Source organism: Pipistrellus hanaki (genome assembly GCF_964339955.1).
Source record: "Pipistrellus hanaki genome assembly, chromosome: 2".
Classification (NCBI taxonomy): domain Eukaryota; kingdom Metazoa; phylum Chordata; class Mammalia; order Chiroptera; family Vespertilionidae; genus Pipistrellus; species Pipistrellus hanaki.
Genome location: NC_140504.1, coordinates 5411668 through 5551443, shown reverse-complemented (window position 1 = coordinate 5551443; position 139776 = coordinate 5411668). Strand labels below are relative to the sequence as shown.

The following is a 139776-nucleotide window of genomic DNA, read 5'->3' as shown; positions in this document are numbered from 1 at the left end:
TTGTGTATATTTTGTTGTTATATCCTTAGCAGAATAATTCATTGTTTGATTTTATTTAGGAATAAGCTTTTTTGGACTGAAAATTCATAGTCAAATAGGATTTCTGTGGGATGTTAATCCATTGCTTATTCGTATCCAATTCTGTTGTCTGTTTACTTTGCTTAAATCTTGACTAAGAATGATGGGAGTAAATAAATTTGTACTGTATTTTGTTTGGAGTCTCAGTCTCATTGGTATGTTTTACACTTTGATACTAATGACCGATAGCATTTAAATTTCTGAAAGTGAAGATAAAACCCATCTACTTGACTAATATGAATAACCACCTGCAAGTTGTAAGAGATTTAATATTCCCCATCAGTTCCAGATTGCTTGTAGAATTGTTTGCACTAAAGCTTCACTAATTTGGGCACCAGAAATACAGCTAAAACCATATAAGCAGTAATCTGCCTGGCCATCTTTTTCTTTACTGTTCAAATTGGTATTTTTAAAAAATGATTGTGGAGGTGAATGCATAAAAAATTCCATATCATGATAAACTTTCTTAATTTTATAAGGCTTCCATGTTGTAGCATCTTCTTTCCTTCTAAGATGGCTCTTCCATTAAACTAGCATATGTTAACTTCATTATGGTATACTAGAGGTCAGGTGCACAGATCCATGCACTGGTGGGGTTCTTTGGCCTGGCCTGCACCCTCTCGTAATCTGGGACCCCTCAGGGGATGTCAAACTGCCAGTTTCGACCTGATCTCCGCAGGCCAGGCCAAGGGACCCCACCAGTGCATGAACCCGTGCACCAGGCCTTTAATATGCATCTAAGATCTTTAGTTAATCTCTTCCATCCTCCCCCTTTCCCCTTCCCTCTGAGATTCATAGGTCTGGTCCATGTTTCCATGCCTATGTGTTGAGCGTCTGCCCCCTGATGGTCAGTGCGTGTCATAGCTACCTGTTGATGGCCTGTGGCTGTGGAAATAGGGGAGGAGAGATGGACCATACGGTTCTTACTGGTTCCCTCCACTCAGGTTTGCACTTGCCTCTTCTGATGGTTTCAGTTTCCTTGCCCTGTTACCCAAAAACTAGTCTTTCTAGGGAACCTCTGGCTAAAAGTTTCTTGAACACACTTCACCAGGAATAAGTGGCACACTCTTTATTTGGATCTCCTTTAGCCTCTTACTCCATTTCCACCAAATAAATGTGTTTTAAAATTTTACATCTGCCCTTTCTTAGTAATTACAAGCTTTTCCAGGTGTGAGATTGTTGCATTCCTGTCACATCCTCCTGGGTCCTGGGTCCACACTCAAGGCAACGTCCAGCAGGTGGTATTTTGTACCTAGCCAGAGAGGCCAAGTCTTGGCTCTGTTAATGTCGGCTCTTGTGAACTACGGAGCTGAGTGGCAGGTATTCTTTGTACAAGGCTTATGTCTGGAGAAAACTGTCCCCCTGTTGTCATAGAAGCGCTTTGGAAAGAAAGCATGGTGCAGCCCCCTGTGCATGAATTCAGGTCTCATGCTCAGCCATGGGCTCCCATCCTTGGCAGTGGGGTCCTTTGGTTGGTTGGCTGACCCCATGGCAGTGCAAACCTGCATTTTGTCCAGCTGAGTGTCTTAGCTTGGTGACATCATTTCTTCTAGAAGACACTTCCCAGTCCAGACTAACATAGTGCCCCTGTGTGTTCCCAGAAAGCTCTGGGATAGCCCAGTCACTGGCTTCCGTTTTGCCAACCTGTGGTCTGTCCAGCAAGAACGGGACTGGCCCGTGGGCAGGGGCTATTGGTCAGCTTTGTGTTTCCATGGCCGGGCAAAGGGGAGGGGCCTAGTAAGTGTTTGATAGATAAATACAGCAAAGAAATCTTGTCAGAGGCGAGAGACAACCAGCCCATTTATTTTCCACTACTATTAGAAGGAAACTAGCTGAATATCTGCATATACTTCCCAGATTTTCATTCATTTACTCAGAGGCCCAGGGAGTGTTTTAATTTTTATATGGTTCCCAGGAAACTCGAGGAGGGATGGAAATGTTCAGGTGGCTGGTCTTAGATGGGCGAGTCCTTTGGATTGCAAATGCCATGCGCTTGTTTTGGGTGTGTGCATGCTATGTGAGTGTCTCTGGCACTGCTGAGGGGCCCGTCATGTCGCCCCGGTGTGGCAAGTATCATAGTAACAGCTAACAGTGAGTGTTCACTACCTGAGAAGCATTGTGCACGTGTGTGTGCGCCATGTGTGTGTAAAGTAGTCACAGGCTGGTTTTCCTTCCATATTGTAACTTTTCCTCTCTCCTCACACTTCCCCATTCTCGGCCCTGTAATCTCTTGTCCACTCACTGGAAATTCCTGTCATTCTTTGACTTGCATGGCCTCGGTAGTTTGGAAGATTGTGGACCAGTCACCTGATGAGCATCCTTTCAGTGGAGTTTGTCTGCTATTTCCACATGATTGGACCCACGTTATGCATTTTTGTACCAGAACATCACAGAGGCTGTGTTTTTGCATTTCAGCCTATGGGTGGCACACTATGCCTGGTTGTCCCTTGTTGGTCATTCCACTAAGATAATTTCTGCCAGCTTTCTGCACTAGGCTTCTCACCCTTTTTAGTTAATATTTTGTGGGGAGATATTTTTGAGACTATCTATTTCTCACCTTGATTTTACCCACAAATTTTAGCATCCTTTGATGTTTCTTGGCTGGATTTTTTTTTTGCCCCCCTCCCCCCGCCTCCCAGCTGGGTTTTTTTTTTTTTTTTAATATATTTTATTGATTTTATACAGAGAGGAAGGGAGAGAGATAGAGAGTTAGAAACATCGATGAGAGAGAGTCATCGATCAGCTGCCTCTTGCACACCCCCCACTGGGGATATGCCCGCAACCAAGGTACATGCCCTTGACCGGAATCAAACCCGGGACCTTTCAGTCCCCAAGCTGACGCTCTATCCATTGAGCCAAACCGGTCTCGGCCCGGCTGGATTATTTTTATAGTCGTTGCCAAATGGAGATTTTCTCATACCTTCATGCTTTCTTTTTTTGTGGGCTCTAACTGCAAGAAAAAAAAATGTTATTAATTCATTCATCTATTTGAGTGTTGTGGACTGATGGATTCGTAATCTATTCTGTGGGTTATAATCAGTTGCCTTCATTTTTTAAGTTTTTATTCTTAAACTAGAGGCCAGATGCATGAAATCTGTGCACTTGGTGTGGCGTCCCACAGCCCGACCTGTACCCTCTCCCAGTCTGGGAGCCCGCGGGGAGTGGGGCTAAGCCATCAGTCGGACATCCTTAGCACTGCTGCGGAGGCAGGAGCGGTTCCTGCCATAGCTCTACGCTCACCAGCCATGTGCCTGGCTTCTGGCTGAGCAGCACTCCCCTGTGGGAGTGCCCTGACCACCAGGGGGCAGCTTTTGCATTACATGCCTGCCTCCTGTGGTCAGTGTATGTAATAAAGATTGGTTGTTTTGCCATTAGGTCTATTTGCGCACTAGCCTTTTATTATAGAGGATTGTCCTAGATTTAGCCAGTGAGAGCATTTAACTGACTTCTCTGACTTTTGACATGCCCTCCCTCTTTTTTTAAACCTGGTATTTATTTTAAAAATACGGAACGCTTCATGAATTTGCATGTCATCCTTGCACAGGGACCATGCTAATATTCTCTGTATCACTCCAATGTTAGTATGTGTGTTGCTGAAGTGAGCTCACAAGACCCATTTATTCTTTGAGTATTTTCTTACACAAGCTATTCCAGACTCTTTCCCTGCCAGAGCCCTGAAATTAGCTGTTTTGCCAAGGAACATGATTGCTTTTAGTGGAGAATATTGTTTGAAAACCAACATACTGGCATTAAGTATGCATTCAGTGGGCAGGCATAGAGGGAAATAATAGACACACACACACACACACACACACACACACACACACACCTGCATTTATTTCTGAACTAGAGGCCCAGTGCATGAAATTCATGTTCAGGTAGGGTCCCTAGGCCAAACCAGCGATCAGGATTGATAGGGGCCTTCCAGCTCCCAGCTGGGGCCTTCCTTCATTCCACGTCTCCCCCTGGTGGTCAGCGCACATCATAGCGAGGGATCGAACTCCCAGTTGAACTCACAAGGGGACAATATGCATATTAGGCATATATATATATATGTATATATGTGTATATATATGTGTATATATGTATATATGTATGTATGTATATGGTCTAGACCTATCTACCTGAAGTTTGGCTTGGATCTTTTTTTATATCTTCTATGTCTATATTTCTCACGTTAGATATTTCCTCTAGCTTTTTGAACACCTGGGATACAGTTATAACGACTTTTTAAATCTCCTTGGATACTAATCCTTACATCTCTTCAATTTCTTATTTTCCTCCTCATTCTGGATAACATTTTTCTTCCTCTTGGCATATCCCTTAATTTTTTGGGGTAGCAGACATTGTGAACTTTGCCTTGTTGAATGCTGGGCACTGTTGTATCCCTATAAATATTCTGGAGGGCCTTAGTTTGGCTCAGTGGATAGAACATTGGCCCTTGGACTTAAGGGTCCTACATTCGATTGCAGTGAAGGGCATGTACCTTGGTTGCATCGATCCCCAGCTCTCCCTGGTCAGGGTGCCTACTGGAGCAACCAATTGATGTATTTCTCTCACATTGATGTTTTTCTGTCTCTCCCCCTTGCTTCCACTCTCTCTAAAAATTAATGGAAATATATCCTCTGGTGAGGATTAACAAAACAGTTATGAGGTTTGTTTGGGGGACATAATTAACTTAGTAGAATCATTTCTATCCTTTTAGGTTTTCACCTAAACTAGGTTAAGTGGGATCTAAGTAGCATTTAATTGAGATCGATGGCTCCATCACTGAGACCACATTCCTACCCATTTCCCACGGGTTATTTCAGGCTCTGTGTGAGCTCCTGGGATTGTTCCCTCTATTGCGATCAGGTGGTCCTTTCCCAGCCTCCGATGTCTCCTCACAAGCACATGTTGATATTGTCGTTGCTGGAGTCCATTTGAGTTCAGACATGAAGACCAGAATCTGTTCACTAATCAGTGACCACAGATAGATTATCGAATAGCATGTAATGTTTGATGTTATTTTTTGGTCTGATTTCTCAGTAAAAGAAAACATAAGGTGGAATATACCCTACTAGCCCTTTCATTAAAAATAATTTCCCAGAGTCATAGAAGCATGAATAGTTGCACCTCAGAGGGGAGACAGGGGAGGGTGGATGGGAAGAGATCAACCAATGAACTTGTATGCATATATGCATAACCCATGGACACAGGCAATGGGGTGGTGAGGGCCTGGGAGGATGGGGGTGGGCTGGAAGAGGTTGATGGGGGGAAAGGAAGACCTATGTAATACTTTCAACAATAAAGACTAAAAGAAAAAAATTACTCCAAGTGCTGTTGGGTCTCTGAGAGGGCTAGGCTCTGCTTCTAGGCCCCGCACATCCATATTTTAGAAACACCCAGGGAATGTCTCCTGGTTTCATATATTATAGATGGTTGTAGGGTTATAGATTTTTTTTTCACAGAACAGCCGGAAATGGCTGTAGCGGTTACTAAGGAAAGGCTTTACCCTGTCCAGAGCAGAGGCTCTTTCCCAAGGAACCAATGCTGATGGGTCCCAGGAGGTACAGCTGATGGAGTCCCAGGGTCAGGAACAGTCTCACAGGGCATACAAACCAGAAAAGCTTCCTCATTGAAATAACTGGATTCAGTGCCAGGGCTAGGGAAGAGCACTAGAAACATTATGTTCCCCATAAGTGGCATTCTTTAAACTATATGAAAGGCAGGGCACGTTATAATTTTTGTGGGCCCTACACACTTTGGGGAAACTTTCTTCCATTAAGATATGTACATCAGTTCTATTTTACAACTGCATTGACATATAGAAAAATACAAGCCAGGCTGGATTAAAAATTAAAATATTTTCTTCCACCCAGAAGCACATTTTCTTCTTTCTGATTTTTAGGGAAATTTAAATATTCTGTGTTTCCTTAAAAAAAAAAAAAACATTTTTGTGGTTCCGTGAAAGTGCCAGAGGCCCTAAACACCGTGCTCACTGGGTAAGTCAGCCCCGATGAAAGGCAGAAACGAGGAAGGCAGCCGCGCACTCGGCCCCGAGAAACAGAGCCCAGGCAGAGAGAGGGGAACCGGCTTCCAAATCTCTGCTGGAAAAGCTGTTCCGTGGATGGCAGCCTCCCCACGTTTATGTTTGTTTTTTAGCCCGATGACTAAGACTAGGAATTCTATTGGGATTTTTTTTTAATTCCTTTAAAATAAATAGAAAATACTTTCATGTCTGACTTGTGATGAAATTAGTTGCTCCAAGGAGATTTCCTCCTTTGGGAGCACTTAGAATCCTTTTCTCAAAAATATGTTTTTATTGATTCTTAGAGAGGAAGGGAGAGGGAGAAAGAGAGAGAATCATCAGTGATGAGAGAGAATCATCAATTAGCTGTCTCCTGTACGCCCCACACTGGGGAACAGGCGTGTGCCCTGACCAGGAATAGAATGGCGGCCTCTTAGTACATAGGTCAACGCTCAACCACTGAGCCATACCGGCCGGCTGAAGCACTTGGATTTGTAAGAAGACACATTTTCTGGTGAATTGCCAGATCCATAAGAAGTAGGGGGATTTCCTGAGCTCCCTCCCCAGCCTGCGCCTTAGAAGCTAACAAAACTCAGGAGCTGGTTGCCTGCGGGCAGAGGCCCCTGGCCTCACTGTCTAGGAACCGGAGCCTTGGGTCAGTGACACGGTTAGGGAACTGAGTGAGCTGGGACTCTGCAGGGTGGGGCAGAGTGTGCAGAAGAGCGTCCCTATAATCAGACTTCTTTAGAAAGTTTACAAACTTCTGCCAAAACGGTTTGGCTCAGTGGATAGAGCGTTGGCCTGCGGACTGAAAGGTCCCAGGTTCGATTCCGGGCAAGGGCATGTACCTTGGCTGCGGGCACATCCCCAGTAGGGGGTGTGCAAGAGGAAGCTGATCGATGTTTCTCTCACATGGATGTTTCTAACTATCCCTCTCTCTTCCTCTCTGTAAAAAAAATCAATAAAATATATTTTTTTGTAAAAAGAAAGTTTACAAAGTTGGCCCCTGGCTGGTGTCTGGGAACCTGGACTTGGGGAGGGTTCTCTCCAGTCCCTGGTAAGAGTGGCTCACTGTGCCCACGCTGTTGTGCAGACAACAGTTTTTACGCTGAACATTGCCCTCCTGGGAGTAGGGGATTTTGAAGCATGCTAGGCAGAAAGTGCCACCTGGCAGTGTCATCGCAAAGGTGCATGCTCCTTCCCCACAGGTGTGGCAGCTTTGTGTAGGCCGGTGGCTCTTGAGCCTGGCTGGGCACTAAAATCCCCGCAGAACCATTAAGAGACCCAGGTGCCGCCTTCACGATCGTCCCAAACTAGAAGCAACCAATGCCCGTGGGCAGTAAAGAATCATGGAGCATCCACCTCTGGGACTTCCACCCAGCAGGGGACGGGTCACCCACAGCACACAGCACACACCACACTACAGGAACCACACACGGAGAGAACAGACCGTCTGACCCAGCGTACAGCAAGAACAAGGCAGGCAGGACAGGGCTGGGAGAAGTCAGCATCTGGTTGCCTTTGGAGGGGCTGGGAGAAGTCAGCATCTGGTTGCCTTTGGAGGGTGAGGGTAGTGACAGGAGGGAGTCTGCGGGCTCCTGGGTGCTGGTCACGCTCTGATTCCTCATCTGGGTCACAGGGGTGCGGCCCGTTGGGGAAAACGCAGGGAGCTGAACACCTGACTTGTGCACTTTCCTTTATGCCTATTAAACTTCGGTAAATACTCAAAGTAAACAGGAAGTGAGCAATTCCAGGCCATTACAGACCGATCTGAGATCTCTCGTGAGCTCCAGGCATGAGGGAGTTTGCTACAGATCCTAGCGTGCAGCCACGCTCAGAATGCACGTCACAGGGGCATCCGGGGAAAATGCAGGATCTGCCTTCCCAGGGCTGGGAGGGCCCGGGACTCTGCGTTCTTGTTCTGAGAACAAGCTCCCAGCCAAGGCCCGTTGCGGCCCCACACAGGAGCAATGAGGCTGTTTAAAAATTAATTTTAGCCCTGGCCGGTTTGGCTCAGTGGATAGAGCCCAGTCTGCTTAGTTCACCTGTACTGATGGTGACAGTCTGCACTCCTGTTCACTCAGACTTCACTCCCACCTTCGCCCCCACACCCTGAGATCTTGCTATAAGGTGCCAGAGAAGGAGGAAGTGTAAAGATCCTGCTTTTTCACACGGAAAAGTTTAGTCTGATAATATGGACATTGATCCCTGACCACAATTTAGACGGGATCATTCGCACCCAGTTTGCAAAGATTTGGAAATAGTGAAGACCCCGCGCCGGCTCAGATCAGCTCCCAGTGATAGCTCTGGTTTTCAGGTTTCAGACCTTTCGCCAGCACCTTAAATGTGGCTTGTCCCATCAAATCGCACCGTCACCCCTCCAAGCTGCTCTCACCCTACATTTCCATGAAGTATGTCACCCCACCCTTGATGAGACCTGCCTGTGCTCCTCCGGGCTCACCTGGCCAGATTCCTTAAGATGCCACCAAGCCCTCTGCCTCCTCAAGTCTCATAGCAGAGCCCTGAGCTCCAGTGCCCCACCCCATCCCCTACCTCCACCCCCCCACCTCCACCCCATCCCATACCTCCATCCCATCCACCTCAATCCCACCTACCTCCATCCCACCCCCACCTCCACCCCATCCCATCTCTATCCCATCCCCTACCTCCACCCCCCACCTCCACCCCATTCCCTACCTTCATCCCATCTCCTACCTCCATCCCACCCACCTCCACCCCACCCCCACCTCATCCCCTACCTCCATCCCACCCCCACCTCCACCCCATCCCATCTCTATCCCATCCCCTACCTCCACCCCCCACCTCCACCCCATCCCCTACCTCCATCCCATCCACCTCAATCCCACCTATCTCCATCCCACCCCCCACCTCCACCCCATTCCCTACCTCCATCCCATCTCCTACCTCCATCCCACCCCCACCTCATCCCCTACCTCCATCCCACCCCCACCTCCATTCCATCCCATCTCTATCCCATCCCCTACCTCCAACCCCACCTCCACCCCATCCCCTACCTCCACCCCCCACTTCCACCCCATCCCCCACCTCTACCCCACCCCACCCACCTCCACCCCCACTGCAAAGTGTCCTGGGACAGCCTTCTCAAATTGCAACGTGCACTGGAATTCCCCGGCTCTAATTTAAATGCAGTTTTGACTCCTCAGCTCTAGGGTGCGGCCTGGGAGTCCGCATTCCTAACACGCTCCCGGATGGCCCTGAAGACGCTGTCCCGGCTCACCCTGATTAGCAGGCTCTGAGCAACACACACACTCGATGATGCCACCTCTGTGCCCCACCCTCGGCAGCTCTGCTTTGGACAAAGCCTAACTCTCTCTAAGCCCACTTCTGACCAGGCGCTGCCTTCATTTCCCGACTCCTCTCAGGCCAACCAAACCTGGTGCCATCCCTCCCGATCCAGCCAGAGCCACCCGCACAGCGGGGTGCCTCCTGGCCTTTGAACCTGAGGTCTAAAGCGCCTGTCCCTCCCACCCCACTTCCTCTTCAGCCTTGTTTGTTTGAAGGCCCAGGTCAACTGCCCCCTAACGGAGTGGGCTCTCCTTCCTCTGTTCCCCCCACGCTCTGTGAAGTGCCCCTGTTAGCATATCGTTTGGTGTCTAATCCTTTGGGGTAACCTAGTCTGTCCCACTGGGCCCTGAGCCCCTCGGGGAGGCCTTAGCCGGCCCCCCAAAGAACAACAGTTTGCTCCCCGGTGGTTTATCTTTGGAAGCGATTTCAGGGAACAGGTGGGGCTCCCCGAACCTCTTCAGACAGGTGGGGCGGGGGGGCGCTGAGAGGGGAACACTGAGAAGGCAGAGCTTGCCCTTCATCTCCTGTCACCACGGCTCAAGGCTTGTCCAAGAGCATGTCAATGCCTGTCGTTTCAAGGCTTACCTGTGTTCCAGAATATTGTGACAGTCCCGTGTGGAGGCGACAAAGACACCTGGTGCCACTGAGGCCAGTGAGTCAGGAGGATTGGAAGAGGGGACTGCAGCTGGTCAGGTGTGGCTCAGGACTGGGACGGCAGCTCCTGGCACAGCGCAGGCTGGGAGCCCAAGGGATGCCAAATGAACGAACGAACGAACGAACAAATGAACAGACAAATGAATGAAAGTAAGTAGCCTCATTTCCGTGTAGATCTGGTTGTCAGAACGGTAACCCAACACGTATCCATGGTAACAGGACTCTGTGGTTTGGAGATCCAGCCTCAGGAAGGGAGGCTGAGGGTCCAGGCCACGGTTGGTGACTGTCCCGTACCACCTCTCCCAGGCCGCAACCAATGCTCACCCCATTTCTTGAGTGGAGACTTTGATGGCACACTGATACTGGTCAAATTTACACACCAAATCAGAGCTGGAAGAATCCTGAATCGACCACGGGCAAGGCCACAATTAAAAAGAAAAAACTTAGGGTGCGGGACGCCCGAGAAAGAAAGGCTCTGCAAGATCTACATTACGCATGGGGTAGCAAGTTAGGGCGTGCTAATATACCACGTTAGGAAGTCAGGGTGGGTTAATATGCCACGTTAGGAAGTTAGGGTGGGTTAATATACCCAGGTTAGTAAGTTAGAATGGGTTAATATATCTGGGGTAAAAAGTTTGGATGGATTAACCAGATTCTGAAATCCCATCGACTTTTCTCTGGGTCAGACATTAAGAAACACCTTCAAGTCCTAACCAGTTTGGCTCAGTGGATAGAGCGTCGGCCTGCAGACTGGAAGGTCCCAGGTTTGATTCCGGTCAAGGGCATGTACCTTGGTTTCGGGCACATCCCCAGTAGGGGGTGTGCAGAAGGCAGCTGATCGATGTTTCTAAGTCTATCCTTCTCCCTTCCTCTCTGTAAAAAATCAGTAAGATATATTTTTAAAATAAATAAATAAAAGGAAACACCTTCAAAAGTACGTGAGAACACCGCCGTGGCTGTGCCCAGGAAGGCCAGCCTGGTGACAGCTGGAAGGGAAGCACAGATGAATGACATCGCCTGGCAGGGGGCTTGTGGATGCCCCGTGTCCCCAGCCTAACACCCCCCTTTACAGGCGCGTTGGCATGCCTTCTGAGATTGTGCCGTTAGAACAAAGCAGACCAGCTTCCCAGCATCACCCCTTACTCCTGGCACGTTCTTTTCCTGGTTTCTGTTCACTGTGAGATCTCATCTCCGACTGCCCCCGTCATCGGCATCCCAGGGCGTTAAATGCTGCTCTTTGGTGACCAAGGCCACCAGCCCGCCCGGCTGCTCCTGCCCCAGAGCAAGGGGGCACATACGGGTCTCACCTGGCCTTCCCTGGCCCGTTCCTGTAGGGGCGGGAAGGGGCGGGCCCTCAGGGCCCTCTGGCCCAGGGAAGCTTCTGGAGAGGCTGCTGGTGTTGCCCTCGCCTTCCTGGACGGGAGGGGACAGGGCGTGCCCAGGGCACCTGGTTTCCCTCTTGCTGGGCAGAGAAGCATGGCGCTCACACCATCAGGGGCCTTCAAACTATGGCCCGAGGGCCACATGCGGCCCGCAGAGGAGTCTGATCCGGCCCGCCAGGTTTTTTGGGCAGTGAGCGCAGCCGAGGTGTTACAGTAGGAATTAGTAGTTCATATAGTCCGGCCCTCCAGCTCTCTGAGGGACCGTGATCTGGCCCCCACTTTAAAAAGTTTGAGGACCCCTGATACAGGAAGGAGCCGGGCATTTGAACACACGTGAGGCAGGATCATCACACAAACAGCGAGGGCGGGGACCAAGCAGGACCTTTTTCTCCCCCTGAGGCCCATCAGTGGCCTCCTTCCTGTCGTCTGGGGAAGAGCGTGGAGGGCAAGGGCGGGGCTGCTCCCCTCCTGAGTGCTCCTGGCTTCCTTTCCGTGGCTCCTTAACTCACGGAGAACCAGAGCGGACTGGATGGGGAAGGAACTGGGGTCCCAGGTGGTGTCCCCGGCTCTACTGGCTCCTTCTCCCTGGGCCAAGGCTCAGCAGGGCCCTCTGAGGGGGAGCGGGCAGAGCTTCCAAAGGTGACTCTGCCAGGAAATGATGCTGGTGACCTCACGTGGGACAGGAGTCACACCTCCCTCCCTGAGTGGCCAGGTTGGGAAGGGGGTGGGGGGTGGTGACTCCATCAGAATCGGTGAGAACTTAAACGGCAGTGAATGCGTGTGTCCGCTCACTGGAATTCCGAGGGAGGCAGGGGAGCCGGGGCTCAGGTGTCCCCGGTGGGCGTCCTGTTACAGAGATTCTCGCAAAGTGCGAAGCAAGCAGAAGGCATCTGTGTTTTCCTCTCTAAATCGCTGGATCGGTTGTGTCAGGCTCCCGTATTTTCCGAACCAGCAGAATTGCTCGCTCTGTCTCGCCGGACGGACGGTTGGGCGAGCCAGGCCAGCAGATAACGATCCTTTGTAATGAGCACATTAATTATTTGCAGGAAGGTGGCTACTGCTGGGCTATTTTTAGAGCCCGTTCAGAGTAGTTTCCTTCAGCTCTTCTCAGGCTACATCTCCCTGCAGATAGTTAGTTGATTCTATCCTTGTGCCCAGCGAGGCTTTAAAAAAAAAGAAATGACACCTAACACCGAGGACAATTTTAGGCCAAACGTTACTCACGCGGAATGTGCCTGCTGGGGCCCCACGATGGGCGCTGAGCTCTGGCCGTCCCTTCTGCTCACAGGGCTTGGCGGAGCCGTCCATCGAGCCTGCGTTATTCCAACGTCAGCACAGGCCGAACCCATGGCACCCACCGAGCAGGCGCCTCCTGCAGGCCCCGAGAAGCGCCCTCCGTGTGGCCCAGGGGTCCGTCCCCAGCAAGAAGGCCCACAGCAGCCACCCTCGTTGGAGCCTCTGATGCAGCCACAGCGAAGTCCCAACAAGGGCGAGGGCTGGGGGTGGGCAACCTGTCTTCGTGCCTTCATCTCTCCCCTCCTCAGCCTGCTCTCCCGGCAGCCCCCCTCCCCCACCACAGGTATCCCCACAGCCTCGGCATCCACGTCTGATTCCAACAGTGGGGCTCAGGGAGCAGTAGACAAGGGCGGGGACAGCATCCTTTTTGTTTTGTTTTTTTTACTTTTTTCTATTGATTATGGTATCACATAATTGTCCTCATCCCCCCATTCCCATCCCAAACCCCTCCCTACATATGCCCCCACCCCCCTGTTGTCCATGTCTATATGCATGCACACAAGTTCTTTTTTGTTAATATATATATATATATATATATATATATATATATATCTTTTTTTTATTGATTTATTTACAGAAAGGAAGGGAGAGAAAGTTAGAAACATCGATGAGAGAGAAACATTGATCAGCTGCCTCCTACACACCCCCAACTAGGGACATGCCCACAACCAAGGTACATGCCCTTGACCGGAATCAAACCTGGGACCTTTCAGTCCGCAGGCTGATGCTCTATCCACTGAGCCAAACCAGTTTCTGCCACACAAGTTCTTTGGTTGATCTCTTCCCCTTACCCCCACCCTCCCCTACTTTCCTTCTGAGGTTTGAGAGTCTGATCGCTGCTTCTCTGGGACAGCATTCTTTACGCCAGGGAAACCATTCCGTGTCGGTGACTGGTACCTCTTCCGCATACAGAAAATACCAGGCTAAGTCCCTTCATTCACCAGGCCGGCCCCGGCCCTGGGTACAGGCACAATTGCCAAACCACGTCGCTCTTGGGCAATCACTCGGGAGGCCTCACGGAGCCGCCTGGCAGGGAGGGAGGCTGCCATCTGGGTCACATTCCTTCTGCCTGGCGTGGGCACTGGGTGGCAAGGGCCATGCCACGGGGCGGCCCAGGGCAGGCGCTTGGCAGACGTGCTGGCCTGCCGCAGGCCTGCAGCCCTGCTCTGACCCTGCCCGCCGCCTCCCTGCACCACGGCCTGACTCAGGCTCCTCACCGGGAGATGTGAGGGCACCTGTGGGCTGTTCACTCTACTTTAAAGATGTATTTTTATTGATTCCAGAGGGTAAGGGAGAGAGAGAAAGAGAGAGGAACATCAATGATGAGAGAGAACTATTGATCGACTGCCTCTTGCACGCCCCACACTGAGGATGGAGCCCACAGCCCAGCCATGTGTCCTGACCGGGAATCAAACTGTGACCTCCTGGTTCACAGGTCGACGCTCCTCCACTGAGGCATGCGGGTGGCTGTTTCCTCCTGGGGTGGGATTCGCCTGGACAGCCCTCCTTGGGGCACATGCGGGTGGCCATCTGATTGCCCGGCCAGCTCCAGGGCAGGCCCAGGGGTGGGACTCGTCTCTGTCTCACTCCGAAAAGGCTTGGGACTCAGCAACAGTCCACACAGGTCCCTGGAATGCACCCTAGCGGACTTCCTTCCCCTCCGCTTTGAGAGACTGTGTGTCTCCGGGGCCGGAGAACACAAAAGGCCATTCATCTTCTCAGACGGGTCTCCGCTCCGGACAGGAGGAAGGCGACCCCTCCTTTCCACCTTGTGACGTGTCTGTCTTTCCAGGAGAATCTGTTCGCGTTACAAAACTCAATCCTATGGAAATGGAGAGCATCATGCTGAGTGAAATAAGCCAGTCTGAGAAAGACTAATACCGCATGATCTCACTCATTTGAGGAATATAATGAACAACACAATTGACGAACAGGGACAGATCCAGAGGCAGAGAAGCATCGATCAGACTGACAGACCTCAGAAGGAAGCTAGGGGAGGGTGGGCGAAAGGAGATCAACCAAAGGACTTGTATGCATGAATATAAGCCTCACCAAAGGACATGAACACCAGGGGGGGTGAGGACATGAGTGGGGTGGTGGGTGTGGGGATTAATGGAGGGATGAGGACACGTATGTAATACACATATGTAATAAATAATCAATAAAGAAATTTTTTAAAGTTTTTAAATTAAAAAAAAAAGAAAAACTCACCCAAACCGGTTTGGCTCAGTGGATAGAGCGTCAGCCTGCGGACTGAAAGGTCCCAGGTTCGATTCCGGTCAAGGGCATGTACATTGGTTGCGGGCATATTCCCAGTAGGGGGTGTGCAGGAGGCAGCTGGTCGATGATTCTCTCTCATCTTTGTTTCTAACTATCTATCCCTCTCCCTTCCTCTCTGTGAAAAATCAATAAAATATATTAAAACAAACAAAAACAAAACAAAACAAAACAAAAAAAACCTGGATCCCGGTCAACGCTCCCTGGGGTCAGACTCTGCCTGGCACTTTCCCGCTGTGTGACCTTGGACAAGTGACTCAGCGTCTCTGAACTCAGCTCCCTCACCTTTCAAACAGACAATGCCATCCTCCGCGTGTAGCCGTGAAAGCTGAGTGAGCCCATCAAATCCAACTCTGTGTCTGTTCCTCACAGCCACGGCCTCTGCCCGCCTGCCAACTGCCCGCCTCTCGGGGTGCCCCTGTGGGGATCCCCACCACAGGGACGTGCGTGATGCCGCTGGGAACAGGAGCTTGCTGGATGGTGACTTCCGTCCCTCTCCCAGTCCCTCCTGCCAGGGTCAGCTGGCCTGTGGCCCCGCCTCAGGCTCAGGATCAGCTCCCGGCCCTTCGGGCGGGCGCTGTGCTTGGGAGTCTGCGTTCTGCACACGGTGGCTTTTCTCCGGGAAGGCACCCCGAGCGACGTCTCAGCAAGTCCCGCAAGCGATCGGCAGGGCCAGTCCAGGCCCCGGGAAGCCTTCTGGCTCAGGCCCGGCTCTGACCACAGGTGACCTCTGCCTGGGTTGCGGGCTCCCCCAGGCCACCCGAGGGCATGACAGGAAGCTGACCCAGCGCACACCCGGCCTCCGGCTGTGGAAGTGACTAAGCCCGTGCGATTGTCGCCAAGGAGATGGGGTCAGATGTCCGCACGGACCGCAGCTGAGGGCACGGAGCCAAAGCTTAAAAGCATTTTGCTAGCAGGGAATGCTCGGAATGTCTTCCCTCAGGGCCGCGAGAGGAAGCGGGCCCTCTGTACGCAAAGGCCGTTTGTACGCACAGGTCGAGGCCCTGCGGGGGCCCAGGGCTCAGGTCTGCCAGGGCATCGGGCGTAACCTGGTCGTTCAAGCTGCCACCACCACCAGCACCTCGGCGTCACCCTCATCATTCTACAGAGCAGAGGAGCCCCTCCGCCAGGTTAGAGACCAAGGCAAACTCCCTGGACCCCTCCTTCCCTCTCCCGCAAGTTTACAATAATTCTTCAGAATTTTTAAAAATTAAATTGGTTGGGCCGAAACCAGTTTGGCTCAGTGGGTAGAGCGTTGGTCTGCGGACTGAAAGGTCCTGGGTTCGATTCCAGTCAAGGGCATGTACCTTGGTTGCGGGCACATCCCCGGTGAGGGGTGTGCAAGAGGCAGCTGGTCGATGTTTCTCTCTCATCGACGTTTCTAGCTCTCTATCTCTCTCCCTTCCTCTCTGTAAAAAATCAATAAAAAATATATTTATATTTAAAAAATTAAATTGGTTGGGGTGACATTGGTGCGGGTGTCTATGGTACAAGATCTTTACATTGCACCGTGCGTCCACCACCCAAAGTCAAACCTCCTGTCACAATGCATTAGGACCCCATTCCCCCTCACCCCCTTCCCTCTGGCAACCACCAATGTCATCGTAAATGTAACAAAACCTTGAACAAGTATGTATGCATACATCCCAATTGTTGCTATGTATTTTTATAAACTCACAGAGTATCTGATTCAATGGTAATGACTAACTTCAAAATGAATAAGTAGCACTTCGAGTCTAGATACGAAGCATCAACAACACTGGGCATGTTTATAAATTTTAAAAAATGCAACATCAGCCGAAACCGGTTTGGCTCAGTGGATGGAGCGTCAGCCTGCGGACAGAAGGGTCCCGGGTTCAATTCCGGTCAAGGGCATGTACCTTGGTTGCGGGCACATCCCCAGTGGGGGAGTGTGCAAGAGGCAGCTGATCAATGTTTCTCTCTCATCGATGTTTCTAGCTCTCCATCCCTCTCCCTTCCTCTCTGTAAAAAATCAATAAAATACATTTTTTAAAAAAATGCAACATCATCACAGCATCTCCTGGCCAGGGGTGGGAATCCTTCCACCCTGATGCATCAGTGAGGGACTGAGAGATGGGTGCCTGACTGGGAAAAGCACCCTGCAAGCAGTACTGCCTGGAGGGGAGGCAGCTGATTCGTGATTCTCTCTCATCAATGCAGGAAGAGCCTTTTAGAAACATTTAAAAACGAACATTACAACGATGGAGCGTTTACTCCTGTGGCCTGTGCTCCGAGCTCACAGCCAGTCACCGGAGAATAGGCTGAAAAGGAATCTGGAGATAGAGTTTCTGCTGTTTCCTCCCTGCCCCCCTGGAACCTGCCTGTTCTAAGGTCCAGAGCAATGCCTTCTGGAATATTCCCCGGCGAGCTGGTTCCATCACCGCCACCTCGGCCTAAGAGCCGGGATCGGGGGCAACGACCAGTCCCATTCACCCCTCCACCCCCCAGCCCCCCCCCACACACACTCCCCACCTGCTCTCAGACACTCAGTGGGAGCGCATCGGAGGATTCGAAGCCAGGGTTTCTTTTGGGGTGTCAGAATCACCAAACAGCCTCTGCAGAGCAGAGCATGGCGGGCCAGACTCTCCAGAAGGAGTGGTGGGCGAGAACCGGTGTGGCTCCTGGGCTCCTTGGGTGGGAGGGTGCTGAGTGGAGGAGAGGGGGTGAGTGAGGAACAGAGAATGTCACCACGTGTGGGAAAATGCTGCCCTTAGAGAGCTGAGTCCACCAGGGCCCCCGCGCCCTGGGTGAATGGGACTGGGGGCGGAAGTGAGGACAACCTGGTGTTTTGCATAGATGGATGCCTATTGCATATTTTGCTGCATTTTTTTTCCTGTAAGCCCAGGTCATCCCTTATCCTCCCTCCCCTTGGTTCTACGCGGAAGTAACTCAATGCCTAAATGTGTGCATTCCTTTGTAAACATTCCAAACTGGAGGTGTGTGTTCGCTGACGGTTTGTTATGAGCCTGTAAGTGAGCCAGGGGTTAGTATGCCTTAGAGACACGGGGTGAGGAAGGAGACTGGTTCCACCAGTCTCACAAGCGGGCCCTCTCGTGCCTGCCAACATGGCTGACAGCCAGGGCACACGTGTGCACGTGGACTCCTGCTGCAGTAGGGCGACAGGGAGTCCGGGGTAGCTAGCATCCCTGGGTTTTGGAAAGGGGGCCAGCGGGACTTGAATTATTTAACTGCATAGGTCTGGCTGCAGATCAGAAAATAGAGGCTTGCTTCAAATAAGAAGAGATTCCCAGCCCGGCCAGTGTGGCTCAATGGTTGAGCCATCCGCCTATGAACCAGGAGGTCACGGTTCAATTCCTGGTAGGGGCACAGGCCTGGGTTGTGGGCTCGACCCCCAATAGGGGGCATGAGAGAAGCAGCTGATTAATGATTTTCTCTCATCATTGATGTTTCTGTTTCTCTCTCTCTCTCTGAAATCAATAAAATTATTTTTTTTTTTTTAAAGAAGAGATTTATTAGGGAAAGCAGAGCCATTCCCCCAACCCTTAAGGACCTGTGAGCTGGAGAGACAGCTGGCGTTCAATGGCCAGGTGACTTGTAGAAAGCTCATGGGATCATTTTAGCTCCACTTTCTAGTATCAGACCTGCCTGGTAACAGCTGGTTCTCCCCTGCCCAGCTCACCTGGGCAACCCGATGATTTCAGCCCCCTGCCAGCTGCCTGCTCTGTCCCCAGAAGGGCTCCCGGTCCAGCTGCCTCCCAGTTCCCCCTCCTCAGAGAAGAACGGCGTGCTCAGATGTGAACCTCTTTGCCCTCCACTGCTCTCTGCCCACAATGTCAAACTCAGTCTCCTTTCCTGGCTTCCAGCCTCTCAGCAAGGAATACCCTCGGCTGTGAGGGCCCAGCCAAACCCTTCTCCTGGACCCTGGGCCACCCTCTAGCTAAGCTCTCTTCCCCTCCACTTCCTTCCAGCCCCGCCCCCTCTACCTGCTGCCCGGAATGATGTTTGCAAAATGCAATTCTGTTCAGTCCATGCTTTAGACAGTGTGCCTCTTCTCCTCCGTGGCACCATCCACTCCCCACAGCTCAGGTGCTCTGGTCTTAGCCCCCACCCCACCCACCCCAGACGGCCTCCAGCCATCACACATGCCCTTGCACTCACTGCCTGAGGAGTGTGAAGCTACATGGAGGCCTCAGGGCCTTTGCACACACACACACACACACACACACACATACACACACACACATACACACACACACACACACAGGCCAACCTCCTCTCCCTCCTTTCTAGGTGGCGCTTCACTCCTCCTCTTTCATACTCTGTATCCAGGGCAGATTCATCATCATACCCGTGGTTCTCTTTGCCCTCCTGTTCCAGGGAGTTTGCATAATAGGTGACAATGAATGCCACTGGCCTAGGAACCAGATTGAGATCCTAATCTCTGATCTGCCAAACTAGCCGGGCTTCTTAGCTAACTCCCCCTCAGCCCGGTTCTAAGGCTTCCACTCTCTCTACTCGGCGCCGTGGATGGCAGGAAGGGGCCCACGAGGAACCAGTGAGAACCCCCTGCCCCAGTGGCAGAGCCAGAACCACCACTTGCCCACCCACCAGACTGGCCCATCAGCAGGCCCTGGCTAGGTAACAAAAGGCTGTGTTCATTCATTCAGGTTTAGCCAACCCAATTCAAGGTCAAATCCCCTCAGACAGCCAGAGGATACACCAGTGAATCATTATCATATTATTTAGGCCCCGGGGGAATCTTAGGCTAGTGTTTTGCAGCGTTTCCTAAGATGCTGGCTCACTGCTGGCTCACGAAGAGGTGCAGAGAGAGGTGTGCCAGACCCATGCGTGCGCACACGCTGCTTAGCAAACAACACCCCCACCTGGGTCTCCAGGCCCTCCTGGCTTCGGGGTGCGGAGTCATGGACTTCTAGGGACTTTCCAAGTATGTTAGACCCAGGCACCATCTTGCTGGTGGGCAGAGGGTGACCCTAGAAATCACCTTTTCTCACGCGAAGGCGCGCATGGGCGTGCGCTCACTCATGCACACGCACACACATGCACGCGCGCCTCGCACAGGGAAGGCGAGACCTCGAGCCCCACCGTTTCCCTGGAATCCCGCTGATTACTAATTGGAAAGTCCCGCACCCCAGCACGTCAGCGCCGGAGAAAGACGAGTCCGGCCGGGGGCGCTGCGCCTTTAAGGGGGCGGGGACGGCCCGGGCGCCAGCGACCCTGGCCCCGCCCCCAGGACTCGGCCCGCCCCCTAGGACTCAGCCCCACCCCCGGCCCCGCCCCCGGCCGCAGCCTCTCCGGCCACCGCTGGGCAGCGGGCGGGACGCGGGGGGCGGCGCGCGCAGGAGGAAGCGCGCTGGGCCGCGGCCCCGCAGCTGCCCAGACGCCGCGTCGGGAACGCCGGCCGCCGCGTCCCCACTGCCAGGTGCGCGGGCTGGGGGCGCAGTGCCGCGGTGGCCGCCGCGCGCGGGCCGGCATTTCCTCCTGATCCTGATCGCCCCGCCCGGCCTCCAGGCTCCCTGCTCCCGGCTCCGCGTTCCGGGTCCCGGGTCCCGGACCCGCTCCGCCCGCCCGGCGCCCCGATCCAGCCCGGGACGCCCCTCCACGCCCCCCGGGCCGGCCCGCGCGGGCCGATGTCCTGAGCTCGCCGCCGCCGCGCGCCCCGCGTCCCGCGTCCCGCCCGGGCCGCCCCGGGAAGTTGGGCGAGGCGCGCGGGGTATGCGCCATCGCCATGTCCCGCCCGGACTCGTGGCTCGGTGAGGTCCAGTGGCTGGCCCTGGTGTCGCTCTTCGTCGTGGCCTTGGGCACGGTGGGCCTGTACCTGGCGCAGTGGGCGCTGGCCGGAGCGCGAGCCCGGCCCCCGCGGCGCGCGGCGCAGCCCGGCGGGGAGGACCGGCGCCCGGAGCCGGAGCCGGAGCCGGACGTGCTGCTCTCCTGGATCCTGAGGCTGCACAGCTGGCGGAGCCAGTGGCAGGCCGCCTGGGTGGCCGCCCTCAACCAGGAGGCCCGGCGCAGAGGGGTGAGTGTCTGGGAGGGCGTGGCGGGGCCGCGGGCCGGGTGCGGCTGATGGCGGGGTGCGCGCGTCCTCCGGAGCCTCCCACAGCCCCGGACGGGAGGGTCCTAAGTGCGCCTTCCCTGTGGGAGGGGGACCCTGGAAAGTTGGGAGAAAGACCCTGGAGTGTGGACCATCCCTGATGGGAAATCCAAGACAAAGTGACTGGACCTTTTTGGCCACCGAGGAGGCGTGTCTGGCCGTGGGAGAGACTTGTCAGAGGGGCCCTCTCTCCTTCCAGCTCTGATCAGCCCTTCCCGGAGTCCCGGGTGGATCCTGGTTCCCAGCTGGACACTTTCTGCCTTTGTGCCTGATGTATGAATAACTGTGACCCACATATGCTTCCATCTGTAGAGCTGGGTTTCACCAGGAACGGACTTCTAAGAGGTCTGCTTGCATCCCCTGGCAGATAAAATGAGTGGCCGCTGAGAGCCAGCCACTTGCAGACGTTGTATCGGGGGCCGTACGGGTACACGTACTGTGAATGCTCACAACGCCTGGGCCTGTCCACAGGACAGAGAGGTTAAGCCACCCGCCCAAGGCCACACAGCCTGTGCTTCGCTGAGCTGGGATTGGACTCCGGCTACCTCCTACCCCAAACAAAACGCGGGGACGGGGCTTGTGAGCCAACTGCTGCCCCACGCTGCTCCTGTGGTTTTGTTCCTTCCGTAGTTAAGGACGTGGTGACTTTATTTTTACTTTTAAAAATAAAAGTAAAAATAAAGTCTTAGTTGAATGACAGGTTCCTGGCATCCCTGATTTCTGGGAAGTCCCCGATTTCTGGGCATTCCCGCAGGAGGAATGAGTAGGGCCTGGGGTGGGGTTGGGGGGGGGGGGTTGGGAGGTGCCTCCCGGCCTTTGCCTGTCCTCCTTGCTTTCGTGGCCCTGCACCTGCCTGTGCAGCTCGGGGAGGAGCCTGGGACCTTGGCCTTGGGAATGGGGAATGCAGTGTGCCTGTCCCTGAGCAGCTGGGGCCTGGTCTTTGCATCTCGGGCTTAACAAACGAGAAAGCTTTGCCTATACATGACCGTCCATCCAACAACTCGGAAGTCCCGTCCTGTTCAGAACCGTTGAAAACGGATTGTGCCTTTTGGCTGAACAAGGGCTGCAAGGTCAGTTGACTGCCCGCTGTCCTGGTGCCTAGACAATGTGCCCCTGCTGTTCAGAGCTGGGCGTCTCCCGGTCGGGGACACCCCCACCCCGACCCCATTTCTTGTGGGAGCCCCAGAGCCCTGTGACCTCACACCTGGGAGCACACCAGGTGCTGTCATCGACCCCTGATGGAGCCGGGGTCACAGGCCAGGCTCGGGGTCCGCGCGAGTCCACCTTGGTTGGTGGCGGGAGCAGGGGCAAGCCCTGTCCCTGCGCCTTTAACTCTCCAGGGAGTGCTGGGTGCATGGTCTGCAGGGTCTGGAGGCGGTTCAGGCACGGAGGGGGGACCCAGCCTGGCACGTGTGAGCTGGGGTAGCCCTGCTTCACCCGCTCTGCCTCGTCCCCTGGCATTCCTCCGTTGGCTTCGGAGAATGGGATTGCCTTCGGCACCGCTTCCAGCGTGCCCCTGCGCCCGGGGTGGTGCACGCTCCTCCGGAATGTCTGGTTGGTCAGGTCCGGCTGAGAGGGCCTTGAAGGACCTGGGGGTTTCGAAAGAAAACCTTTCGTCGGATCCCTGAGTCTGAGGGAGCTGGGGAGCTCTGTCTGGGGAGCGAGCGGAGACGGGCCTCTGGCTGCTTTGCGTTCTCTCTGTTCTGTCTGCCCCTGACCACGCGCTGCGGCGTCGGGCCCTCCGCGTGTCCACGCTCCCGCAGGGAAGGCGCCGTGGTGGACGGGGCCCGAGCTCAGAGCGTGGCAGAGACCTCCCGGACCGCTGGTCTGCATCTGAGCGTGCTCCCTGTGCCTGCCCAGTGCTGCTCGGTTTGAACTCAGCTGGAAGGTGTTGCGGGCAGATAGGATCTGGGGAACTCCCTGCTACTCGCTTGTCACACGCCCTCCCTGTCCCAGGCCCCCGCGGGGCAGCGCGGATGACAACAAGGGTGAGCCGGGCGGGCGTCTCCGGTGGCTGTCCTGGCCCGCAGCCCGCCCTGCAGCCTATCACTGCCCTCCCTCCAACGCGGTTCCCACTAATCCCGGATTAGGGTTGGCGCTCCGTGCCAGAGAGTCCCGTAGAGCCGCAGCTTAGCGGCCCCTCTGGCCCCGTCTCTCTGCCCTGGCGGGGGAGACACCCACTTCTCAGCCTGTCCCTGGGGGCTGGGGGCACCCTGGAAGTCACAGTCATACCCAGCGTCTTTGTGGAAGGCGGGATTCTCTGTGGAATGGAGATGGGAACTTCTGAATTCTGTCTCACCCTGACTTTGCATTTTAAGGCCAGAAGGAATCCGAGACTCACCTGGCGAAGCCCCTGTCTCCTGCAGAGCGGAGCCTGAGGCCCCCGAGCTGCAGAGACTGGCCGGGACGGACCCAGATCCCGGTCCAGGTCCCCTGCAGGCAGGATGTTCGAAGTGGGGGCCAGTACCATCCCTTTGACGGAGGCCCAGCAAGAGAGGATAAAAGGCTTTGGTTGCTTTAATGCTTCATCCCTAACCATGGGCTCCTTCCTCCCGGGACCGGAGGCCTGAGCACCACCCTGTGGAGCCTCCTGTGACTCGGGTGACCCGTGACCGTGGCAGTGCAGGTTCCTCCCGTCGGACGGCCTGTGGTTTCGACCCTTCCTCCGACACTATTTTTAACTTAGACGGGATGGTGAGTTGGAGAGACAGGGAGGAAACCGTGGCCGGAGGCTTTGCCAGCCGGCCGGCCAGAGGCCAGGGGTGCGGGGAGCACAGGTGACTGGCCCAGAGAGCTCTGCAAAAACGCACGTGCCTCCCCCTGCAGTCCGGGCCTAGCAGGTTGGCGGGGGTGTGGGCGTGTTTTCCCATTCCCACAGGCTGGCTGCTCCTCACAGGGAGAGGCTGCCAGGTACGCGCCAGGCTCCAGGCCACTGTCCGCCCTTCACCCCGCAGCCCCGCTCCGCATGGATGTCCCAGCATCTGATCCCGTTCCTCTGATCCCAGCTCAGTCACGAGGACAGAGCGCCCAGAACCCCCTCCGTCACTGATGGGGAACGCATGCCTGTTATCCAAAAGCAGCCCTGAGGCTTTCCCTCTAGTGTAAGGTGACCAGACGTCCCGCTTTCGGCAGGACAGTCCCTACTTTTAACCATTTATCCTGCGACCCGCAGCGTTTTAAAAAAAAGTCCCGATTTGGGACAAATGGTTAAAAATCGGGACTGTCCCGCCGAAAGCGGGACGTCTGGTCACCTTACTTCAGTGCCATTGACGTTTACGAAATGGTTTGCCACAGCAGCCCGTTCCCCCAGCGATGGCCCACACCCGGGCACCCGCCGGGAAAGCTCTGGGGCGTGCTGTGTCCATAGCTGCTCGCTGGCTCTGAAAACAGCCCGGCGAGGCCTGCTGGGGAGCTGGACAGCGCCTCTTGCCCAGGCGGGTGCCCACGCTGGTGGATATTGACCCCAGAGGGGGGGCCACCGCCGTCTAGACTGGTCCAGCCGTGGGCTGCCCTGATGCAGGTTGCTTCTTTCGTCCTCTGCCCTGGGTTTTTCTCAGAGGGACGTTCTAGAGGCAGATGACCAAGGTTGTGGGGCAGTGTGTGGTTTTCGGGAGACAAGACGCAGGGGTCTTCAAACTACGGCCCGCGGGCCACATGCGGCCCGCAGAGGAGTCTGATCCGGCCTGCCAGGTTTTTTGGGCAGTGAGCGCAGCCGAGGTGTTATAGTAGGAATTAGTAGTTCATATAGTCCAGCCCTCCAGCTCTCTGAGGGACCATGATCTGGCCCCCACTTTAAAAAGTTTGAGGACCCCTGAAGGAAAGATGCTGTGTGAACCTAGAGCATGTTACTGCCCTGTTTCCCCTGAAAATAAGACAGTGTATTAATTTTTTCTCCCAAAGTTGTGCTAGGTCTTATTTTCGGGGGATGTCTTATCTTTCCATGCGCGAGGCCTTATTTTCGGAGGATGTCTTATTTTCGGGGAAACACGGTAGTAGCTCTGTCTTGTAGACGAGCTTCAGCAATTAGAAAAGTAAACCAAGTGCTAAGACTGCAGAGTTTTCCTGCTATGTAATGAGCTCCGAGGGGTGCTCACAGAGCCGACTCCTGGCCAGCGACAGTGGCCACTTAAGAAGTCAGTTTCACCCTAGCCTGTTTGGCTCAGTGGATAGAACATCGGCCTGGGAACTCAAGGGTCTCAGGTTCGATTCCGGACAAGGGCATGTACTTTGGTTGCGGGCACATCCCCAGTAGGGGCTGTGCAGGAGGCAGCTGGTGGATGTTTCTCTCTCATTGATGTTTCTAACTCTCCCTTCCTCTTCCTTTCCCTTCCTCTTTGTAAAAAAATCAATAAAATATATTTTAAAAAAAAAAAGAAGAAGAAGAAGAAGAAGTCAGTTGGCTAGAATTGAAGTCCACCTTGGAGGAGGGACCTGAATGAGCCACTTGCCTGCACCCTCCTCCCCAAACGGGTCTCCTTTCTGTTCCTTGAACATATTCCCTGTGTCTCAAATACTTAGTAAACCTTCTTCTTCTTCTTCTTCAACTTCTATAAAGCTTTCCGAAGATCCCTGGTCCTCTCATTTGCCAGGGCGCAGCCCCACCCCCACCAGCCGCCTGTGCTTGTCCCAAATAGCACTGGCACCTTGTGCTCACTGGTGTCTCATGGAATTGTAAGCTGGTCCAGGGCCCTGTCTGCCCTGGCACAGCCCACCCAGGGCCCAGCACCAGGCTGGCTCGGCGCAGCGGGGGCGGGGGGGTGGGATGAATGGCAGGGCCTGTGAGAAACTTGTCGCCGGCGGGGAGAAGCAGTGGCCATGTCCCATCTGCATCGCCCCATCTGGACACGGGCCTTCCCTGCCCGGGAGCCAGCCAAGCCTGGGCGAAACAAGCCGGTTAATGCGCTTTGTGTTTCGCTTCTAAAGAATCAACATTAAAGCAGGCTCCCTGATGACTTTGCAAATTGTCCGTGTGAAACCTGGGAGTGGGCGCCCGGTTCAGGCTGTTCCCTGCGCTACCCATTCTCCCAGGGAGACCGGAGCTCGGAGGAAGGAAGAGTGGGTGGAGTGTTAGCTAAGATGCAGCCAAAGCTAACGACTCCCACCGGCCCCCGGGGGCTGCTGGGTTGGGAGGGGACATGGAGGAGCTGTGCTCACTGCTCAGGCCGAAAGCTCTGGGGCTGTGTGGCCGAGGGCAGGTCCTGACCTCTCTGTGCTTCGTTTGGAGAAGAGGATAAATTTGGGTTCAATCTGAGAAGCAGGCTCCACTCTGGATGAGATGAGATCTTCATGAGGCGTTTCGTAAATAGCGGCAATAAAGGCAGCCTGCTTTCTTGTAAAGTCTGTTTTAAAAATAAAAAACCAAAACGTGATTTTTAAAATTGCTCTTAGATTTACAGAAAAGCTGCCAAAATAATCCAGCCTGGCAATAACCTATGAACCAGGAGGTCACAGTTCGATTCCTGGTCAGGGCATATGCCCGGGTTGCAGGCTTGATCTTCAGCCTGGGCCATGCAGGAGGCAGCTGATCCATGATTCTTTCTCATCATGGATGTTTCTCTCTCTCTCCCCCTCGCCCTTCCTCTCTGAAATCAATAAAAATATTTTTAAAAATATTAATTCAGAGTTTCCCTGTATTCCTCACTCAGCCTCACATATTCACAGCATCATGATCAGAAGCAAGAAATTGACATTGGTACAATGTTACTGTAATTTACAGTAAAGTGATGTGAACATTGTAACAGGACAAGAAATTAACGTTGGCACCATGTTACTATAATTCAGGGTACAATGATACTAACATTGTAACAGGATAAGAAATTAACATTGGCACCATGTTACTATAATTCACAGTACAATGATACTAACATTGTAACAGGACAAGAAATTAACATTGGTGCAATGATGTGAACATTGTAACAGGACAGGAAATTACACATTGGTACAATGATATTAACATTGTAACAGGACAGGAAATTCACATTGGCACCATGTCGCTATAATTTATGGTACAATGATGTGAACATTGTAACAGGACAGGAAATTAACGTGGGTACAATGTTACTATAATTCACCGTACAGTCAGTGATGTTAGCATTGTAAACAGTGCAGGACGTTACGGTCGGCAATGGCCTTTAACTGCTCTGAAGACCTCCTGTGAACTCCACAGCGTTTCCACCAGGACCTTCTCTTGTTCCCGGGTCTCGTCCAGGTCCCACGTGGCATTAAGCGGTCGCTTCTCCGTAGTCCTCCCGAAGTCTTGACCAGTTTCGTATTCTTTCTTGGTTTCTCACAACCTGGATAATTCTAAACGGTACTGATTGTTCTTTTGCCCCATGTCCCTCAAATTTGGTGTTTTTAGATGATTGGACCGAGGTAATGCACACTGCACAAGTGATGTCCCCCTTTCCCTAGGCTAAAGCACGGGGTGCGTGATGTCATTGTCACTTCCTGCTGGGGACGTTGGCCTTGACCTCCTGGTAACGGTGCTTTCTCTGCTGTCTTATGGCCCCTCGTACAGCATTCCCTCTGGAGTTCAACGTCTTGTGGCGATGCCCTGAGACCGTGCACATCCTGTGACCCCTCACACGTGGCTCCGGGCTCTGGCATCTGTCTGTGTGACGGGTCTGCACCATTACTTCTGGAGAGTTTGCTTAGTGGTGTGTGTTTTTTTTTAATTGTTTTGTTTTCATCTCTCCTCCATTTATTCACTGGAATGCCACTGCAAGAAAGGGCCGCTCCTCCTCGGTGCATGTGTGTGGTTGGTTATTTCCCTCAGGGTGGGCTGTGGTCGTTGAGTGTATCCTATGCGGTGTAATCCAGTCCTCGCTGTTGCCGTGTTGTCTCATTGACTGTTGCTTGGCCGCGAGCAGCCCCTGTAGTAGTAGCCTTTGTGTTCTGCCATCAGACAGAGGAGATGTGTGTGTGTGTGTGTGTGTGTGTGTGTGTGTGTGTGTGTGTATTTAGCACTTCCTTCCTCCGTGGTTCCACGGATGTTTTTTTCCTGGACTCATCTTGTGTTTTCCCTTCTTCCGGCCCTGGATTCAGCCTCTCCGGCAGCCCCGCTGCCTTCTTGTGAAGTGTTGAGGGGCCGAGATCCAGGGTCATGACTGCTGGAGTCTCCTCGCTCCTAGACGTTTTCTTAGTGGACAGAGCTGGGAAATGTATGTGTGTCCAGACGTGTGCTGTATGTACACTCACGCACATGTATTCCTCTTTCTGTCTGTGTCTTCAACACCAGGACTTTATACGGATCCCTTGTCTTCCAGGTCAACAGCACCGAGTTCGCTTTATCTTCCCCTTTCTTTGTTTCTGACTTTCTTCCCAGGAGGAAGGCATCAGCCCTGGTTGTCTGGGAATTATTTATTTACCTGGTCCATTCTAGCATCCACCTAGAGCCGCGGTCGGCAAACTGCGGCTCGCGAGCCACGTGCGGCTCTTTGGCCCCTGGAGGGTGGCTCTTCCACAAGATACCACGGCCTGGGCGAGTCTATGTTGAAGAAGTGGCGTTAGAAGAAGTTTAAGTTTAAACAATGTGGCTCTCCAAAGAAAAGTCCGTCGTTGTCCTGTTGATAGTTGGCTCTGTGGACGAATGAGTTTGCTGACCACTGGCCTGGAGTCTAGAGTAGAGAAACACGTTTACCGCCTAGGTTATGGCATTCATCTGCCGTCAGGACATTGTTGCCCAGAGTGTCTGAGGCTGGAGCCGTGTTCCCCACCCCTTGGGGGGTTATGGCAGCCATCGGAAATGCAGTTGGTGTTCCCTCGGGGGCTGCACATCCTGATTGAAGAGAGAACCCGTCCTTACCCGGTGATCTGGGGGTGCCACCTTGCCCCCTGCTGCGTTGGCTCCCGTGCCTGGGTCTGCTGGGCACTTCCTGTTCCCGTCCGCTGGCCTGGGTGCGGGTCTGTGCACCAGCCCACGCAGCTTGAGACGCGGAGGGTCTGTGGTGCATGCTGATGGTGGCAGGGCTCGGCCCTCTTCCGATTTCCCTTTTCCAGTGTTTTCCTGGCGATTCCCAGGTGGACGTACAGTCCGGCTCTGGTCTGAGCAGGGTGGCCTCTGCCGTGGGGGCTGTCTGCCCGTGGACAGCTCTGGACTTGTGGGAGTTCGTGGTTGGGTGTCGTACACACGCTTGCCTTCCCGAAACTCGAGGATTAGGCCATTGGAAAGGGAAAGGGAACTTGCATCCTCATTTTGACTTAATTTACTTCCTTTGTGAGGCCGCCTTTGGACATTACCTTTCCTGCTAGAGTCTTCCCCGGGGTTTTAATCCATACGGGGCCTGCCCTAGGCGGGAGGCCGTGGACGGCGCCCCCTGATGCCCAGGGCAGGAGCCTGCGTCCCGGCTGGTGGCTCTTCAGCCTGGGACAGGAGCCGCATTGTTCCCCTCAAGCTGTCCCCCTCCTGTGGCTTCCCTGCCTGGCACTGCGCTCCGTGCTGGAGGCTGCTCTCTCCGCCGGAGGACCCCGTGCTCGGACCCAGGTCACGTCCAGGCTCATGGCCTCCCCCTGGCCAGCAGGCCACACCATAACAAGCACAGCTCCGGAGGGCGTCAGCCCAGTGGCCCAAAACTGTGACCCCATCGCTCTTGGGGAGCAGGTTTAATTCTCCTCCATGGTTTTTGGGGGGTGAGATCGGTGTGGCTAACCCAGGGCGGGGTGGAAGCGTGGAACTGACAGTGTGCTGTGCCCGTGAGCTTCCTTCGGGTCCCGGGAATTCCTAAGAAGGAGCCCCTGAAGGGGACACCGCCTCTCGCTGGGGCTGTGCCTGCCAGCAGGGCGTGGGCGCCTCTTGCAAAGTTTTGTTTTCCCACCCAATCGTGTCTCAGAGCTGGAACCGGCTCTCCACGCAGAGTCTGGGAGGTAGATGGACAGTGGAGGGGAGCTGGGGGGTAGACCATCAGAACTTACTTGACTACGATACATGTTAGGAAGCGGTCTAAGGAGAGTTTCATTCCCGATTGTGTTGTTGGCACAAGTGTTTGGCCTCTTGAGAAAATTTATTTTATTTATTATTATTTTAAAATATATTTTTATTGATTTTTTTTTTTTTTAAAGAGAGAGGAAGGAAGAGGAATATGTAGAGAGAAACATCCATGATGAGAGAGAGTCATTGATTGGCCACCTCCTGCACACCCCACACCGGGGAGCAAGTCTGCAACCCAGGCATGTGCCCTGACCGGGAATCGAACCTGCGACCTCTTGGTTCACGGGTTGACACTCAGCCACTGAGCCACACCGACTGGGCTCAAGAGGATTTATTTTAAAAAGGACAAGACCTGGTTGGCTACCCAAGCCCTGGTTTGTTCTTTCATAAAACACCATCAGTCTTGTTGTTGTGGGGGTCATATTCATTTAACCGCACCTCTCTCAGGGGAGAGTGTTAATTGCAAGAACCTGGGTGGACGTGGGCCGACAAGCCCAGGGGAGTTTACCGGAAGGTGCAGAGGATCACAGAGTGGAAGGCTGGGTTCCACCAAGAGCCGGCGGGCAGGAGCTGGCAGCCCCGGGGGTCTGCGAGGCGCAGCCACCAGCCTGGCTCACTGCCAGCCAAGGAGTCCCACCTTCCAGGGAGAGGTGGCCGGCCCCGGGGTTCCTGCCCACCCACCTGGGGCGGTAGGAAAAGAGAAGGGGCACGTCAGGTGAAATGCCAGCAGCCAGGGACCAGGAAGTAGGAACTCTTTAAAAACAGGGCTCTCACCAGAGGAAGGGAGGACGCAGCCCTGGCACCCCCTGTGCATGGCCAGGTGCTGTGCCAGAGCCGCAGACCCACAGGTCAGCCTGGGGACCTACCCCCTCCCCGGGGCCTGAGCATTCAGGACACCCCTCACCGCCTTCATCCTGACAGACGTGCCCTTGTTCCTGCGAGTCTCTGCTTTCCATCCCTGTCCCTTCACTGAACCTGCCCCTGAGCGAGAGCCAGCCAGGTGCGTGCACAGGTGTGTGCACAGGTGTGTGCCCTGGCTGATCATTGACCTTCGCTGCTACCGTACTTAGAACCATGGTTGGTAAACTGCGGCTCGAGAGCCACAGGCAGCTCTTTGGCCCCTGGAGTGTGGCTCTTCCACATAATGCTACGGCCTGGGCGAGTCCGTGTTGAAGAAGTGGTGTTAGGAGAAGTTTAAGTTTAAAAAATGTGGCTCTCCAAAGAAATTTCAATTGTACTGCTGATATTTGGCTCTCTGGACCGGTGAGTTTGTCGACCACTGGCTTAGAAGCACAGGTTTGCAGAGCCTTATAGCAGAAGCCCGAGCGCCTCTGAAGAGCAGGCCTCGCCCCGTGCCCGGTCTCCTCACCGCGCTCCTCTCTTCCAGGGCCCGCTCTGCCTGGCCTTCCAGGAGGACCCGCAGCAGCCGCCCCTGGAGCTGGCGGTGCAGCAAGTGTCCAGCGCGGCCAGGTCGGCCCAAGAGAAGGTGAGCTGGGGTGGGGGTGGGGGGGATGCGTGGGCCGGATGTGGGGATGTGGGGGGGGGGGGCGGTCTCCTGTGAGGGGCCTGTCCTTGCCCAGGAAGCTAGTCTAAAGCGGACGGGGGTCGTTGATTCTGCCTTAGAGTTATTTGGAGTTGTAGATGCCTTCCATTAAAAACATCTGCTCATCAGCTGGTGAGTGGAGACGTAAAAAGTGGAATAGCCATACAATAGGCGCAGTGTTTCCCAAACTTCTGACACATGTGTACCCCTTCTATAATTTTCGTAACGCTGAGGACCCCTCGTACTCATGAGAACGTAGAATTAGGCGCAGCTAAGCACGGTGCAGTGCATATCCCCACCAAACTCCGGTGCAAGGCGTACCCCCACCAAACTCTTCCCATACCCCTGGGGGTACGCCCACCACACTTTGGGAAACACTGCTGAATAGGGTATCATCCGGCCTTTAAAGGAATGGATTTCTGACAAGCCACAACGCGTGAGCCTTGAAGGCGCTATGCTCAGTGGCAGACGCCAGACACTAAAGATCGCTGACTGCGGGGTTCCTTTTGTGGGAAGCGCCCGGAAGAGATAAGTCGGTAGAGACAGAAAGCCGGCCAGTGGCCGCCGGGGCTGGGCAGGGAGGTGGTGGTGACGGCTGAGGGTACGGGTTTCCTTCGGGGGTGATGGAAATGTCCCAACAGGGGAGGCAGGCGTGGCTCACACAACTCTGGGAAGCGTACTGTAAAAACATCGAATTCTACCGTGTAAGTGGGCAAATTATATGGTATGTGAACGTGTGTGTGTGTGTGTGTGTGTGTGTGTGTGTATTCTGCAATATGATATACAGATTTGAGCCACTGAGATAGGATGGAGAGTTCATTGTACAGTCGCTAACCTCTCACAAGCTGAAATTACTTATTAGACCCATCCAATACCATAAATAATTTTATTGATTTTTTTCCTTTAAAAAATGCAAAGTATCTTGTCAAGCATCCCAAAGAAGCACATTCAGTTAAAAGCGTGCCATCCAGCAGGGGTGGTTGGGGGGGAACCTTTGTGACTCCAGGTCGAGAGGCAGAGCCTGAACGTCTGCCTGCCCGCGTGCATCCCCTCCCGGTCTTAGCGGGAGTGATGTTTGTTTGTTTGTTTGTTAGAACATTTACCATCGTGTGTGTGCAGGGTCACAGCCCGAGTTCTCTGTGGAGGGTGGCGGTGGGGAGAGGGTCCGGGTGGGTGGATGTAGCTCTGCTCATTGGCTTCAATTCAGTCAGAGCTCCAGGCGCTGGGCGGCCCGCAGCCTCCTCCTCCATTCTCTGTGGCCGGGTCTGAGGCGGTTCTCTCTCCGTCACAAGGGCAGTCCGGCAGGAGCCTGACTGTGCGCAGGGTCCTAACCCTCGGCCTAGCCGGGCCTGAAGGGGGATTGTGGGAGGGTGGGGGGTGGCCAAGCTGTGGGTATGCAGTTTCCCAGAACTGGTCCCCAAAGTGCTGTTTCAGCCGATTCTGCCCACAGCACCGGAGAGCCCCCCCCCTCCCCTGGGGAGTCTCTGGAAGATATCGGGGTGACAGGAGGAAACAGGCGGCCACCGCGCAGGATGCTGAGTCTGGCGTGGCCCGCAGCGCTGGACGGGGCTGCGTGAGCAGGGGTCACAGCGGGGACTGAGGCACAGACCCCTCAGGCCTGACCTCCTGGGCCCCCGGCGTGGGCAGTGCCTCCGGGGCAGCCAGCGCCCTCACTATTTCAGGCCTATGGGGCCCGGGGCCCCTTGTGGTGGGCAGGCCCTGCTTGGTGTTTTCTGCCCCCGTCCCAGCTAAGAGGGGGGCAGAGCTTCCGGGGCTGGCCCGGGGGTGCAGGGAGGAGCAGGCCGGGGAGCAGCAGGGGAGCGTGGTTAGAGGTCTGGCCCTGGTGCCCGGGAAGGCGGGTGGCTACGGTAGGTTTGCGTGAATACAACTGCAGAACTGTGCACGCTCGCGAAGAAGTCCACGGCCACTCAGAAGTGCGGACACTCTCCTGTGAGGTCTGCGCTGGGCCCTCCGCCCTGGGCTCCCTGGGCTGGGCCCGCTGACCGCTGTCCACAGGGGCGGGCCCTGGCGGGGGGGGCTCCCTACCGCCCGCAGGCAGACCGAGGGGGGCACACACAGTCCTGTTGGTTTTACAGTCGCCTTCATAGTTCCTGACGTGCATGTTCCTGGCCGGGCAGGGACGTGAGACCTTGTCATTGCCTTGTGCTGTGGCGGGTGCCGTCCCCCTCGGACAAGCTGGCCGGCCGGTTGGGGGACAGGCGCCCGCTGCCCTGCACAGCGTGGAAAAGCGGGTCTGGTGGTGTCGTGGGTCACAGTAACGCCCGGCAGCCCGGGCCCTGTGCCCGCCTGCCATGGGGTCGCCCTGCCCGTGTCTGCCTGGCTCCCGGGAAGCGGGGCGTGGGCTCGCCGGGCGCTCGGCTCCTGCACGTGGCCTTGGCCGCTCTCGGACGAGCAACTGGCTGAGCCTGGCACGTGTCAGGGCGTCCTTTGGCAAAGGGATGGAGCCAGACGGATCGGAGTGTCTCCTGTAACGCGTCCCTGCCGGGAGGGTCCTTAATCTGTGCGTTAACTGGAGGTGAGCACGCCGGAGCTGGTGTTCTCGAGGACGCCAGAGGGCTGTCCTCCTCCTTTTAGGGTCTGACCTCCACACATGACCCTCCCCCACTTGTATGGAATCCCGTGTCCGCATCCTCTGGTTCCCTCTGCTCGGCGTCGTTCTTGAGAAGGAAAAGCCAATGGACCCCGAAGCCCACAACACACGTTACCAAAGAACTACAGATGTGGTTTCGAGGACACTGCCTGCCCCCCACTCCGCCCCTCGCCTCCCCCGGTGTCAGGCCGTAGCTTTCTCGTCTCTCAGAGGCGGCCACGACATGGGCCTGGTTCCTGAGGGGCCCGAGGGGAGGCTGAGGCCAAACAAAGGCAGGGAGATGCTCCGAAGGCTGACCAGTGGCACCCTGCCCCCCGCTCTCACCTGAGTGACCAAAGATGCGACTACACACCAGACCCCGAGGCCCAGGCAGGCTTGTCTCCATCATCAGCTCCAATGCCATGTGCAGGCCCACGCTCCGCCCAGGCCCTCCAGGCCCGTGGAGAGGGGCCCCTCCCTGAGGGGCGCTGCTGGGAGCCCGTGCTTGCCAGGGGTCAGCAGCCTTTAAGACATAAAGAGCCACTTGGACCCGTTTTCGAAGGAAAAAAAAAACCTGGGAGCCGCAAAACCATTGCGACATTTAAAACAAATATAACACTGCATATATTGTTTCTTACCTTAATGCTATATACCGGATTGAGCAGAAAAAGGACTTTTTCACTTAACAAAAAGAGCCGCAGGTTGCCGACACCTGGCACTAGCCGGTGGGGCTCACCTGTACACACCACCCCCCTCCCCCGCCCAGGCCCCCCTCTGCCTCCCGCCCAGGCTGACAAGCACGGGGACTCCTCTCTCCCCTGATGGTGATCACGCCCTCACCCAGAGCAGCTTCCACCCGCCTTCGCGGTGCCCATGTCCTGGGAGCGGCTCCTCGGAACGTGTGACGCAGCGAAGGAGCCTCTCCTGCGATGTGGCCCCGGCCCCAGCCAGCGCTTCCTCCGCACGATGGATGCGGCACAGCCCTGCCCGCACGGCCCCGGCTCCGAGTCCCACCGGCTCTGCGGGCGTGCGGCCCACGGGCCCAGGGGGAATGCCTGTGTGGGGATCGCCGTCTGGGGGTTCGTGCCCTGACAGGCGCTTCACAGACAGCTGAGCACTTCTTTTCTTTTAAATTTCTGGAATTTTTTTTAAAAATATTGGGTCGGCAGCTAAGTAATTGCGGATTTTTTAAAGAAAATCAAAGACAATTTTTTCATGGAACTAAATAACTTTATTATTTAATGTATTGCCCATTTTGATCAATGACCTTTTGCCATCTTTCAGGCAGCATCATAATCCCACGTTCAAAAAACTTCTATTTTTTATTAGCAAAAAACTGAATCAGGTACGATTTGACATCATCATCATTATTGAAATTTTTACCATTCAAGGAGTTTTGTAAAGATCGAAACAAAAAGTAATCAGATGGTGCAAGGTCAGGACTATATGGTGGATGTGGCAAAACATCCCAACCAAGCTCCATTAATTTTTGCCGAGTGACCAAAGATGTGTGTGGCCTTGCATTGTCATGATGGAATACAACACCTTTTCGATTTGTCAATTCGGGCCACTTTTCTTCAACTGCATTGTTTAATTTCGTTAGTTGTTCAATGTAGACATCAGAATTGATCGTTCGGTTGGGTGGTAAGAGTTCAAAGTAGACAATTCCTTTGTAATCCTACCAAACTGATAACAAAACCTTCTTTTGATGAATATCAGCTTTTGATGTTGTTTGAGTTGGTTCACCTGGCCTGCTCCACGATCTTTTCCGCTTGATATTGTTGTAAACAACCCATTTTTCATCGCCAGTTATCAGTCGTTTTAAAAATGGATCATTTTCATTACGTTTCTTTAGCAAATCGCAGCTGCTAATGCGTTGCGTTAACTGTGATTCTTTCAGTTCGTGAGGAACCCATGTATCGAGTTTTTGAACATAGCCAAGTTGTTTTAAGTGATTTTCAATGCATGTATGTGATACATGAAGCTTCTCTGCAATCTCACGTGTTGTACTGTGACAGTCCGAATTGATTATTGCTTTGATTAGGGCGTCATCAACTTCAACTGGACGACCAGAGCGTCTTTCATCTTTGAGTGAAAAATCACCAGAACGAAATTTGGCAAACCAATTTTGACACTGCCGTTCTTTGAAGGCTTCGTCACCATAAACAGCACATAACTTTTTATGAGCTTGTGATGCATTTTTCCCTTGCGGAAATAAAAAAGCAAAATATGACGAAAATGTTCCTTTTGATTTTCCATTTTTCAACGAACGCCAAACAAAAACTACAAAACAGATCAAAAAACTTTTTTTACTGATTAACAGCTGAATAGCCAACTATCAAATACAAAATGTGTTTTACATTTGTACTACGTCTGCAAACCTAAAAATTCAACTGAAGCCATATATGTGTGAAACCCGCAATTACTTAGTTGCCGACCCAATAAATCTTTATTGTTCAGATTATTACAATTGTTCCTTTTTCCCCTCCATTGCTCCCCTCCACCAGGTTCCCCCCCACCCTCTGCCCTCTCCCCACCCCCCACTGTCCTCATCCATAGGTGCACAGTTTTTGTTCAGACTCTTCCCACATCCCCCTCTCCCCTTTTCCCCGAGAATCGTCAGTCCACTCCCCCAAGCACTTCTTTTATGCAGGGGCGGGCGGAGTGCCTCTGGACGCGCTGGTTTTAGGGACACTTGCCAGGGGAGCATGCGGGGAGCACCCTTTTGAGACCGGCAAGGCTGCAGGCTTTCTCGGGGTGCGGCCGGCGCCGTGTGGAAAGCATCAGGCAGCGCTGGTTTCCATGCTGTTGTAAACAAGCAGAGGCTGCTCGTCGATGCACAGCCGTGGGCTGGGGAGTGAGGTAATGGGGTAACCCAGCCCGGGTGGGGCGGGGTGGTGGGGCCGGTGAGGCCGGCAGACACTGGTTGCACTGGGCTTGTGTGGGGCGCTTCCTTCTCTCCTCAGCCGCAGGCGCTGTCTGTAAGGAGGACCCCTCCATGCAGGAAGGTGGGGGCGCCCACCTGGGCACCCTGGCACCACGCCTGCCTCGTCATTGTTATCCTGATGCTGATGCCATCGGGTGTGAGCGGCGATGGGCGCGTGCCCATGGGTGCTGAGCCCGACACTCCTCCGCCCGGGCGAGTGGCATGCCCAGGGCACCGAGGAGAAAGGCCAGGCAGAGGGAGGCCGAGCCGCTTGGCCGAGGTGGCCGGGAGCTGCGGAGGAGCAGAGGCTGGGCTTGAACCCCCGTCCGCCCCCAGGAGGGAGCTCCGGCCCTGCCCCTCGCACACAGCACGCGGGACTGTTGTTCCTGCATTTCTTAGTATTGTTTCCCCTCAGCCTCACTTCCACGCTCACCAGGAGAGACGAGGAAGACAAGGAAAGGACTGAAAGGCTCTCACCGCCTCAGCTCCCATGAAGCCGGAGCGACACGGAATTGGGCCATGGCCAGGGACTTCCCCCGGGACCCGTCCGCATTGTGTGCTGGGGAACCCCACAGCCGCCGGGTGTGTGTGTGTGTGTGTGTGTGTGTGTGCCGTGTGCAGTGAGCACATGTTTTCACTGAGCCTGCCTGTTACTCAGTTACCTCCTGAAATACACTCCATAGGCTTCTGGAGGCCCCCACCCCTACCCCACCCCTGGCTCTCCAGGCCTCATGGGGTCCCTTGGTTTGCGAAGGTAGCCAGGTTCAAAGTTGCTCATGTTTGTCTGTAGTCAGGGATGGGGGAACGTCTGGCCTGCGGGCCATAGAAGGCCCGAGAAATCATTGGGTCTGGCCCTGCGTAGGCATCAGGGGTGAGTTAATGAAATGTGTGACCCCACGTAGCAGGCTGATTGTTAAGTGGGTAATTTTGTATGGCCCTCGAATGATGCTGTAAATATCCAAATGGCCCTGGGCAGAAAAAGGTCCCCCACCCCCTGCTCTAGTTGCAAAGAGGATGGATGCTTGGTTGACCTTTTTTGTTGTTTGTTTGTTTGTTTTGTTTTTTGTTTTGTACGACTTGAAGTTGCAGGTGCTCCATCAGCCTGGCCTTTATGCTAACATGCCAAGGTTGTGAGGTCGCTCTGACCTGGATCTTTCCAAGGGCAGGTGGCGATGGCTCCCGGCAGGGCCGTCTGTGGGGGTTACAGTGGTCAGAGTCCTGCGCTCAGTAGCCGACCTCACCCAGAGAAGAGACAGGGTGAGAGGACCCGTGGGCTCTGCCGAATACAGAGCTTGGGGTTTCGGGTGGGTGTGGCGGGGTGACTGGGAAAAGACCCAAGCCCTTGCCCTTCATCTTAAGGGAACGCCCGGCATGTGCTGCTTTATTCGGAGGCGATGAAAGGGAACTCGGTGACGTGCGCGTGTTTTGAAGCTGAAGAATGTGCGCGGTGAACCGTGCTGTGCGGTGAGAATGCCTCCCGGAAGCGCAGTCTTATGGAGCCTCCTGGTTCGTTTTAAAGCGTCCCAACAGGAGAAGGGATGGAGGCTGCGGCTGGGGGCAGGGGGTCCGAGCCTAGATTGTCCCAGGCACACTCCCTGAGCATGTACCCAGCACCCCTTGGGCTCGGCTGCCCTCTTCATCCAGCATTTTCCATCTTCGTCCACTGGGAGAGCCGCATACGAAAGCCCACTCTCACCCACGTGTTGTGAACGGGTGGGCAAGGGGTCGTTAATTTTTTCTCACAAGCACCTGGTCTGCCAAGTGAAGGTCAGGGCATCCCTGGTCCACCCCTGGGTTCAAGAGAGAAGGCAGCTGGCAGAGGGACCGTCAGGATGTGAAAGTGAGCATATGTCACCACGACCTGCAGGACAGAATCCAGCTGGAAGGCCTTCAATACGCACAGGCCTCTACCAATAGGTCTTGTCCCTTAGATACTCACATACCTACACCAATGGGTCCTGTCTCTTTAAATACTCACATACCTACACCAATGGGTCCTGTCTCTTTAAATACTCACATACCTGCACCAATAGGTCCTGTCCCTTTAATACTCACCTACCTACACCAATAGGTCCTGTCCCTTTAATACTCACCTACCTACACCAATAGGTCCCGTCTCTTTAAATACTCACATACCTACACCAATAGGTCCCGTCTCTTTAAATACTCACATACCTACACCAATAGGTCCTGTCTCTTAAATACTCACATACCTACACCAATAGGTCCTGTCTCTTTAAATACTCACATACCTTTACCAATAGGTCCTGTTCCTTTAATACTCACGTACCTCTATCAATAGGTCTTACCCCTTTAACGCTCACAGACCTACACAATAGGTCTTGTCCAGAAACAGAGTCCCTTTGTTTAGAGTGGGGCCAGAGTCCCAGGCCTGGCACTCCCAGGTTGGCCCCAGAAAGTCCCCTACAGTCCTCACACCCCCCTGTGCTCTCTCCCAACAGGTGTGCTGATAGTGCTTGGCTCTCATGGGTTTCACTTTTAAAACCGAGTCCCTGCTCCAGAGTAGAGGGAATCTCAGAGCTGAGGCTGCGAAGTCGGGACGAGGTCTGATTGGGAATCAGGATGATGAGCGAAGGATCTTTCCTTCCATGTTACCTTGGTGTCTCTTCTCAGGATGCCGCAAAGGATGACTCAAGTGAAAAATACTCGGTGACATAAACCTTTTTGGACACGTTTTCTCTCGGCTGTGCTCCTAGTTCTCTTGGAGACAAAAGTAATTAAATTGTTTCCAGTGTTCCAGAGCGTTCCAGGCAGAGGGGCGGGGGCAGCTGGATCAGAGGCTGGGTTGAAAGGGAAAGTGGAGAGAGCACAGGGGTGTGTGAAGACAGGAGGGGACTTTCTGGGTCCAACCTGGGAGTGCCAGGCCTGGGACTCTCTGGCCCCACTCTAAACAAAGGGACTTTGTTTCCGGACAAGACCTATTGTGTAGGTCTGTGAGCATTCAAGGGGTAAGACCTATTGATAGAGGTATGTGACTATTAAAGGAACAGGACCTCTTGGTGTAGGTATGTGAGTACCTAAGGAACAGGACCTATTGGTGTAGGCGTATAAGTATTAAAGGAACAGGACCTACTGGTGTAGGTAGGTGAGTATTAAAGGGACAGGACCTATTGGTAGAGGTATGTGAGTATCTAAGGAACAAGACTTATTGGTGTAGGTTTGTGAGTATTAAAGGAACAGGACCTATTGGTGTAGGTAGGTGAGTATTAAAGGAACAGGACCTATTGGTGTAGATTGGTGAGTATTAAAGGGACAGGACCTATTGGTGTAGGTATGTGAGTATCTGAGGGACAAGACCTATTGGTAGAGGCCTGTGCGTATTTAAGGCCTTCCAGCTGGATTCTGTCCTGCAGGTCGTGGTGACATATGCTCACTTTCACATCCTGACGGTCCCTCTGCCAGCTGCCTTCTCTCTTGAACCCGGGGGTGGACCAGGGATGCCCTGACCTTCACTTGGCAGACCAGGTGCTTGTGAGGAAAAAAAAAAAAAAAAAGATTCTACAGAAAGGAACCTCCCAAGATGATCTGGCTGCAGACTCCTCGCGGGGCAGGGCACGGTGGGCCATCACACCGCTGGCACCGAGCTTCTTTAGGAAAAGGCTCACCGTGGCCTTCCGCCAGCCATGCCCATTGTGTCCGTGTGCCTAGGTTAACACACCTGCCAGGCCCCTGCTTCTGAACATGACCACCCCCTAGAGAGCACAGCCTGAACTATCGGGAATCCGCCCTGCCTTGCTTTGTCCCACCTCCGTGCAATCTTTCTGAGTTCCCTCCCGATCGCCAAGGCACAAAAGAAGCGGCAAACCCCGTTCCAGGAAGCGTCTTCTCATTCTGCTGAGATCTTGCTTCCAGGTGTATCCTGTGTTTGGCTCCCAGACATGTTTATACAAATTCTCTGCGGGTTTGGATGTTTGTTTCTTAGTTGTTGTTTTTTTTTTTTTTTTTTTTTTTTTTGATTTTTTTAGAGAGAGGAAGGGAGGGGTTCGATGGAGAGAAGCATCCATGTAAGAGCGAAACATCAATGGGCTGCCTCCTGCAGGGGCCCCCGCCAGGGACCAAACCCATAACACACCCAGGTTATTGAACCAGCGACCCTTCGGTGCCGGGGAGGGTGCCCACCCACCTGAGCCGCCCCGGGAGGCTGCAGGTTTGGGGTTTTTGTATCAGCATGCTCCTTGAGCTCAAGTCTTGCACCTTTGAGCCTCCATGAAATCTCGCCCTGCAGGGGGAGGGGGTTTTTCGGGAACGCACGGCTCAGCCTCTGCTGCCTGCCTTGGAGATGGTGTGTGTGATGGAGGAGCTTGGCTGCTGAGGGAGATGGTGTGTGTGATGGAGGAGTTTGGCTGCTGTGGGAGATGGTGTGTGTGATGGAGGAGCTTGGCTGCTGTGGGAGAAAACACCTCAGGGAGGAAGCCGTGGGTTTGTGGCGCTCCTGCCTGCCCTTTGGGCTTGTGGATCCTGCTCTGGGCCTGGTTCACGTCTGTCCTCAGGGAGGCCCTCGGTCCCAGCGGTGCCCAGGGGTGTCTCCGTTTACCCTTCACGGTCCAGCATCGCTCTCAGGCTGCTTCCTGGGGAACCCCAAGCACCAAGGCTGCGTCACAGCCCCGTGTCCTGGCCGCGGACTCTGAGGAGCTCACTGAGGGCTCCCCACAGACGTGTGTTTGTGTGGTGGGGAGACTCTGGGGCCGAGACCAGGGCCTCTACTGAGGAATTTCAGGGGTGAGGCGGGGGCTGGGAGGGAGTTTAACCGGGGAATGTATAGGCACGAATGCCTAGTCCACAGACAAAGACAGTGGTGTGGTGAAGGTCTGGGAGGCGCAGGGCGGAATGGAGGGGGTCATTGGGGAAAAACACAAAACAAAGGGTCATCTGCAATACTTTCAACAGTAAAGATAAATAATGAAACAAGACCCGGGCCTCCGTCTGTTCGTCCGTGTATTGGTCGCTGTCAATCCTGGACCTTCTGCCCACGTAGGTGGGGTCTTGCCCAGGTGGCCCGCTGTCCAGGGTTCTGGAGGGGGGCAGGATTTGCCCAGGGGTGGGCGAGGCCTGGCCACTGTTCTCCTGTGTGGAGGGCATTTAATTCAATCCCCATGTGGGTAACTCCTTAATGCACCCGAGAAGATTACTCCTTTCTAAAAGCTCCTTTCCACTCTGCGGCGGTGCGTTTGAGGAATGGGCCATTATTATTCTCGGGTGGCCGGGCAGAGGGGGGCGGGGGCGGGGCAGAGGCTGGCCTGGAAAGGGAGGGGCCCCCACCCGTGTCACTCTGATCGGTCCTGGAATAGCGGTGGCATTTTGTGTGGCCACACTGATGTGCGGGGGGTGGATCCGTTGGTTGTTTTAATTAGCGTTTCACCGCTGGTCTGTGGGACATGGTGTTTTGTGGAGTCTGAAGCCAGCGGGCTGGGAAGGCCTCAGCGGGTCTCTGTGGAGAGACATTCGGGCCCGGAGGTGTCTCACATTCAGTGACAGCACTCACCGCCGTGCTGTGACTTCAGTGGGGGTTGTGGTCTTCGGAGTCTCACATGCAGAAGCGTGAGTGCCTTTTAACCCCATCTGTTTCCGTGTTTGTGTGTGTGTGTTTATTTGGTTTTCATTGAGCGCCTGAGCGGTCTCTGTATGGAGGAATGGGTGGGGCAGTAGGATGCTCCTTGCAGAATAGGATCGAAGGAAACCATCTCTCTCTTGCTTGGGTTGGGCACTAATAAAGTGGTTGGTTTTCTTGGGAAAACTCCTGTTTGCTTTGTAGAGAAGATCGTGAAGAAAGAACAGACATCCGCCAGTCAGTTGTCTGGTTTTTTACATTTCTCAGGAGCAAGGCCTGGGCTGCTGAGGCAGGGGACAGCGAATGCTCTCTGTGTCCTCTCGTTTGTGTGTGTGATGCCTCAGGCACCAAAATATGTTCCTCCACCCTGGCCGGTTTGGCTCAGTGGATAGAGCATCGACCTGTGGACTGAAGGGTCCCAGGTTCAATTCCGGACAAGGGCATGTACCTTGATTGCGGGCACATCCCCAGTAGGAGGTGTGCAGGAGGCAGCTGATGGATGTTTCTCTCTCGTCGATGTTTCTCTCTCTATCCCTCTCCCTTCCTCTCTGTAAAAAAAAATCAATAAAATATACTTTCAAAAAAATGTTCCTCCAACGAGGATTGTTTACAGAGCGTTTATTTTTAAAATGAAAAGATGACATTTCTTTCTTTTTAAAAAAAATATATTTTATTGATTTTTTTACAGAGGAAGAGAGAGGGATAGAGAGTTAGAAACATCAATGAGAGAGAATCATCGATCAGGTGCCTCTTGCACAACCCCTATTGGGGACGTGCCCGCAACCAAGGTACGTGCCCTTGACCAGAATCGAACCTGGGACCCTTCAGTCCGAAGGCCGACGCTCTATCCACTGAGCCAAACCGGTTTTGGCAAAAAAGGCAATATTTCTTGTACAAACATTTCTCCTTCCAACCTCTGTGAACGCGGGAGATGCGATCACGTGTTAAAGATACTGCAACTAACTCATCCACATGAATTCGTCCTCTGAGAGAGACCTTGCAAGCGCGGACGAAGAGAGGGCTGGCAACTTGCTGCCGGTATTGGGAACAAGCTGGATTTCCCCCCAGATCTGTGCCACGGAGGCCTTTGTGAACTAGGCCCCAAGAAAGGAACTGTTTTGATGATCTTCCTATTTTCTAATAAATCCACCCGAGAATTAAAACATTTTCTCTTCCTTCCCAAGCGACACTGTCCAGTGTGGGTCCGCAGTCCCCTTGGGAAGGCGGGCGTCCATCCTGTCCTGCCTCGCTCTCTGCCTCCTGATGACCCGGCTGTGGCCAGGCGCCCTGGTCACCTGCTAGCCCCCCTCCGTCCTCCCCACTCCCGCTCCTCCCCGGTGGGCACACCCGGCCTGGGAGTCCTCCCACTGGGCTTGCCTCGCGTCCTCGTTCTGGATCAGCTTCCACGGGGGATACTGGGGCGGACACTGGGCATTCCTCTGTCACCGTCATCCCTCTCACATGCTTTGTGATTTATGGCAGCAGTATGGCCTGGTAATTCCTGGTGGAATTATTTGTCTTCTTGAACGAGCTCACTGGATAATTCTATTTTTAAGTCTGTATAACCTCATAACTGTTTAAAGTTTCCTATGTTCTTTTGAATTATTCCCACGGCATTGAAAACCACGACAGGTTAAATTTGTTTACGTAGAAAAAAATTTTTCTTGTGTTCTGGATATATTTTTTAAGTGTTTGCTTATAGCATCTATAGCATATTTTCTTCTGAAGGCTCGTTTTTTAGTGAGAGACGCTGGCTAACGGCTCCCGCTGGTATGGATGTGGGGCTGTCTGGGGAATTAAAAGCCTGCGGGTGTGGAGAAATAGCACAGAGAGGTATTTAAAGGAAAAATCCTTATGTGTGGCTAGAACAGAGCTAGATTTGGGCAAGAAAGAGTTTAGCTCCTGAGAAATCCATCAGGAAGAAAGGATGTGAACTATTTTTTTCCCAGTGTTCAGACTATTATGTAATAGAAAAGATGTGAATCTGGATATTCTCCCAAGTTTGAAACTCTGAATTCTTGTCCTTGTTGATCTTTCTCTCTCTCTTTTTTATTTTTATTTTTAAAAATATATTTTATTGATTTTTTACCGAGAGGAAGAGAGAGGGACAGAGTTAGAAACACCGATGAGAGAGAATCATCGATCGGCTGCCTCCTGCACACCCCCTACTGGGAATGTGCTCGCAACCAAAGTACATGCCCTTGACCGGAATCAAACTGGGACCTTCCAGTCCTCAGACTGACGCTCTATCCACTGAGCCAAACCAGATTCAGCATCTCTCTTTTTTAAAAAAAAATATATATTTTATTGATTTTTTTTTTTTTTTACAGAGAGGAAGGGAACGGGATATAGAGTTAGAAGCATCGATGAGAGAGAAACATCGATCAGCTGCTTCCTGCACATGCCCTACTGGGGATGTGCACACAACCAAGGTATTGTACATGGCCTTGACTGAGATTGAACCTGGGACTCTTCAGTCCACAGGCCAACACTCTATCCACTGAGCCAAACCAGTTAGGGTCAGAGTCTCTCTCTCTCTCTCTCCCCCTCCCCCCCTCTCTCACATAAAGTTACATTACAGTTGTCTTGTCCCTCCTCCAGGTGGTGTCTTGTCGCGTGGTGGGCAAGGCCATCCAGTTCCTGGTCACCTCGGGGCCCGCCGCGGCCGAGGACGCCGGGCGGCAGCAGTACGGCGTGCGGCTCGCCCCGCTGCACTTACAGGTGAGGCGGGTGGGTGGTGCGAGGCGTGGGAACAGTCCTCATGAGCCCGTGGATCAGCGTGGGCAGTCACAGGGCCGTGAATACCCGTGTTGTTATCAGTTGTCCTTCATTTAATAATTTCCCGGCAATTACCCTCCATTTTGTATCTGTAGGAAATAAAAAGCGCATGTGAGATGTAAATGATATATGCACACTTACATATATAGTTGCCTGTGCTGTGCATGTGTGTGTATATACTCACACATACTGTGTATACATATACACACATACAGGTATATACGTAATGAATTTAGAGGTTTCCCATCTGTAGAAATGGGAGGGATGGAATCGGTCAAGGACTTGCACAGTCAGGGGTGCTGGCGACAGGTGGATCGGGTAGATGCAGGTGAGTGCGGAGAGTGGGTCTGTGTCAGACCGGCGCTGCGCCTCAGACGTGTACTGCAGCTTGGAAAACAGCTTAGGGGCTGGACTAGCCATTCCTCTTCTTTTTTAAAAAGTCAACTTCAAAAGACCCCCTTTTTCTGTTAAACTAGAGGGCCAGTGCACAGATTCATGCACCAATGGGGTCCCTCGGCCTGGCCTGCACCTTCTAACAATCCGGGACCCCTCAGGGGATGTCGAAGAGCTGGTTTCAGCCCAATCCCCACAGGCCAGGCTGAGGGACCCCACCAGTGCACAAATCTGTGCACCAGGCCTCTGGTATGCATGTAAGATCCTTGGTTAATCTCTCCCCATCTTCCCCTCTCTCCCTTCCCTCTGAGATTCCTCAGTCTGTTCCATCTTTCCAGGTCTGTGGTTCCCGCTCCTGCACTGAGTGTCTGCCCCCGGTAGTCAATGTGCACCATAGCTACTGGTCGGTCTCTTAGGCTTTTATATATTATAGATGAGTATCGCCATTATTTTTAAGGTAATAGATCTTATTATAATAATTATAACAGACATATATAACTTCTTTATGATTTATACATAATTATACACAACAGTTATAGAGAGAGACATATGTAATTATGATAGACTTAGTGACACGTCTGGATAGCTGAACTGTTATATAGCTGTGCCTCCGGCATTCAGCAGACTTTCACTGCCGTTCCTGTTAGCGGTGTATAAAAGTTATAAATGTCTGGGTCTGTTTTAGGGGTCACTGCCGATTCAATCTGCGTTTCCTCTCCCATCCTGGTGGTGGATTGATCATTGGTGGCGGGGAGGGTGCAGCTGGACCTAAGTCATACAGGATTCTCAACCACAAGGGAAGATGATGCTCCATAAACTTTTCACGCAAAGACATGGTTTTGCGTCAGCAGGGAGAACAAGATTTTCTGGGCACCGAAATAGTGGTTTTTTCCCCCGAAATCTAGCCCCTCCTCCCCCACAATAACACCCGTTTTCGAGTTGGGAGGTGAAGTGTTGGCTTCATGGACCTGTCGGATGTGAATGCCTCCTGCTGCCCCTTCGTGTTTTTGGGCAGCGTGCTGGAAAAGAACTCCAAAGGGTGGGCCACGCTCAGGCGGCCTCTGACACACATTTCAGGACCGAGCCCAGCAAGGACTCCAAACACGAGTGGAGCAAATGTGGTTTCCAGGATGGGCTTCAGGTGTCCTTGGAGCGGCTCAGACGCAGGGACACAATTGTATCTCTGATCTCTCAGCATGGTTTCAAAGCAGCCCATGGATGAGCCACACGCGGAGGCAGCTGCTAGAGGCGGTCCATTATTAATGCTCAGGCCTCCGCTTCTCCCTTATCCCTCAGATAAAGGCGCCTAGAGGGGCCAGCAGGCCAGCTCGCAGCTGCCTCTTACCCCGCCTGGTGGGGGTGACGTGGGGACCCATGTCAGTGAGATGAACGTGCACTTGCTCTGTTATAGGGGAGGGCACCCTTTCTCTGACCCTTTTGCTCGCGTGAGGCGAGAGTCCTGAGCATTCAGAATACAGGCTGAAGCCCTCATTCCTTCCCGCTGGCAGGTGGTGGGGAGAAGGATGGAGAAGAGAGGAGAGGAGCTGACCTTTTTGTCTCCAGCTGAGAGATGAAGGCCGGTGTATTAGTTTTCTATGGCTGCCGAAACCGACTCCCAACTTAGCGTAAACAGTGGATTCTGTTACCATTCCGGGGGGTCTGACGAAGGTGACCAGACGTCCCGCTTTTGGCGGGACAGTCCCAATTTTAACAATTTGTCCGGGACGCGGGACAAATTGTTAAAAATCGGGACTAGCGGGACAGTCCCAATTTTTAACAATTTAAAACATCTCTCATCGATGTTTCTAGCTCTCTATCCCTCTCCCTTCCTCTCTGTCTGGTCACCTTAGGTCTGACTCCAACACAGGCTGGAATCTAGGGTTGGGCGGGCTGCCTTCCTTTCTGGAAGTTCCTGGGGAGAATCTGTTTCCTGCTCCTTCTGGCAGAGTCCAGCTCCTCAGGGCGATGGGACTGAGCCCCCGCCCCCTGCTGGCTGGCAGCCTCAGGCAGGTCCCAGCCTCCTCCCTGGGCTGGGCATCACCCTCCGCCCTCAAGTCACAGCCCTTAGGTCCGCTCTGCTCTCCTCTTCCCTTGTTGTGGTTCCTCTGGGCTCGCCCGAAGAACCTAGATCCATGGTCGGCACACTGCGGCTCACGAGCCACATGCGGCTCTTTGGCCCCTTGTGTGTGGCTCTTCCACAAAACACCAGGGCCTGGGCGAGTCTATGTTGAAAAAGTGGCGTTAGAAGTTTAGGTTTGCTGAAACCGGTTTGGCTCAGTGGCTGCGGACTGAAGGGTCCTGGGTTCGATTCCGGTCAAGGGCATGTACCTTGGCTGCAGGCACATCCCCAGTGGGGGGTGTGCAGGAGGCAGCTGGTCAATGTTTCTCTCTCATCGATGTTTCTAGCTCTCTATCCCTCTCCCTTCCTCTCTGTAAAAAATCAATAAAATATATTTATTTTTTTTAAAAGAAGAAGTTTAGGTTTAAAAATTGTGGCTTAGAAGAAATGTCAATCATTGTCCTGTTGCTGTTTGGCTCTGCGGACTAATGGGTTTGCCGACCACTGCCCTAGACGCACCTCCATGTGTGCAGGCTCTTGCCCGAATCACATCCGCAAAAGTCCCTTCTCCCGTGGAAGGCCACCTCTTCACAGGTGCCACGGCGTGGAGCGTGGACATCGGTGGGGGTCATTTTTCTGCCACGGATGGGGAGGGCTGAAGGGGACATTGTGGGAGACCAGGGTCCAGTTAGAGGTTCGGGCAGGTGACCGGAACCCGGCGTGTTCGGTTTACAGCCCTCAGGGGACGGGTGAGCGTGGGGCTGGCCCGGCATGCTGGCCTCACGTACACCCCCTTACATCTCGGTGACGCTCCCGCCAGGAAAACGCGGAGTTCCAGTGACGTCGGGCCTTCAGCCCCCAGCCTCGAGGTCCCTTGCTGAGTGGCAGGTGGAGGCACAGGAGGGTGCTGGCGGGGTGAGGCAAGGTCCCTGTAGTGAAGGGGGTGGGGGTCACAGGGAGTGTGGGACCCTCTTCTCGATCTGTAAGTGTGCAGGGTGGAACGGGAGGCTAGGCACTTGCCTAAGGAAATCGGTGAACACACACAGACGCGCACACACAGGTGTGTGTGGCCTCTGGTGGCGACAGCAGCTCTCCAGTAACCATTGTTCTTTTCCTCTTAAAGCTGGAGCTCCGCATGAAAGAGGAGAGAGAGGACATTCCGGTCCGGTGGTCCTTCCTCAGCGTGCCAGAGATGGCCATCACCGTCCAGCCCCGAGCACCAGGGGAGGTCAGTCCATCCATGCCTACGATGCCTCCGTCGGTGTGTTGGGAATGTGTGTGTGTGTTGCCTATAAAAGTTATAAATTTCTTTTATGCCTGCTCTCACCCCGGGCTCCGGGCTGCCCCTGGAATCACCTGGCAGCTGTTAAGAACCCGGAAGCCTGCCTGCCACCCCCATGTGGGTACCATGGGGCTGGGGAGCCCTCATTGGGGTGCCATGGGGCTGCCGAGCTCCCATGGCGTGTCATAGGGCTGAGGAGTTTTTTTGTTTGTTTGTTTGTTTGTTTTTTAAATCAATCTTTATTGTTCATATTATTACAAAGGTTCCTCATTTCTTCCCCCCTCCACCAGGTTCCCACCCCACCCTCCGCCCCCTCCCCATCCCCCATTGTCCTCATCCATAGGTGCACAGTTTATGTTCAGTCTCTTCCTCCCTCCCTTTCCCCGATAGTAAATCCCTTTTCAGATAGTAAATCAGTTACTTAGCATTTTCTCATATCAATAATACCTCCACATGCCCAATGATACACTTCACACAAAAGACATTTCCAAATAGGACAACCAGCCTCATCCAGGCCCCGCCCAAGGCACTCACAGATCAACACCCCAGCGCTATACTAACTCAACACATCCAGATCTAAGCCTTCATCGCTTGATTCAGCAGACCCTCAAGTTCCCACAAAAGTTTCTAGCCATGTCTGAGAGGCAGCCGTGGGGCAGGGGCAGGCGAGGAGCGAGCTGTTCTGGGCCTGGCTGCTCCGGGCCTGGCCTCTGTTGCTCTGGTTCGTTCCACAACCAGCTGCTCCGGGTCTGGTTACTGCCGCTCCCCACCTAGTTGCTCTGGACTTGGCTGCTGCTGCTCCGGACCTGGCCGCACCCGACCCGGCTGCTCCGGGCCCGGCCGCTCCGGGCCTGGCCGCTCCCAGCCTGGCAGCCGCTACTCCAGGCCTAGCTGCTCCCAGCCTGGCAGCTGCTGCTCCAGGCCTGGCCACACCAGGCCCAGCTGCTCCGGGCCTGGCCACTCCCAGCCTGGCAGCTGCTGCTCCGGGCCTGGCCGCACCAGACCCGGCTGCTCCGGGCCTGGCCGCTCCCAGCCTGGCAGCCGCTACTCCAGGCCTAGCTGCTCCCAGCCTGGCAGCTGCTGCTCCAGGTCTGGCCGCACCAGGCCCAGCTGCTCCGGGCCTGGCCACTCCCAGCCTGGCAGCTGCTGCTCCGGGCCTGGCCGCATCAGACCTGGCTGCTCCGGGCCTGGCCACTCAGGGCTGGGGAGTTTTTAGGTGTGCATGTGCTTCTTTTTTTTTTTTTTTTAGACATTTTTTGTGTGTTTTTTTGTTGTTGTTGTTGATGTTGTTGTTGTTATTTTTGTTTTATTTTGTTTTTGCATGTGCGTCTTAAGGTTGCAAACTATTGAAGGAATAACATTCTATCCACCTGATGGTCAGATTCACTCTCCTTCCTAGAAATGACTTTACCTATAGCTCGGGCTGGCTAGCTTCCTCCCCACAGCTTTTGCAAAGACAGCACCCCAAATCTGGAGGCTGCCTCCTCCCAGCTCCCGGGGTCTTGGCTGTTTTGAGAAGTGAATCCGGGAGTGGGAGTGGGCATGCCAGTCAGTGGGTGTCGCCATGTCCAGTAGCTGGAATGATCATGCAGAATCATTTACACCAAAGGCTTAGGTCAGTGGTTGGCAAACTCATTAGTCAACGGAGCCAAATATCAACAGTACAACGATTGAAATTGCTTTTGAGAGCCAAATTTTTAAAACTTAAACTATATAGGTAGGTACATTATTATTAACTTAATTAGGGTACTCCTAAGCTGGCCTTTGCTAAAAAGTCAAGGGGTCAAAGAGCTGTATGAGGCTCGAGAGCCACAGTTTGCCAACCACTGGTTTAAGTTATTAGGTTCTTCCTTTGCAGCAGCTTTTACAAAAATTCCCTGTGATTTTACCCTCTTTCTGACTCTTGTTCAACAGCTGAATCATGTGAATATAATAGTTGGTCTATAAATATCCAACTGTCCATGCCTTAAACTAGATATGGACAGTTGCTTTTTAAAAAATACTGGTAAGTGTGAATGGTGATTCAGCTTGCATGCATCGAAAGTGTCATTTGTGCCCGGCTGTTTAGTTACAGAATGGGCCCGTGTGCAGTATCTCCCTCGTTGCCAGCTCCGTGTCTCTTTATCCTTCTTCTATATTTGTGCCTCCTTCCTCCCACATGATGTCCTTTGTTTTGTAACTTGCTCCCCTGGCACCATGCTTTTAGCGCTTGTGGTCTTGATCTGGCATCTAGAAGGGCTCAGGAATTCTGGAGGAGGGGCTGTGCGTAAAATTAATCAAGAGTCCAGAGACGAAACATAATTTTGGAAGGCATACTGGGGAGAGTCAGAGAAGATTTAGTTAAAGGAATTAAGTTCTCCTTGTCTCAGGACCCCTTGCTTTTTATTAACACAATTTGTCCTAAGGCAAGGTGGAGACATACACATCAAAGGGTAGGGTTAGGTACAGAATCCATTGTCTGGTTGGGAAATAGCCTACAGCTGTTCAGGTGTTTGGCTAGGAAGAGGCAATACCATGTAGATTAAGATGCCCTGAGCTGTCTGACAGCAAGCAATCAATTTTTGCATCCATTTCAGGTTTGGGGAAATGCCTTTAGCCATTCCCAACAGCGTAATTTATGTGACTCAGCCTTTGTTGAGTCCCCAAGTTCCATCAACCTTTTGATGAGACTCTTGCAATTATGACATGCTGGAACTGGCTTCCAGCAGCACCATTGTTGACCTCAAACCTGCCAATGCTCAGGGTGCTTGGCTGGCCCTTTTCTCAGAGTGTATCCCACTGAGGGGTACTAAGTTCACGTTCAACAATGACTTGATTTTTCTTTTCCCCTCTGTGTGGTCATCATACCAAGTTCATATCTAGTGAACTGACTGCACTTGTGTCTGTTCGGGTGTGATATTAGGGTTTGTCCCCATCTTTGTTGATTTACTAATTATTAGCATGATTTTAAAGTCAAAGTTACATGAAACTTTATACTCAGAAGTCTGTTTCCCTTTCCTTTCCCTTCTACCACCATTCTTCTGTAACACGTTTTTTTATCTTTTCTGAGTTTCTTTTTATAAGAATGAACTTATTCATCCTTTCTTACCCAAATATGTGCTTTTTATACCCCCCTCCCCCTCCTCCCAGTCCCTGGCCATTTCTCTGACCTCCATGTGCTGCTCATATTTGTGAGAAGTATGACTTCCCCAGTGAAGCAGTTCTGTACATCAGCCAGCCCCCGGCCGCTGGGTCCTGCTGGGTCTCTGTGGGGAGGAGATGGCATGTGGGCAGGGGGGGTGGCATGGAAGGAAGGCCCCGAGTCAGCTGCTCTGAAGATCTAAGATATAATGGACTCTGACATTCGAGTACCCCAACTCATCTTTCACCCTTGGTTTCCTCCTCTATAAGGCGTGGAGACATTGTGGGGGTGAAGAGGATAAAAGCAGACAGCCCTCACCGGTTTGGCTCAGTGGATAGAGCACCGGCCTGCAGACTGAAGGATTTTGGGTTTGATTTTGGTCAAGGGCACATGCCCCAGTTGTGGGCTCGATCCCCAGGAGGGGCGTGCAGCTGATCAATGATTCCCTCTCTTCTTTAATGTTCCTATCTCTCTCTACCTCTCCCTTTCTCTCTGAAATAAATAAAAATCTATTTATATATAAAAAAAAAAGATAAAAGTAGACAAGAAAGCGTGGTCCATCCATATAATGGAACATCATTCAGGCGTAAAGGAGAGTGAGGTTGTGATTCCTGCTGGAACTCGCATGACCCTGAGCGTGTCACGTTCAGGGAAAGAAGCCAGACACACGAGGCCATGGTGGTGGGACTCCACGTTCTTCCCCATCACATCTCTGAGCCATGTCCAGAACAGGCAAGCCCAGAGAGGGGGAAGCAGAGAGCGGTGGGCGGGGCCTGTTGGGGGGCGGGGGAGGCATGACTGCCTGTGGGTGAGGAGTTTGCTTAGAGGTGATGGTAGTCAAACACTTGAAAGGCACTAAATGCCACTAAGACGCGTCCTGTGAAGCGGTCACTTTTATGTTACACGGAATCTCATGGCGTGGGCTTTTCTGTGTGTGGCTCCTGTCACTCGACACGATGTCTGTGAGGTTCACCCGTGTTGTGTGTGGCTCCGTGTGGTGTATGTGCTCATTGTCCAGTAGCATGCACAGTGTGGCTGCCCCGCAGTGTATGGGTCCCTTTCGCTGTGGGCGGACACTCAGGTAGCTTCCAGTTTGGGGCTCTTAGGGATAGCGGCGCTGTGAACATTCGAGAATGCATGAACACACTTCAGTTGGGTATTAATTGCAGTAGCTTTGTAGTTCTTCTAAAAGCTCATCTTCATTCTTTTCAGGCCTTTCCTTTTAATTTCAAAAAAAAAAATATCCAGCCCTAACTGGTTTGGCTCAGTGGAAAGAGTGTTGGTCTGCTGACTGAGGGGTCCCAGGTTTGATTCTGGTCAAGGGCATGTACCTTGGTTGTGGGCACATCCCCAGTGGGAGGTGTGCAGGAGGCAGCTGGTCGATGTTTCTCTCTCACTGATGTTTCTAACTCTCTATCCCTCTCCCTTCCTCTCTGTAAAAAATCAATAAAAAATATATATATTTAAAAATATCCAATGTTGTGCAAGAAAGAGAAACCACATGTCTGTACATTTGGGGGAAATGGCTGACAGGGATATACACAGAAATATTAACATTTCTATGGTGCACAATGGCTTTTTTTTTTTTTTTTTTTTTTTTTTTTTTTTTTTTTTTTTTTTTTTACCATTTCACCTCTTTGGCTCGGGGGTTTGGTTATTCACCTGTGAGCCGAAGGGTCATGGGTTGGATTCCTGGTCCAACGTGCCTTGGTTGCTGAGTGCAGCCCTGGTAGGGGAGCATGTGGGAGGCAAACAATTGATGTGTCTCTCTCATGTTGATGTCTCTCTCTCTCCCCCCATCTTCCCTCCATTCCACTCTCTCTGGAAACCAATGGAAAAAATATCCTCACGTGAGGATAGAAACAAAACAAATAAAATAAAGTGGTGAACTGCTTCCGAGCTCAGTACAAAGGGCCCTCTCCCCCGGAGCTCTCACGGCTCCTGATCCGACCCCAGGTGTGCCCGCCTGTCCTCTTGCACGCATGCGTGGTTAGGAAATGATCTGGTGACTCCCCCCTCTCTCGGCAGGACCGGGCCGGGGAGGTGAAGGCGATCTGTGAGACCCTCAAGGACATTCTGAAGCACCTGGTGAGCTCCGCCTCCCCGTCCGTGGTGCTGAGCTCCAGGCCCGTGGACGTGCGGGAAGCCCAGGTGAGCTGCTCGCGGTGTGAGTGCTCCCGGTGCGGGTGCTCCGAGGCCCCAGAGGACGGGGCCGGCTGCCCGGGGCACCTGTGTGCGTTTCCCATGTTCCTCCATCCCGCACGGTTAGAGCCCGGTTGCACCAGCGCTCGCTGGTCAGTAATGACTGCGCTCTGGGGAGCCTCCAGTTCAGGGCACGGGGTTCCGAAGCTCGAGGGGAGGGGGCGGGGTTGGAAGGAAGAGGGCCACTCAGCACATTCCACCCTAACTAGGCTGGACCCTCCGCCTTGTAGGAGCCCAAACTTGACTTTTTACTGGGGTCTTGGGCAGTGTCCTGCCAGAATTGAGGTTCCCTGGAAAACCAGTTAGCACTAGACAGGCCCACTGCCCAGCCCAGGCCGGGGTCAGCCCGGTGACCTGCAGCCCGGAGAGGGCGTCCACTGCCCGTTAGGCGCCTGGCCTGGGTCCGGCAGGGACCCCACGGCGGCTCCAGGCTCCGCCCACAGTACGGTTCTGGGGAGCCCTCCCGGGCTGGGGCATTGCTGCCGTTGGGAGACCGGAGGCCCCCGCGGGGAAATGGTTCCCGTGGGCGGCACCAGCCTTCCCCTAAGAGGGGAAGCTGCCACAGCCCAGACCCCGGCTCAGGCCCCGCGGCCGCCTCTGTCCTCCGCCGCCCACGGTCACGGCGCCTCCTCTTCCGCAGAATCTCCAGCACACCACACCCGCCCCCCAGGACCCCTGCCCCCCCAAACCTCCACGGGCCCACGACCTCAAGTTACTGGTGAAGAGCATCCGGGCCTCGCTGCTCAACGCCCCTGGTGCTCCAGGTGGGTGATGGGGCGCAGGGCTGGGGGTGATGGGGCACAGGGCTGGGGGTGATGGAGTACAGGGCTCGGGGTTATGGAGTACAGGGCTCGGGGTGACTGGGCACAGGGCTCGGGGTTATGGGGTGCAGGGCTCAGGGTGGCGGGGTACAGGGCTCGGGGTTATGGGGTGCAGGGCTCGGGGTGGCGGGGTGCAGGGCTCGGGGTGGCGGCAGGTGCCGGGCCGCTGCAGAAGCCACTGTCCCACGGCATGAGCCGAGTGGGCGGGTGGCCTGGGGGTTCTCGGTGGCTCCCGCCAGGCGGGTCTGCAGTGTGATCCTGCGTGAGAGGAGGCGACCCCCTGGAGGCCGTCATAGCAATGCGAGCCCATCGGATGCAGCCTGGGCTTTCCAGACGGAAGGGAGGGAGGGAGGGAGGGAGGGAGGGAGGGAGGGAGGGAGGGAGGGAGGGAGGGAGGGAAGGAAGGAAGGAAGGAAGGAAGGAAGGAAGGAAGGAAGGAAGGAAGGAAGGAAGGAAGGGGAATACAGCTGTAGCTTTCCCCTTTCCTTGAGTCTGGGAGGCACCTTTTACTTTTCTTTTCCCCCCACTGTTGAGCCGGAAAATGCACGCTCAGCATTCCCGACCAAGCAGCTTTTGGGGGGAGGGACCCCGGGGCGGTGTGTGTGTGTCAGAAGGGCTTCGGCCCAGCCGGGACCCTTCGGTGCAGAGCGGCTGCGTCTGAGCGGAGAGGAAAGTCCCCCGGAGGAGTGCCTTCCGGGGGTTGTGAGTCGCTGCTGAGAGCCCAGGTGCGCCGCAGCCGGGAGGACGCGGTTGTGCTGGGGACAGCAGTGCTTCTCTCTGTGGTCGGAAGATGTCGGGGTTCCTTCTCTTTGTCTGCGAGGAGCTTCTTTCCGTTCCCAGCGCAGACAGGCCCCACTGAACAGCCAGCACTCGGCAGAGCTGGGTGCAGTGATGGCTTTGGGAAAAGCGCCCACGTGCTCCTCCTGGGGCCCCACGCTCAGTGACTAAGAGGGGGCCTCCCGGACCCAGTCGGCCGGGGTTGGGGTCCCTTCGGGGTCTGAGTCTCCCCTGGGAGGGGAGGGTGAAGGTTGGTGAACGCCTCAGGGAGCCAGGCACATGGAGAAGGGCCGGCAGAGCCCAGCGATGGTTGATCACACGGTGTATTCAGACTTGACGCCGCGGGGAGGGCATTGCTGAGGGGGGCAGTGCCCAGGGGCGGGCAGTGCCTCAGAGCAGAGGCAGCTGTTGGCCAGTGGAGTCCCTTTACCTGGACAAACACCAGAAGAGGTTCTGAAGGGAGCTGAGCCAGATGTAAACACCACACCCGGGGTAACTAGGGAGTGGGTTCCCTGTGAGTTGTCCCCACATCCAGCAAGTGGTGGGTCTTGGCCAGAAGCGGGGACCACCTCTCTGTTGTGTTCAGGTTGCCCCCAGGAGGGTCCCCTACCGTGAGCAGGTGCTTGGGGTCAGTCCGGGGCTCTGCAGTGGGGGTACACAGTCTTTAACCCCAGGGGCAGTGGGATGCTTTGAGAGTTTATACATGACAAATGGAAGGAAGTGGGTGAGCAGGACCTTGGGCATTGTACTGAGCCTGCCTTGGAGTGCAGAAGTGCCTCAGAGCTGTGAAGAGGCGAACGTAAAAGGCAGTGCCTGCCTGTGTGTGATTCCAGGCCCCGCCAACCTCCGCTGCCACGTGCAGCTCAACGACCCCGCTCAGAAGCTCGCCAGCGCCCTCCCGAGACACACTACGGACCTCACCTGGGAAGAAGAATTCACCTTGTGCGTGCCTGTTCCCGTGGGCCTGGGTTTCCATGGTGACACCTACTCAGATTGCCAGCTCCTGAGATCCTTTCACAGCACACAAAAATGACTTCTCGTTTTTAAAAAGCATATTAGGCATCGGAGGCAGCTTTTAGTCAAACATAAATTCCTTTTGGAAGGCAGATCTGCTTATGCTCCAGAGATATCCAGTGACATTTCATACCCATTCCTAATGCTAAAAGTCATTAGAACAAGATTTACGGACACTTCTTCAAAGATATTTTTTTAGAGACAATCACTGGAAGTGATGAAAACCAGAAGCAGTCCCAGTAACGTGAAGTTACAAGCACCTGTGTGAACTAGACCCACCGTCCTCAGGATGTGGGGTAATTCTAGGATATGAGGCACCAAATACTAAGGATAGTGAGGTTGCAGATAATCTTTATGTTTTTGGTTATGTGTCTCGCAGTTTTTAAAATAGGGATGATGACTAGTCCTTCCTGTAGTCAGGAAAAAAGTACTATTTCAAGAGGTGAGGGCTCACAGCTCTTTTTCTCTGTGCAGCGAGTTGAACGCCAAGTCGAAGGAGCTGCACCTGCAGATCTCGGAGGACGGGCCGTCCGCAGAAGGTGGGTGGCGAGCAGGGGGACGGAGGCCCTGCCCTCGGGAAGGGTCATCCAGGGCCCTGGCCAGGGCGGAGGGAAGCCGGGCAGGGCGGGAGACCCCGAGGTGGCCTCCCCCTCCCCCATAGCATCAGGGCCTCCCCAGGGAATGTGTGGCTGAAAATCCATCCAGGTATTAATAAGGTGCATTATGGGAAAGAGTGTACTCAAAGAGGGTTTTTTTTTTTTTTATCTGTTTATTTATTTACCAGATATCCAGAGTCTTTTATTTTTAACAGTTCTTGGTTTAGAGAAGCAGTTCTCAACCCTCTTAGCCTCAACAGACCTTAAAAAAAATTTTTTTTAAATTATGATGAAATACATGTTGCAATGTTTGTCACCTTGGCCACGTTTTAGCGTGCAGCTCAGCGGCGTTCAGGGCATTCACATGGTTGTGCAACCAGCACCACCATCCGTCCAACTCCTTTCATCTTGCAAAACTGAAACTCAGCCCCACTGCACACTGGGCCCTTCCCGCTCCCCAGCCCCGGCATCGCCGTCCGCCTGTCTCTATGGCTTCCCACCGGCTTCTCCGTGGAGAATGAGCCGCAGCAGCTCAAACTGAGCACGTGCGTTAGATGCAGGGACGCAGCCATTAGAGGTAAAAAACCACCATGTCACCAACGTGAATGTGGACCTGCTACAGTTCATAGTTTCCATATCGATTGGATTTTTAAAAAATATATTTTATTGATTTTTTTACAGAGAGGAAGGGAGAGGGATAGAGTTAGAAACATCGATGAGAGAGAAACATCGACCAGCTGCCTCCTGCACACCCTCTACTGGGGATGTGCCCGCAACCAAGGTACATGCCCTTGTCCGGAATTGAACCTGGGACCCTTCAGTCCACAGGCCGATGCTCTATCCACTGAGCCACACTGCTTTCGGCTCGATTGGATTTTTAAAAATCCCCATAAACATACCAAAATGGGGAGTTGGGGGGAGGGCTTACCTGTCTTATCCGGCTGTGCGTCCCAGGCCTTCGCTTATCGGCTGGCATTACAAAGACCCAGGGCTCGCCGTCCGCTCCCGAGCGGGAACGCTGAGGGGCTGCCCTGACCTGCATCCTGAGACGCCTGGGCTGCCCCTGAGTCAGAGCTGACCTTTGGGAGCCAGGCGTGCACACGGGGCCTCTGTTTGCCTGGGGAGAAGCGGCTCCTCCGTTATCCCGGGGGGGCCTCTCCTCTCGGCTCCATCGGAATTTCATCCCAGCTGGAGAGGGGGCTGTGACATTTCAACCTTAACACACACACACACACCACACAAACACACCACACACACACACGCAAACAAACACACACACAAACACACACACACACCACACAAACACACACACACCACACGCAAACAAACACACACACAAACACACACACACACCACACAAACACACACACACCACACACACACACACACACACAAACACACACACACACCACACACACACACGCAAACACACACACCACACACACAAACACACACACACACACACAAAGACACACACCACACACACTCATACACACACACACACCACACACACACACACCACACAAACACACACACACCACACACACACACACACAAACGCACACACACCACACACACACACGCAAACAAACACACACACCACACACACAAACACACACACACACACACAAAGACACACACCACACACACTCATACACACACACACACCACACACACACACACCACACAAACACACACACACCACACACACACACACACACAAACGCACACACACCACACACACACATGCAAACAAACACACACACCACACACACAAACACACACACACACACACATGCACACCACACATACACACACACCACACACACACACACACCACACACACACATGCAAACAAACACACACACACAAACACACACACACAAACACACACACACACCACACACCACACACACACACACACATACACACACCATACACAGCAAAGAACTCAGACTCACCTATGACCACATTTGCCCCATTTCCTCTATTGGCTGTGCTCACACTTGGTCACACTTGCTTGTGTGCATGCTCTCCCTGTAACACGCGCACACATGCGCACACACGAGGGGAAATGTGGGGACCCTCGGAGGGCAGTTCTGTGCGTCATGGGCCTTTCACCCCTCAGCCCCGTAGGGTGCGTTACAGACGGCGCTGCTCTCCCTGTCCCGGGAACAGCACCCGTTTCCTGCGCTGACGCGGAACGGTTCCTTAATCGCCGCCCAGATTCTGACTGTATCCGCGGACCCACAGCTCGTCTTCAAACCAGCTGTGTCCCCCGCGGGGCAGGTTCCCACGCTGCCCCAGCGTCACGCCTCCTCGCCGCCTCGGCCTTTTCCTGACCCTGACCCTGGTCAGATGTTTCCAAGCGAGCGGTCCGCGTCAGGAGTGGGTCTGGCTGCAGCGCTGCCCCCGCCGTCCTGCCGGGCCCGGACATCCCGGCGCTCGCTCACCGCCGCGTCCTGTCTTCCAGCCCCGCTGGCCACGGCCACCGTCCCTCTGGATCTGTTCAGGAAGCAGCCTTCCGGGCCGCAGAGCTTCGTGCTGACCCGCGGGCCCTCGGCGGACGGCGCGGCCCTGGGCTCGGTCACCGCCGAGGTACGTGCCCAGCGCCCCCTTCAGGGGAGGGGCGCCTCCGTGGTCGTCAGAGGCCCCTCCTTGTGGGGGGCTGTTTCTCTGTTTTCCTCGACCCGCACGGAAAACGACGGGCTCCTGAGTGGAGGAGCTGGGGATTAAGAAATTAAAGGGGAAAACAAGAGACCAAGACACAGAAATAGAGACAAGCTGGGACTCTGATGGAGAGACAGTCACACCCACCGCAGACAGCACAGAGCATCCATGGATTTCCAGAGGGGGGTTAAGGTCAGAGACGTTTTGGGTGTGCCCAGGTCCTATTCATTCCCTCATTCCGGGATTTAGCAGATCTAGACCTGGGTAAGTCAGGGTCCTATTCGTCCCTCATTCCAATCACTTGGATAAAGATAAGAAATTGGTACTGATAACAGTCTCCCACATTTTGGGAGGCTATTTCTGGGGACAGCCATGCCAGACACCTCTGACTCAGCTGACATTAATTTTTAAAATATATATATATATTATTGATTTTTTACAGAGAGGAAGAGAGAGGGATAGAGAGTTAGAAACATCAATGAGAGAGAATCATCGATCAGCTGCCTCTGGCCTCCCGCCCTCCCCCTCCAACCCCCCCCCCTCCCACTAGGGATGTGCCTGCAACCAAGGCACATGCCCTTGACCTGAATCGAACCGGGGACCTTTCAGTCCGCAGGCCGACACTCTATCCACCGAGCCAAACCGGTTCCAGCTAATGTATAGGTCATCCATGTGCATTCCCAAGGGGCCCTCAACACCTCCGGAAGGTCCCCGGCTGGACCAGGACCCTTCCTGCCCCCGACCTGGCCGAGGGGTCTGCCGTCATTTCACGAGGGTTTGTGGTCCCTCCGGCTGTGTCCCCATCGTGTGTGTGGCGCGGCTGGGCTGGAGCCTGGGCCTCGCCGGCCTGTGCCAGCCCCGGGGGCCTGCGCTCGCTCACACTGACCCTCAGGGGCATGGGGTGCAGAGGAGGCCGGGCCGGGCCGTGCGGGTGGTCCCGGCACTGACCGGACGCCCCGGGTGGCCTCCCCGCAGTTCTGTTACGTGGAACCCGCGGAGGCCAAGTCCTGGCACACGCCCCCGCCGGTGCCCGCCGCCAAGGTGGAGAAGGACCGCACGGTGATGCCCTGCGGGACCGTGGTCACCACCGTCACCGCCGTGAAGAGCAAGCCGCGCCCGGACGCCGGGAGGGCGTCCCCGCTGAGCTCCGGTGAGGGGCCGCGGACTCGCTGGGTCCCGGGGGGGAGCAGGGGACCCGCACCGGGGGGCAGAGGGCCTGCACGGGGGGGGGGCAGAGGGGCCTCACGGGGCGGCAGAGGGCCCACACTGGGGGAGGGCCTGCACCGGGGGCAGAGGGCCCGCACGGGGGGGTGGGGGGGGGGCGGGCAGAGAGCCCGCACCGGGGGTGGGGGGGGCAGAGGGGCCTCACGGGGGGGCAGAGGGCCCACACCGGGGGCAGAGGGCCTGCACCGGGGGGAGAGGGCCCGCACGGGGGGGGGGGGGGGTCTTTTAGCAGATCTCAGGGTGCGGGGTTGTGGGGATGGGCAAGACCTGTGTGTAGCTTTTCCTCTGTTTTTTTTTTTTTGTTTGTTTGTTTTTTTGTTTAAGAAAATGATCTTCCTGCTTTGTCAGAGGAATGACAGCCTTGTAGGCTGTTCTGAAGCTAAAGCTGAGGTCCTGGATGAAACAGCTGGTTAACTTAGTAACTTAATGATTTAATAACTCCGTTCCGGTCCCGGGGCGAGGGCACCACGCTCTGGGAAACCGGGATGCGCGTGGCCAGTGTGGAGCTGCCCACGTTGAGATCGTGGGTTAGAAGGTGCAATGGGCCGCCTTTCAGATGCAGCGGAATTCCCTGCCTGTTCCCACAGCACAGCCTGGAGACACTTGTGTGATTATCATTTTTTAAAAATATATATTTTATTGATTTCTTACAGAGAGGAAGGGAGAGGGATAGAGAGCTAGAAACATCGATGAGCGGGAAACAACCAGCTGCCTCCTGCACACCCCCCACCGGGGATGTGGCCGCAACCAAGGTCCATGCCCTTGACCGGAATCGAACCCGGGACCTTTCAGTCCGCAGGCCGATGCTCCATCCACTGAGCCAAACTGGTTTCGGCTGATTATCGTTTTTTGTTTTTGTTTTAACTTATATCGTGTTTCTGTGTACACTGAGGTAGCATCTTCCCAGCGCAGACTGCTTCGCATTCTGTTATGAATGCAAAACAGAGCGTGACACCCCCCCCCCAGGGAAAGCTTTCTGAAGTTTTATTTAACCTGAGCTCCCGGCACCCGTTTCTGGCAGCCCCGCCCCCGAAGAGAGGAAAGAGGGAGAGGCCTTGGGCCATCCTGAGGTTTGCTGTGAGAGTCAGTTGAGATGAGGTGTGACTGCACGCCCGGTGCCGGGTTCAGGCGATGGGTAACCGGCGTCTGTCCCGGCAGAGTCCCCGCTGCGGACGCCCGTCAAGGTGCGGGTGATCGAGAAAGACATCTCCGTCCAGGCCATCTCCTGCCACAGCCCTCCCGTCAGCAAAACCCTGTCTTCTTCTGACACAGGTAAGGGCCCCCCCACGCCTCCCTCTGCTTCGCTGGGCTCCTCTCTCTGCCCCTCAGCTCCTCCCTCTGACCCTCTGGGCTCCTCCCTCTGCCCCTCTGGGCTCCTCCCCTGCCCCTCAGCTCCTCCCCTGCCCCTCAGCTCCTCCCCTGCCCCTCTGGGCTGCTCCCCTGCCCCTCAGCTCCTCCCCTGTCCCTCAGCTCCTCCCCTGCCCTGGGCTCCGCCCTCTGCCCCGCCCCTGATGAGGGAGCAATGGTTGGGGAGTTTGGGAAGTTCTTTGAGGGATAAGTTAAGCCGGGAGAAGGAGGGAAATGGAGCTGATGGAAGGCCAGGAGGGTGGCGCCTGCTGCAGTGAAGGAGGCGAGGCGCTGTAACAATGAGCACAGAGCCCTGCCGCGGCCTCCCCGATGGAATCTCTGAACATTCCTCTCCTGTTCAGCATCCCCGCTGCGTGACTCAGGGCGTGGGGGGCCTGGGGCGTAACGGAGAGCCAGCTTCAGTCTGGTCTCCGCTGTCCCCGAGCCTGCCGGGAGGAGGGTTTCCCCACCAGGAGGAGGGTTCCCCCAGACCCCGGGCTGCCCGTTTCCCACCCTCACGGCCGCTCTCACGCCGGCATTAAAGAGCTGAGCTGTCTCTCAGTCAGCACAGCCTGCGTGGGGCTCTGGGGCCTGCGGCTCTGGCTCCACTCCCCGCTCCCCGTTCCTTGGCCTGTGTCTGATCTTCCAGGTCAGGGTGGGCCAGGAGGAGCAGGTGGGCCTGGGGGTGGGGCAGGGTTCTCCCTTGATGGGTGCTACCCTAGGATGTTCTGGATCCTCTCTCCGGGGGGAGTCGAAAAAGGTCCCTGTCCCTGTGGGAGTCCCGGGACGCAGCCCTGCAGGTCCCCCAGCCCCGCCCCGTCCTGTCCGCTGGAGTCTTCGGGAGTCACCGCACGGCTGTCTCCTAAAGCGCCCTCCCCGCTTCTCTCCTCCCTCCCCTCACCCTGCGGCCTGGCCAGGCTGGCACCACGCCCTTCGGAATGGAGCGCCTGTCCCTGCAGGCCACGGCCAAACTGAGATGAGAAAACTTGCTTTTACATCAGGAACGGGAACCTTTTTCCTGTCATGAGCCATTTGGATATTTATAATGTCTTTCGTGTCATTAGCCCACCCCCTTTAAAAAAAAATAGATTTTATTGACTTTTTACAGAGAGGAGAGGGATAGAGAGAAACATCGACGAGAGAGAAACATCCATCAGCTGCCTCTTGCACACCTCCCACTGGCGATGTGCCTGCAGCCAAGGTACATGCCCTTGACCGGAATCGAACCCGGGACCTTTCAGTCCGCAGGTCGACTCTCTATCCACTGAGCCGAACCGGTTTCGGCTAGCCCACCCCTTTGGCAGGCCTCACACGCCCTCGGGCCCAGAAGCTCCCCCCGTTTTACATCCTGCTCCGTGATGTGTTGTCCCCTTCACCTTCCTCTGGCAGCACAGAGGCTGGGCCTCTGTCTCCCCGGTTGGCAGTCGAGGACTTAGAAGGGACCCGCTGAGGGCCGGGGACAGTGAATGGGATACCGCGCTCAGAGCCCGGGCACGCCGGCTGGTGCGTGCCGAGTGTCCCCAGGTGGTGCCCGTGCGTGGCTCTGACCGCGGGCAGGGGCCGCTTGTCCGCGCTGGCCCTCAGCCTGACACCAGCCGTGGGACGGGAGGGACTGCTCTGCCCCCGAAGGTCAGGTCCCCGAAAGGTTAGCAGCCTCTTGTTCACCTGCCCTCACCGTCTTCCATCGAGGCTCCCACCCAGACGCACCGTGTCCCCTCCCGGAGGGTCCCGCAGAGTCAGGGCCCTCCGAGGGGCCGCAGAGGCTCAGCGCTGCCCCCCTACCCCCGCAGAACTGCTGGTGCTGAACGGCTCGGACCCCGTGGCCGAGGTCGCCATCCGGCAGCTCAGCGAGTCCTCGAAGCTGAAGCTGAAGTCGCCGCGGAAGCGGAGCACCATCATCATATCAGGGATCTCCAAGGTGGGAGCGCGTGCACACACACACACTCACACACACACATGCACACAAACGCACACACTCATGCACAAACTCACGCACACGTGCGCGCACACACGTACACACATGCACACACACGCACACACTCACACACATGCACACATGCACTCGCACACACACACGTGCGCACACACACGCACCACACACTCACACACACACACACACACACACACACACACACCGCCACTGCGAGGCTGGTGTCGGCCCCAGCCGCTGTCCTCTCTCCGGGAGCCGCTGAGCTCCCCGTCCACGGTTGCAATGGCAGGTGAGGCCTGCACCCTGCCCGGGGCGGTGCAGGCCTCTCCTGGGGCAGCTCCCCCGCTGATGGAGGAAACAGGGCCGATTCCGACCGGGTGCGGGGCTGCTGAGGCCGGTGAACGGTTGGAAGGAACGTCCTCGGGAGAGAAAGGCCGGCAGGTGCTGGGGCGGCACCTCCTCCCTTATCCCCGCCCGGTGACGGGCGCTGTCACCTTCCAGGCCGCCTCCGCGTTTCCCAATGCGCGGCGTGCCCTTTGCCCTCCGGGGCGCGGAGCTTGTTTTTAAACACGCTCCGATCCCCTTCCTCCTGCTGCTCTGGGACGTTTGTCCGGAGCAGAGGGTGGGCGAGGCCGTCCCCAGGGGGCGCCAGGCAGGCCAGGCTGCCGGAGAGGCCAGCCCCTCTGCCAGGGGCCCCATGGCGGTCCTGAGGCTTCTCTCACACGTCAGACACCTGGGGAGCTCTGGGCAGCTCAGCCCCCGCCTGGAGGGGACGGGGAGCCCTGGAGGGGGAGCTGGGAGAGGCCATGGTGGGAGGGACCAAGGAGGAGGGATGGTTGAACCCTGAGAGCGGTGGATTGGTGGAGGGCACCGGAGGGTGGGGCAGGAGGGCCCTGCACTCAGCTACCAGGACAAAGGCCAGAACGGGCGGTGCCAGAGGGGAGTCGCCGTGAACCTCAGGGCCTATGGGTGGCCGGTGCCACGTCCCAGCAGGCACCGCTGGCTGGTGGCCTCCAGCAGCAGCACCCAGGAGCAGGTCATGCCTCCCTGGCTTTCTGCGTGCACTTCCCGCCACAGCCAGCAGGCGGCGAGGGCGTCTCTGGGAGCTCCCTGACCCCAGGCGGGGGTTTGGTCTGTGGAGGTTGTGGGTACACGGGAATGACGAATGACTAATGACGGAGGAGGAGGCTTTGGTCATCTCCTCTGAGCTTCGTTGTAGATCAGCAGCAGCTCATGGACCTTAACGTCCGCTCACTTGGTCCGACCTCTACCGTGGGCCCTCCTGCCAGCCAGCACCCGAATCAGAGAGGGCAGTTCATGGGCACGGAGCAGATGCTCCTGTGCACCTGCCCCCCGTCAGAGCCACAGACCAGCCCCAAGACCCCTGTGTCCCCCATAGTCCCTTCCCACCCTCCAGAGAGACACCTCCCTGACTCCCAGCCCAGGGGAGAGCAGCACCTACACGGGTTTTACACACGTGTAATTCTTAGGGCACACGGTGCATACCAATTCGTTTCTACTTTCAGGAAACCTAAAGATGCTGTAGAAACAAAGATTCAAAGACGGACTGAATCTGGGGCTCCGGGGTGACCCTGTGACCTCTCTGAGACTCTTCCACCTCAGCCCCGGGGTTCCCTCAGGCGCCCGGCCGGCCCATGGGCTGGGGCAGGGATACCACCTCCCCGACCCCTTCCAGATCCCCAGCTCAGGCTGCGCCCCTTGCAGTGACTGAGGTTCAGCCCCCGATATGCACCTATATATATATATATGAATAATATATGTATAATTCAGTTCTTTTTAAATTTAATTTAATTTTTTAAATGTTTTTTAAATTAAAAAAAATACGTTTTATTGATTTTTTACAGAGAGGAAGAGAGAGGGATAGAGAGTTAGAAACATCGATGAGAGAGAATCATTGATCAGCTGCCTCTGCACACCCCCACCGGGGACGTACCTGCAACCAAGGTACATGCCCCCGACCGGAACTGAACCCGGGACCTTTCAATCCGCAGGCCGATGCTCTATCCACTGAGCCAAACCGGTTTCGGCTAATATTCAATTCTCTTTAAATTTAATTTAATTTTTAAAAGTCTCACTTGGGACATGCTTAGAGGGGGAGAGAGAGAGAGAGAGAGAGAGAGAGAGAGAGAGAGAGAGAGAGAGAGAGAGAGAGAGAGAGAGGGAGGGAGGCATTGGCTGGTATGTGCCCTGACTGGGAATCGAACCCGCAGCCTTCCGGCGCATGGGGACGACAGCCTCCAGCGAGCCACTCTGGCGGGCGCAGCCGCCGTGTTAGAGGAGCTGCCTCCGGGGGCCGGGCCTCTCGGACGCTTTGGAATTAGCCGGGATGTTGGAGCTGATTCCACGTGTCCTCTGACCTTCCCTCTCCCCGGCTCTCCCTCTCTCCCCGGACAGACCTCTCTCTCTCAGGACAGTGACGCCGCCCTCATGCTGGACTACGCGGCCTCCATGGACAGCAGCTGCCAGGAACACGCCCCGTCCCCGCCGGGGGCGGCCTCGGCCTCCGCCCCGCCCGAGAAGGAGGCGGCGGAGGAGGAGGAGGCAGCGGCCTCGGCCCAGGCCGCCCTGGCCCCCGAGCCCCAGGACGGCGAGCTGGCCTCCTGGGAGGAGTCGCAGGCCGAGGCGTGGGACGGCCACGCCCTGCGGGACCCCGAGGGGGATGAGCTGTCGGAGAGCTCCCTGAGCGTCTGGGAGCCAGGGGCCCCCAAAAAGCACAAAGGTACGTGCCCTGCACCCCGGGATCGACCGCAGGCGGCTCTGCTCCTGTGCCGGTTTCCGAGCTTCTGGCTCTCCTTGTCCGCCTCCTTCCCCTCCCCTCAGCGTCCCACCCCACGTTCCCGCACAGATCCTGTGCTGGAGGTCAGGGGGTGCACGGCGGGGCTGCAGAGTCCTTCTGAACGAATGGCGGGGTTCCTGCTCGGAGGGACCCCTCCTCTGCCTGCCCGCCCCCCAGAACAGAACTAAACCAGGCAGAGACAGGGCCCCCTGAGTTAAGGTGACTGGACGTCCCTCTTTAGGCGGGACCGTCCCGATTTTTTTTTAACAATTTGTCAAAATTGTTAAAAATCGGGATGGTCCTGCCAAAAGCGGGACGTCTGGCCACCTTGCCCTAAGCATGGAGGTTGGCATCTCTTTTTTCTTTTCTTTTTTTTCTTTTAATATATTTTATTGGTTTTTTACAGAGAGGAGGAGAGAGGGATAGAGAGTTAGAAACGTTGATGAGAGAGAAACATCGACCAGCTGTCTCCTGCACACCCCCTACCGGGGATGTGCCCTCAACCAAGGTACATGCCCTTGACCGGAATCGAACCCGGGACCTTTCAGTCCCCAGACCGACGCTCTATCCACTAGGCCACACTGGCTTCGGCGAGGTTGGCATTGCTGCTCATTGGTGCCTCTGAGACACTCACTCCCCTCCAACCAAAACCAGACCACCCCTCCCGGCTGGAGCCTCACTCTCCCCCAAAGAGAGAAGCTTCCGGAAAGGGAACCCATCAGCTCAGTGCGTGTCCCGATGAGGGGGTCATTCCATTAGGATGACCTGCACTTCCGCGAGCGCTCCGCCGGCTTTCCTGTGGGAATTCCTCCCGGGAGGCACGTCCGACGGCCGGGGCGGGAGGGAGCGTGGGAGGGAGTGGAGTCTGGGCCCCGGGCCAGTTCCAGGGGAGCCTTCAGGGCCCGCTGAGGCCCCGCTCCCTCCTCGTAACTGGGAATTGGGGACCTGCCCGCCGCTCTGCCCTCCTCCCTCCACACCCTGCGCCAGGCGCTGAGCCGACGGGGTGAAGTGCGACTGGTGTGAAGTCCTCGGCCCCGAGCACAGCAGTGGCAGGAAGTGCCAGGCGGGAGCCCGGTCGGCCGGCTGTCCGGCCTCGGCCTCTCTGCCCCGTGGCTCCTGGTGCTGGGGCCGGCGGTGCTCAGACAGGCGTGTGTGCAGGGGCGTTCGCCGTGCCAGGAGACAGCTTCTGTTGTCGCAGAGAGAGTGGGTGCTGCTGGCTCAGGGTGCTGCTGGCTCAGGGTGCTGATCAGGGCGACCCCAGCTGCTGGATCAGGGTGGCCCCAGGTCCCGGTCCGGGTGGGACTCACGATAGGGGCGTCTGTGTCCATCCTCCCGCCTCCCGCCTCCTCCCGTTGGCTTCCTGCCTCTCCCGGGAGCCTCCCTCCGGCCGGCCGGGCACAGACGGGAGGAGCTGACGAGGAGGAGGAGAGAGAGGAAGGAGGCGTACCGTGGGGAGGGTCCGGGGCCTCCATTCCCCTGGTCTCGGGGGCGTCCCCTGTGGACCGAGGCTGGTGACTGGAGGGGCTTGGGAAGCTGGGACCCGTGCATGACCTCTGGGCCCGGGTTATGGAGGAGGCGGTGTGGCTGCACCCCTGCTCTGGCCTGGTCTTTGTACAGGGCCGGGGCGGCCAGAGCCCCAGGACTGCCCTGGCCCGGGGCAGGCAGGGGGCGCCTTCCCTCCCTCCATCTCCACTCTCGGAGCCCAGGCCTCCCGCCCGCCGCCTGGGCACTCTGAACGGCCAGCCTCCCTGAGCCGGGTCCATTCCCGGGCCTCTGGCCATCCTCCTTCCTCTGCTCTTCCTCTCCTCCCCCTCCTTCTCCTCCCCCCGGGGTTCCCATCCCTGCTGGTGTGGCCCACCCGCCCCTTTCCAGCCACCAGCCCGTGGATGGAACCCTCCAAAAGGCACCAGGCTGGTGGGCGCTGCTTCCAGCCCTCACTCTGAGCGCCCCCGAGGCTGGCATTCAGGGCGGCTGCGAGGAGGTGGGCCTGGGGCTCTGCAGATGCGGCCTCAGAAGGGACAGGCGGGCGGGGAGTGACAACGGCCCCGGGTCCCATGCTCGAAGCGATCTGCACTCGGCCCCTCCCAGGTGGTGTCCGCCCCTCGGGGTCGCCACCGCGCTGCTGTTTTCCACGGCAGGTTTGCCTGGTGGTGCAGGGAGCGGCCGGGGCATCTTCTCTCCTTCCAAACTGGAGCAGGTGGTTCTGGCTGAGGAGCCAGACGGTCCGGGGCGGCAGGGCGGTCGGAGCCGGGTCTCCGGGCGTGGCTGGGGGTGCAGGGCCCCGAGCCTGTGTTTGCAGAGGGGACGCCGCGGGCAGTCCAGGCAGTTCCCTCCCCGGAGCCCGGCCCGGGGTCCACACACTCAGCGTGGACCTGGCTTCATGGCCATGGGACCGGGCTTCCCACGCCCGGCCCGGGCCCGGGAACACCGAGGCGGTCGTGTGTGCGCCGCATGTGCGTGTTACCGCAACACAGCACGGACACGCGAATGCGTGCGCCAAGGCCTGCGAGCGCCCTGCCCAGCGACTCATGCGTGTGTGTGTGTGTGCGTGTGTGCGTGTGCGTGTGTGCGTGTGTGTGTGTGTGTGTGCGTGTGTGTGTGTGTGTGTGCGTGTGTGTCACGTCAGCTCCGCATTCACCGTCTCTCATTCTCATTTTGCTCTCGCACGCTTGTTTCCGCCTCTCCATCTCCTGCTCCTTCCCTTTCGCTTGCGAGGACGCTGGGCCAGCCTGAGTTAATTCCTTCACAGTAAGTGGTCTTCGTCTCTATGTGTCTTTTTATTTTATTATTTTACATACATTTTATTGATTTTTTTACAGAGAGGACGGGAGAGGGATGGAGAGTTAGAAACATTGATGAGAGTTAGAAACATCAATCCTCTATTGGGGATGTGCCTGCAGCCAAGGTACATGCCCCTGACTGGAATCGAACCTGGGACCTTTCAATCCGCAGGCCGATGCTCTACCCGCTGAGCCACACCGGTGTTGGCTATGTGTATTTTTTTTAAATTAATTTCTTTATTGATTAAGGTATCACATATTTGTCCTCAGCCTCCTATTTCAATCCCCTACCCCCTCCTACTCATGCCCCCACCCCGCTATTGTCCTTGACCCCTGGTTGGGCTCATATGTGTGCACATAAGTCCTTTGGTGGATCTCTCCCTTTTATCCCCACCCTCCCTCTGAGGTCCAACAGTCTGACCCGTGGCTCCTTGTCGCTGGCTGTGTGTATTTTTAAACTGTAGCCTTGCTGTGACGAAGCAAAGAGTACTGGAACACAGCAGGAGTCCACTCCTGTCCTCCCCCCACCTTCCTAGTGTGACTTCCCGGGGTGCAGTGTGACTTCCCGGGGTGCAGTGTGACTTCCCGGGGTGCAGTGTGACTTCCCGGGGTGCAGTGTGACTTCCCGGGGTGCAGTTTATTTTCTGCCCCGTTCCTGGAGCGCCTTTGTCTCAGCCAGCCTGGGGAGGGCGTGTCTCTGAACCCGTCGGGAAAAGCAGCCTCACTACGACATGCACGCAGACCGGCCCCTGGCTTCCTCCGGTCTACAGCGTGCTCCCTGACGCCGGGGCAGTGTGGCTCAGGAGGTGAGCGCTGACCCCGGCACTCGGAGGTCACCGGTTCGATTCCCGGTCAGGGCACAGGCCCAGGTTGCGGCCTCCATCCCCAGCAGAGGGTGTGCAGGAGGCAGCCAATGGGTGTTGGCGTATTTCTCTCTCTTCCTCTCCCTTCCGCTTCCTCTCAATGAAAAAACACTTTTTTTTTTTTTTAAATGAGCGGTCACCGTGATCCCTGACCGTCCACGGGCCAGCCCGAGTCCCGTGCTGCTCTTTGGGCAGCAGATTGCGGTCTCGGAGGTTCTGTGGTCAGTTTTCCTTCCTGTTAGGGTTTAAGACAAATCCCTCGGTGAGCTGTTTATGTCTGTGAGACTCTGTGGAAGCACAGGCACATATGGATTCAAGCTGTCACTCAGGAAAAAATGTGAATTCCCTTCACTTAGTGTTTATTCTTCAGTCTGTAGCTTTGCTAGAACCAGGGAACGGTTTCTTTAAGGTGACCAGACATCTCGCTTTTGGCGGGACAGTCCTGATTTTTAACAATTTGTCCCGCGTCCTGCAGCGTCCGGGACTTTTTTAAAACGCTGTGGGACGAGGGACAAATTGTCAAAAATTGGGACGTCTGGTCACCTTAGGTTTTTTCACTTCTTCCTGTCCCCCGTTTACAGTTTTGGTGATGTGCCTCACATTTCACATAACAGGCTCCCTATTGTGCCCTCGGGAGGGAGCCGTTAGGCCGTGGCTGAGTCTCGCTTCTTGCCTGGGGTAAGGGGGGGGGGGGGGTGCAGGCAGCAGGGATGGAGAAAGGGGTCAGGCTTGGCAGCCCCGCCGGCCCGGCTCCTCCCCAGACTCTGGGCCCGGGGTCTGTGCCGCGCACCGGGCTCTTAGGCATCGCCGGGCAGGGCTCTCTGAGCACCGGCACCAGCCGGCTCCATACCGGGAACGGGCTCAGTGACCGTGGGGCTGACGGGGCTGACATTGGAGGCGGGAGGCACAGCGGGAGCTGACCAAGGTGTCCGGAGGCAGCGTTCCTCGTCTCCAGGAGACCGTGGGGTTTGCTCTTCTGGCATCCAGTTGGTTGGGGGGAGCCCGTCCACATACAGGGTTGTGGTCAGTTCAGGCCACCGGGTGCATGTGCCACCCACGCCCACTGTGGACTGGATCACGGTGCTCGGGCCCAGCTGGCCCAGGAAGCTGAGCGCGCAGTAGTGCTCGCCAGGGCAGGTCCCTGTGGCCTTCCTCCCGCTGCCCAGGGCCTGGCTGGCCTGTCTGCTACGGGCCTCAGGCCCAGCGCGAGCGGCCGAGTCCTCCTGGCGCTGTTTTTACCCCGAAGGTCATTGTGATGTGGTGGCCACGTCTAAACAAACAAACTTCATTGAGACGCGATGATGGAGTCACCTGTGCTTAATGCTCAGTTCTCTTCCTGGTCAGTGGAGTCAGTTGTGGGCCCTGGAGAAGGGCTTGCCTTACGCTGTGGCAACTAATCCCTTACTTGGATGCTGTTCCCAGATCGCCCACCAGAGAGTGCTATGGCAACTAATCCCTCACTAGGGTACTGTTTCCAATGTGTCCACAGGAGGGTGCTAGGCGATTATTCCCTTAACAGGGTGCTGTACCCTTAGTGTCCACAAGATGGCGCTGTCATGACTAATCCCTTGCTAGGGTTCTGTTCCCAGAGTGTCCACCAGAGAGCGCTATAGTGACTAATCCTTCCTGGGGTGCTGTTCCAAGACTGTCTCCATGAGAGCACCCTCCCCGCCACCCCACCAGCAGGCCCCTTGGAGCTTCAGCCTCAGAAAGCCTTTCCGAGCCCCTGCAGAACTCCAGCTGAGCTGCGGGACATCCTGGGCAGCTGCAGCCCGCCTGGCTCTCCGGAGGCCTCCCCGGGGACCGCCCAGGCTGGGTCCTGCACAGACACCCGCCGGCCACTTCTTCAGGGGCCTGTCCCGTGCAGCTCAGACAGCACCACGGCCGCACAGGAGAGCGAGCAGGAGAGATGGGCGCCCGCTCTGGGCCCACACTGGCAGGACGAGTGAATGCTCTGGGGCCTCGGCGTCCTCAGGGTCAGCAGGGCTCAGCGCTCCCCCTGAGGTGGGGGGAGAGGTGTCCAGGGCTCCGGCCTGTAGAATCGCGAATGTCCCCTCACCTGACAGTCCTCTGCCCGAGGAGCTGTGCTGTCCCCACAGAAGCCACGAAGGGTCACGTCACGTCAGGGGAACCGGCCGGGGACTCGCTGGTTCCTCCGAGGCCACGAGAGAGAACCTGTCCTGTGTCTCCCCCGGCGACTGGTGGTTCCTCTGGGCTTGTGGATTCAGCACCCCAATATCTGCCTTTCCCTTCACATGGGTGACCTGGGTCTGGGTCCAAGCCTCCCTGTTTATACGGACACGGGTCTTAACTGGATTAGGGACGGCACTGTGACTTGGTCACTTCTGAATTGACCCTGTCTCTAAGGTCACCTTCTGTGGTACTGGGGGGGTGAGGACCCCAACATGGGGATGTTACAGAGACGCAGTCCAACCCATGACACCACCGCTGCCACACCTCCGCCCTGGCTCCGGACCCAAGAGCGGTTTCTTCGCAGGGACGCTGGCCTGGGCTTTGGAGATGGGCTTCTGGGAGACACCCTCCGATCGCTGAGACCCGTCTCCAGCTGATCCGAGGGTGGACTGGTCTGCTCCCCTCCCCACGCCCCCTGGGGGGATGGGTGGGGGCGTGCGATTAGAGGTTCCAGGTTCACTGAGTGGACCCCTCTGCTCTCCCTGCCCCCTCCATCCCAGTGGGAGAGCCCATGTTACATGTTCTTCCAGGCACCAAGCTTAACTGGAAGCAGGTGCCTACACATCAGAAACAGCTGCTAGACCCCAGCCTGAGCGTGCCCGGTCAGGCCGGGAGCCCCCTCACTGCACCCGGGCACTCGGTACACCAGGTAATTAGCCAATGGATACACTGTGTGCAGACTCCAAGGTCAAGTGCAGTGGATGGTGGTGACCGTGACCTGCACAGACACCCGTCGGCACAGAAATCCCTGCCCTGGAATGGATGCTAGGTGGTCGTCCACCTGGTGATCTGTGACCCTGCCTCACAGGGGTTTGCATGGCTGCAGGGATGGCCACAGGTGGCCCACAGGTGTCACACGCCAGGCCCAGGGATGAGAGCAAAGCCACTCACCCTCCTGCTCAATCCCTTCCCTGTCATTACACCCTGCACACGCTGTCAACTTCAGATAGCTGTAGAAGGTGTCCTAAGGTTTTTCAGAATAGAAGGCTTGATTGAATCAGAGGAAAAAATAGTTTTAAGTCTTTTTAGCAGATTCAAAAGGCCCACTTCTTGGCACTCTTGAGTGACCCTGCTCTGGGCTGAGCCTAGGTACACAGGACACGAGGTTCATCCTCAAGGCCAGGTTCAATAAGTGGTCTCTGAAGGTCATGGTCATGCTGCTTTTCTCCCGTAATTATTGATTCTTCAATAATTACGGGAGAAAGGGCCAGGGTAGAAGAGTATCCCAGTCTCCACAAGAGGGTGCTATGGCAACTAATTCCTTACTAGGGTGCTCTTCCCAGATTGCCCACCAGAGAGCGCTATTGTGACTAATACTTTACAAGGCTGCAGTTTCCAGAGTGTCCACAAGAGGGTACTATAGCAACTAACCCCTTACCAGGGTCTTGTTCTAAGAGAGTCCACATGAGGGTGCTAGAGCGACTAATACTTCCCAGGGTGCTGTTCCAAGAGTGTCCACACAAGGGCACCTAGGCAACTAATCCCTGACTAGGTTGCTGTTCCAGGATTGTCCACAAGATGGTGCTTTCACGACTAATCCCTTATTAGGCTCCTGTTCCCAGTGTGCCCATAAGAGGGTGCTATGGTGACCAATCCTTGCCAGGGTACTGTTCCAAGAGAGCCCACATGAGGGCACTATAGTGACTAAGCCCTTACTAGGGTGCTGTTCCCAAAGTGTCCACAAGAGGGCACTATGCCAACTAATCCCTGACTAGGGCGCTGTTCAGGATTGTCCACAAGATGACAGTATGGCAACTTTACTATGCTGCTGTTCACTGTGTCCACCAGATGGCGCTGTGGCAACTAATCCCTTACTTGGATGCTGTTCCCAGATCGCCCACCAAAGAATGCTATTACAACTAATACTTTACTAGGGTACTGTTCCCAAAGTGTCCACAAGAGGGTGCTATGGCAACTAATCCCTCACTAGGGTACTGCTTCAAAGAGTATTTCACAGGAGGGCGCTATGGCGATTATTCCCTTAACAGGGTGCTATATCCCTTAGTGTCCACAAGACGGCGCTGTCATGACTAATCCCTTGCTAGGGTTCTGTTCCCAGAGTGTCCACCAGAGAGCGCTATAGTGACTAATCCTTTCTGGGGAGCTGTTCCAAGACTGTCCACACTAGGGCACTATGGCAAGAATCCCTTACTAGGGTGCTGTTCCCAGAGTACCCACAAGAGGGCATTATGGTGATTAATGCCTTACTAGGGACATGGTGGATATTTTTGTGAGTCTTGGCTGTTGAAGAACTTGTCAGACCTGTCCATCAGGAAAAGAATGAATTGCCAAATTATCTATAAAGCTCCCTCTGTGATCTGCAGGTCTTTCTTCTTCCCAAGTCACTAACACCTCCATGACTGGAAATGAACTCCACAGACCCGCTGGGCAGGCTCCCTGACTTTGCTGGGCCTTGGTTAATGGCATGTTAAGCTAATTTGTGAAAGGGTAAGATTAGTGAGTTCTGTTGCCGTGGTAGCTTGCATTTGATCTTTAAGGAAGCCTTGCTGTGGAATTTATTTTTGCTGCTGCTAGTTTTTTTCTTGCATTGCACACCCCACTCCCTATTACTTACAGATTGGCGGAACCGTACCAAATCAGGGGGCAGGGGGCCGAGGGGGCCCCAGCGGCCACGGCCAGGACAGGCTGCTGCCGTCTGGTTTTAGAGTCGATGACAGAAATCCCTGCCCTGGAATGGATACCAGGTGGCTGTCCAGCTCACTGCTTCTCCTCTCCTCCTCCTCCTCTCATTCCCTCCTGTGTTCTGCACACGCCAGGCGCCGGCCGTTTTTCTCACGCCAACAGCGATGGCCTGGACGAATGAGCTGCTGCTTCTTAGAGTCACTCCCGTTTCCTCTTTCCTTTTTCACCTTGACCCAGCCCAGTGGTCAGCAAACTCATTCATCAACAGAGCCCAATACCAACAGCACACCGATTGACGTTCCTTTTGAGAGCCAGATTTTTTAAAAATATATTTTATTGATTTTTTACAGAGAGGAAGGGAGAGGGGTAGAGAGTTAGAAACATCGATGAGAGAGAAACATCGATCAGCTGCCTCCTGCACACCCCCCACTGGGGATGTGCCCGCGACCAAGGTACATGCCCCTGACCGGAATCGAACCGGGGACCTTTCAGTCCGCAGGCCAACGCTCCATCCACTGAGCCACACCGGTTTCGGCAAAAGAGCCAGATTTTTTAAACTTAAACTTCTTCTAACGCCACTTCTTCAAACACAGACTAGCCCGGGCCGTGGTGTTTTGTGGAAGAGCCACGCTCCAGGGGCCAAAGAGCCGCCTGTGGCTCGCGAGCCGCGGTTTGCCGACCACGGGCCCGGTCCCCCCGGGGTCCCCCTCGCCCGCGGCCCCGCTGACCAGCCCTGTGCCTTGCTCTTCCAGGAGGCATCTTGCGGAGAGGCGCGAAGCTGTTCTTCCGCCGGCGGCAGCAGCACAAGGACCCCGGCCTGAGCCAGTCCCACAACGACCTGGTGCTCCTGCAGCAGCCCGAGGGGCCCCGGCGGCGGGGGGCCACGCTCTCCCGCATCCTCCACAGGAAGCTGCTGTCCCGGCACAGGAGCAAGGTGGCCGTGAACGGCGAGCCCGGCGTGTAGGCCCGGCGTGTAGGCCCGGCCGGCCTCCTTCGTGGCCCACAGCCCACAGCCCACCGGGACCGAGCGGGATGGATGCCGGCGCGCGGGTCCGGCTGGCGTTTTCCCGCCAGCGTCACCTTGTGCCGGGGAAGGACCGTCTGCCTGACCTGCTGACCCCCCTCGCCACGGGGCAGGAGTTCAATGTCGGGAGGAGACGGACGTGGTGAACATGCTGCAGGGGGCGGGGGGGTGGGGGGGCCTGGGGGGCCCGGTGTGGGCCTCCGTGTCACCCGCCCTCTGCTTTACGGGCATTGTTCGGGGTCCATGCCCCGGAGCAGACGGCTCTCTGTGCCGTCGGCGTGGACGCTGGCTGCCTAGGTCACCTCTTCTGCTGGCCGCTCAGGACAGAACCGTCCGCGGGCCCCGGGGCCAGAGAGGTGGCCCCGGCAGATGTGGGTCCGGAGAGAAATTGCGACGGGAATGGAAACACTACGACAAATGCTGCGGGAAGACGTTTGCCTTTGCCATTTAGCCATAGAACTTGAAACATTATGCAAAACCCTGAGTATATCCTATGCATATCGTGGGGGACACTCTCCTAAGCGCACTCTGAGCCTGTCTGCGAGGGCAAGAGCACCTGCTCCTGTGGGTCTGACCCTCCCTCGGCGTGTCCGCAGCCCGCGCCCCGGGCTTCTCCCCGGCCTGGCGCTCACGAGGCTGGGGCAGCCCGCCTCTCCGACGCAGGAGCAGGACAGACGGGGCAGCAGGAGAACGGGGTGCCCGCACCCACATACCCGGCTGTTCTCTCGTCCGGGGCTGGTTTGCCAAATATTGCCAATAGCTGAAACCAAGGACTTGTAGGGCAAAAGAGGAAATGGTTTTGTGTCTCAGGTGTGAGTCTTAGGAAGGGAAGGTTAGTAAAAAACAACAACAACAACAAAAAAAACAGGCCAAGCTTGCGTCAGATGCCTCTCAGGAGCGTCTGGATTCTACTGTGAACAGCCTTGGCAGACTCGGGCGGGGGGGGGGGGGGGGGGGGGGGTGTTTCTGTTTCTGTTTCCAGGGGAACACACGATAAGCTCGCTACACAACGGTAATGCCCTCCGCGTCTTTCAAAGCACTTCCTGCGCCAGCAGCCGCGTGCGTCCCGTCACCGCGGACACGCCGCCCCACTCCTGGAGTGCCGCGTGGAGGACGGGGCCTTGGTACCAGGAGCTGCTGCTGGCGTGAACGGTGCTGGTGGCTCAATCAGAGTCACACACACACCCCCCCACCACGAGGTGTCAGAGGCCGCTGCGAAAACTCAGCTTTTGTCACGGATGTGCATCGGGGTCTTCGGGCAGACGCCTCTGTCCGCCCTCAAACATCCGCTTCAGGGGTCAGAGCTCTTGCGGAGCTAAAACCTTTCTGAAACCAAAATCCTAGCATTCTTCCCTCCCTCCGTGTGGAGGGAGGGATCAGGAGGCTGTGCTGAGAACGTCACTTTATACAACGCGCGTTCGCAAATTCTCGCTGTCCCAGCAACCCAGGGACTGGCGAGTGACTGTTTTTTGTTTTTTTTTAACGGGACTTTGTAAAGATCCTATTCCCGTTTTAATCACTGTAAAACAGCGCCTGGCACTGCAAAATGTACGGATGCCACGTGCGCCCCCGCAGGTCAGCGGTCACCACAGGTCGCTCCCACGGTGTGCTTTGCGGGAAGGATCTCTGTTGCTCCTCGTGGCGGCGGACATGTCACAGGCACGGGTTAACGATGAGGGGGCCGGCCCGAGGGTCTTAGTCCACCCAGCTCCGTGCTTGTGTAAGTTTGAAATCCAGACGGACTCAGTCGGTGCTGGTGGGAAGCTATCAGAGTGTCAGGCTGAGTTTTTCTCGCTCTCAAATAAACCACCACCAAACCACACCCTGTGAGCCGTGGACCCGGATGGGCCCGGGAGCGCCCTGTCTGCTTTTCCTGCTTCGCCACGGGCTCTGCGCCCTCCCTCCCTCCTGACTCAGAACCTCTGCGGCTCCGGGAACGAGCCCGCTCCGTCTCGCCCTCGAGCGCGAAGCCGGGGCGTGGACACGGACAGAGGGGGCGTAGCCATGGAGACCCGTGTTTCTTCATGTCTGTTGGGTCCACGGGAGCTGGGTCCAGGGGCCCTTCCCCCAGGCACCCACCCTGGGTGGGGGGGGGCCACCCTGGCCTTCCCTGGGGTCCGAGGACGCAGACGGAGCGGGAAGAGGAGGGGAAGGTGACGTCAGGGGATCCCCGAGGGACAGGCCGCGTCTGTACTGTGAATGCTCCCTGCCCCGGCGGTGCATCCGGGTTTGTTTTTGAAAGGTGTCGGGCATTGATGCTAAAGGCACTGTCATTGAGGTGAAATGTGGTTACACACCGGACGCAGAGCACCCGGGTTCGTGAGTCACCGGCCCCCTTACCCTTTCCGCACGCTTTCTGGCCTGAGGGCCGTGCTCTGGGTTTGGTCTCGGTGACATTTTCCCAGAGTGGCCTCGTAAGAGCGGCTCCTCGCGGGCACTGATGGGTCCGCCTGGGCCAGGGGCACATGCTGCTTTTAACTAAGGCGACCAGACGTCCCGCTTCTGGTGGGACATCTGGTCACCTTAGTTCTAACACACAGACCCCGCTCCCTGCGCTGTGGGGAAGGACAGCCCCGTGGCCTCTGGGGAGGAGGGAGATGGCGCTGGAGCAGCTTTCATGGGGTGTTAACACAAGTGTCCTGTTCAAACCAGCCATGAGGAAGGTGTAGGCAGAGCAGCTCCAGCTGAAGTTCAAAGCCAGGCCCGGGCTCCTGAGCCAGTCCCCAGTTAGAAGCTGCCCGGGCCTGTGATCAGGGCTTCCGGCCACGTGGGTGGCAGTCGGCAATCTTCCCAAGCAGGAGAGGGAGGAGAGTTTGCACTGCTCCCCCCCCCCCCACACACACACACACATGCTCTGTTCCCTGAGTGGTCACCTCTCGGCCCTGGGGACCTCACAGGACAAGCTGGGCCGTGAGGGTGGGGGACATCGGGGGTCAGGACGCTTACCTCTGCCAGGTGGCCAGCAGGACCGATGCCCCTGCCCACGCCGCCCAGGCGCCCGTGACCACCAAAGCCAGCGGCACGGGCCCCGCCCCGCAGTCTCAGGCCCCGGGTTCCTTCCCTGCGCACCCCTCCTTTCCCAGCCCCCAGCTCCCCCTCGGGGAAAGTGTCACGTATGATGGCGGCGTGTCCTTCTCTGTGCCCGATGTCACCTGCAGCTACATTAAGACAGAAGAAGCCAAAGGTTTCCAGCGGGCGGACGGGGCTGGCTCGAGGTCTCGAGGATACATTTCCGTGACGGTGACTGTATTCCTGGGGGCACTTCAGAACCCGGGCCAGCCCCGGCAGCGGGCTCCTCGGGAGAAGCTGTGGCTGGGACACAAGTGCCCGTTAAAGAAATAAACGTGCGCCTGGAACACGGGTCCGAGTGGTTTCTGCCGAGGCCCGTGCTCCCGCGTTCCTCTGAGTGGCTCACGACCCGGGCCCCACCAGTGACCACGCGACCAGACGGTCAGCTGGCCTCACTGGGAAGGAAATGTCCGCCGTGAGCTCTCGCCCCGGTGCATTGTGGGTGCCCCGTGGCCTGTCCCCCAGCAGCGAAACCTGGCCCGGGGGGCTGTGGGACCCAGGCGATCGCCCAGGACCTGAGGGGAGCCGTCCCTCGGGATGGGAGCTGTCATCCATGCGCTGACCCCCGTGTAGCCCTGGACCATGGGTGAGAGTGCGTGTGGGGGGAAGAGGCGGAGGGGGAGGGCAGTTCCCGGGCAGGGCAGAGCAGCTGGGGGGTGGGGGGCATTGCAGACGCCAACAGGGGTGTCCCCGTAGCCCCTGCAGGCTGCTCCCCGTCCAGGTCCTCAGTTCCTCTGTCCTTCAGCCGCACCCCCTGCCGAGCCCAAACACGGAGCCTTCGGGCCGGTGCCCTGGGGCCCCTCCAGCCCCTCGCCCACCCCCTCCCCTCAGCCTTCCTGACCCCGCCCGCCCCGGGCAGACCCACAGCTCTGCGTTGGGGTAAGAGCACGCCTATGGGGAGCCCCAGCTGTGTGTGGGGGGGGGAGGAGGGCTCAGATTTTGGACTCAAGGCGGGGACGTGGCGAGGGTCCTGTCTGTGTCTTGTTTGGGACTGAGGTTCGGGGCTGGGGGCGGGGGAGCCGCTGCTTCCTGGGTGGCGGGCCCGGCTGAGGCTCCCAGAGGAGACGAGTTGGCATGTCCTCCTGTCCACCAGCGCCCTCCCCTGGCCTCCCGCCGCCTCCGGGGGACACGGCGTCCTCGCTAATGCCGCCTGCAGCGCCCGTCTGCCCCAGCTGTGTCTCCGGCACACCCCCCTCGCTTCCTGATGTTTCTCACAAACCCCAGCCTCCCTGCCCTCCCCACAGAGCGGCCTCGACCACCCAGCGCGACCTGGGTGCTCTGTCCGCCCGGGACCGCCCTCCCCTGGGCTCGCTCCCCGGCGATGGCAGCTGACGGCACCACGTAAGCCCACAGCTTACACCCATCCTTCTCCACGCGTGGGCCAGGTCAGGGGACAGAGCCCCACGCAGGGGGACGCACAGGCAACAAAAACATGCTGTTGTGGACCTCGGTCACGGTACACGCACAGGGTGCTGTGTGTGTGTCAGTAAGTCATTTGTTTAAAAGAAAAGGTGGATCGCAGATGGAGGACAGGTGCAGTGCCCTCCCTGAGGAGAAAGTGCCGGCCAACTCTCTTACCGGATGGCCTGAAGCTGCCCCGCGCCCCTCGGCTCTGCACCCTCACCGTCCAAAGTGCAAATGGCCAAGTTGTGGGTCCCAGGCACTCAAACCGATTATGTACAATAGAAGTCATCCATATTGATAAGGCAACGACCGATGCTTAGGCGGCTTAAATGTAAGGTATACACTTGATATTTTATACAAAAGCTGGAGAAAGGTTTGAGGTCACAGTGATGCTAGCTAATACGAACTGAGCACGTACTGTGTGCCAGTACTGTTTTCCAAGGGTTTGATGTATAATGACTCCTCGATTCTTTGAGGTGGCCCCGTGAGTGATGACCTAGCCTGGCTTTACAGGTTGGAGAACCGAAGCACCAACGGGTTAAGTCTCTTGCCCAAGGGCACACAGCAGGGAAGTGGCCGGACCAGAACTTGAGCCCGGGCCGTCTGGCTGTAGAATCCCTGTTCCAAACCATGAGTCCCTCCTGCCTGGTGCTGGAGAGAACAGGATTGTGGCCTCAGACGGTCTTTCCTGAACTTGAAGTGCAGAGCTCCCCGCAGTGGGTGAGAGTAATGTGAAGTGAGATGCAATGCTTTGCACGTAGTAAAGGATTTGAATTGTCTGCTGATGGCTTTATCTCTTCACCCTGATGGGGAAAATTAGCCAGATTGAAAACAAACGCTAAAGAGGGCATAGAAAAGTGGCTGAGGGCCCAGGGCCCTGGCTCAGTGGCTGAGCGTTGACAAACCGGGAGGTCCCCCTTTGATTCCTGGTCAGGCCACATGCCTGGGTTGAGGGTTCGATCCCCAGTGGGGGGTGTGCAGGAGGCAGCTGAACAATGGTTCTCTCTCACCATTGATGTTTCTATCTCTCTCCCTCTCCCTTCCTCTCGGAAATCAATTAAAAATATTTTTTTCTCAAAAAGTGGCTTAGGATAGCCCTAGCTGATTTTACTTGGTGATAGAACATCAGCCTGAAGGCCAAAAGGGTCCCCAGTCCAATTCCCCAGGTTCAATCCCCCCGGGTCAAGGGCACGTACCTTGATTGCAGGCTCCTCCCTGGACTGGGCCCTGGTGCGGGCGAGTGCAGGAGGCAACCAGTTGATGTGTTTCTCACAATGATATTTCTCTCTGTCTCCCCTCTCTCTGAAAACCAGTGGGAAAACAGCCTCAGGTGAGGATTTAGAAAAAAGGTGCTTAGGATACAGATGTCCACACTGTCCGGTAGTGACAGTTTTACACCTAAATTAGCTAAGAACCAGAGCTGATGAGTCGTGTCCGTGGGAAAATACAGGTCTAAGGCGGCCAGCGTCAGGGCTGCGGGTGTCACCCCCAATGGGGCCACACGGTGGGGTGGCTGCACCTTAACGCCAGCTGTTGGGGAAGAACACCGTGTTCTTAGGAAAACCCACTGATGATAACAGAAACTTATTTATGTTTACTTAAACACCCCCCCCCCCCAATTTACTTTTAAAAATGTCAAACTACCCTGTTTCCCAGAAAATAAGACAGTGTCTTATATTACGTAATTTTTTCTCCCAAAGTTGCGCTAGGTCTTATTTTCAGGGGATGTCTTATCTTTCCATGTGCTAGGTCTTATTTTCGGAGGATGTCTTATTTTCAGGGAAACATGGTAGCTGAAACCGGTTTGGCTCAGTGGATAGAGCGTCGGCCTGCGGACTGAAAGGTCCCAGGTTCGATTCCGGTCAAGGGCATGTACCTTGGTTGCAGGCACATCCCCAGTAGGGGGTGTGCAAGAGGCAGCTGATGTCTCTCTCATCGATGTTTCTAGCTCTCTATCCCTCTCTCTTCCTCTCTGTAAAAAAATCAATAAAATATATATATTTTTTTAAAATGTCAAACTACAGGATAATCTGGGTACTCTTTCCCTAGATTCACCAATTGTTACATTTTGAGATAATCCTCTTCCCGCCACAGTTCTTCAGAATGCACCTTCTAACAGGACATCCCCGTGTCAGACATCCACCACAGGGTTCGTGTTGGAAGTTTGTTCACTGATGCAATGCTGTGAGCCAGTACCAGGTCCATATTCGAATTTCCCCAACAACACCCTTACAGGCGCCTCTTCTTGTTTTCTGCCTTCAGAGTGTGCGTTCATTACATTCGTTGGGATCAACAAAGATTGGACTCTTTAAGCAACAAAAGTTCTAACTCAAAAACTTTGAATGTAAAAAGACACTATTTCTGCCCTAACCGGTTTGGTTCAGTGGATAGAGCATCGGCCTGTGGACTGAAAGGTCCCAGGTTCAATTCTGGTCAGGGGCATGTACCTTGGTTGCGGGCACATCCCCAGTAGGAGGTGTGCAGGAGGCAGCTGGTTGATGTTTCTCATTGATGTTTCTGACTCTCTACCCCTCTCCCTTCCTCTCGGTAAAAAAAATCAGTAACATATATATAATTTTAAAAGACACTGTTTCAGGCCTTGATAGGAGGAGAACACGGACACACAGAATCCTTCTGAAGAGGAAAGATGCTGTGACTGAACCCCGGCCCTGTGTCGGGGTAGTGCTGACAAGGGCTTGATGCGGGTGGAGCTCATCTATTATTTCGTTTTCCGCTCGTGCTGTGACCTGTCAATTTTCTATAAATGGCCTGTTTTTGTTTATGCATCCTGGTGCCTATTTAGTATGCAGAGGCTGAGAACAGCCATCTGGACGTTTGGGAGTTGCGAGGGCCATCACAGGAGGAGGGTGTGTAAGTGTGGGGGTGCATATGAGCAGTAGTGCTTTGTGCCTGTAGAGCACATGTGTCAAACACAAGGCCCGCGGGCCAAATCCAGCCCGCCAGGCCTTGCAATGTGGCCCGCACCGCGCTGTCATCACTGCACTCCGCTGTCAGTTTATGACATTGTCAGTTTATGACTGTTCAGTAAACCATTCGGCCCGCGATTTAGGCTGGATTTTAGATTTTGGCCCCTTCTCTGATTGAGTTCGACACCCCTACTGTAGAGGTTGGGGAGCTTTTGGGCAAAGGTCTGGAGCATGAAGGGATGATGGTGGGAAACTCGGGAGTGTTCCAAGCGGGAGGGAGTGGCCACAAAAGACCCTAGGAGCATGTCTGAGGGGAAAGCAGGCTGTGCGAGTGTGAGCAGGGCGGAGGTGAGGCACAGGTGAGGCGGCCACAGGTCTGGAGGCTGTGGTCCAGACCAGTTCATGCCAATGGGGAGTCACTGCAGGGTGCCGGGGAGGGCGGAGAAATGAGCCCCTGGCACCATGACCCCCCACACCTTCCTCTCCAAGGGCCATCCTCCCACCTGGGTCCTTGGGACTAACCTCATACAAGTGCACCTGGCTGCCGGCCAATCCCCTCTGTACCAATTCACTCTCCCACCGGGAGAGGAAGAGATAGCTCATTTTCTATCGTCTCTTCAAAACAATGGAAATATACTTGTACAATCTAATATGACAGATAAAAATGAACTCACTGCAATTCACTTTTCCTCTTATTTCAATAGGTGGGTAGCTTCTCATAACCTTCAGAGCCATTGTATTTTTAAAATATATATTTTTATTGATTTCAGAGAGGAAGAGAGAGGGAGAGAGATAGAGACATCAATGACGAAAGGGAATCATTGATTGGCTGCCTCAGGCATGCCCCCTCCAGGGGATCCGCCTGCAACCCCAGCACATGTCCTGACAGAGATTCCAACCATGATCTCCTGGTTCATAGGCCACTGAGCCACACTCGCCAGGAGTTTTGTATTTTCCTCGTGAACTGTTCACAGACCTTTTTTTTTTTTTTTCCTATCCGATTTATTGATTCATAAGGACGTTACATGTATGAGGGAAATGAGTCCTTGCTGATATCAATTTCAAATAATTCCCCCCAGTACATCACCTTTTTTTGACATTATGAATGGGGGTTTTGGCCAGGCAGAAAGGAGCTTACTTCTCTGACTCGGAAAGGCCAGAACAAGACCCTTTATCCCTTTTATTTCTAATATTCTGTTTCCACACTGCAGTTGATGGAGGGGGTGGAGGCCACACAAGCTGCCAAACCGGTAGGGAAAAGGGGGCAGCAACACTGGGTGCCAGGAGGTGGTCCAGCCTCGGCTTGGCTCTGGGCGGGCACCGGCCACGGTTTCTGCTCGGGGGCATCCCCGTCCATCTCCAGCGGCTGGCCAGCCAGGTGCTGGGCCTCTCGGTTCCCGCGCCTGTCGGGAGCAGGACAAGCGCTTAAGTTTTCTGACCGACTAGAAAGATGCCAAGAATCAGCAGCCCTCGGCTAAATTCAGAAATGATGATGGGGCAGCAAATCTCAAGCCCGATTTAAAATAAATAAATAAAAATTCGCCCCCTTCTTCCCCCTAGCCTTCCAAAGGAATCAAGGCTCCACGGAGCCACCAGGAGAACAGAGGGCTGTGCGCGCCGTCCGTGCGCCCCTGGGTTGGGCTGCGGGGCCGAGCCACGTCACGCGGGAAGGGGTAGCGCGTGGCCACCAGGCACCTCCTGCTGCTTCTCCAGGGAAAGGGGGATCGGAGCCCGGCCTCTCTGCCCGGGCGATCCGGATCCACGTAGCCAGTTCACCCCGTCTCCTTTTCCCCAGTCCGTGCCGCCCGCTCCCAGGCCACGCCGCCCCGTCCAGGCAGCTCGCCCCCGGGTCCACGCCCCCGATCCCGGTGCACACCGCCCGCCGCTCCGTCCGTGCCGCCCGCTCCCGGTCCAAGCCGCCCCGTCCGGGCAGCTTCCCCCTCGGTCCACGCCGCCGATCCCGGGTTACGCCGCCCGCTCCGGTCCACCCCGCCCGCCGCTCCGTCCACGCCGCCCCATCCAGGCAGCCCAGTTCCAAGCCCACGCCGCCCGCGCCCTCCCGCCCCGCCGCCGCCGGCGAACTACAACTCCCAGAACACCCCGCGGCCGCCCGCCGGCTTCCGGTGCTGCGCAGTTTCCGGAGCGGATCGCAACCCGGAGTCCGGATCCGATCCCGCTCGGCACATTCCAAAGGCAGGTAAAGCCCGGGGCCCCGCGCCCGCCGGCCGCCCCCGCGCGCGCCGCCCCCGCCTGGCCCGCGCCCGCCGCCCCCGCGCGCCCGCCCGCCCGCCGCCGCCCCGGCCCCGCCCGCCGCCGCCGCCGCCCCGCCGCCCCGGTCCAGCCGCCATGCCGCCTGTTCTTTGTTACATTCGCCGGCTGCGGGCTCCGCGGGCGATCGGAGCCAAAACCCGGCTGGACTTCCCGGAGCCGCTCCGGGATCGCCCTGCGTGCGGCCCGCCGCCGGCGCTCCGGGCCCGCCGCCCCGCGCCCGCCGCCCCCGCCCCTGCCGGCGCGGCCCGCGGGCCCGGCTCCCCCTGGGCGCGGCGCGGGGGGCTCCTCCGCCCCCGGCCCGCGTCCCCGCCCCCGGCCCGCTCGCCGGCTGCCCCCTCGTGAGGTCACCCTCTCCACGCGGGGCACGGCCCCCGGGCGCACCGGAGGGGCCCCGGCCCTTCGCCCCCCGCGGCTAGAGAAGCAGGAGCCGGGGCGACCGGACAGCTCTGCGCCCCCTCCCCCCCCCCCCCCCCCCCCTTTGAGGGACCCCTGCATCCTGTGTCTGTAACCCCGTGGGTGGCGGCGGGCCGGCAGTCAGATCAGGGGACATTGACAGGTGCCGGCCTCCGGGTGGGTGGCCGGCCCGGCGGGCGGGGAGGGCAGCCGGGCGCAGGCAGGTGGAGCCGCCAGGCCTGCGGCTGCTGATGGGGGTCCGCTTTGGACGTGAGAGCTCATGGACACACAGACCCGCCCGACGGTTCAGGGGTTGTGCGCTCACCGTTATTAAGCTCCGAATGGATGGATGAGCTTCTCCCACAGACGCTCCGAGATTGCCTGTTCCCTCCCCTCACCCCTGCAAGGGCAGTTAAAGTGGCAGGAACCGTCGTGACCAGAGGCAGGTGGGCCCGGGTGTGTAAGAACAGACGCCAGCCTGCAAAAGCCACATCTGCCCAAGCCCCTCTCCCAAAATCCCGCTCACCTGATGCGTTTGGAGGGCCTGGCGTTGTCCCTGAGGGTGTTTTTAAGGATGAAAAGAGAATGGACAGCTGGTTTTGAGCTACACCTGAAAAGGCAGGGAGGAGAACTCTGCCTGGAGAGCATGTAGACACTGGGTTTTCATAAGGGAACCACCCCCACCCCACCCGCACACACCACACCACGCTCTGCTCACGGCTGGACACGTCCCCACTCTCCACATTTTCACAGCTCCGCGCGGCTGGTCTGCGTTCCTTGACATCACCGCCTCTGGTGAACGGTTAAGAAATAGGAGAACTGTTGTTTGGATTTTGAGGGGGAAAGGCAGTAACATGTATCCGTCACCCCTTGTTAGCTTTGGTTCATGCTTCTGCAGAAACGCTGCCGACAAGGAACGCAACGAGATGTCTGATTCTGGAAGTAAAAGGGACAGCGTTGTTTTCAGAAGACAAACTGAAAATGAGCCGCCATAGGGGTCAGTAGCTCTTCTCGGAGTAATTGTGTTTGAGAAAGAAGCCCACTCCTCAGGGCACACTCAGGTGCCCCTCCTCTGTAGAGGTCAGGAGAATGCTGCCATCTTGCAGATTTAATGCACCTCTCGGACCTGTGGCTTCCGGGGTTGAGATTGTGAGCAGACACTTAAATGCTCCCTCAGCTTCCTCTTCACATGTGCAAAGTGTGGGCGATCCCTGCCCAGCTTACCTCATGGCTCATGAGAGTGCATGCCATTCGTTTGCCCATTCATTCAGCAGGTATTTATTCAGTGGGCGCCCGTTACATCCTGGCACTGCAGAGAGCAAGAGAGAGGTTCTGCTCGGTGACCTACTGGTCTGGCGGGAGGAAGGTCTCGCAATAAACAATACGACTGTGTCAGGTTGATAGTGGGCAGAGCATGGAGCAGGAAGGAAGGCCAGCAGGTGGAGGCGGTGGTGTAGGTAGGGGTGGGTGCACTCCGGCAGCCAGGACTAGAAAGGTCTGAGCTGGATACCAGTGCTTTGAGGGGCTCCGTGGAGATCTGGGGTGGGGGGGTCACAGGCCGATGAATGGCAAGTGCAAAGACCCTGCGGTGGGAACAGCTTTGTGTGCCCGAGGACGAGGAAGACCCGTGTGGCCCGGGGGAGAAGGCACAGGACGGCAGCACAGCTGTCCACCAGGGTTCATCCTGGTTCATCCACGTGGCTGCCACTGGGGCTTGGGGGAGGGGAGGGACAGAGTCCGTGTCTTTTCAGAGATGACCCCGTGGCTGACAGGGGGGAACCCAGGCCCCACAGGATTCCACTAGAAACGGGGAAATGAGGGGTGAGGACCCTGTGTATTTCTAGAGCGAGGCAGGTCTGCTGTTGGCTTGGTTTGGGAATGTGTGGGGGTGACAGGAGGTCACATATGCTGTTATTACTGAGGTGCCTGTGACAGGTGTGCAGGGCGGGAGGTCATTAGGGAGAATCGGGGCCCTGCAGGTGAGCGGCATCTTCAGACTGCCCCTCTGGGCTGGGATTGACCCTGGCCCAGGGCCCAGGGTCCAGGTCCCTCACCTTCCTGAGGAAGGGTCCCTCTTACTGCCTAGGACACGGCGACCCCATCCCCAGTTTTGGTGTGAGCCGAGGTCCTGGGGTGTGGAAACAGATGTGTGGGTGTCCGGGGAGTGAGCCCACTGTGGGGTAAGACCTCGGAGGGAGGGGGACTGTTGGCATTTATGGCTGTCACTGGTGAGTGGCGGGGGGCCATTGCCATCATCAAGCTCTTCCATTCCCGTTACTTGTCTGTGGAACCAGATTTCCTGTGCTCACATTGGCACACATGACGACGGGGCAGAGGTGAACATTTGCCCGTGATCTGTGCACTGACTGTGGGAAAGCCTGCCTGCCTTACTGGACACGGCTTCGTTAGCGGCTGTCCACAGAAGCCTCCCCGTGCTTTCCGTTGTGACCAGTGGGGTCTCCGTGATTGCCACGGTAACGCGATCCAGAAGAAATCAGCACACCTCCTGGCCACACGACATCCGGACTCATTAGCTTTCCGTGCGGATTTGGAGTGGGATCCGTAGAGTCCTGAGCAGGAGTCTGTGGCATTGGGTTCACCGTGTGCAGTGATGGAGACAGGAGGTCACAGAGAGAAGTGCTGTAAGCGTCCTGGAGTAAAGAGCTGGTTGGTGTTTTCATGGTAGACGGCGGTGGGCATCACACCGCAGTGCTCTGAGCCCAGGAACGTGGCTAGAAGGGTGACATATGCTGTTATTTTAAGAAGGCAATACTTGTGCTGGAAGTTACATTCCTTGCAGCTGTTTGAACCCAGGATGCCAGTCCAAGCTGTCAGCTTACGTGCAGGGAATAGCATTTTGTAAACACACTTTCGCAGAGATATTAACGAAGTGTTGGGTGGTGCCAGGAACCAGGCCTCGCTGGACTGGGGCCATGGGCTTAGGAGTCGATGGGGTCGGTGCTGGGTGCAGAGGGAGCGAGGACAGGGGCCAGCCCGGGCTACCCCCTGTCGTGGCTTTGGATGGGAGCTGGAGTGAAGAGGGGCTTGGGAAGGAGCCCCCAGGGCTGGAAAGAAGACAGAGCCTGGGAGACCGCAGGGGACAGGTTTTGCAGAGGGAAGGGCGAGGCCAGGGGGTGTGGCCCAGGGCGGGGGCTGGTGGAGGGGTGTGTGACCAGGAGAAGTGGTTTTTCCATTGGAGAGAGAATGGGCGGTGAAGCCAGGGAGTTCTTCCCAGGACTTTTGCAATGGAAGAAAACGGAAATGGGCAGTAGAGTTCGGGAGTGCATGAGTGGGTGCTGCGTGAATAACCGTCTCCTGTGTTATTGGCTCCATTCGACTCTTCGGTGTCCAGCACGGTTTGTGTCTCCAACTTACAGCCGTAAGCGTTGGTCTATTGCAAGTGTCGTCAGAACACCCTGATTAACCGGCCTTCTGCCCTCGATGGGCTGGAAGCAAACCCTTTAGAGGTAGAACGTCCTTACGTCATGCTTCCTGTGAGGGGACCGTCACTTCCCCCTTGCTCTCTGGGAGAAGAGACAGTACCTGCAGGACTAAGAGTATGCCTTTGAGTATTCTGAGTGTCTTGTAATTCTGAAGGCCTTTGGCCTGTTGTGAGTTAAAAAAAAGAAAAGAAAAAAGTATGCTAATTAGTTATAGTAAAGTTTGCCTTTTATTGTGACCAAAAGCATATAGTTTTAGCACCTTATTGATCAAGAGGTTCACGGAGACCCCTGTTCTCACCAGGCCACTTCAGTTCTATTAATTGATCCTGTTATCTCGACCCCGTAGGTCCCTCTTGGGTCTGTTTTCTCCAGCACATCTGCCTCCTCTGGACTCCCTGACACTTCTCATTCTCTGCAGTGCTCCCCATCCTTAGGCCGAGGGTGCAGGAGGACCTTTCAAGGCTCCCAGGATGCTTGGTTTTAAATTTTGTGTCTGTCACGCAAGGCCTATCCTATATAATCCTATATAATAAAAGGCTAATATGCAAATTGATTGAATGGCAGAATGATCGGTTGCTGTGATGCGCACTGACCACCAGGGGGGCAGTCACTCAGCCAGAAGCCCAGCTCAGGGCTGGCAGGTGTAGTGACGGTGGCGGAGCCTCCCCTACCTCCGCAGCAGGGCTAAGGATGTCCATCTGCTGGTTTAGGTTCGCTCAGGGCTCCTGGGCTGTGAGAGGGCACAGGCCAGGCTTAGGGAGCCTCCCCACCCCAAGTGCACAGATTTCGTGCCCCGGGCCTCTAGTTATTTAATAAGAATCAGTGCTCATACACCCCCTCTTTTTGTAAAGTAAAAAGATGACTGCCGGTTAAAGCTCTAATCAACATAATAAAGTTAATGTTACCTCAGTTTCCATTTTTAAGATGACAGAGTATAGGCCTCCCTCTCCCCTCTTTGCCCAGAAATCCCTCATAAAGAGCAAGACGTGAAAATCAGAAATGTAGGTGTTGTCTTTGATGGAAAAGGCAGAAGAAATTAAAAATAATAATAATAATAATACAATAAAAAGAAAGAAAATAGAAAGAAAAAACAGAAGAAATAAAAAAAAAATAATACAATAAAATTTTCAGGCCCGGCTGGCATGGCTCAGTGGTTGAGCATCAACCTCTGAACCAGCAGGTCATGGTTCGATTCCCAGTCAGGGCACATGCCTGGGTTGTAGGCTCGATCCCCAGTGTGAGGCGTGCAGGAGGTGACCAATCGATTCTTTCTCACCATTGATATTTCTGTCTCTCCTTCTCCCTTGCTCTCTGAAATCAATAAAAATATTTTTTTTTAAGAATTTTTTTTTCAGGCTAAAAGACATGAGTGCCTGGGTGCCAGCCAGTGCTCAACATAAAATGGGCCATGAAATTTGAGGTCATTGCAGCTAAAATGAAAATTCTAAAAGATTCAGGGGTTTGGGGGTCACATATAAAAGGTTGCTGGCTGGAAAGACATCAGACTTCTCAGCTGTAACACTGGAAGTTGAAGGACGATGGAATCTGCTTTCCTTGTTTTGTGTAAAAACCACCATTTGCCCAAGCAAACCAGCCGCCATGTGGGATTAGAATAAAGACATTTGCAGACATTGTCAGTCCTCGTAAAAGATTTACCTCCTCGGCACCGTGCTAAGGAAACTACAGGAAAATGTGCTCCCAGACCAAAGGCCTAAACCAAGAAAATGGAAGCAAGAGGCCTCAGGAATCGGGCTCCATTTATGCCAAGAGAACAAAGAACTCCGAATGATGGTGAAGGGAAAACAGCATAAAATCTACACTCTGTGGCAACAATTAAAATCACATTCAAACAAGAACTAAGCAAATGTAAGAAATAAACCAATTCCCCCTAGAAGATTGTACTAGTAAGGAACTTTAGCGTTTCCTAAAGGCCAGTTTATTGAATCCTCAATAATATTTCCAGAGTCATCATATGACATGCACTAATCTAACCAGAATTATGTTGGGGAGCAAGCGGAAGGGAGAGCATGTAAGAAAGTGAGCTATTCTCTACAATAATAAAAATTAAAAACGCAACGCCCAAAGTTGAGAAGGTAGGGGCCCTCAGTAGAAGCCTGTTTATCTCGAGATGTGGAAGTAGATGTAGCAGAAAAGCCCAAGGACAGGAGAGAGTGGACCTGGGAACGGGGGTCAGGAGAACGGAGGGGGGAGGGGCGCTTTGGGCCTCCAAGGCTGTGCACATGCTTTAAGCCATTCCCATTGTTAGAATAAAAGTGATCTCAGATGGGAGCGGAGGGAAGCGTGGGGATGAAGAGCCACTGCTCTGTCCATTGAAGGCCTTGTCCTGAGAGGTGGCTTCAGAAGGCCAGGGGCTGGTGTGGACCATGTAGGTATGTGCCACGCCACTCAGGTGCCGTCCGCTCCCGATGCCCATGTCCGGGCACAGCACCTGTTGGGGAGCTGGACGCTCCCTGAAGTTAGGCAGCTGCAGGCGGGGTGGGGAGTGTGTCGTAGCAGCAGAGGCCCACCCTTCCGTTTCGGTCCTGTTAGGATTACTCGCAGGGGGGGACTCTGCTTCCCACATCTGCTCTCCATCCTGGATTGGGAGCCGGTGGGTCAGAGAAGGTGGCTCTGGGAATTAGCCAGTCACCAAGCCTGAGGCCGGGCCCAGCCACTCCAGCCTCTGGTTCTGCACTCATGGTGGGCTCAGTGTGGCAGGAGGGAAAGGGTGGGGCATAAATAGTGACAGGTGGCGAGCTTTATATTGGGGAGTGAGGAGAAGGGAGAGCATGTAAGAAAGTGAGCTATTCTCTACAATATTAAGAATTAAAAACGCAGCGCTCAAAGTTGAGAAGGTAGGAGCCTGGAAATCACAGTGTGTCACAACTTTATGGGTCACAAATTCATCTCTCCCCACTGCTTCCTCACCGTGGCCCTCACAGACCGTCTTTCAGAACAGTTCTGCAGCACGTTAGTGACAATCGCTCTTTTTTGTGTGTGTGTTTTCCCTTCATTACTTTTTTCTTTAATCTTTTCATATTGTCATGAGGGCATGCATCCAGGGGGGCGTGTCTGTGCTGATTAAAAGAGTATCTCATGCCTCGCGGCCAGGGCTGGCTGCTGAGCTCTGAAATGCCGCTGCTCGCATTAGGAGCGGCTCGACATATAACACACAGCCCGGACTTCCAAGTCTTACTCAGGAAATGACAAATGAGTTGTAATATGAATCACACGTTGAAATGATAATACTCGGGATATGTTCTGTTAAGTAAAATGTTACCACAATGACATATGTGAATCCTGGCGAGAATTTTTGTAGACAGGATTGTTCTAAAATTTATATGAAAGGGCAAGGGACCAGAATGGGCGAAGGGATTTTGAAAAAGCAGGGGAACCAGTCTACGCAATCATAAGACTTCCCGTCAAGTGATGGCATCCAAGACTGCGCTGCCTGAGCTCTGCCAAGAGTGGTGCTGGCAAGGATAGACACAGAAATCCATAGGACGGAGAGGAGAGCCCGGAACAGACCCACGCAAACGTGCCTTCTGGTTGCAGACAAAGGTCCAAAAGCCATTCAGTGGTGCTGATGCAATTGGACATCCCTAAGCACAAAAATGAACTTGGACTGCAACCTCACATCTTATCCAAATATTAAACCAAATCAGATATTAGACTTACATGTAAAACACAAAAAGGGAAGTCTTTTCTGAGGAATGCAGGAGAAAACCTTTGGGACGTGGGGCCCAGTGCAGAGGTCTCGGGTGTGGCACCAAAAGCACAGTCCAGAGTGGGAAAACGGGGAAGCTGGATTCATCACACGTGTGACGAGGATGAGAAGACAAGCCCTCACCGGAGAGAAAACATTCGCAAACCACATATTTGACAGAGGATCTCGATGCAGAGGAACTTTGAAAACACAGCAACCAGAACCCAGGCAGCCCGACTGGAACATGGGCAAGAGACACGAAGAGACGTTTTACTGAAGAGGATTTCCAAATGGTGGCACATTGAGGGGTGTTTAATCCCATTGCCATTAGGGAAGGAAATGCAGATTGAAACCATAGCAAGAGACCGCTATACCTCCATGAGAGTGGCCAGGATAAAAACTGAACCAAATGCTGATGAGGGGGGGTAGGGGGGAACTGGATCTTAAAAACTAAACATACAGCTCAGCCAGTGTGGCTCAGTGGTTGAGCATTGACCCATGAACCAGGGGGACACGGTTTGATTCCTGGTCAGGGCACATGCCCAGGTTGCAGGCTCAATCCCCAGGAGGGGGCGTGCAGGAGGTAGCCGATCAATGATTCTCTCTCATCATTGATGTTTCTCTCCCTCTCCCTTTCTCTCTCTGAAATTAATAAAAACACATTAAAAAAAAAAAAAACCACAAAATGAAACATCCAGTTAACATGTGTATTATGTGGCATTGACACGGCTCTGACTCCTGGTGACCCTATGAATGAGTGACAACCACAGTGTCCTATAGACTCGTTCCTGTGGCTTTTTTTTTTTTATGGAATCAGTTCATCTCCTATGTAGTCCTCCTCGTTTCCTGCTGCCTTCCATTTACCAGTACCCACTTCATACGTGGCCAGAGATGCATTTCTCCAGAGGAATGACCACTTATGTCCACAGGAAACCCTGTGCACTGTTGTGTGTAGAGGCTTTATTTATAGTAGACAGAATCGGGGGGAGATCCTGTGTCCTCAGTGGGGGAGTGGTTGGGCCGTGTCATGGAATATTATCCAGCAGCGAAAAGGAACGGACTCTTCAGACACACATCAGCCTGCGTGGGTCTGAAGGGCATTTTGCTGAGTTAAAAAAACAAACCAAAAAAGTAGTTTCTAAAGGTCACACACTGTATGGGTCCATTTAGATGGCATTCCTGAACTGAAACATGACCGATGGAGTCAGGGGTGGCGGGGAACAGGAGGTGACTAAGGCGACACCGATCGAGTTCCTCCCAGTAGGAGGACAGTCCTGAATCCGGACGGCAGTGCTGGTCGCGTGAGCCTGCACCTGTGATAAAATACACAGAAGCAGGTGCACACGCACGGGGCCAAAGCCAGTGTTCCTGGTGCTGCCGTTATGTAAGCGTTTCCGTGTTATATACATAGTTACGTAAGCACAAGCCTTGGGAAAAACGGAGTGAAAGGCACATGGGACCTCTTGGTGCTATTTTTGAAACTTCCTGTGAATCTGTAATATTTCAAAACGTAATAACAGCCAAGCCAGTCTCCCCTGTGTGGCTCACCTTGCACTTCCCCCGGGGAGCGCTGCTTTGCACCCCTGAAAGGCTCTGGCCCACCAGCCAGGCCAGTGGAACAGGTCAGGATCCAGCCCCGTGGCCCTCCTCTGCCTGCCTGGGCCATGGACGCGGGCAGGGGTGGCCCGGGACGTCTCCGCCAGCTCACGAAGGAAAGACCTTTGTGTCACTCACTCAGCAGCCTCCTGGAAAGAGCTGGCTTCTGTCCTTACTGTTGGCTGCCTGTGTTTTAAAATGAGGGAGTTTTCATTTTCCAGCGTCTCAACGCCGATTGCCTTTTCTAAAGCCCAGTCCCTGTAGATCACGTTAACAAGTAATCTTCTGCCACCTCCCGTCCATTCGGATGGCTACTGCTTTTTAAAAAAACGAGGAACTAACACACGTGGGAGAGGAGGTGGAGAACTGGGGCTCCGGGCGCTGTTGGTGGGACGGCGAGTGGGGGAGCCGCATGGAAGACGGCACGGAGGGCCCTCCGCAAACCAAACGCAGAGCTGCCCTCTGACCGCAGCCCCCTCTGAGTGCACCCCACAGACTGCAGGCAGGCGCTCACAGAGGTGTGCGTGCACGCCCGTCCCCAGCAGCAGACAGCACCGTAGTGAGACCACAGAGCAATCTCGGGGCCAGCCACAGAGGACAGATAAGCTGCTCCATCCCGACAATGGAACGCGACTCAGCCTTAAAAAGGAAGGACGGCCCTAACTGGTCCGGCTCAGTGGATAGCACGTCGGCCTATGGACTGAAAGGTCCCAGTTTCTATTCCAGACAAGGGCATGTACCTTGGTTGCAGGCACATCCCCAGTAGGGGGTGTGCAGGAGGCAGCTGACTGATGTTTCTCTCTCATCAGTGTTTCTAGCTCTCTATCCCTTTCCCTTCCTCTCTGTAAAACAATCAATAAAATGTATTTTTTTAAAAAGAAAAAGAGAAAGGAAGGACTTTCTGGCACACGCTGCAGCGTGAAGGAACCTTGAGGACATGATGCCGAGTGAAATAAGCCAGTCCCAGAGAGACAAGTACCATGTGCACATGAGGGACTAGAGTAGTCACATGCCCCTTAAATGATCTTACTTATTTATTATAATTATTTTTTAATATGTTTTATTGCTTTTTTACAGAGAGGAAGGGAGAGGGATAGAGAGTTAGAAACATCAATGAGAGAGAAACATCAATCAGCTGCCTCCTGCACACCCCCTACCGGAGATGTGCCTGCCACCAAAGTACATGCCCTTGACCGGAATCGAACCTGGGACCTTTCAGTCCATGGCCGACGCTCTATCCTCTGAGCCAAACCGGTTAGGGCTTAAATGATCTTTTAAAAATGGCCTGCGCACATTCTGCCGTCGAGCGGGCCCGGCTTCCTTCGCCCTCCCGGACGCTGCTCAGCCCTGTCTGCGGGGCCTGGGTGTGAGGTCTGCGCTGGGATAAGTGGTTGTTCCTCGGCTTCTCAGGCCGCTGCTGGGTGAGCGCAGGCCTCGGAGCTCCCCGAGGCTGGCGTCCTGGGAAAACACCGTGCTTTTACAGAGAATGTGTGCCACGCTCGCAACGGCCTGAGATTTCTGGGCTTTCCGCCCTGCGGGTGGCGGCGGGACCTCTTCCCGTCTCAGTCCTGCCGGGGGACTTCTCAGCCCGGAGAGGAGCCGGCCCGTACCGCCCACTGAGGTTTGGGTCAGCACACCGTCACTGAGGGATGGCATGGGATGGCACACGATCGCCCTGTGCAGGGGGCCACTGTGGAACCTGGAGGGCCACCTTCCCCTTCAGGGAAGCGCTGCTGTAGATTTCCCCCTCTTTGTTGAACGTGTAGGGTTTCCCCAGGGAGCTGAGGCATTTGCTCGCTTCTTCCAGAGGCAAAAGATGAGGACATATTTGTTTGGCTAAGTCTGTGTCCTCCCAGAGGCCCAGACCGCCCCTGGCCCTGCAGCGGGCCGTGGGGGGAGGTCACGCCTGTCCTGCTGCCCCAGGGGAGGCAGTGCTATCGCGCAGCCTGGTGGCGGGGTGGCCCGGAGTGCCTGGGCGGGAGGGGTGCTGTCTTACTAGAGCTGATAGAATGTTCCCTGGGTGCGCTTGCCGGAAAGGCTGCCCTTCCTGGGAGAGGTCATTGCTCTGCAGGATTTGCTGATTAGCACAGGTTTCTTTTTAAACTGTCTTCCCAGTGTGCGTAGCAGGAAACCCTTAAATGACCTTACTTCCACGGCAGTGAAGATTGCTTTTTACTTGAATAAAATTTCCAGATCGCACTGCCAATCTGACCAACTTCTAACTTCGTGGCATACATTGTACAGATGAAGGATTTGAAACTTTCTGACCAGCTCTTGTTGTCTGGCGGACCAGTCAGCCGCTATGTGGGCCCTGCTGTACGCGGAGGGTCATGTGCAGAGCGGGTGAGGGCTGGCGTGCGGGAGAGGTGGCCAGTCCACCAGCACCTGGTGCAGCCTGGCACCTCCTGAAAGCTATTCCACAACGAAATTACCAGGGTGTGTTTCTTCCCAGCAGTCTCCACCTGTGCTGCTGGTGCTGCTGGTTCCCGCCTGGTGGCCCCCAGGTCCAGTGAGGGGAGAGCCCTAGGTAAACAGCACACACTTGGGATCCAGCGATGAAAACCGGCGAAGGGAATGTGCAGGGCGCTTCCAGGGAGTGTTACAAGGGCCCAATTGGGATCAGAAACACTCCCCGCAGAAGTGACAATTACATGAGACCAGAAGAAGTGACAGAAGAATGAGAAGGCGTCGGCCAGCAGCCGCCATGGGGAGGGGGTCCAGGCACAGGAGCAGTGTGGGAGGCCTGGGGGCAGGAAGGAGCTGGGCCGTGGTGGCCCAGAGGGCCAGTGAAGGGGAGGCTGGGGGTTTGGGTTTGGTCCCAGGAACAGTGGGAAGCTGTTAAGCTTTGGGTTGGCAAGTGACATGATTGGGCTCATGCTGTAGAGTAGTGGTCGGCAAACCGCGGCTCCTGAGCCACATGCGGCTCTTTGGCGCCTTGAGTGTGGCTCTTCCACAAAACACCACGTGCGGGCGTGCACGTCCAGTGCGATGGAAACTTCGTGGCCCAGGCGCAGAAGTTGGTTTTCGGCGCGGGTGAGTCTATTTTGAAGGCTCAAGGGGCCAAAGAGCCACATGTGGCTCGCGAGCCAAGGTTTGCCGACCAGACCCCTGTTCCAGAAGAACCCCGGCAGTGTGGAAAGTGGGGGCCAGCCAGGGTGGAGCAGGGAGAGCCGCCTTCCCGGTGGGAGAAGGTGGGGCGTGGCCCTGGGAGGCGGTGGAGACTGCTGGGAAGAAACACACCCTGGTTATTTCGTTGGCATTTTGCGGCGAATGGCAGCCCCATCTCCCTGCCTGTCTGTCCCCTTGTCCTTTCCCTCGGCCGCAGGGAAGTTCTGTTCTCTGCCCATGGAAACGTGTGCTCGGCAGATGGAGTTTTCCTTTGGACTCTGCGTTGTCTGCATTTCGTTCTTCAAGCTCCCGGGGCGGGGGCTTGTGGGATAGCTTTCAGGAGGTGCCAGGCTGCACCCTTTCCCCAAAGGGATGCACAGCAGCGAGGCTCCGACCACAGGAGGATGCGGGAGGGGCCCCGGGCTGGCCTATCCGGGATGGGGGTGGGGGGGTATCACCGTGGGGTGGCGTCGCACTGTGTGCTTCCCATGCTGCCCGAGGTGAGCCTCCCCGTTCCGCTTTCTCCGCCCGGAAGCGGGCTCTGGAGCTGACAGGTGCAGGTCCCCCTGAAAGGTGTGGGGTCCTGAGCCCAGCTGCCTCTGTGCCGGTCACTCTGAGCTGTGCCTGGAGGATGACTAGGGAACGGAAGGGACGGGACCTGACAGGTTTTGTGGGGAGCAGGGGCGCCCCCTGCAGGAGGTCCCGGTTGCTTTAGTCCCGGGAGAACCGGGCCCCTGGGTTTGGGCCCAGGCGGCAGCGGTCGCCCTGGGCGAGGTCACAGTCCAGTGAGGAAGGAAAAGTGACCGTGTGAAAGCGGCTTTTAACGAACGTGGTGTGTTTACTTTACCCACGGAAACACGGCGACCGTAAAAAGATGGACGTGTGAATTCACGAAGGCTTCCTTGCAGAGGCCATTCAACTCGATGGCTTTTATTAAACACGACGTTATGTTGGGTGAGAACACACTCCAAGGCCCAGCCCCCTCCCACCGTAAAGGGGACACCCCCCCCCCCTCCCGCCTGTGCCTCAGAGCCCAGCGGGAGGCGCCTTCAGCAGAAAGCCCGTCACTAACGCTCTCGCTCTCGTGCCGACAGGTGCCGGCGATGGCGGAGGATGGCAGCGAGGAGATCATGTTCATCTGTGAGTGCCTGGGCCCGCGGGGTGGTGACGTGGGCCGGCTGTCCGGGCAGAGCCACATCTGCGTGTGGTGACGTGGTGCCAGCCGTTCCGGGCAGAGCCACGTCCCCGTTTGGTCTCTATCAGACAGAAGAGCTGTTTCTTGTTCAGTTGCGATGACTTGACTTGCTTTAAAAAACACGATTTATTACATGAGACACGTGTTGCCGGGTGTAGCTCCAACAGGCTCATCTCTAAACTCCCAGCAAAGCTAAGGTGACCAGACGTCCCGCTTTTGGCCAGACAGTCCCGATTTTTAACAATTTGTCCTGCGTCCTGCGGTGTTTTAAAAAAGTCCCGATTGGGATGCGGGACAAATTGTTAAAAATTGGGACTGTCCCACCAAAAGCGGGATGTCTGGTCACCTTAATCAAAGCACACGTCGCAGGGGGCGGCGGGGGTGCAGCAGAGTAACCCCAGGGCCTAGAAGGGGGCTTGCGATGCGGTAGGTGGTGGTGAAAGGCGAACTGGGTGACTTCTCGTTCACTGTCCTACTCGGGAAGCTCTCATCCTCCGTCACCACAGAGGGGACTCTTGCGCATGGAGCTGGACCTTCTCCTTGGGCACGTCCTGTGTTTGCACTGCTCTGTTTGTGGGGAGCGCCTCGGTCACCCCCATTGGGCTCGGAGCCGAGCAGGGTCCTCCTGGTGACGCGGGCCATCTGTCTGCAGGGTGTGAGGACTGCAGCCAGTACCACGACTCCGAGTGTCCTGAGCTGGGCCCGGTGGTCATGGTCAAAGACTCCTTTGTGCTGAGCAGGGCCAGGTGAGTGAGCCCCTCTGACTGCGTTTACAAGTGCTGCCTGTCTGACGGGGCTGTCCGCATGTCAACTGCGGGGAGGGCCTGGGTGTGGGGAGGGCCGGGTGCGGGGAGGGTCTGGCTAAGGGGAGGGCCTGGCTGTGGGGAGGGCCTGGCTGTGGGGAGGGCCTGGCTGAGGGGAGGGCCTGGCTGTGGGGAGGGCCTGGCTGTGGGGAGGGCCTGGGTGCGGGGAGGGGAGGGCCTGGCTGTGGGGAGGGCCTAGCTGCTGGGAGGGTCTAGCTGAGGGGAGGGCCTGGCTGTGGGGAGGGCCTGGGTGTGGGGAGGGCCGGGTGCGGGGAGGGTCTGGCTAAGGGGAGGGACTGGCTGCGGGGAGGGCCTGGCTGCGGGGAGGGGAGGGCCTGGCTGTGGGAAGGGGAGGGCCTGGGTGCGGGGAGGGCCTGGGTGCAGGGGAGGGTCTGGGTTCTGGGGAGGGCCTGGGTGCAGGGAGGGACTGGGTGCAGGGGAGGGCCTGGTGGTCTCACGTCTGCAGGAAGGCAGGACTGGCTTGCAGTGAGAAGGACTGTCCTCAGCTCAGGGCCCTGTGGTTTCCCTCCCCCTGTGAACTGAGTGGCGTGCCGCCAGGAGGAGCGGAGACTGTGTCAGGCTTCAGAGGGACGTCTGTCTCGTTCATGGTTCTGAGCAGCCACACTGAGACCCACACGGTCTATGGAAGACGGATCGGTTGGGTTGGTCTATGGGCTGAGGAGCCACGGCCAAGTTATAGATCTCTTCGCACGGTTTCCCCTTGGCCCGAATGAAGCCCACCATCCTACCGTCAGGTGCCCACTGTGGGCAAGGTGGGGTGGGGTGGAGGCAGCAGTGAGTGCGGGTGGCAGGGCAGAGCCATGGCAGCTTCTGGAAAAGCACCTGCAGATCCAGTCAGTAGGCTCCGTGGCCCTGCCATGCCATGTGTCCCCGGGGGGGCGTGTCACGGGGGCGGAGCAAGGGCTGAGTGACACGCGGCAGCTCTTTGAACGTGGATGAGGCCTTCTCTCTGCACCTCGTTGCCTCGTCTGTGGATGGAACAGAATAGCAGTGCCTGTGACATCACGGCGCTCATGGTACAGGTCCGGTGCCGGCAATGGAGGCCCTGGCCTCGTCTTACCGGGGCTGTTTCTAGAAGCCTCCCAACTGGTTTCCCAGCCTCTTTCTTTCTTCCCTTTTCCTCACTGGGGTTAATATTAATATTCGTGCCTAAAGTAGAGATTGGATCAGCGCTCCCCCAAACCTCCAGCGCTGTCCGTGCCCACAAACGCCGCTGGGAGCTGTCTGTCCCACAGAGGGACCCTCCGTCCTTGGGTTCCTCCGGCTCACTGATGCTGGGGCTGGGCCTGGAGTGCCGGCCCACGTGCCCTCCTCCAGCACCCCTGGACCTTCTCCTGGTTCCCTTAAAGAGCCCGCACCCTCCGTGAAACGGGCGGTTCGGCCCAGCCGAAGCCTCCTCTGGCCTTTGGAATGCGTGGCTCTCTCTGTCTTTCTCATGGACTTTCCACGTGGCACTTTGTCCCGAAGCTGCCGTAGTCCTCTCTCCCTGGACTGTGCTTCGCTGGTGAGAGGCGTCCCGGCCATCCCGCTGGCCGTCACCCCCGCACCTGGAGCACCGCAGTGTCGGCTCTGTCTCTGGTGGGCGGGATGGTCACGTCCTTCAGTGAGCGGCCTCCATCCTGTGCCCTGGGTGGTCCGTGAGAGCCAGCTGTCCATCTCTCGTAACCATCTATGTCCTGGTGTGAGTGGCTGCCCCAGCCAATGGCGCTCAGAGACTCGGTTTATTTTTTTTGAATGTGTTTTTTTTAATATATATTTTATTGATTTCAGAGAGGGAGAGAGAAATAAAAACATTAATGATGAGAGAGAAGCATTGATGGGCTGCCTCCTGCACGCCCCACACCGGGGATTGTACCCGCAACCTGGGCCTGTGCCCTCACCAGGAATCGAACCGTGACCTCCTGGATCACAGGCCAGGGCTCCACCAACAAGCCACACCGGCCGGTGCAGGACTCCTTTTGTCCCATGTCTAGGTCATCCCTTCCTTCCAACTTGGAAATCCGACGGCTGGAGGACGGAGCCGAAGGCGTGTTTGCCGTCACGCAGCTCGTCAAGCGGACGCAGTTCGGTCCCTTCGAGTCCAGGCGAGTGGCCAAGTGGGAGAAGGAGTCCGCGTTCCCGCTGAAGGTGAGGCTGTGCCAGGCGCTGGGAGCCGTGCTTTCCGACCGCCCTCCGTGCGAAGGGCACACCGCCACCCAGTGCCAGGGGCTCACAGACCGTTTCCACAAAAGGCCGCTCCTGCGAGTTCCACTTCCACAAACACCGAAGAGAGCTAGCGGGTTTGGGGTGTCTGCGCGAGGAGCCCCAAACGCTGCCGCCGCCTCTGTTCCCACCAGGGGGCGTGGCAGCCGTAGGAGGTGACCCTTCTGCCTCTTGTCGCAGTGGGTGTCAGACTAGTTGCCCTCACACCCGTGCCAGCGCATGTACTTGCAAGCTCTTTCTGAAGGAAGGCGTCTGGTTGAGGCAGCGAAGAGACGCTGGTTCAAAGCGTGGCACCTCTCAAAACCCGTCACCAGGACGGGACAGCTTTTATGAGGAAGAGAAAAACGAACTGGGAGTAGCAGGGAGGGCTTAGCAGCGGAGAGTAAGACCCGTGGGAGGTCCAGGGGCCAGGACCCGCGCTGTTCACGGCTCTGTCCTGGGCCCAGCCCGGCACAGCCCCCAGCGAGCCCGGGAACTGGACGGGGAGGGCCAGGGCGCTGGGACAGCGGGTAACCACAGAGGGGACTCTGCTCAGGGACCCCGAGCAGAGATCACGTTCAGGGCCAGAGATGAAGTAGGAAACCTCAGGTGTGGGGCTTGGAAACGTGACCTTGCGAGGCAGATTTCGGCACAGCGGGGGAGGAAAGGCACATGATGTTCACAGAAAAGAGGGGAACGGGAGGAAGCGAGGCTGTCGGCTGCTCTCCTTCCGGGGACCCGGGCCACACGATACACGGTCTCCTCGGCCAAGCCCCTCTGAACAGCCCTTTGTGCCCGTCCCGGTTTCTCTCAGCGACTCCTGTCTGAAGGTCTGGGTCTGGCACGAGCTGTTCTCAGCACAGGCTCAGCCTTGGCACCTGTGTGCCCGGAGGGAGGGAGGGCGGGCCCACGGGGAGCGCACTCCACACCAGGGGGGTCGCTGGGCACCTGGTGGCCCTTCCACCCTCCCCTCTAGTGTCTGAGGGCTCCATCCTCAGAGGGGCCTCCAGCCCCCAGAGAAAGCGCTCAGGAGAGAGGAGAGACTCCTTCCTCCAGGCAGGAAGTCACAGGCATCAGGAAATAGGGGCCAGGAGCCCCTGTACTTGTGTGGTTCCTGTGAACTTCAGAATATTCAGGTCTCTCCGCCTGCTCCCTGCCTGCCTTTAACCCGCAAGGATCAGTGCTGGTTTGCAGCTGAGGGCACCCTGTGAAGACCGAGGGTCTTGGCTCAGGCCGCTGAGCACCCTGGGATAAAGCCCGGAGAGCTCACGTGTCCTGATGCCCATCGGACCATGGGTACAGCCCGGCATCCCATTCCCCCCTGGGCCACGTGTGGGACTCAGGTGCCCAGGCACACCTGGACCAGGCATAGGATTCAGGTGTCCCAGTTCCCACTGAGCCATGCGTACAGCTCCGGTGAGTCAGCGGCACCGGACCAGGCACAGAGCTCAGATATCCCAGAGGCCCCTAGGCCAGGAGGAGAACTCCAGCATCCCGGTTCCTAACTGGGCCGTGGTGGAACTCGGGTGTCCCAGTTCCCACCTGGGCCAGGTAGAGCGCAGGCATTCTGATTCCCAGCGAGGTCATCTTCCGAGCTCACGTGTCCGATGGTGCCTGGACGAGGTGCAGAGGCCAGGGCCTGTGTGCGAGGAGGGGAACTCGGCTGTGCGGACGGCACTTGGACAGGGAGTGGAACTCAGGTGTCCTGTGCCACCTGGACCAAAAGAAGGACTCGGATGTTCTGTGCTCACTCCGGGGTAGACCTCAGCCGTCCCGCTTCCCAGCTCGGTCATGAGAGACCGCAGGTCTCCTGGTAACGCTTGGCCTGGGAGTGTACCTCAGGGTATACTCAGGATGCCCTGGCCTAGGAGTGTACCTCAGGGTATACTCAGGATGCCCTGGCCTAGGAGTGTACCTCAGGGTATACTCAGGATGCCCTGGCCTAGGAGTGTACCTCAGGGTATACTCAGGATGCCCTGGCCTAGGAGTGTACCTCAGGGTATACTCAGCACGCCCCTGGCCTAGGAGTGTACCCCAGGTTTCCCTGTGCCACCTGGGCCACTCATAGAACTGCCCAGGTACCCACCTAGACCACAGCTCAGCATCAGGTGTTCCTGTTTCTGCATAGAACTCGTGTCCCCGTGGCGCCTGGACCAGGGGTGGAACTCTGATGTTCCAGGCCCGCCTGTCCAGTAGAACTCGGCTCTCCCTGGACACCTGGATCTTGCACTGTGTCCACTGCTGTCTGTTGCCTATGACCCGCCTGACCTGTGTGAGACCCTCGGAGCTACTGTAAACAGAACCAGTGCAGAGCTTCATGTGTCCTCCACAGTGGAACCGTCTAGACTGCTTAGCGCCCCCCCCACACACGCTGAGACACACACACACACACACACACACACACACACACACGCTGACACACAGACAGTGGGTAACAGGATCCTCCCCGGCCCGGCCCCTGGCGGGCGTGCTCCCCTCAGGTGTTCCAGAAGGATGGGCACCCCGTGTGCTTCGACACCTCCAACGAGGACGACTGCAACTGGATGATGCTGGTGCGGCCGGCGGTGGAGCCCGAGCACCAGAACCTGACGGCCTTCCAGCACGGCAGCGACGTGTACTTCACCACGTCCCGGGATATCCCCCCTGGCACGGAGCTGCGCGTGTGGTACGCGGCCTTTTACGCCAAGAAGATGGACAAGCCCATGCTGAAGCAGGCCTGCGCGGGCGTCCACGGTATGAGGGAGCCTCCTGGCTGCACCCGGGAGCTGGCTGTGCCTGGGGAGGACGGGGGGGGGGGGGGGGGGTGGTCTTGACCCCCTTGTCCGGGCCTGTTGTTCTGTTTATTAAATATCCAGCTGGTAGACAGAGCCCACCCCGGAGCCAGACTCCTGCTGGCGGGAGATTAGCTCTGCTGCAGTAAGTCCTCTGCGCTCTCCGCACGGTGACTCAGCCTCCGCCTCGGAGGTTGCGCTTGTCCCTGGTTTGGGCCGAGGAAACCGGCCACAGGGAGGTGAGGAATCTGGCTCCCAGGCGGGGCTGTCACCTTGCAGCCTCCTCCAGAACCGGGGTGTGTGCATCCACTTGTGTGTGCACACGTGTGTGTGTGTGTGTGTGTGCGCGCAAAGAAATACCCCATGACAGTCATACATGTGATTGGCTCAACCCTGATGCTTCTATTGGAAAAGCAAATCATAATGCGTATCTGACAAACCAGGGTCCAGGAAAAATAAACAAAAGCTGAGTGACTAAATAAATAAATATTGTGAAATGCTGTCTTCACCTTAAAAAATCTTTCCTGCCTGTGCGTCTTGGTAGCACAGGTCCTTTCCACAGCCCCGAGAGACCCAGGACGCGGCTGGCAGCAGGCTTTGTTGGCCTGTCCAGGGTCACCAAGCTCTTCTGACCTGGTCTCCTTGTGCCCGATTCCTTGTGGCACAGGCAGCTGACGCCCTGAGTGCCTGGGAGCAGCCAGACGGCATGTCAGCATTTGGGTTGTTCGAGGCTGACCTTGTCATTTGTGTCCTGGACGATGGCACACCCCTCATGACTCTCAGGGTCAAGGCCAAAGCAGAGCCTGGTGCCACTTAGCGGAGTTACCGTTGTCCTGCGTCTTTACCTGCTGGAGAGCTTTCTGTCATCTGGAGCTGATTTTGGAGATGATAGATTTTAATGAAATTAGTCCTAACCACTCTCAGTCAGGAATACGAGGGCAGCTGGTTCCTCCTCTGTGCTTCTGAGAATGGGGTGGGAGGGCACCTAATAATTATGTCAGACAACCAGCATCCACTGAAAGGCAGGCTCACCCCAAGCAAGGCTTTGAGTTGGGAAAATAAGTAGGCAACTTAGGTGCTCTAACATTTTCGAAATACTTTTTATGGTTTTCTGTTTGAGACAAATGGCAAGCAAATATTTCCGGAAATGCATGGAAAGTGATTGACTCCTCTTACCTATGTGGCTAGTGGGATTCTTTATTTCTCTTCCTCCTGAGAGCACTGCCTGCTGAGTGACCATGTAGCCCTGGCCGTGCTGGTAACTCGCAGGTAGGCCTTTCCCCGGGGCCCAAGGTAACGCCCACCTCTGTGTGCCAGGCCCGTGGGCCAGCTAGTGACATCGCGGCTGCCCAGGCCCCCTGCGCTGCCTCTGCCCACCTTTCCCCCGATGCCAAGTGCATGAGCACTCTCAGTTCTGGGTGACTCAGTTCAGGGCCCAGGCGTTGCTGTGCAAGTGGCCCACGTGTGTCCACACGGGCTGTATAGTGAGCGAGAGGACGTAGTGTTGATGGCTCATGGCCTCGGTCCAGCCCTGATCAGCCAGGCAGGGTTAGGGAGACCAGGCTGGGCCTGAAGATCAGGGCCCCAACATTTAGATCCCACGAGAGCACCCGTAATTTTTTTTAAAGCAGCTGCAGTTCCCTCCTCAGAGCCAGGGCCTCCCTCTGTCCTCCATGGACCCCTGTCATCTCCCTTCTTAGCCCCCGGGGTTCTGCAGGGAAGAACTGGAGGCACTGCCGGACAGCCGCCTCCCGCCCCGGGGGCCATTCAGACCCAAATCCAGATTAAGTGGGTGTAAGACTTCAGCTTCTCGGGGACACGAGCACATGTGGCCGCTGCCCGAACAGCGCGTTACGGAGTATCCCCGTCTCTGCACAGGCGGTGGGCAGCGCTGGGCGAGGTGGCCACCCCAGGCCCATTGACGGGCTGTTTGGTTCCCTTGTTGTGCGAGCCAATGGGAGACGGAGGAATTGGGTTTTGTCTGTAGGATGCATTTTTTTCCCTCAAGGTTGTATGAAGGATGGGCCTGGTCCCACTAGACCCGTGGTCAGCAAACTGCGGCTCTTGAGCCACATGCGGCTCTTTGGCCCCTTGAGTGTGGCTCTTCCACAAAATACCACGGCCTGGGTGAGTCTATTTTGAAGAAGTGGCGTTAGAAGAAGTTTAAGTTTAAAAAATGTGGCTCTCCAAAGAAATTTCAATCGTTGTGCTGTTGACATTTGGCTCTGTGGACTAATGAGTTTGCCGACCACTGCCCTAGACTGGCTTCCTGGAGGATGATCCGTTTCTGCGACTGGAGACAGTCCTGCCTCAGCCACTGTGGCTCTCGGAGCTCCGTGTCCTCACCTGTGACGTGAGGACATCCCGAGCACAGAGGCGCCTGGGCCATTAGAAGTGTTCCCCGAGCGATTGCTGTGTCATTGCCGCCTGCAGGACAGGTGGTTTCTGCTGGGCTAGGCCTTCGTGGACAGACGGACGGCGGAGGGTCACCTTGTCTCTCTCTTGAAGCTGCAGGCACCCCGGACAGCAGCACCCCGGTGGAATCGGAGCCGAGCCCGTGGGTGTGCAAAGTGTGCTCTGCCACCTTCCTGGAGCTGCAGCTGCTGAACGGTAAGACGGGCCGGGGGGCAGGTTGTTGGGCCAGAGTTCTGAAAGCCCTCTGCTGAGGCCACTGAGACGGCTCTCCAGCACACCATCCCTTCGGACAGCAAAATGCATGGCATCGGAGGCTCCCTGCTTTAGTGAGCCTCAAGCCTGTCTCCCAGGCCTGCGTGCCGTGCCAGGGAACCAGCCTCGCCCAGTGCCTCCCTCAGGTCAATGACCCCGCACCCAGTGCCTCCCGCAGCCCGGTGCCTCCCCTGCACCCAGTGCCTCCCCAGCCCACTCCCTCCCCTCCACCCAGTGCCTCCCCAGCCCACTGCCTTCCCTCCACCCACTGCCTCCCCCAGCCCAGTGCCTCCCCAGCCCAGTGCCTCCCCAGCCCACTCCCTCCCCTCCACCCAGTGCCTCCCCAGCCCACTGCCTTCCCTCCACCCACTGCCTCCCCCAGCCCAGTGCCTCCCCAGCCCACTGCCTCCCCTCCACCCAGTGCCTCCCCAGCCCACTCCCTCCCCTCCACCCAGTGCCTCCCCAGCCCACTGCCTTCCCTCCACCCACTGCCTTCCCTCCACCCAGTTCCTCCCCAGCCCACTGCCTCCCCAGCCCAGTTCCTCCCCAGCCCAGTTCCTCCCCAGCCCACTGCCTCCCCAGCCCACTACCTCCCCAGCCCAGTTCCTCCCCAGCCCACTGCCTCCCCAGCCCACTGCCTCCCCAGCCCACTGCCTCTCCAGCCCACTGCCTCCCCAGCCCACTGCTTCCCCCAGCCCACTGCCTCTCCAGCCCACTGCCTCCCCAGCCCACTGCTTCCCCCAGCCCACTGCCTCTCCAGCCCACTGCCTCCCCAGCCCAGTTCCTCCCCAGCCCACTGCCTCCCCAGCCCACTGCCTCCCCAGCCCACTGCCTCCCCAGCCCAGTGCCTCCCCCGCTCCTGCTTTTACACTCTGGCTTGAAGCGCCTCTGCGTATCTGGCATCACGAGATGCTCGTAAGCTCAGCAGTGGATTGCAGTGGGGGCGGGAGGTCTGTATTCTGTCTCGTCTTTCCAAGTGTTGGCAGCCAGGTGCGCTCGTTGTTGCCTTGTTCTGTGCGGCTGAACTGCCAAACCCTTCCTCTGACGTGTCACACAGAACTGTGTCTGCGTGTAATTTTATTTTTCTCCCTCATTCTTGAGGGCACTCACCCAGCAGTGTCCCTCCGTATGGGACAAATGAAGGCGTAGCGGCCACTTCATACAGCGCCTGAGTCCTCCCAGTGGAGCTTTCCAATAGGAGGAATGAGTCCTGGGCCCGTGAGCGCCCAGGGGCCTTCCGTCATCTGGTGCATCAGTCCCCCCTCCCGCCAGTCCTCCCTCCTCCTGCTGTGCAGCGGGGCTGTGCCGGATCACCTTCAGGGGGCCTGGCCACTCTCGTCCAGTTTTCTTGTCTTGGGAGGCCTCTGAGGCCTTCTTCAGTTGAAAATAAAGCACAGTTTTTCTTTTTGCTTTTATGCAGTGTTTTTAAAGACACGGTGTTTATCACAAATTGAACATTGCTCTTTTCCTCTTAGAGGTTATGTTTTTAAGTAATCCTGTTATGTATTGTGGAAAAATTAGAAAATGCAAATAAGCTTTCGTTTAAAGACGAAAAGCAAAATTGCCTAGACTGTTACCGTTGAGAGAGACATGCTGATATGCTTTCCACTGTCCCCTTCGCACGTGCGTGTGTGCTCAGGCTTCCATTCGTACAGAACTGCCCTGCGCTTATCACCTGACTGACTTTAAAAACTAGTTGTGTATGGGAACGCTTTCTTTTCAAAAGCATGGGGATGCAGGTTACCTCTGCAGAGGGCACACTATTAGCAAGTAAAATTGAAAACAGAAACAAGCAGTGGGGAGGGAGCGGACACTGACCGGCTGCCTCACGCCCCTGTGCGCCCGCCTCCCTCTCCTGCAGAGCATCTGTTGGGTCACTTGGAACAGACCAAAAGCCTCCCCCCGGCCAGCCAGCAGGAAGGGGCTCCAGAGAGGGAACCTGAGGGGCCTCGGGGGGAGCCTCCTGCAGTTCCCAAGAGCATCACCTCCACCAAAGAGCAGAAGAAAAAGCCTCGAAGGGGGAGAAAACCCAAAGCCTCGAAACCAGAACAGAAACCGGAACAGCCACTGGTCATCATTGAAGACAAGGAGCCTGCAGGTGAGGGCTTGCCCTGGGGGCGGAGCCAGCAGGTGAGGGCTGGCCCTGGGGGCGGAGCCAGAAGGTGAGGGCTGGCCCTGGGGGCGGAGCCAGCAGGTGACCAGCAGGCTATGCTCTGTGGACCTGACAAGGTCTGAGGGGTTAGACTTCCTGCACAGTTTCCCTTTTGCACACCGGCCAGGGCCAGTGCAGGGGCGGGAGCCTCTTCGGCGATGAGCTCACTAGTGGTCAGTTGCATTAGGAAGGCATGTAGGAGGCAAGTGGGAGGACCAGTGCTAATTTTTATGTGTGATCTTCCCACGTTTGGTTTGTCCAGAGGTTCGGACCCGGGCCCCTATTATTGTGGTTATGTCATATTTGTCTCTTGTGCTTGCAGTTATCTGCTTTTGGATATATTCAAGTTGGCTTGTCTAATAACAAAATTCACGCTTTGCACTCCGCTGTCCCCTCTCAGGGGACATCGGAATTCTAGCATATCACTCGGATGTCCCCTCTCAGGGGACATTGCAGTTTATTAGTGATTATGGGGAATTGAGTTATTTCAACGCACGTTTCCGCCGCAAAGTAGCGTCGAGTAGCTGGTAGCCAATGTCCAGAATGGTTCGGAGTGCAAAGGGTTAATATTTTTAAGTCTCTGACACCCCTAATTTAATACATTTTAAGATCCCAATATGTGTGAAAATGTTTTGCTTTGGGTTGGTATGCTGAGGGATTGAAATAGTGCTCAGACTGCTGTGGTTTTAAAAAAGCATCACAATGTATAACCGAGTTTTGAGTTATGAATACCATTTTGATTTTCTGTATATACAGATAAACATGTAGGTTCTAGAATATCTAGTCTTCCTTTCTCTTGTTAACCATGTAAGCCTGGCCCGGCTGCGGTGCCCTGGGTGTGCCGCTTTGGCTGGCTGTGCTCGGTCCCCTGGCCAGCTGTGATGTGGCGGTCCCATTCTGTCCGCACAGAGCACGTGGCAGAGATCATCACCGAGGTGCCACCGGACGAGCCGGTGCCTGCAGCGCCGGACGAGCACATCATGGAGCTGGTTTTGGGGAAGCTGGCCACCACCACCAGCGAGGCCACCTCAGTGCCCAAGTGAGTCCTGCCTCTGCGCTCGGGGCAGCGGATTCGTGGGGAGGGAGGGCCTGACGAGAGGGGTGCGCTGCTTGTGGTGGAAGCGGATGAGTGTGTTTCTGAGCAAGCAGCAGAAACTCTGGACCCAGGAGCTTAATGGTGCTTCCACCGTGCAAACAGTGTGAGAAGTACTTTTATTGTGGTAAAGTAGACATAACATGAACTTTACCATCATGATCAGCTTTAAGAGTATAGGTCAGTGGGTTTACATACATTCACTATCTTTATCTTCCTTAAAGTGAAACTCCATACTTATTTAATAATTATTCCTTATCCCCCTACCCCCAGCCCCTGTCTGTGAATCTGAACACCCTAGGTGCCTGTGTAAGTGGAATCACACAGTATTGCTCCTTCTGTGACGGGCTTACTTCACTCAGCATGATGTTCTCAAGGTCCATCGAAGGGTAGCCTAGGTCAGAATGTCCTCCCTTTTCAGGTTGAATAACATTCACGGTGGTATGGACCAATTAGTTTATCCATTCCTGCTTCCGTGGGTACCTGGGCTGCCTCCCCTCTTGCCCCTCTCTCTCTCTCTCCCTCCCTCCCTCTCTCTCTCTCTCTCTCTCTCTCTCTCTCTCTCTATATATATATATATATATATATATATGAGTAATATGCAAATCAACTAATTGATGGAATGACCAGAATGACCGCTCGACCAGTCGCTATGAGGTGCATTGACCACCTCTCGGTCCCTTCCCCCAGTTGTCAGGCTCTGATCACTCGATGGCGGTGGGGGAACTGGCGGTGGGTGGCAGTGGGGGTGGGCTCAGCTGCAGCATCTTGGAAAAATGGCCCTGATCGCAGGCCAGACCTCGGGACCATACCCATGCACTAATTTTGTGCACTGGGCCTCTAGTTACGAATATTGCTGCTGTTATAAAGCAGTTCTGTATTTGAATTTCTATAAATTGCATTCCTTACTTTGTGTTTTCTATTTCTTTCAGCGGACAAAGACAATATTTGTATTTTGTTGTCATTCTTAGGAAATGATTGTCTTGATGCTGAATAAGCTGGTGGCAATTTTTTCTCCACCAGCTCTTTTGCGGGTCCTCTTACTATTGTCAAAGTGCACCTGGTCCTTGTTAGGCTGGAATCCTGTGGAAATACTGAAACCAAAGTCATGTCAGAAAGGCTGTTATCTGTTTACTTATTTACAGTCTGTCTGAGTGGCCAGAGAGTTTCCATGGGAACAGTCAGGAACACACAGCGGAAGACATTGTAAAAATCAGGATCAGGGAGAATATGTGAGGACAGCTGCAGGGCCCTGGCTGCTCCGGCTGCAGCGCACGTCGCGTGTGACGCTTCCTGGTGGCCAGAGGCAGGCGCCGTCAGATGTGCGCCTGGTGCCCCTCCTTCCGGTGCCCCGGCTCTGGGTGATGCCGAGCTTGGCTCCCTTTCTCCCATCGCGCTGGGACCATTTGGAAGGACCCCTTCCGAGATGACTGTAACCTTGAACTCAGTCTCCCACCTGTCTTCCCGCTCCCCTCCCACCGGCAGGTTCCCGCATCATCAGAGCGGCAGCATCGCCCTCAAGAGGAGCCTGATCCTCTCCGCCCGGCACGGCATCCGGCGGAAGCTGGTGCGGCAGCTGGGGGAGCACCGGCGGGTGTACCAGTGCGGCACCTGCAGCAAGGTCTTCCAGAACAGCAGCAACCTGAGCCGGCACGTGCGCTCGCACGGTGAGTGCCGGCCGCTCCCGCTGGCCGCCCGCCCCGCGCGCAGGGACCGGGCGCGAGTGTCTCCGGCCGAGCCGCAGTCGTGGATCGGCTTGTTCTTGTCGGCTCTGCAGGGGACAAGCTGTTCAAGTGCGAGGAGTGTGCGAAGCTGTTCAGCCGGAAGGAGAGTCTGAAGCAGCACGTGTCCTACAAGCACAGCAGGAACGAGGTGGGTGCAGCCGCCGTGTCCTCCCCCCCGCCCTCCCCCCGCAGCTATGGGGGAAGCAGGCCACGGACCGAGCGGTCAGGCTGGGGAGGGAAGTGAGAGCCAGGAAAGAGGAGAGAACCACAGCGCCGAGCCCCGCGGTTCTGGACGCACCCAGGTGGCCCGGCCTGGCGCAGACAGGAGCCGGAGGAGTGGCCCCCGGGGCTGGGCGGGGGCCTGAGTGTGGGGTGCTCTTTCTAGGGCGATGGGGCGGGAAGAGTGAAAATGCTTCATGTTCCTAAGCTGAGCAGGAGAGCAGGAGAGAAACGTCGTAAACCACACCCCCGTGGAAGTTGCTAGAATGTTTCATCTGGGAGCTCGCTCTGCCTGAGCCTCCCCGGGGCTCCCCCTCCTCCCTGACGCGCTGCCCTCTGCCCAGGTGGACGGCGAGTACCGGTACCGCTGCGGCACCTGTGAGAAGACCTTCCGCATCGAGAGCGCGCTGGAGTTCCACAACTGCAGGACAGGTGAGCGGCCGGCCCCGGCGCTGAGTCCCAGGCCACGGGGTGGGAGCTGGGGGACGGCAGGAGGGGGTCAAGGTAGAGGTCACAGATAACCCCGCCACGCGTGCTGCTTCCGAGCAGTCATTAGTTGGTCTGGAGACAGATGGAGACGTCCTGTGTCTAAAGGAACTTATGTCCCCACTCCTCCTTACACATGCCCCACGTGTGAGATTCCACGCATGCCATCTCGCTGAGCATGGTGGCGAGCAGCCGTGTCGGATCTGTGCTAGGACCACGTGAGAGGGGAGGTGGGTGGGTGCTGCCTGCAGGGGTGATGTCTCCCATTCGTCGGCAGGGGCTTCGGGAACCATTAGCCTCCCTTCTGCATGGAGCTGCCCGTGTCCAGACCACGTTGTCCTGAGTCCACTTCTGACCGCCAGTCTCCAGGAGTGACAGGGACCCTCGTTTCCTCATGCTGCCATGAGCCTGTGCTGAGGGGGCCTCCCTGGGCCTGGGCTGGGCCCTGTCTCTGGGCAAGCTGGCAGCTGGCAGGCACACGTGCCGTAGACATACTCGTGGCCAGCAGGAGGCAGTGGCTTAGGCGCCCAGCCCACAGACAGCCCCGCCCCGTCCCACCGCTCTCCCCTGCGCTCCGTGGGTGACTTGCGTTCTCCCTCTCTCCAGGAACCCTAGCACACCCGGGAGAGGGGGGGACCCGTGGCAGTCGGCTTAGCGACCTACCAGGTTAGCCTGCGATACCGAACCCTTCCTGTCGACCCTCTGTGTGCGTCCCTGTATCTCTGTGCGGGTTCCTGGTCAGGTGGGGCTGCGGGGACCCTGAACCGGCCCTAGCCAAGTCTCCACGGCCCCTCCCTTCGCAGCCAGCGCCTGCCCGGCAGCGCCCGCTGGGACCCTGCTTGGCTCGTTTGTGTGTGTGATTGTCGTGTGGGAGGGTCCCACCTGGCGTGTCCCGTCCATGGCGCCTCGCTCCCATGGCGGGACTGTTCTGAGTGGCAGACAGGTCCTGTTTCTCCTGAGCGCCAGCTGCTCCACAGCATCTGTGTCTGTGGCTCTAAGTGGCCTTGGCAGCTTTCGGACAGACTTCCATTGTGCCGCACACCTACCTCCTGAGCCCTGCACCCCGCTGCCCCAGACCGGGGCAGGTCCCCCCCCCCCCCCCGCAGTCTCCATGCTGCGCCCGCGCTCAGCCAGCCTTAGCCTGGGCTGTTGTTCTGAGTCGGACCACGCCCATGTGGCCACTCGCAGGTCTGCGTGCCTGCAGGAATGGGGCGGCTGCCAGGGGGTCAGCAGCAGGAGCGGCACCTGCCCGGTGTTCGGTGAGTGACTCAGGGTCCAGGAAGAGGAGGTGTCCTCTGGAGCCGTCTCTCTGGACACAGCTGAAGCCAAAAGTGACAGGAGGCAGAGCCCGGGGGCTGCACGTCGGCCAGAGTTCTGACAAAGCAGACCTTCCCTCCGTCACGTGGAAGTAACGGCGGCAGCTGGAGTGCCCCCTCTCCTTTCTGAGAGGCTCTTTCAAAGGGTACAAGTTCTGATGGAAAGTAAGAGATAAGCCCGATATGGAGCTTATTTGCCAAATGCAGCATTCGCATACTGTTACGCCTTTTTATGTGTTCACGTAAGAAAATGTGTGTCCCAGGGGAGGGAGAAACTTTGAAACGTGTAGTCTTCTGGATTTTTCTCATGCTTCCTCTCAGCAGGGCCTGCCCCGGCTGTGACAGGTGTGGGTGTAACTCTTCTGAGTGGTCCCTGAATGCCCTTGACCAGGGGTCCTCAAACTTTTTAAAGTGGGGGCCAGATCACGGTCCCTCAGAGAGCTGGAGGGCTGGACTATATGAACTACTAATTCCTACTGTAACACCTCAGCTGCGCTCACTGCCCAAAAAACCTGGCGGGCCGGATCAGACTCCACATGCGGCCCGCGGGCCATAGTTTGAAGACCCCTGCCCTTGACCATCAGACTGTGCTAGTGAATAACAAAGCTCCACATCCAGGCTCCCATGCAGGTCGGCTCTCTGGAAATCTGCTGTCTTATCTCTGGGTGGCCCTGCGCCCACACCCTCACAGATCCCAACGGATAGACATCTGTTCTCAGTCACTGCATTTTATTAAAATGCTAGAGGCCTGGTGCACAAATTCATGCACAGGTGGGGTCCCTCGGCCTGGCTGGCGAGCGGGGCCGTGGGAAGTTGGCTGGCCAGTGGGAGGGACTGCGGGGGGTTGGCCATCTGTGGGAGGTTGGCCGTGGGAGCACACTGATCACCAGGGGGCAGCTCCTGCATTGGACATTTGCCCCCTGGTGGTCAGTGTGCATCATAGCAACCGGTCAACCTGTCATTTGGTCGTTCTGTTGCTTAGGCTTTTATATATAGAGATAAATATAGACCTCAAGGCCACCAGGGTTATTGGTGGAAAGAGTTGTTGTTGGAGCTAGATGCCCATCTGCATTCCTAAACTGGTGACTGGAGGCCACACAGGAAACCCACCCTGAGTGAGGGACGTGCCCACAGCCCTGCCTGCCCTTTCTCCCTGAGCAGATGAGCCGGGAATAGCTGCAGGTGATTTCTCACCATATGCTGGAGGGCCTCGCGAGAGAGAAAGCTAAAGCCACGGGCACGCTGTACCTTCCACACTAGTGGAGCGCCTGCCCGGGAGGGCGGCTCACCTGTGCTGTGAGCACCTGCCCAGGAGGGAGGCTCACTGGGTGGTGTTGCAGGCGCGGGGAGGGTGGGATCTCTGTGATCTGGTGGGACAGCCCAGTGAGCGTGTGGCCTCCACAAAGCAGATGCAGACGCCCTTGGTCTGGTGGTCCCACCCCTAAGAAGCCGTGCTCAGGAGTTTGAGCAGAAAGGGGAAGACTGCCTACCTCACTGAGGTCACTAAGTTATCTACAATATAGAAAACAATGCAGTAAATTGTGGTAAAGGAGCCAAGTGGACTGTTACATAGCCACTGAAATAAGCATGAACATGTTTTGCACACTAAGCACACATACTACATACATGTGAGTATGTGTACAGGGGATCATGTAGATGCACCTGGGCTGTACATCGGGGTCACCTAACCCCCCCCCCCACCCGCCTGGACATGTTGGTGTCACACTGGCTGTGTGAGGGGGCGTTGCAAGACATCCACAGACCAGGTCGGCCCCCACAGAGGACGGTGTGGCCCATGTGTGTCTGAGACCCTGTGTGTGTGGGTGTGTGTTTGGAGGGAGCAGGGGGTGTTTAAACGCACCATGGACTCCGTGCACAGCACAGTGAGAAGCCATCAGATTCAGGGTAGGCAGCAGCAGGGCTGTGTGAGCCTCAGGGATCTGTGTGTTTGGCAAATGTTTGCTGACTCCAGGAGCAGGTCAGCGGGCTGGAGCCCCAGGCCCGAGACAAGGATGTCACGGTGTGTCCTGAGGCCTCCCTCTGAAGGGGGATGGCCCCGTGACCCACTCTGTCATGCCCGCCTGCAGGGGGACCCGGCGGGGCCGTGGGCAGTGAGGGCTGCCTTAGGGCTTGTGGGGGGACAGATCCCTGGATGGGGGTGGGTTGAGGGGCAGAGCACAGCACAACACGGAGAGGGTCGGGGCCTGTGCTGGGTATGAGGCTCTGAGATCCCTGAACCAAGGGGAGAGCCCAGGGGGTCCGGGCAAGGACAGACAGCTGGAGGGGTGCTGGCGCCATGCAGGTGCCCGCTGCCCATGCTCACCTAGTGCAGGCCTTCAGGGGGCGTCCTGGCGCCTGGAGGGAGGGCGCAGTGCCACAGAGGGAGCAGGTGGGGACTGGCCCATTCCCGGGGGAGCACTGTGGTTGTTTGGGCAGAATCGTTGGATGCCGTGGGGGCGAGGAGTGTGGTGGAGGATGTGGCTGGGCCTGGGGGCAGGAGGAGGTGAGCTGAATCTTGGGAACCAGCCCTCCAGCCTGTGCTTGGACAGCAGCACGGGTGACCCGGCCTCCTGGCCGCGTGGTGCTCACGCATCTCCACCCTTCACCCGCGCCCACTGCCACTCCCACGGCCGCACCACGGAGCCTGCATCCGCTGCCGTTGACCTAAAAGCTGCCGTGTCTGCTTGCTTTCTGGACAGATGACAAGACGTTCCAATGTGAGATGTGTTTCAGATTCTTCTCCACCAACAGCAACCTCTCCAAGCACAAGAAGAAGCACGGGGACAAGAAGTTCGCTTGCGAAGTCTGCAACAAGATGTTCTACCGCAAGGACGTCATGCTGGACCACCAGCGGAGGCACCTGGAGGGTGAGCGCCGCGCAGGCAGGCTCGGGGGTGGGGTGGGGGTGTCTTGTCACCAGCCCTCTGGCCGCAGGTTCACCCTGCCACCATCCGATGGAGTCTTCAAGCGCGGGGAGTCAGCTCGGGCCGAGGGAGGGTTCGGAGTGTCGGTGGGAACTGTGGGGACAGTGGGAATGTCCTGAGTACCCAGGAGGGAAAGAGCTAAGGAAACACGCTCTGTAGGATTGAGTGCTATGCAGTCATTACAGTTCCTCGGGGAGTTTTCAGCACTCTGGCAAAGTGCTTTCCACACGAGAGAAAGCGGGAAGGAAACGGGAACTGCACGGGTGAGCTCTCCACCGAGTGCGTGGAGCGGCATCCAGGCAGAGGCGTTGGGGGGCCCTGACTGGTTTCCCCTGGCTCCTCCTCTGTGCACCCCAAGAAGCCCCGAAGTCTGAAACCCATAGGGTTTTATTATCAGCTGACTCTGCATCGAGGCCCTAATTCAGCTGGTTTAATTTGAAGGATGAGCGTTAGCCTCTTTAGTGAAAAGCCTGCCTACTTAGAGCCGTCTCCGAGAAGCCTGCCTTGTCACTGGGCGCAGACACCGCTAGGTCGTTGGCTAGAACCTTCCACGCTGTGAAGTGGAAAACACTCGCTGCCCTCACATTCCCAGATGTTTCAGGTGCCAGAGCCCTGTCACCGAACCGAGGGTGCTGCAGTCTCTTCTCTCCCAGGAGCCTGTAGCACAGCGGTTAGCGCTGATGCTCACGTCAGAGCCCAGGGACGCCCGCCCCCGCTCACTCATGAGTCTCACACTGTGGGCCGCTGTGTCTCATCCTCTGGATGACACTGGCTGCAGCGGAACTGACCGATGTCACGTATTTCCTCTCTCGCTCGGGCGGTGGGCACGCCAGGCGTCCGGCGGGTGAAGAGGGAAGACCTGGAGACCAGCGGGGAGAGCCTGGTGCGCTACAAGAAGGAGCCTTCTGGGTGCCCCGTGTGCGGCAAGGTAACGCCCGCCTGCCCCGTCACCGGACACACACACAGCTCGTCGCTTCCCGCCTCTACGGGTCGGAGCTCTGCCCACTGCCTGCTGGGGATGGTCCCGGGGGGACATGACTCTCAGGGTGTCCTAAGCTGCAGTGTCCACTCACTCGTGGCCTCGTCACTGTGATCCTTCGCTGTTGAGCTGTGTTTCCGGCGAGGGAGCTTAGGGATGAGAGCTTCCTCGGTTAGAGCCCCTTTCCTTGTTTGCCACCATCTCCACCGGCGTGTGCCCAGGCACATGCTCGCTCTCTCCGCATCTCTGAGACGTGTCCCTTGGCAGAGAGGAGAGCCGCTCCCCGGGGAAGGCCGTCCTGGGGCTTAATTCTGTCTGTCGGTGCTTGTCTCCTCTGGCATTTCCGAGGGACAGCACCAGCAACTGCATGGCCACGGGTGTTCCTGGCATGTTCCCTGAGTGAGCGAAGCATGATATCACCCTTGGGAGCAGGTCCGTTCAGGCGACTCCTTAGCGTGACCTTAAATGTCCAGCAGTGCACTGCCCATCTGAGCCCCCGGTGCTGTCGGCCATGCGGGAGCCACGCAAGGAGCCACGGAAGTGGGATGCTCTTTGTGAATGAGCTCTGCGGCCTTGGCCCTCCTCAGACCCGCCTCCCATGACCAGGACGTGCGGAGGTCCACTGCATGCCCAGGGGTAGGGACCGTGTCCCTCTTGGTCGCAGAGCACTTGCTGCAGGGGGACCCGGGGGGTGGGGGGCTCCCACAGGGGCTTCCCGCCCCCACCAGCTGGGGTCGTCGGGAACATAAGCACCAGCCAGGGCTTGGTAGCTGCTGGCTCTCAGCCACACACAGTCCCGTGAGCAGCTGCCAATCCGGACAGAGAGCAATGGCCGCAGGGGGCAGCCAGGGCCACGTGGCCGGAGTGTTGACCTTTGTGAGAGGAGACGGAGCTGTTGGTGGTTACGGTTTGCGCTGCGTGGCCCGTGCTGTGAGCGGAGCCCCCACGTCCCCTCTCCGCCCGCAGGTATTCTCCTGCAGGAGCAACATGAACAAGCACCTGCTGACCCACGGCGACAAGAAGTACACCTGCGAGATCTGCGGCCGCAGGTTCTTCCGCGTGGACGTGCTCAGGGACCACATCCACGTCCACTTCAAGGTGCGTGCCGCCCCGCGCCCGCTGCCCCGGCCGCTCACACGGGCGGGGCCTCTGCCCAGCGTCCTGACCGCCGGTCAGCTTGGCCACACGCCTCTCGTCAGGTGCGGCCTCGTGCCCGTTGGCTGGCCTCGGGCAGCCCCTCCGCAGGGCTCCAGCCCGGGGCCTCCCGCCGGGCGGATGGGGTCCGGGTTTGCTTCCTTTCTCCCTGCCTCGGGGAAGTGAGGAGGCGGCCAGAGCTGGGGAGGCGGCCAGGACTTGGGGCCATCGGGCAGGAGAAGTGCAGATCCAGGGAAGACAGAGATGGAGGTGGTGCTGAGGCTTCGGTGATGAAGCTGGGTGCCCACGCTTGTCCCCAGCCTGCAGCTCAGCGATGAGCAGTTCCCAGCCCAGTGCACGTTGGGGTTTCTCTGGGCAGATGCTGGAGAAAGTGGGGCGAGGCAGGAGTGTGGGGGCTCCAGTGCGGGCGCAGAGCCGTGTGGACCAAGCTGAGGAAGGAGGAGGGGCCCAGGAGGGCAAAGAGCCTCGGGGAGAAGGGCTTGGACTTCGCGGGACCCTGCCGTGTCCCGACCGGGACCTGCGGGTACTAGTTCTGCCCCCCTCTGCGCCCCCACGTCTCTGAGCCCTGCCACGGAAAGCGGGTTTCCCTGAGCATTAACTTAGACCCAACAGGTGCTGGGCCCAGCGGGTCTGTGCCCGTGGCCGTGGTCTGTGGTCAGGTGCTAGTCCTCCCCAGGCAGTTCTCCGAGAGAGGGGTGCCCTCTTTGCTGACAGAAACTGGAGTTCAGTGTGGTCGATGTGAGAGTCCACAGTGGAAGAGACGGGACTGCGGCCCTTGTTGAAATCTGGGGCTTCGGCCGAGGGCATAGGGGGAGGGGCGAGCGAGCGAGCTCTCTGAAGGAGCCGTTCTCCCGGTTCTGAATCTGCTCCCTGGTGAGACGTGCCCTCCATGCCATGCGAGCTGGCAGCCTCTGCCTGAGATGGGCAGAGGCAGGGAAAGGGGACAGCGCCCTCTGCAGCCGCTGGAAGGAGCTGCTGAGACAGGGGCCGACCACCAAGCATAGCGAGGCCTCCTGCCCCCAGTGGTGGCTGCTGGCTCCTGCAACGCTGCTCCCTCAGCCGGGCTCACCCCCATAGCGGCTCATCCCCTGTTTCTTTTCTTTTTCTTTTCTTTTTAAAAAATATATTTTATTGGTTTTCTACAGAGAGGAAGGAAGAGGGACAGAGAGCTAGAAACATCGATTAGAGAAAAACATCGATCAGCTGCCTCCCGCACACTCCCCACCAGGGATGTGCCTGCAACCAAGGCACATGCCCTTGACCGGAATCGAAACTGGGACCCCCCAGTCCACAGGCCGACGCTCTGTCCACTGAGCCAAACCAGTCAGGGCCCATCCCGTGTTTCTTGCCAGTGAATGACTGCTGGCGTGACCCTTGCAGTCTTGCAGAGAAGTAAATGGAGCTTCAGGAACTTCGGGGCCAGCCTGGTCACATCCCACAGGAGGAGGCCTTAGAGGCCTCTGCCCCTGCCCACTGACAGAAGCCACCGCCCCCACCCACTGCCCCTGCCCACTGACAGAAGCCACCGCCCCCACCCACTGCCCCCGCCCACTGACAGAAGCCACCGCCCCCACCCACTGCCCCCGCCCACTGACAGAAGCCACCGCCCCCACCCACTGCCCCCGCCCACTGACAGAAGCCACCGCCCCCACCCACTGCCCCCGCCCACTGACAGAAGCCACCGCCCCCACCCACTGCCCCCGCCCACTGACAGAAGCCACCGCCCCCACCCACTGCCCCCGCCCACTGACAGAAGCCACCGCCCCCACCCACTGCCCCCGCCCACTGACAGAAGCCACCGCCCCCACCCACTGCCCCCGCCCACTGACAGAAGCCACCGCCCCCACCCACTGCCCCCGCCCACTGACAGAAGCCACCGCCCCCACCCACTGCCCCGCCCACTGACAGAAGCCGCCATCGAGGCCAGGGATCTTAGGAGTTCCCAAGAGCAGGCAGCACCCGGCTCACACCCAGGCCCGCGGGAGGTCAGGGGCTTGGGCTGCGCGTTGCAGAATTACTTGAATGTGAGCAGGACCGGTGGGTCTGCCCTCAGGGCAGTGGGGTGTGCGGTGACCGGAGGGAGAGTGTCTGTGTGGGGCCCACATGGTTCGCAGCAGGTGGAGCTCCCTGGGTGTCCTCCCCACCGAGGCGCTGCCTCTCCAGTGGTTGCGGAGCCGGGAGAGCTTGGCCGCGTGGTTAGAGGTCGGGCTCTGGCTCTTCCAGGACATCGCGCTGATGGACGACCACCAGAGGGAGGAGTTCATCGGCAAGATCGGCATCTCCTCCGAGGAGAACGACGACAATTCTGACGAGAGCGCGGACTCGGAGCCGCACAAGTACAGCTGCAAAAGGTGCCAGGTAACTGGCCGCTCGCCCGGCCCGGCGGGCTCAGTCCGGGGGGGCCCACTGCAGACACAGCTGTCCTGCTGGCTGCTCCTGTCACTTGGTTCTCCGGGAGCATGCTGGTCTCACTGCTGTCACATGACCACCCTGCAGAACCTCTCTCCTGGCTGGCCTGCATATGGCTGTGTGGCTCAGCAGCTGGGATCTGGCTCCCTGGAGGTCGGCCGCATGAGGGGCCTCCCTCCACCCTCAGGCCAGTGGCTCTTCACCATGGCCTGCCCCGTGCGTGGAAGTGGGGCGTGCTCAGAGGGGGCAGTTCTGTGCTCAGAGGGCCCGGGCTCAGCGGCGTGCTGTATAAAGGTGGTCCATGCACTGGGTCCCCTGCCTGGGAACGCGCAGTTCACTCCTGTTGAGTGCAGGTGCCCATGTTCTCTGCCAGCCCATGTGCCCATCCGGGCGCCTGCCACGACCCTTGGGTGTGAGTGAAGTCAGGGAGGTCAGTGGGTGGAGAGGAGGCGGTCGGGCCCCGCTGGTCTGAAGAGGAGCGGGAGGCCCGGGAGCAGCTGGGTCCATTCTCACATCCCCGCTGCACAGTTCTGCCAGGGCTGCCCCTGCCCTGGGCGTGCCCTCCTCACTGCCAGGTGACGGCTCTCACAGCACCCCCCCCCCCCACCGCGGTGCGCGGCAGCGCGAGCCGAGCTGTGAGCGCTGCGACGTGAGCGTGTTCCCTCCGCAGCTCACCTTCGGCCGCGGGAAGGAGTACCTGAAGCACATCATGGAGGTGCACAAGGAGAAGGGCTACGGCTGCAGCACCTGCAACCGGCGCTTTGCCCTGAAGGCCACCTACCACGCACACATGGTCATCCACCGCGAGAACCTGCCCGACCCCAACGTGCAGAAGTGAGGCTTTCTCCCCGGGGGAGGGGCCCAAGGGAGGGGCCCAAGGGAGGGGCAGAGAAGCCATGCTGGAGGGGCAAGTCCCTCTGCTCCGGAGCCCCACGGGTGCTGGGGAAGCACGATCCTCCACCGGTCCTGCCTCGGCCTGACCCTGCCAGGACTCAGCCCCGGCGGCGCAGTACAGGCCTGGGGAGCCACCCTTTCCCCGGTGATCAGTGTTCCCGAAGGCCGGCCCCCCATCGGGCTGCAGCGGGAGCCCGTGCTCCAAGCCTGAGCGGTGTGATGGTTACGGCCGCAGTGGCCAGCTCGGATGGCCAGGACAGAGTGTGCAGGCCGGAGGTCCGAGATCATGGTGTCTCAGGGCTGCCTCACTCCGACTGAGAGAGGGACTCTGCCCCATGCCCCTCCTTGGCTTATACACGGCCCTCATCGCCCGTGTCTGCACGTGTCATCCCACGGCCTGTGCCTCCGTGTGCACACTCACCCTTTCTATAAGGACACCAGCCATCCTGGTGCAGCCATGTGCCAGAGACCAGCTCAGCTTCACCACTTGTTAAGCCCTGACCTCCAGACACAGTCCCCTTCTGGGGGCTGGGGGTCAGGGCTGAAACGTGGGTTTGAGTTGGCGACACTGAGTTCACCACAGCCCCGCAGTCTCTGACTGCTGTCCTCTCCGTTACCGCTTTGGTCTCATGTGTGCCCGGGAAAGGGCTGCCTGCTGCAGGCGCTCTCCCACGGGCGCCCGCCCTGAGCTTCCGTCTGTTTCAGGTACATCCACCCCTGCGAGATCTGCGGGCGCATCTTCAACAGCATCGGGAACCTGGAGCGGCACAAGCTCATCCACACGGGTAGGCGCTCCGGCAGGCGCAGGCCCGGCTGCTCGGAGGTGGGGGCTGCCTTCCCCGCGGGCTCCGTGCGCAGAGCGGTCCCGCATCGTCCCCCTCAGCGCATTCCCCGTCCGCCTCTCCTGTCCTGGCCCCGGTGTCGGCCGGCACCTCCCTGCCTCACCGCCCTCCGGGGCCTCGGACCTGGTGGCCAGAGAGCCCGGGGAGGCTCCGAGGAGGTGGAGGAAGGGGCCCCTTCCCCCCAGTCACTGCCCTGATGCCCCCCCCACCTACCCCCCCGCCTGCGGGCCAGGACTGACGTGGGCGTTGGTTGGCAGGTGTGAAGAGCCACGCCTGCGAGCAGTGCGGGAAGTCCTTCGCCAGGAAGGACATGCTGAAGGAGCACATGCGTGTGCACGACAACATCCGGGAGTACCTGTGCGCCGAGTGCGGGAAAGGTGCGGTCCCAGGCGCCCGCCCACGTGGCACTGGAGCTGGGCCTCCAGGGGGCAGCTGTCGGCTCCCCGGTGTGGGGAGAGCCTTTCAGAGCTGAGCCCTCCTTCCCTTCCCCCTTCCTGCATCCCCGACACCTGTGCCTGCCCAGGGCTGGGGTGTGGGCCCCGGAGGGGGGTCAGGGGCACAGGTGCTAGGGGGTCGAGGGCATTAGGGGATCCTGGGCATTAGGGGGGTCCAGGGCATTAGGGGGATTCTGGACATTCGGGGGATCCAGGGCATTAGGGGGGCCCAGGGCATTAGGGGGCCCAGGGCATTAGGGGGTCCAGGGCATTAGGGGATCCAGGGCATTAGGGGATCCAGGGCATTAGGGGGTCCAGGGCATTAGGGGATCTAGGGCATTAGGGGATCCAGGGCATTAGGGGGTCCAGGGCATTAGGGGGTCCAGGGCATTAGGGGATCCAGGGCATTAGGGGATCTAGGGCATTAGGGGCCCAGGGCATTAGGGGGATCCAGGCATTTGGGGGGCCCAGGGCACGGGCAGAGACGGGTCCAGGGCGCGGTCTGTAGGGGGATCCAGGGCATTAGGGGGATCCAGGCATTAGGGGGACCCGGGGCACGGGCAGAGACGGGTCCAGGGCGCGGTCTGTGGGGGTCCAGGTGCGGGCGCCCACCGGCCTCTGCCCGCAGGCATGAAGACCAAGCACGCGCTGCGCCACCACATGAAGCTGCACAAGGGCATCAAGGAGTACGAGTGCAAGGAGTGCCACCGCAAGTTCGCGCAGAAGGTCAACATGCTCAAGCACTACAAGCGGCACATCGGTGAGTGCGGCAACCGCCGGGCCTCGTGCCGAAACGGCCCGAGAGGGCGCCTCGCTGGCTGCTTCTCACCTTCCTTCGCTCCCAGCGGCCGGTCCAAGCGAGCTCTGCCCTGGGAGGTGTGGGAAACCTCGGGCATCTGGAAGGCGCCCCGTCCCGGCAGGCGCCCTGGTGCGTGTCACTGCGCGTGCGCACAGGAGTCCAGGCGCTGCCAGACTCGCCCGGGAGTTTGGCGACACTTGCCAGTTCTGCAGAGCCCTTGCCCGGCTCAGCCATTCCCTGTGGGAATGTGTGCCAGGAAGGGATCAAGCAGGGCCCCAGAGGTGTGTGCAGGCTGACCTCAGATCTGGGGCATCTTAAGTGTCCATCGGCAGGGCAGTGGCTCAGTTGTGCGGCCATGAAGAAGGCAGCCATCAAAACCAGTGAGATTCGCGCAGAAGGAAAGCAGCCTCTGCCACACCAGTGTGAGCCCGCTGTGTGTAAACGTTGACATGTGGGTCCGTGTGGTGTGGGGGGGGTTCAGGTGGACACCAGAGCAGAAGGAAGCTTGTCCTGGTGGGATTTGTCTGAGTCGACATTCCTGGCACAAGCCTATTTACCGGGGTTCCCTGTCCTCCCTAAAATGGCCTGGGGTCCTCTACGCCTGGCCCAGCTTACCGTGCGCCTCAGCTATCTGTCCAGGCCACCATGAGGTCTGCTCGGGTCCCCAGCACGGCTTGGACAGTGTGTGCTGCCCGTGTCTTCCTGGGAAGCTCACCCGTTACCTGCCTCACCTTCTCCGGGGAGCTTTCCTGCTCCCCCGGGCCTGCGTCCCGGCCCCTCTAGTGCTGCCATGCTATACTGCTCCCCAACCCTGCTCTGCCGCCAGCCTGCCGCTCCCCCTGCTGCACACCCACTGCCAGCGGGTGGTGGCCTCTGCCCCTGCGGCCCCTCCTCCAGCCCGGTGGGCCCAGGCCCTGTGCCTCTGGGAGCTCCGTATGTACTCACAGGCCCCAGTCACTGGGCCCTTCAGCTCACGTGACTTGTTCCATTTGGAGGAACCTTTGTTTTAGAGGCTTTCTCCCTCCACATTCTTACCAGTTTGGGGAGTACATCTGCCTTGCTCACCCGATGCTTGCTTCCCAGGTTGCAGGCAAGCAGGATGCTCGCCCCAGACAGATGGTCAGGGAGGGCACTGGGGTAACGTGACCACCTGTTTCGTAAGTGTGGTGTCTGCCTTCCCTTGGCATGAGCTAGTGCAGAATAAAGCTCATTGAGTCGGATTCCGCTCACTCGGAATGACTGGCACTCTGTGGGCCCTGGGCTGAAATGACCTGCCCCCTTCCCTTCCTGAGGAAGCACCTCGCGAAGCCACCTGCAGAGGGCAGAGTTCCCAAGCCTCACCTCAGTGCCTACCAGCAAACGTTTGCTCTGCCTCTGGCAACCTGCCTTCCCCGCAGCCTCCGAGTACTGACCTGTGTCAGGGACAAGCCTCCTGCTGCCTGTAGGTAGAGCATGACAAACCTCTGAGTTAAGTGTGCCTTTTTTTAAAACATTTTATTGAGATTTTACAGAGAGGAAGAGAGAGGGATAGAGAGCTAGAAACATCGATGGGAGAGAAACATCGATCAGCTGCCTCCTGCACACCTCCCACTGGGGATGTGCCCACAACCAAGGTACATGCCCTTGACCAGAATCGAACCTGGGACTTTTCAGTCCTCGAGCCGACGTTCTATCCACTGAGCCAAACCGATTTCAGCAAGTATACCTTTTTCTGCAGGGATTAAAGACTTCATGTGTGAACTGTGTGGAAAGACGTTCAGTGAGAGGAACACCATGGAGACCCACAAGCTCATCCACACGGGTAAGCAGGGTGCTGCCTGGGGGTGGGAGGGACAGGGGGGCGGAGGGTGGGACGGCCGTGTGACCCTGCACTGCAGGCTGTTTTAGAGTATTGGGTGCCGTCCGCCTCAGTGGCGGCCCCTAAAAATCAGCCCAGTACAGCTTTCAGATATCTACCCTTATAGTTTCAGTTATTGGAGCGATGACGTGGCTCCACGCTCAGGCGGGAGGAGGCCACTGTCCCTCCTCGCTGGGGCTGTGCTGGTCCCTCTGGCCTGACCTGGGACGGCCCCGCAGCACACGCAGGGGGTGACGCGGCCTCCTGCCTACCCTGCCGGCTGTGGGCCAGCCTCGCTCATGACCTGTGCTTGTCTTTTCCTCCGTGTGTGTGTGTGCGCGTGTGCGTGTGTGTGCGTGTGTGTGTGTGTGTGTGTGTGTGTGTGTAGTGGGCAAGCAGTGGACCTGCTCCGTGTGTGACAAGAAGTACGTCACCGAGTACATGCTGCAGAAGCACGTGCAGCTCACGCACGACAAGGTGGAGGCACAGAGCTGCCAGCTGTGCGGGACCAAGGTGTCCACCAGGGCCTCCATGAGCAGACACATGCGACGCAAGCACCCAGAGGTGAGCATTCTCCTCCCTGCCCCCACCCCCTGGTCCCTCTGCCCTCCGCCTGGGGCGAGCTCCTTTTGACCGGAGACCCCACCACCCTGGCTCATGGGTCTGCCCCTTTGCAGACCCGGAAGTCCTGGAGGCCGGGCCTGGGTCTCATTCCCTCTGCATGGCAGCACCTGCCTGTGGGAGGGAGGCCCTGCGTGACCGGAGGGAAGAGCCTTGCTGTTGTTGCTAAGGGTCCAGGTTCCTTTTCACTGGGATTACAGCAGGAGGAAAGGAGAAGCCGGCCCCGTGCCCCGGTCTTCCCTTTGAGTGGCTAAGAAAGGTGCAGAGCGGGCGTGTCCAGGTGGTGGTGGTGCGGTCCCAGGGTGGCATTGAGGACCGTCCGCTCACTGCTCCGGCTCTCCCACAGGTGCTGGCCGTGAGGATCGATGACCTGGACCACCTGCCGGAGACCACCACCATCGACGCCTCCTCCATCGGCATCGTGCAGGTGGGCGCAGCGCCGCCCGTGGGCGGGCATGGGGACTCCCGGACAGGCGGACACCCTCGGGTGGGGTCTCCGGAACCCCCGCAGGTGTCGGGAGCACTTTGGGAAGCCCTGTAGTCCATGCTTTGCGTCTCACCTTTGTTTCGTGCTCCATCGTTTTGGTCAGTCTTGTCTCCAAGAGCCTTTTCGTTTCTGTAAGTTTCTAGAACTTTAAGGAGTGACGGTGGAGGCTGGTGAGTTTGGAATCTCAGGTGGAGGCAGAGGAGACCCAGGGCAGGGTGGATGTTGCAGCTCGCGTCTGCAGGCCCAGGGAGGCAGAATTCTCTCTCCCTCCCGGGCCCTCAGTCTTCTCTCCCGGGGCCTTCGCCTGATTGGATGAGGACAGCCTGCTTTACAACAGAGGGCAGTCTGCTTTACTCCGTGTGCACAGATTTAATGTCAGTGTCGTCTAAAGAATACCTCCACAGCAGCATCTGGACTGTTTGACCAAACAATTGGCCCCCTGCTCCAGCCAAGTGGGCATTAACATTAACCATCACAGGTAGTTCCCAGGAGAGCTTAGCATAATTAGGTTCTATACGAAAATTCACTTTATATGTAGATGAGCCCACTTTTTAAAGGAGCTTTTAGGCAATGCCTTCATAAAAATTTCTTTTATTATAAAGAGAACATGTCCACTCTGAGCTGTTTTAAAGTCATATTTCTACCTCTTTCTTTATGAAATGGTGTTTTTTTTTAGCACAGAGCTCAGGTGCCAGGCTGGACAGTGAGTGTGAGAACCCCCGGAGTGCCCCTGAGGCGCCGTCCCACCTTCTCTGCCCTCCACCCCCCACTCCGTGAGGGCAGTCCCACGTGACCATGCCTGGCAGGCTTCTTCTGGGTCTCCCTGCCCCTGGATTGGACCAAGACTTACGGGAGGGCCCCAGAGGGAGGCCCAGGAGGGTGGAGGACTGGAATGGAGTTCCTGGCTGGACACCCCACCCAGGGGCCTCAGGAAAGCATCTGGGGCACCATCTGGGTCGCTGTGATGGCTGGGCCTGTTTGCTGTCCCCCGAGGAGATGACCGCCTTGTTCCTGTGGTCAAACCCGTTTTGATCCAAGACATTCTGGGGGTGAGAACCTGATGTGGAAACATTTTAGCCTCAGGCCGAGCGCATCAGGGCTGAAACAGTGGCTTACAAATTTTGTTTTTTATATTTTTGTTTATATTTCACCCCAAAATGTAGCTTTATAAAATGCGACTTGTATGTAATTTCCTCCACTTAACACAAATCCCTGGAACTTGCCTCGGTCTTTAGAAACGCAAGTGATCAGACTGTGGCCACTGCGTTTCCTGCGGCAGCTGAAGGCCCGAGAGCCTCAGCGCTGACCCTGGATGTGACCCTGGGTGTGACCCTGGACCACACTGGCCGCTTGGGCTCACCCATTGGCCTGCGAGCTGCTTAGACTTCTTCTCCCGCAGCCGGAGCTGAGCCTGGAGCAGGAGGATCTGGCAGAAGGGAAGCCCGTGAAAGCCGCCAGGAGAAGCCACAAGAGGAAGCAGAAGCCGGAGGAGGAGGCGGGGGCGCCGGTGCCGGAGGACGCGGCCTTCAGCGAGTTCTCGGAGAAGGAGCCCGCGTTCACGGGCGGCGTGGGCGACGAGACCGACTCTGCCGTGCAGAGCATCCAGCAGGTGACGCTCCCTGCGCCGAGCTGGGCCCAGTCACTGTGGGGGCGGTGGGGGGGCCGCTGCCCTGGGCGCCAGGGGCGGGGAGGGGGGGTGAAGGAGATTGAGGCGGGTGGAGTCCACATGTACCCGCTCCCCTCCCGTCTGTCATGCTTGTGGGGGCCGTTTTCACCTAAGCACTCGCCAACCTCAGCGTAGACCAAGAAGTCACACTTGTCATCACTGTGAGTGGCAGCAGGACAGTGGGTGTAAGGGGAGCCGCTCCCCTGGCTGGGCAGCAGGAGTGAGAGTGTCTCTTCGCGGTGGACTGGCCCAGTGCCCCTGCCGCCCCGTCAGGGAGAGCGGACCCTGCAAACCGGAGGAGCCGTCAGAGGGGCTTGGAGGCGGCAGGACGCAGGCGCCAGCCATCTGCTGCCTGAAGTAGAATCTTCCCCTTCGCCATCCTCCCTCGCGTTGGTCTGAGGCCCCAAACCTCTCGTCAGTGTGCCTGGTGCTGGCGGACACGCTTACCTGGTCTCCCGTCCTCTGCCCCGGACAGGAAGCGCTGTTAGCTGTTGCTCCTGCTGCCCCGTTAGCTTCCTAGCCGGCTTCTCACTGCCCACCACGCCCTTCAGAGGGAATACACAGGGACCCGTCTTTCTCGTAGTCACTTTCCTCCCTGTTTTCTAGCCCCCAGAGTCCTTTGCTTCTCAGTTCGACCCGATGGCCTCGGTGCTTGTGGCTGTGTCTTTTTCTCCCTTTCACCAGAGCTACTGTGTCAGGACAAAACTAACCTGATTTCATCTCCACCCGAAGGTGCTTCGCTCTCTCCTGCGGGCGGTGCTTATTCCGGCGCCATGAGCCGCCCAGTCACAGCGCAGAGGACCTGCGTCGTCCCCGTGCAGGGACTCACTCTTTTTATATATTTTATTGATTTTTTACAGAGAGGAAGAGAGAGGGATAGAGAGTTAGAAGCATCAATGGGAGATGTACCTTGGTTGCAGGCACGTCCCCAGTAGGGGGTGTGCAAGAGGCAGCCAACTGTTAATTCTCACTCATCATTGATGAGAAACACTGATCAGCTGGCTCCTGCACACCCTCCTACTGGGGATGTGCCTGCAACCAAGGTACATGCCCTTGACCGGAATCGAACCTGGGTCCTTTCAGTCCGCAGGCCAACACTCTGTCCACTGAGCCAGACTGGTTTCAGTGGAACTCACGCTTATGTTGGCTCTTCCAGGTGGTGGTGACTCTGGGAGACCCGAACGTGACCACTCCATCGAGCTCGGTCGGCTTGACCAACATCACCGTGACGCCCATCACCACGGCAGCGGGGACTCAGTTTACCAACCTGCAGCCAGTGGCCGTCGGGCACCTCACAACCCCGGAACGGCAGCTGCAGCTGGACAACTCGATCCTGACCGTGACCTTTGACACCGTCAGTGGCTCCGCCATGCTGCACAACCGCCAGAACGACATCCAGCTGCACCCGCAGCCGGAAACCTCGAACCCGCAGTCCGTGGCCCACTTCATCAACCTGACCACGCTGGTCAACTCCATCACGCCGCTGGGGAACCAGCTCGGTGAGCAGCACCCGCTCACGTGGCGGGCCGTGCCCCAGACGGACGTGCTGCCGGCCCCGCAGCCGCAGGCCGCCCCCCCGCCCGCGGCGCAGCCCCAGGTGCCGGCCGAGCAGCAGCAGCAGATGTACAGCTACTGAGGCGCCGGGCGGAAGGGGAGCCTCGGATAGGCTTCCCCGTGTATTGCTGAGATTTGTTTGCTGGATACCAAACAGGAAAAGGAATCACCCGTTGCAATGCAAGTAAGGTTGACTTAGCTTTTGCAGAATCGTCTCCAAATCCCCCAGCGGCCATCACGGTCCTCCAGCTTGGCTGTGGCAGGCGGCTGTAGACCCAAGCAGGTGGCAGGCACTGCCTCAGCCGGGCAGCTGGTTGGGCTGTGGCCATGCCCCCAGCCTTCCCCAGGAGAGGTGGGTCTGGTGGGCACTGCTTCAGAGAGAACACTTCCGGAGAAGCAGGATCCCAGGAGGCAGCCCTGTGTTGTTAGGAGCATAAGGCTTGTTTTATTTTTCCTCTGGGATTCAGTCACTGTATCAAAACGTGGACGGTCCCACGGGTGGTGACAAGCTGCAGTGACACTGAGTCTCCGCTTTGAAATCTGAGCTGAGTGGAATTTGTGTCACGGCTTCGGGCTGAAGCGTGTGTGAGAAGACGGCTGTGGGAGCACGGGCCTCCTCTGGCTTCAGGGCCGTCCCGGACGGAGGTCATGAGGTCGCTGACTCAGGCAGAAAGGCCTCTTTGTAATTTAATTAGTTTTTAGGATCATTTTTTTTTTTTTTTACTTCATTTCAAGCATAGATTATGTATTCGAGACTCCGCTGTGGCCATGTTCCTCTGTTTTTATTTAACATGCGAAGTCATTTGCACTGTAGGACGGTCGGTCCATGTCCAGGCTACACAGCTGCCCCCGTGCACAGGGGCACACAGTGTGGGCAACAAGGAAGCCTCGTGCTGCCCCTGCCGGTGGCCCCTGTGGGGGTGGCTTCCCCGCCACCACGTGTGTTCATCATGACTGAGGTGCAGCCCAAACCCCCCGAACTGTTAAACAGGGCGGAAATCCATGTGTTTTCTCCCGTTTAAAATTCCAAAGGTTGATGATCAATTTTCAAGATCAATTTTCTGTACAAATGTGGGATAAGCTTGGAAAGCATTGGGTTTCTCTAAAACACAGTGATCCCGCCATTTCCCGGCAGGCAGTAAGGAGAGCAGAGGTTAGCTCAGGAGCAGAGCCACTGATGGGATCAAGAACGTGCTGAGTAGCAGCCGGGCCTGCTTCCCGGGACACTACATCCGGGTGGTGGGCGAGGCTGGGCCCACAGCAGCCCGCCCTCCGGCCGCTCCGCCAGCAAAACAGAATGAAGTTTGATTTTTAACGCCATCCAAAATGAAAGGATACATCTGCCTTATTTGTCCTTGCTCGCTCTGTCCCAGACCCTGATTGATTTGGGAGACCCTCGTGAAGAAAGACTGAATAGGAGGCGGCAGTGGCTGAATGACGCTGCCTGTGAGGCTGAGGACCATTTGTTGCGCAAAATGAATTTTCTCAGCACCTCACCTGTTCCGAGTGGTGAGAGTCTGAGGGCGGGGCTGGCGTCTGTTCTGTGCAATACCCGCCTCCATGAACTGAGGAGACGCCTGCAGAGCCCCCTCCTCCACCAGCTCATCCAGACACTCCCTGCTCTCACCTCTGGTGGTCGAAGTCATTGTGGGAGATTGTGTGACTTTTTAATTTATGATAATTATTTTTATGTTATTTATGTATATAATTACCTGCTTTTTACATAATAGTTCCATCAAAGGAATTTGGGTGAGGGGTGATAGATTTTCTAAAATATTGTCTCCGTTCTCCAAATGTACCCACGGGATTGCCCACAATGCCAGGGTTCCTAAGAGATTTTTTAAGAATCACCGACACACTGACAACTCCTTTTTGCATTTGCAGAGTATAAAGGGCAAATGACCAAGTGAAAAAAAACACAAAACAAAAAAACACAGACACGATCAAACATCTGCTAGCATTTCACGTTTATTCCTCTTCCTTGTGAAGCAAAGGCCTTTTAAATCACAGTTTTATTTTTTTAAAGAAGTTGTGTTTGTGCCTAGAGTAAGAATGCCCCGGATGTTCTTAAAGAGCCTAACGCAGGTTGTGCGGCCCGGTGTCCTACCGCTGTCCACTTAATGACGTGCGGATAACAACACTTCTTGTTCTGATAAGTGGGAACTCCAAACAAAAATGAGGTGGAGTCCTGAGGATGGACTTGGATGGACGTGGTCTTCATAGGCCGCTGTCTGAGGGGACGGGGTCAGGTGTCTTCAGACAGCTGCTCTGAGTGCACGTGGAAGAAGCTGGGGAGCCAGAACCCCAAGTTCTGCTCAGCCCCGTGTCATTGCCTGTAGGTTGTTCTGTGTCTGTGTCACTGTTCACTAGCAGGAACGTTTCATTGTTAACTGGTCCCAGTTGCACAGCGGTAGCCACAGAAGCAAATGAGCCCCAGCCCTCGTGGCCACCAGGCTCTGTGAATCCAACCCGGTCGTTCTAAATGAATAAATCATGAGAATTTATTGGGGCCTCTGGATTTGTAACGTGGTGTCACTCTGGGCCACAAGACGGCGCGAACCTCGGGGTGTTGGACCCCAGTTCGGACACCTGGCTTCCGAGCTCGGCGGCAGGAAGGGACTGAGCCCCCGAACCGGCTGAACCCGGGACGTGCTCTCTGCCGACGCCCCCTCTGTGCCCCACAGGAATCCGCTCTGGAGAACCCGGGCGTGGGAGGCACATCACGGACCGCACACATGTTTCCCCGGCTACCGCGCCCGAAGGCGTGAGGCCTGCGCTGCCCACCTGGGGGCGCTGTCCAGACGTTGCCCTTGGTTTTGAAGCTCACTACGACTGTTCGGAGAAGTTGGTGTGTTTCGTGTCCCATCCATTTGTCTAATGAAAAATAAAAGGTGCTGTGACCTGTGTTTTCCATCGCTGGCCCTCTCTCCAACCGCCTGTTCCAGGGGGTGACGCATTTGACATATTAGGAGAACAGTTGTTTTCCGGCTGCCGACGGCAGTTTGGTTTCTCCGCAGCCTGGAACCGGAAAACGCTTGGATTACTTGAAATGCTCTGTGAGGTCTAACAGGCTTTCCCAGGGGTTAAAAAAGGTGAACAAAGAAGGTGCAGGTAGCGTTTCTTGCAAAGCTTAGATTAGAGAGCAGACACAAAAAAAGATGCGGAGCCAGAGAGGGGAGAGCTTTCTCTGGGCATTTTTTGGGCTGGTGGTCTACAACAACCCCTCGTTGGTCAAATATTAAATTACATGTCCACTCTGGCTGGTGCGATTCACTGGTTAGAGCGTCGACCTGCACAGCACACATCAATGTTTCTCTCTTTTTCTCCCCCCTTCCTCCCTCCCTTCCTTCCATTCTCTCTAAAAATCAATGGAAGGAATATCCTTGCATGAGGATTAACAATGACATATTGAGATTTGAGGGATGGTCATTGTAAAGTTATGCAGCACCTAACCTGTCACCCAGTCTCCTAAGGATTTGAACTCTGAGACGTCTTACACACCTGAGTCATAGATTTGATAGCATCGGGTAGCGGTGCATCTGGCCAGGGAAGGGTCCATTATTTTAACAGCGAACTCTGAGCTCCTTCTTGTTTGCGCCAGGCCTGCAGGCCCTGCACCCGGCCGGCCTTCCAGACCACCCCTGGGCAGTGGCGGTGGCGGGTGCTGTCCGTCACTCTTGGTTCATCCATCCCCTGTGCTTCTGGGAGAAGCCAGATTGCCACGCTGTGCTTGGCTCCGCTAACAGCCGAGGGACACACCCACCTGCAAACAGTGCTTTCACTGCATTGAAAACAGACGCCGGGCCCAGCCATCGTGGCTCAGTGGTTGAGCATCCACCTATGAACCAGGAGATCACGGTTCCATTCCTGATCAGGCCACAATCAGGCTCGATCCCCACTGTGGGGCGTGCAGGAGGAGACAGATGATCAATGATTCACTCTCATCATTGATGTTTCTCTCCCTCTCCCTCTCTGAAATCAAAAAGGATTAAAACACACACAGAGAGAGATTCTGGCAGTAAGGGGGAGATGGATGGGCCCCTGGCTGCCTCCTCCTCAGTATTTATTCTCGCTTGAATGCAGCAGCATCCGGGGGTCCTGCTTTGCAATGGCAGGACCGGATGGCCATACTTGCGTGGTGATGCAGACAGCGCAGTTACCAGATGTGGCCCTGTGCTGCCTGGACACAGCTGGCTGGACCAGCCCTCCCACCTGCCCCTGCTCCCCACAGAGCGGAGGCTCCCCCTACTGGAGCCCCACCGTCCCAGGTGCAGGCGCTGCCACTCCCAGGGGCACCTGATGTGTGGCACTCCGCACCCACGCCGCCTCTCCCCATCGACGGGTCTGCTTCCCACAGCTGCTCCAGAAAAAGGGAGACCCCCAGGGGCAGGTGTCTCTGCCATGGGGCCTGGACCCGCCTGTGCCTGCCCAGAGAGCCTGGCCCAGCACGCTTCCCAGGGAGAGGAAGGATGGGGGGCCTGGGATCTCTCTGAGCTCGGCCTGCTCCACGCAGGGGACCCAGCTCCTCAGGAGGGCCAGTGCGTCGTTCCCTTGCGTGACAGCTGGAGCGTGGCCTGAGCCAGACTTTCTCCCACAAACGTGGGGCCTTCGGGAGGTGGTCAGGCCGTGAGGGCGGCCCTCAGGGACGGACCATTGTTCTCTGGAAGAGACTCCAGAGCCCCCCCTGTCCTCCCCCCAAGAGGGGACAGCGAGAAGACACATCTGTGAACCAGGAGTGGGCCCTCAACAGACACCACATCTGCCAGCACCCCGACCTTGGACTTCCAGCCTCCAGAGCTGTGAGAGGTACATTTCTGGGGTTTTTATATTCGACCCAGTCTGTGGTATTCTGTCACGGCAATCGAGGGACAATGTGTGTGTGTGTGTGTGTGTGTGTGTGTGTGTGTGAAATGCTATACAAGTTCATCGCTTGTGGTTTGTGTGTCTATCATCACCGTCAGTATACTATGTTTTTTAAGACTGGCTTTTTAAAAAATAATTTTTTAAAATTGATTTCAGAGAGGAAGGGAGAGGGAGAAAGAGAGAGAAACATCAATGATGAGAGGAAATAATTGACCGGCTGCCTCCTGCACGCCCCCTGCTGGGGACCGAGAAGACTGGCAGCTTTTCACTGTGCATCACACCCCTGAGAGCTACCTACGTGGTTTGTTCCCTTTTGCTGCTGTGTCTGTTGTGTGGACGTACACCGTTTGTGTAATCCATCCCCTGCTGAAGGAGTTTCTGAGTTGTTTCCAGCTTGGGGCTCTGACGATAGAAGGTGCTGTGCACATTGGTGTGTGCATACGTTTGCATTTCTGTTGCGTGGTGCCCGGGAGTGCAGGGCCAGGCTGTCAGGGGGTGCATGGACTTGTCTGGGGAATGGCTGTGAACTGCCTGCGAGCTGCCTGTCGTCTCAGGCGTGGCTGTGTTAGCGGGGCACCGTGTTCTAGGTGCACAGGCGGCGAGGGTCACGTGTGCTGTGTCCTGAGAGCAAAGCCTAGCACCGGAGGTCGTGGTTTTGGGAAATGGGAAGAAGAGTGCCCCGCCCAGGCGCCTCTGGAGAGGAAGACTCCGCTCTCACCTGAGCTGTGTGAAGGTGTCTCCCCCAAGCCCCGGGAAAACATGCTCCCCGGGCTGCCGACGCTCCCGGACATTAGGAAACACCTGAATGTATTACCTCCTGTTGGAATTAGCTCGTGAAATTCCCCGTCTTCACAGGCCTCCGCGTGGTCGTCTTTCCTGCACAGCTCTCCCGGAACTCCCTGCACCGGCCTGCGAGAGACCCTGCGGGAGGACATAAAGAGCAGCGGGCCCAGCCGGTGTGGCTCAGGGGTCGAACACTGACTATGCACCAGGAGGTGGCCAGTTCGATTCCCAGGCAGGCGCATGCCCAGGTTTCAGGCTCATCCCCGGTGGGGGCGGGCAGGATGTTTCTCTCTCACAGTGTTTCTTTTTTTAAATTTTTTTATTAAATTATTATCTGTGTACATATTTTAACATTGCCCCCCTCTCCCATACATACCCTCCCTCCCCAGAGTTTTGTGTCCATTGGTTGTACTTATATGCATGTATACAAGTCCTTCGGTTGATCTCTTATCTCCCCCAGATCTCCCTACCCTCCCGGCTGTAATTTGACAGTCTGCTTGTTGCTTTACTGTCTTTATATCTGACTTTTGGTTCATCAGTTTATAATGTTCTTTAATATCCATAAATGAGTGAGGTCATATGGTGTTTCTCTTTCATTGACTGGCTTATTTCACTCAGCATGATGTTCTCTAGTTCTATCCAGGTTGCTGCAAATGATGAGAATTCCTTCTTTTTTATGGCAGCATAGTATTCCATTGTGTAGATTAGGGGTGTCGAACTCAATCAGAGAAGGGGCCAAAATCTAAAATCCAGCCTAAATCGCGGGCCAAATGGTTTACTGAACAGTCATAAACTGACAATGTCATAAACTGACAGCGGAGTGCAGTGATGACAGCGCGGTGCGGGCCACATTGCAAGGCCTGGCGGGCTGGATTTGGCCTGCGGGCCTTGTGTTTGACATATGTGGTGTAGATGTACCATAGTTTTTTGATCCAATCATCTGCTAATGGGCACCTAGGCTGTTTCCAGATTCTAGCTATTGTAGATTGTTCTCAGCAGTGTTTCTATCTCTCTCTTCCTCTTCCACTCTCTCTAAAATCAATACAGACATATTAAAAAAAAAAAAAAAAAGAACAGTGGGAGCCAGAAATAATAATGTCAAAATTGCCGTTGCACTTTATCACGGTGCACGCTGTACTTTTAATTTTGCCTTTATTTCAAATTCTTATCAGATTGTTATAAATCACCACCAATTTATTCATTAGGTTTCCATGAACGGAGTAAATACACTTTTCCACTATTTGATTAAAAGCAAAATGTGAGACCTTGAGAACTTTGTAATACATAATAAAGTTTTCTTTCCCGAGTTTGAAAATATTCCTCATGTTGAATGAAGTAAAACACACTTGTTTAGTACAAAAAAAAAAAAAAAAAAAAACAGTGGGAATTTCCCAAAAATGCCACAGTGGAAAAATTCCCCAGGCCTCGTGTTCTTAGTGTCACGTGTCCCTGCAGCGATCTTTTGGATTGCCCTGGGTTACCCTTCTGGTCGGCTGGACAAGGATTTCCTAGTTCTTTAGGATGCGAGAGCTGAAATGTGTGTGTCGATGTTCAGTTCGTAGACACATCTTAAAGTAGCAGTGAACACAGAAAACTGAAACAACCGGACTTCCAGTGAACAGCACGCCAGCTCAGGGTCAGAAAAACAAGAGCCCCATTAGTTCCGCGATGGCGTCGCTCTCTGTGGGAGGAGGGGCGTCCCGACACCCCCGTGTGATAGGACCAGCACACAGCATGGTCTGCATGAATCTGCCATGGGAAAGCAGTGTGAGTGCTTCTAGAGAAATTGTGGATTTTGACT

General features: G+C 56.4%; 3 protein-coding genes across 13 annotated transcripts in view; all 3 read left to right on the top strand.

Annotated features, from left to right (window-relative positions):
- The window catches only part of ZBTB21 (zinc finger and BTB domain containing 21), a 19761-nt gene extending 19543 nt beyond the window's left edge, over window positions 1-218 (top strand). For all 7 annotated transcript variants that reach the window (XM_084873600.1, XM_084873599.1, XM_084873595.1 and 4 more), the window contains one exon: window positions 1-218. This exon is cut by the window's left edge. The gene's annotated coding sequence lies outside the window, so the exon portion shown is untranslated.
- A 20093-nt stretch (window positions 219-20311) lies between these two features.
- C2CD2 (C2 calcium dependent domain containing 2) lies at window positions 20312-78048 on the top strand. Its single transcript, XM_084873628.1, has 14 exons — window positions 20312-21040; window positions 31429-31527; window positions 45271-45390; window positions 49023-49127; window positions 54331-54453; window positions 55145-55268; window positions 56936-57044; window positions 57591-57655; window positions 60186-60310; window positions 61358-61532; window positions 62765-62878; window positions 64744-64871; window positions 67299-67623; window positions 76912-78048. Exons 1-14 carry the CDS (start codon window positions 20753-20755, stop codon window positions 77121-77123), a joined length of 2112 nt encoding a protein of 703 aa, XP_084729754.1. The 5' UTR covers window positions 20312-20752; the 3' UTR covers window positions 77124-78048.
- An 8659-nt stretch (window positions 78049-86707) lies between these two features.
- Window positions 86708-135244, top strand: PRDM15 (PR/SET domain 15). Of its 5 annotated transcripts, none has more exons than XM_084873587.1 (25): window positions 86708-86776; window positions 100195-100240; window positions 100948-101041; window positions 103093-103246; window positions 105781-106033; window positions 108586-108681; window positions 110600-110836; window positions 111800-111929; window positions 113469-113650; window positions 113761-113855; window positions 114271-114358; window positions 115019-115078; window positions 118428-118595; window positions 119486-119580; window positions 120598-120729; window positions 123010-123144; window positions 123866-124029; window positions 124795-124874; window positions 125189-125308; window positions 125994-126125; window positions 127882-127965; window positions 128390-128565; window positions 128969-129049; window positions 130509-130718; window positions 131932-135244. In XM_084873587.1, exons 2-25 carry the CDS (start codon window positions 100204-100206, stop codon window positions 132409-132411), a joined length of 3483 nt encoding a protein of 1160 aa, XP_084729713.1. In that variant the 5' UTR covers window positions 86708-86776; window positions 100195-100203; the 3' UTR covers window positions 132412-135244. The 5 variants fall into 5 exon arrangements, with proteins under 5 accessions (XP_084729713.1, XP_084729712.1, XP_084729714.1 ...); XM_084873586.1 differs by having other exon boundaries at window positions 108580-108681; XM_084873588.1 differs by lacking the exon at window positions 115019-115078 and having other exon boundaries at window positions 108580-108681.
- The last annotated feature ends 4532 nt before the right edge of the window (window positions 135245-139776 follow it).

Coding starts and splice junctions, on each gene's coding strand:
- C2CD2 (XM_084873628.1), top strand. CDS start 20,753: ATGTCCCGCCCGGACTCGTGGCTCGGTGAGGTCCAGTGGCTGGCCCTG. Junction 57,656..60,185: donor GGACGGGCCGTCCGCAGAAG/GTGGGTGGCGAG, acceptor CCTGTCTTCCAG/CCCCGCTGGCCACGGCCACC. Junction 62,879..64,743: donor CCTGTCTTCTTCTGACACAG/GTAAGGGCCCCC, acceptor CTACCCCCGCAG/AACTGCTGGTGCTGAACGGC.
- PRDM15 (XM_084873586.1), top strand. CDS start 100,204: ATGGCGGAGGATGGCAGCGAGGAGATCATGTTCATCT. Junction 108,682..110,599: donor GGAGCTGCAGCTGCTGAACG/GTAAGACGGGCC, acceptor CCTCTCCTGCAG/AGCATCTGTTGGGTCACTTG. Junction 120,730..123,009: donor ACATCCACGTCCACTTCAAG/GTGCGTGCCGCC, acceptor TGGCTCTTCCAG/GACATCGCGCTGATGGACGA.